The sequence below is a fragment of the Lepus europaeus genome, chromosome 6, assembly GCF_033115175.1.
Source record: "Lepus europaeus isolate LE1 chromosome 6, mLepTim1.pri, whole genome shotgun sequence".
Lineage (NCBI taxonomy): Eukaryota > Metazoa > Chordata > Mammalia > Lagomorpha > Leporidae > Lepus > Lepus europaeus.
Genome location: NC_084832.1, coordinates 64,410,235 through 64,554,413, shown reverse-complemented (window position 1 = coordinate 64,554,413; position 144,179 = coordinate 64,410,235). Strand labels below are relative to the sequence as shown.

At 43.4% G+C, this 144,179-nt stretch overlaps 1 pseudogene; it reads left to right on the top strand.

Moving 5' to 3' along the window:
• The first annotated feature begins 39,534 nt into the window (after positions 1-39,534).
• LOC133762101 (heterogeneous nuclear ribonucleoprotein A1-like) lies at positions 39,535-106,465 on the top strand (annotated as a pseudogene).
• The last annotated feature ends 37,714 nt before the right edge of the window (positions 106,466-144,179 follow it).

Here is a 144,179-nt window from a genome sequence, read left to right as displayed (position 1 = left end):
ATTAAGTTGTATAGTTAACTCTCATAACTCATTAAGGACAGAGGTCTTGCATGAGGAGTTAGTGTACAGTGACTCCTGTTAATTTAACAATTAACACTCCTATGTATGATGTCAGTGACCACCTGAGGCTCTTGACATGAGCTGCCTAGGCTACGGAAGCATTTTGAATCCATAAACTCTGTCAGTATTTAGACAAGGCCATAAGCAAAGTACAAGTTCTCTCCTCTAGTCAGAGAAAAGTACATCCTTCTTTGATGACCACTTCTTTACCCTGGGGTCTCACTCACAGAGATCCTTCATATAGGACATTTTTTTGCCACAGTGTCTTGGCATTCATTGCCTGAAATGCTCTTATGGGTTTTTCAGCCAGACCAGGATTAAGTGCTACTTAAAGCAATTGTTGTTCATTCAGTTGGCTGTGTGGACTGCTCACCATGTTGGAACATTCTTTCCTTTTTAATTCTATTATTATCACCAGACACTTGATCCTATTTATATGATCCCTTTAACACTTAATTCTATCTATATGTTCACTTTAACACTTAATATGATCACTTTAACACATAAGAAGGCATTTTTACCACCCTGCTCAATGGAATTTGGGGTCTCATGGCAAGTTTTTAAACTGTACCCTTGAAAGTAAGTCTGTAGGAATGTATGGAGAACTACACAGCTTTACAGTTACAAAGTTCCTCCTCCCTCTCTTACTCCCACTCTTATTTTTTAATGAGCTCCATCCTCAATTGATTTTATACACATATGGTTAATTCTATGTTAAGAGTTCAACAAATATTATAAAGAAAAAAAGAAAAAAAAACTATTCCTTGACAGTCAAGACAAGGGCTACTCAAGTCATCCCTTCTCGAAGTGTCAATTTTACTTCTACAGATTTCATTTTAGGTGCTCTATTAGTTCTCACAGATCACGGAGAATGTATGCTATTTGTCCCTTTGGGACTGGCTTATTTCACTAAGTATGATGTTTTCCAGAGTCATCCATTTTGTTGCAAATGACAGGATTTCATTTTTTCCCATTGTGTACTATTCCATAGTGCACATACTCCATAATTTCTTTATCTAGTCATCAGTTGATGTGCATTTAGGTTGATTCCATGTCTTAACTATTGTGAATTGAGCTGCAACAAACATGGGGGTGCAGATGACTCTTTTATTTACTGATTTCATTTCTGTTGGATAAATTCCCAGGAATGGAATGGCTGGGTCATATAGTAGGTCTATATTCAGATTTCTGAGGTTTCTCCATACTATCTACTATAGTGGCTTTACCAGTTTACATTCCCACCAACAGTGGATTAGTGTACCTTTTCCTCTACATCCTCACCAGCATTTGTTGTTTGTTGATTTCTATATGAAAGCCATTTTAACTGGGGTGAGGTGAAACTTCATTGTGGTTTTGATTTGCATTTCCCTGACAGCTAGTGATCCTGAGCATTTTTTCATGTGTCTATTGGCCATTTGGATTTCCTCTTTTAAAAAATGTCTTTGTTCTAGACCCTGTCTAGTGCACTTGAGCCTCATTCCTTTGTAATCATAACCTCTACTCTACCACCAATGGCTCTACTCCCAACCTGTGTGTACTGATGGTCCTCTTCCCCACTTAATGCTGTATAATTGTTCAGACCTGGTTAAGGCCACTCTTAGGATCATTGGTTACTATCCTCACCCTGTCTTTTATGACCTTGTCTAAATATGATCAGAGTCGGGGAACTTGGAAGGCTTCCATAGCCTTGGCAACTCATGACGACAGCCTAGGGTGGTTACTGGCGCCATAAACTAGAGTGTCAATTTGTTGGGTCAACAACAGGAGCCACTGTGCGCTTGCTCCTGATGTGGGATCTCTGTCCTTGATGTACTGTACATTTTGATTTAATGCTATAACTAGTACTCAAACAGTATGTTTCACTTTGTGTTTCTATGTGGGTGCAAACTGTTGAAGTATTTTATACTAAATTGATCTTCTGTATATAAATAGAATTGAAAATGAATCTTGATGTGAATGGAAGGGGAGAGGGAGCGGGAGAGGGGAGGGTTGCGGGTAGGAGGGAAGTTATGGGAAGGGGAAGCCATTGTAATCCATAAGCTGTATACTGGAAATTTATATTCATTAAATAAAAGTTAAAAAAAATGTCTTTTAAATTCCTTTGCCCATTTCTTAACTGGGTTGTTTGTTTTGTTGTTGTGGAGTTTCTTGATCTCTTTATATGTTCTGGTTATTAATCCTTTATCAGTTACATAGTTTGCAAATAATTTCTCCCATTCTGTTGGTTGCCTCTTCACTTTCCTGAGTGTTTCCTTTGAATTACAGAAGCTTCTCATTTGATGTAATCTCATTTGTCAATTTTGGCTTTGCCTGTGCCTCTGGGGTCTTTTACAAGAACTCTTTGCCTATGACAATGTCTTGCAGGGCTTCCTCAATGTTCTATAACAATTTGATGGTGTCAGGTCTTAGATGTAGAACTTTAATCCATGTTGAGTGGATTTTTGTGTAAGGTGTAAGGTAGGAGTCTTGCTTCATATTTCCAGTTTTCCCAGCACCATTTGTTGAAGAGACTGTCCTTGCTCCAGGGATTGGTTTTAGCTCCTTAGTCAAATATAAAATGGTTGTACTTAGATTGATTTCTGGCATTTCTATTCTGTTCCATTGGTCTATCCATCTGTTTCTGTATCAATACCAGGCTGTTTTGATTATAACTGCCCTGTAGTATGTCTTGAAATCTGGTATTGTATTGCTTCTGGCTTTGTTTTTGTTGTATAAGATTGCTTTAGCTATCTGAGGTCTCCTATGTTTCCATACGAATTTCAGCATTATTCTTTCTCTATCTGAGAAGAATGCCTCTGGTATTTTGATTGGTATCACTCTGAATCTGTAAATTGCTTTCGGTAGAATGGACATTTTGATGATATTGATTATTCCAATCCATGAACATGGAAGACTTTTCCAATTTTTTGTGTCTTCTTCTATTTCTTTTTTTAATGTTTTGTGATTCTCATCGTAGAAATCTTTGACATTCTTGGTTAAATTTATTCCAAATTATTTGATTTTTTGTGTAGCTATCGTGAATGGGATTGATCTTAGAAATTCATTCTCAGCCTTGGCATTGTCTTTGTGTACAAAGGCTATTTTGTGTGTGTGTGTATTGATTTTATATCCTGCTACTTTACTAAACTCTATGAGTTCCAATAGTCTCTTGGTGGAGTCTTTGGGATCCCCTATATAAAGAATCCTGTCATCTGCAAATAGGGATAGTTTGACTTCCTCCTTCCCAATTTGTATCCCTTTGATTTCTTCTTCTTGCCTAATGGCTCTGTCTCATGCCTTTTTGGTTATCAGTCCTCTACCTCCACCCTGACTCCTGGCACTATCTTTCTGTCACTGATTTGTCTTTTGCAGCATGTCATCCAAATCAAATGGTAGTGGTTTAAGTTTGAGTTTTTTTCACTTAGCATATTGCACTTGAGGGCATCCATGTTGTTCCTTTATTACTATTTTATTCTTTAAAAAAAACATTTATTTATTTGAGAAGTAAAGTTACAGACAGAGAGAGGGAGAGACAGAGAGAGAGGTCTTCCATCTGCTGGTTCACTCCCCCAGTGGCCACAATGGCTAGAGCTGGGCCAAATGTTAGTAAAATGGCACAGTCTTATCTATGGCGCGATCTACATCCTGACACCATCCTAGGCCTTAGCTCCTGCTGCCATTGCTGGAAGCCAGGTGGCCACATGGCCCAACCACTGGTGTCAGCCCCACCCCCATCCTAATCGGATTCACTACTCCTATCTCCCTACCCATCCCCTGGAAAAGAGATATTGGAACCCATTTCCTGGACACATGCTCTTTTTCTCTTTCTCCTTCTTTGTCCCTTCCCTCCAGTCTGTTGGGTTTTCTTTAACAAACTCTTTCCCTTACTCTGGTGTTTGGTGTGTTTTGTGGTGGCCTTACACTGATCTGAAGCCAGGAGCCAGGAGCTTCCAGGTCTCCCACATGGGAGCAGGGGCCTAAGCAGTTGGGCCACCTTCCACTACTTTCCTAGGCCATAAGTAGAGAGCTATATCAGAGGAGGAGCTGCTGGGACAAGAACTGGCACTGCAGGTGGAGGCTTAAACGACTATGCCACAGTGTGGGCCCCTAGTTCATTCTTTTTAACTGCTGCATCTTACTCCCCTGTTTCAACCTACCAGATTTGTTCATCCCTTACCAGGTGAGGGTTAATTGGATAGTTACTAGTTTTTGGAGATTATAAATAAAGCTGCTATAAACATTTACATGCAGCCTTTTCATTTTTCTTGGATTAATTCCAAAATGCTCAGTCATACAGTGACATTTAACTTTGTAAAAAGATGTCAAACTGTTTTCTAAAGTGACTACACCATTTGGCATTGCCACTTGCAATATATGAGGGTACTACAAAATATTCATGGACAATGGAATTAAAAGATAAGCTTATTTTGGTGCAAAAAAATGAAATCCATGTATATGAGAGGTCTTCAGAATTTTTGCAAAAATATGCACTATGAAAAAACTATGCATGGATTTAAAAGTTCATTTATTCTTCCATAGTAAGCTTATATTTTAATTACATTTTAACAAATTTTTGAAGTTTCTCCATATGAGAATTCTGATTGTTTCACATCCTTATCAGCTCTTAACCTCACCATTTAAAATTTTAGTTGCCAAAAAGATATACAAATACAACAGTATTTTCCTGTGTTTCCAATTTGCATTTCCCTAAAGCAAATGTTTTTATTTTATTTTTTAAAATTATTTATTTTATTTATTTGAGAGACAGAGAGATCTCCCATCCAGTGATTCATTCCCCAAATACCTGCAACAGCTGGGCCTCAGACAAGCCAAAGCCAAGAGCCACAAAATCCATGTAAGTCCCCCACATGAACATAAAGGACCCAACCACTTGAGACATCATTGTTACCTCCCAGAGTTTGCATTATTTGGGAAACCAGAATCGGGAATGGAGCCATGAATTGAATCTAACACCCCAATATAGAATCCAAAGTGTTGTGTTAACCAAACACCAAATGCCTGCTCCACTCATAATACTGAGTATCTTCTCATTTGTTCACTTGCCTTTCATATATCTTCTTTGGTCAAATGTCCAATTCTTTTGCCCATTTTTTTACTCAGATTTAATTTTATTTTTATTATTACTCTCAGAATTCTTTATATATTCTGGATACAAGTCTTTCAAAATATATGTGTTTTATAAATATTCTACCTCAGTTTATGGCTTATCTATTCATTTTTCTTAACAGTGACTTTTTTTTTTTTTTTTGACAGGCAGAGTGGACAGTGAGAGAGAGAGACAGAGAGAAAGGTCTTCCCTTTGCCGTTGGTTCACCCTCCAATGGCCGCCGCAGTAGGCGCGCTGCAGCCGGCACACCGCGCCAATCCGATGGCAGGAGCCAGGTGCTTATCCTGGTCTCCCAACAGTGACTTTTGAAAAGCAATATTTTTCATTTCGATGAAATCCTACTTATCTTTCTTTCATTATTCATATTTTTTGTGTCCTAGCTAAGAAAATACTTATCTATGGTTGCAAAAATTTTTTTTCCTGTATTTCCTCTAGGAATGTCTTATGGTTCGGTTTTACATGAAGACCTATGTTCCATTTTGAATTGATTGTGGATATGAGGTACAAATGGGTTGAGGGTCATGTTTTTGCATATGGATGTCTAACTTTCAGCTCCATTTGTTGTAAAACTATTCTCCATTGAATTTCTTGGGTTCCTTATTTGGAAATCAACTATCCGTATATTTGTGGATCTATTTTGGATTCAATTCCATGCCATTGATTAATGAATCTTCATTTTCACCAGTGTGCATGTTCTTAATGATTGTAGCTTTATAGTTGTCTTTGAATGAAATTTGTTTTTTCACATCTGCTTTCACTGCTTTGTTTCCTTTGCTTTCCACATAGATTTTAGAATCTGTTGATTTCTACAAAACAGCTTTTGTTGGGGTTCCATTGAATCTACAGCTCAAGTTGGGGGAGGATTGACATCCTAACAATGGTGAATCTTTTTGGAAATCTTTTGTCTTTTAATGATTTATTTATTTATTTGAGAGGCATGGTTACAGAGAGAGAGAGGGAGAGAGAGAGAGGTCTTCCATCCACTGGTTCACTCTCCAAATGGCCTCAACAGACAGAGCTGGGCTGATCTGAAACCAGGGGTCAGGAGCTTCCTCTGGGTCTCCCACGTGGGTGAAGGGGATCAAACACTTAGACCATCTTCCTCTACTTTTTCCAGTCCATCAGCAGAGAGCTGGATTGGAAGTGAAGCAGCCTGGGCTTGAATCTGTGCCCACATGGGATGCCAGCACCACAGGCAGCTTAACCTACTATGCCGCAGCACTGGCCCCTTTTCAACATCTTCTGATTCCAAATAATTTATTCTGCCTTGGATTATGAGACCAGCCACCTAGGTGATTGCTTTTGCTTAACAGCTTGTCCTTACATTTGAATCTTCCTTTTAAATACCCTTTTAGTAAACAGTTCATACCAACTTTAGCCCTACAGGGCATAGCATCATCTGCTGTAATGTATTCAAATTAGGGATCTCAGTTTTCACATTCCCTTTAACCCTGTCTTTGCGTTGTAACTTTGCAGTGCCCTCCTACTGTGGATAGGGTAATCTGTTTCACCACTTAAAACTTGGCTTAACCATGAAACTAGCTTTGTCCCAAGGACTTAAGCAGATGTAACACAGACTCCAAATGATCTTATACACCAGGGCTTCCTTTCTTGTGCCTTTGCCATTGCCTTAAGAATAAACCTCGTACTTCCCCAGTCAGCCAGTCAAGTGCAGCCTAGATCACCTGGCAGTCAGTTGATCCCCAGAAATGTAAACATGCACAGACAAGATCAGCAAAACCAATATACACTTGAAAAGCAAAAAGTACAAACACTCATTGTTATGTACCACTGAACGTTTGTGTTGCTTATGCAGCACCACTGTGGCTATAGATAACTTAGGTAATAACAGGCATTTTAAACTTGCCACAGACAGCATCGTGTCTCTTGATTTTTTTTTCATCAATACCAAGTATTAAAGAAATAAATTTACCCTAAGAGAAGATCTTCTAAGCCCTGATCACTATTTTCAACTCCTCGATTAAGGAAAACTGTAAAATTATGAAGGAATTCTCCACTCCACTTTATTTGTATTTTTAATCACAGCAGTATATTGCTCTGGTAAGTGGTTGAACATTCTAGCCATGTTATGGGAATGGGTCTACAGGAAAAGATCAAAAGAAAGATAAGCAACCAATGGTGACCAGCTGACTTTTTTTTATATGTGATAATGAAAATGTTATTATGTGGTAAAATGTCCTTATTCTTAGGAAATGCATGCTAAAGTACTTATGAGTGACACATCACAATATTGGCTATGTATCTCCACCTAGAGACAAAGAAAAAAAGAGAATGAAAATAATTAAGCAACTAAAAATAAGTTATATTTTAAAGCTGCAAGAAACCTTGCTGGTCTTCTAATCCAAATGACATACAGAAATAGCAAGTGTGTTAAAGGCTGAAGTGGACAAGATTGAACCCAGAGAGGGGAAACATAAACTTAACATGGCTAGTCAACTTATATTTTTCCAAATCTTGGGTTTCCTGAAGCAATAGAAATCTCTGCTACAAAATTTGTGAGGGAAATCCTGTCTCCAAGAGAAATAGGATGAGGTTTTGAAAACTCATATATATTAATTATTGTGTTAATAACATATCTACAACAAAAAAGTGGTATGTTTTTAAAGTAATTTTACATTTATCAAGTTCTTTGAGTCTCACAAGAATCCAACTAGAAAATGATCATGTAGTTTTATGACAAATGTTCCCTGTGATTTTTTACACAGATGTGTTTCTTCTATAAGTAATTCCCAGAGGACCAAAACCATGTCATTTGCTACACACACACACACACACACAAGGTCTTCATGAAAAATATGTACTATGAAAAAAACTATGCATGGATTTTTGAGATATTTTTGTACCAAAATAAGCTTACCTATTAAATTCTCTTTTCCATGAACTTTTTGAAGTACCCCGGTATATATATTATACATTCTAATAGAGTTTATTCCTTGATTCTCTGAAGTGCTTAGCACCCAATCTTGATTTCAGCCACTGCTCATTATTGCTAATTAGATTTAGCTGATAAAATAATGATGCAAAAAATATGGTCCCCACTCTAAGGAATTCACAGTCTCCTAGGAGATCACCATGTAAACAAGTAGAGTGGTGACTTAGGAAGGGCTGCAGGAGGAGGGGCAGGCAGTGTCCAGTCTCAGGTGAGGGACAGGGAGACCCCAGGGGCAGCAAACTGAAGGGGTGGTCTCTTCCCCAAAGCTGCCCAGCCTCTTAAAAAATGGCTGTTGTTCCAAGCCATGTGGCATCGGTAGGACAATGTCCTTTCCTCATTATCTCGTGGTGTCCCAGCAAGAAGATAATATATGATTGGCAATCAACAGATCCTGGTTCCCCTGGATTCTCTGATCAGCGCCCAAGGTCAGTTGTGCAGACAGGAAGGGTGCGCCAATATGTGTGTCTCTGAGTTGTAATGCATGTTTAGGAGTTCTGACAAGGACAGGAAGTTTCTAGAGCTACTAGAATAGGGGGAGGGTTTCCTCCCCCTCCACCCACCCGCAATAGTTGATACAAGGTGAAAACTTAGGATGAAACTGCTCAAACATCCTGCTGAGCATCTCCAACTTCCTAGCATGCTGAAGGAATTCAAAGGATCAGTGTGGGCATTCTAAACAGTCCAATGATGTTATCATTTCAAAGCAGAGTGCCCATTTTGAATATATTTATTATGAATTGTTTATAGACTATTTCCAGCAATTGTCCTACAGTGGGCTCTCAGCTCCTTAGCCTGTGTGTGTCGCAACACTCCAGTGTATCCCCACATTTATGTCTGGACAACTCTACATTTCAGCAAAATGACTGTTGCTGACCCAGGGCTGATCTCTTTGGTTCCTTGCCAGAATCACTATAAGCTCACCCAGACTGAAAGGGCCACTTGGCAGAATTTTGATGTTCAAGCTTTAGAAACAAAAACCATGATATATGGGGACAAGTATCATTTAATTGCAGGAATTCACACTGAGAATGAAAGCCAGAGCGATGGCTTGCAACTCACATTTGTTCAGATATTTTATAACTCCTCCAAACATGTCCCAGCTACAGACATTGATGTACAGTCTGCAGGACAAGAGAACAAGTGCAAAGACCCCATTCCAGGCATGTGTCCTCTGTTGGAATGGCACCCACCTCTTGCTTTGTCAGTGGCACAGAGGCTACATGCCTCCATCTCCCGGGCCCTTCCCCCAGCCTGCACACTGCAGGTGTCTCCCATCTAAGGAAGGCTTCAGTGAGGAATGGACTTGGGGAGTATTTGGGACAAAGCAAAATGTATTGAATATTTGCCTGTGCCATCTGGACCTGCAAAAATGCCACAGTAGGGTCTGTGACATTTCCTCTTGAACAGAGGCAAAATCTGGAGTCACTCTTTGGAGTATCATTTTGATGAATAGCAGACTCTTGTGGGGGAGTGAGTTTATTAGGGAAATAATTAAAAGTCATTTTGGAGACAAGGTTGGTGAAGAAGATAATAATATCACTGGCAGTGGGCAGAGTCTAATGAGATGTACAAAGATGGTGTGTGCGGTTATGAGAGAAAGAGAGGATGTGAAAACACAAGATGGAGAAGAGATAGCTCACTGTACACTCCAGTACTGCCTGTAAATTCAATGCTAAGAGAAAAAATGGCATCACTGGGATATACGGTCATTCTCAGGATCCAGGACCTCCCTTGGATACCAACGCCCACAGACACTCAAGTCCATTTTACAAAATGATGTAGTATTTGCACATATCTACTTTAAATCCTCTCTTAATTACACACAATACCTAATACAATGTAAATGCCACATAAATAGTTATCATACTATATTGTTTAGGGAATACTGACAAGAAAATACAGATGTTCCTGTTCAGGGCAGATGCAATTTTAACAACAAAACCAATTCCAGTGCATCGCTGGTGGAGTCTTCAGGCGTGGAGTCCATGGGTGCAGAAGGTGGGCTCTACCCTAATTCTCTAAAGAGACAATGTGAAGAGGACAGCTCAACTGAGATATGTATGTTCTGGGATGCTTGTTAAAAGAATGAAGCTTCATGTAGCTATTACAGATCTACATCTTGTGGGTATAAACAGACTGCCCACATGGGAACAAACAGGCTATTCATGCAGCTGGTTGTAGCAAGGGAGTCAGCCCCAGTCACGAGCATTTGGCCTCAGAGATATGTAGAGGAATGGGCAAACTCCATAGCACGAGAGAGACAGAGAGAGAGAGAGCGAGCGAGCGAGCGAGCAAGCAAGCTTCAGGGACTCCCCTGGAGACTGTTGATTTGGGAGGCAGTGAACTAGAAGAGGCACATCCTAATATGGTTTAGGGACCATATTTAACGTTCTCTCAGTGGTACTAAGGCAGAAGCAGAGAATTAGGAAAAAAATAGAGGTCCTGAGGGTCAGAGATAGTCACTGACCAGGTCCTGACTGCTCTGGGCCGGTGGCTGCAGAGGTGGCAGGTCAGAGCTCCGAGGGCAAACAGTGGCTAGCCATTGCCCATGTGCATATTCCTCTGGGCTGAGCAGGTCCCCCCAGGTTGATCCCGGATGCTGGGACTTAGATCTAGGCACTCTGATGTGGGATGCAGGTGCCCCAGGCAGCAAGTCTGCGGTCTTTATAAATTACCCAGTCTGGGGCATTCCGTTCTAGAGACAGAAAGCAAACTAAGACCATGGTTAGCCTTTGCTCCCCTGCTGGAAGGAATGGGTGTGGGTGCGGACGCACCTGAGGGCACAGCACACTCCAGGATGTTTTTCCTTCATTGCCTTCAGCTCAATGACCCCTGGTATTTCGGGGAGGCAGACACTGGTCTCCCACCGTCTTTCTTCTCTAACACCAGCAAACTCAGCCACATAAAGCATTTGTATCCTTCTTCAGATTAAGTTGCATGTAGATTTCCTAGCTGAAAGGCAACCAGCCAAAGCCGGGAGGAGGGGTCCCCAAGACCAGCCCCAGGAAGAAGGAATGTGGTTAGTGAGGCCCCTTCCCCCGGGGCCTGCAGCCCTCTCTGCACCGCACTCTGGGATGTTATATGGCTTTCCTGCGAAGCTTCATATTGGTTTTTAAAATGCTATCGCTTACAGGCAAGTCCCCGCCGCAGTCCAGGGCCCCACGACTCCCAAGACTTGTTGACATCTCATTCCCGATGAAAAACTCTCCACTGGGTTGGAGAGGTATTTATGCTTTTCCTTTTATAGGAAACAAGCAGAACACAGAGAAGTGGAAGAGAAAGACTGGGCTTGGAGGTTCCCCTCGCTGAGTCTAATCGTCAGAATTCCCAGGCCCTGGTGAGTCCATCACAGAGGCTGAATTCCCAGTTTCCTTTCTTTTTTTCTTTTTAAAATTTATTTGACAGACAGTGAGAGAGAGAGAGACAGAGAGAAAGGTCTTCCTTCCGTTGGTTCACCCCCCAGATGGCCACTTCAGCCAGCACTGTGTCATTCCGAAGCCAGGAGCCAGGTGCTTCCTCCTGGTCTTCCACGTGGGTGCAGGGGCCCAAGCAGTTGGGCCATCCTCCACTGCCCTCCTGGGCCACAGCAGAGAGCTGGCCTGGAAGAGGGGCAACCGGGAATAGAACCCGGCACCCATATGGGATGCCGGCACTGAAGTCGGAGGATTAACCAAGTGAGTCATGGCGCCGGCCCCCCTGGTTTCCTTTAGAGGAAGCTTATGATTGAATTCTGTCTTCTTCCCACTTGTGAGCATGTGCACACTCAGTTATTGTACAACTACCAGGCATCCCGACATGGTGCACACACACGGGAGGTTTGCAGATCGCCCCTGTCCTCAGCGGCTTCTGCAGAGCTCAGACTACTGATCCACTTTACGATGAAACTGACAAGTCGCGGTGGAGGCTGGAGGAGACCACTGATACTGGTTGCAGTTTTTTAAACAGAATCAAATTAACTAGGAGTGAAAGAAGTACAAGCAAAATGGGGCGGTGGGGAAAATCAAGCTCAGTCTAAAGTTGTTTTCCTTAGCTCATATAACTCACTTACCAGCTCCACTGCTAGGATTAAAGACTGCAGACCGCTACCCATACCAGGGGGAGCACACTCTGGGCCATACGTCATGTGGCACGAGCCTTGTCCCTAGGAACTGGAGGGACTATGCAGAGGCTGGAACCTTCTCCTTGTTACCTCTTGTCCCTTGAGGCTCCTGGCGCAGCGAGAGAAGGCAGCAGGAGAACTGTTTTACAAACACTTCCACCCATGTGACCAGCAAGCAATCTGTGGGATGACAGTGTAGCCTCGCTTTGCTAGCCACGTCCCCGTCTGCCTCTCGTCTACTAATGATCTCTGCTGGAATCAGTGGGTTCACTGCAGATTGTAAAACGGTGATTCTTTGATCCTATTATCCCTTCAACATTATTAGATGGAATTCTTCTGTGTAGAAGTACTCGCCTGTTGCTTTCTTGTTTTTTGTTTGTTTCTTTGTTTCACATTTATCTTTGATGTTATCCCATGTTCCTGTGGGACTAGCCTGTGGTTCAGGATGATTCTTGAGCACCTGCCGCAAGTCAGTCTAAGATACGGAAGTAAACTCCAGAACATGCTGCATGCTCACATCAGGGTCTCTTTCCCCATCTCTTCCTACTAGTTTTTAAAGCCAAAGGCTCAGGGCTGTGTGCTTATGTTTACTTAGTGTCTATTTGTGCCAGGCACTGTTGCAGGTACTTGGGATACAGCAGTGAACAGGGGAAAAAATGTCTATCCTCATAAGCTTTCATTCAGGAAGAGAAAGACAGATAACAAACAAAATAAAGGAAGGGAATCCAAAGGGTCTATAAAAAATTCATGGAAAATGGAGTTTAAAAATAAGGTTATTTTGGTACAAAAAATGTTTCATTATCTGTATTTTCCATGAACTTTTTGGAGAAAGATTTATTTATTTGAAAGGCAGAGTTGAGAGACAAAGAGAGAGAGAGAGAGAGAATCTTCCATCTACTGGTTCACTCCACAGATGGCCACAAAGGCCCAGGCTAGGTCAGGTTGGAGCCAGGAGCCAGGAGCTTCATCTGGTTCTCCAACGTGGGTTCAGGGGCCTAAGGACTTGAGCCATCTTCTGCTGCTTTCCCAGGCACATTAACAGGGAGCTGGATCAGAAGCAGAGCAGCCAGGACTCAACCTGGCACCCATATGGGATACCAGCACTGCAGGCGGCGGCTTTACCTGCTATGTCACAGCGCTGGTCCCTCCATGAACTTTTAAACAATCTCTTTTGTATGTTAAGTGGTGTTGAACACCAGGGAGAAAAAAAAAATAAACAAGGACAGAGGTTGGAGGGGGAGTCTGCAATTTGAAATAGAGTTGACAGGATCCCTGCAAAGGTGACATTTAAGTCAAGAACCTCAGAGTTAAGGATTCAAGCCATGCTGACATTGGGGGACCATGACCCCAGGCAGAGTGGGCAGTATGGGTCAAGGCCCGAGGCAGGCATGAGCCTGGCTTGTCTGAACAATAAGAAGGAAGCCAACGTGGGCAGGGGCGAGCTCAACAGTGGAGGGGGTCAGAGAGGAGGAGGAGGACGGACAGCAGACCCTGTGTGGTCTCCCCTGTGGGCCGCTGTCGGGATGTCAGTTCTCCTCAGGGTGATGCTGGCAGCCACTGGTGGGCTCCAAGTACAGGAGTGACGTTAGGTGACTCACATTTTAAGAGGGGCTCCTTAGCTGCCTGTGACCCCAAGTCTCAATGCGACGGCTGTTACTACTCCCTTTGACGCAAGGAGGAACCGGGACACAGGCAGAGGCCAGTAAGCAATGTGTTCCAGGTCACCGTCCATTAAGGAGCACAGCCATGACTCAACCCAGGCCGTTCAGTATCAGTCTATAAAAGAGGGACCGGCAGGCCTTGTTGTTAAAGATCGAAGTGGGGTCAGGGGTTATCTGTGTTGACAGAGGGCACGGCTCCCCAGTCCAGGGGCCTCTGAGGACACAGCCTCCATTCTCTCCTGTGTTTGGCAAGGAGCACGGAGATGCTTAGCACAGGGCAAAGCTACATGATCCATCTTGTCTTTTCTCATTGAGGCTTCTCATCTTTCCAAAAGACGACATTTCTAGAAATGCGAATGCCATAAACTGAAGGTCACAGAGCAGGGCTCTTAAAGAGACAGTTTCACGAGCTGTAAAAAGCAATCCTGGTTTGTCAAGTCAGCAGATCTCTCCCCTCCGCCCTTCGAACCGGCACGAATGCCTTTTTTGGAGAGAGCACGCTTTTGTTCTGCTTTTCAAAGCTGTTGTTGGGGGTCAGGGGGTAGGGTGGAGGGGGGAGAAAACTATTTCTCTCCCAGATGACCCCACCAGTCAGCCTTAACCACTTGGGGCCGCACAGAGAATTTACTCGCCAGTTACTTTTTTCTTTGGTGTCTCTGTTGGGGAGACAGGCTGCCGACCAAAGAATTACAATGTGGTTGGAAGGTGATAAATTCTATAGAATAACGCAAGGGAAGTTCAGTTTTTCTAGTAATCTAATTATTAGTAAAAATATATTTTTCTGATCTTTTCTGCATTGCAAGGTCTATTTGAGAAAAATCAGCTGGTGGCATAATTAATACAGAAGTATAGTCATATTTCCTTTTCAAAAAAGAATGGCGTACTATAAAGCAAGACCATGTGTTATCACTTGGGTGTAATGAGACAGCGTGGATCCTAGCTCCTTCCATTGCCAAAATCCCCCTTAGAAAAAGAACTATGGCCATGTGACCCAGACCAGTGTGGCCCGCTCTGCAGTCAGAGCCAAGATTCTCAGAAGCACTTTCACGCACACAAGGTCTCCCTGGAGACTCCTAAGAAGCTGGAGAAGCAGCTTTCATTGCCTCTCTAACAAGTAGGGAATGGGTTCAGAGAAGTCAGCCGTTCATAGGAGGAAGCGCAGCAAAGACAGGGTGAAGTTGGAATTCTAACCCAGGCCTCTGGTGTCTACCATTGAAGCATCCTGTGTCTTCCACCCTGTCGGCCTGGTGTGGCTACAGCTCTGATGGGACAGAGCAAACTCGCTTTGTCTCCCGTGGTCTTTCTCTGGGGTCTTCGGGGTGTTGAGGATGGCTGAGCAGCAGCTGGGCACTTGGTGAGCTGCCCAACTAGTTAACATGCCCGGAACAGTGTCCAGGGATAAACCCCACCCTGGGGAGACTGGTAGTGAATTAAAAGTCTCAGATGGACTTTATCTAAGGAATTTAGTAGGTCTCAGTCTTAATGACTGAGCCCATCATTCAGCTGTAAAGATTTCTACCGAGCTGGTTTTGTTTTTTTTCAGCAGATATTCAATCATTTTCATGAAGTATTCTATGTGAGTTAAAAAGCATTCAGAGGGCCGGTGCTGCGGCTCACTAGGCTGCGGTGCCAGCACCCCAGGTTTTAGTCCCGGTCGAGGCGCCGGATTCTGTCCTGGTTGCTCCTCTTCCAGTCCAGCTCTCCGCTGTGGCCTGGGAGGGCGGTGGAGGATGACACAAGTGCTTGGGCCCTGCACCCGCATGGGAGACCAGGAGGAAGCACCTGGCTCCTGGCTTTGGATTGGCGCAGCACGCTGGCCGTAGCGGCCACTTGGGGGGTGAACCAACGGTAAAAGGAAGACCTTTCTCTCTGTCTCTCTCTCTCGCTGTCTAACTCTGCCTGTCAAAAACAAAAACAAAAACAAACAAACAAACCAAAAAATGGTTTCCCTCTGCCTTCTGTATTCTAATCTTGGGAGTTCACAACACATTTAATCTTTTAAAAACTCTGGAATCCTGCAGAAATAAACAAACAAAATCTTATTTCTGTTTAGCATACAATTTCCTAGCTTTATTTGAGCACAGTCCTTTTGCCAGTATAATCTCTACTAACATCTCACATATTCTAGTTCATGCAACATGCTTTGGAAACTCCAGAAGATACTCTCACTAGCATAGAAACTCCTTGGGAAACTTTGTTTTGTTTATTGTTGAGTGCTAACCTTCTAAAACAGTGCCTGCCACATACAAGGTGGTCACGTGAAAAATCATTCGAATGACTATATGCATCCCTCTCCCTCATTTTAGCCCTGGCTTTCTAATGTTCTAAATGAAACCCTAACTGAAAGCATTCCATAATTAATCATTTGATGTCAACTGGGCAAAGACCAGAAAGGTGAGCACATTTCTGCCAAGGCCTTCAAATCAAATCACTAAATTTCTTTTTCTATATTGGTCACAATACTGAAGAGTTAAGGCCACAGTTCTTTAGCTGAAGACCAAACTCAAACACTAAACTGAGTATGTTTTGCTTGGTAAGTCTACCAGACACCCAAATTTTTGGAAGAAAAGCAAAAACATCGATCATTCTGATACCTTGAAAATACCTTTCTATTGAAAACAGCTGCTGGAATGGCAATTTTTCACACGTCTTCCAAATTTGGGGTGCAGGGAGGATTCCACTGTAGCAACTTTTCACGGAAAGGAAAATGGTTCTACATTTCCCCATCCTTGAGTGGGTATTGTGAGAATTTAGAATGTTTTCAAAGAAAACGGTACAGACTGCACAATACCCACATCTTGTCGATTTCACCTAATCATTGAGGAGTAGTTTTAAAAATGAGTAACATTTCAGAGCAAAACAAGGCTTGGAGATCACTCTGCACAGTCCCTTTATGTGGCAAATGAGCAAAGAGACTACAATTACCCGAGTGATGTTGGCACTGACTGAGCTGGAACTAAATGCCAGTCCTTTAAATTCTGTGATTTTTCTCCCCAACCACACTGCCTTTCTCACCACATGGATTTTCTGAGGGTGGCCATGCAGCCGTGGTCCCCAGGCATTGGAAAGTGCTGGGGATGAGAATCTCAAAAGTGAGAGGGCTTGAGATCATGTGGTCTGTCCTCCTACTGCTCAGGGAGAGAACACAGAGAGATCAAGTACAGACGGACGGGATAATTATTCAGCGCACTTGAGGTTCTTTACAGCGGTACTTTATAACTGAACTTTCTAGAGCAATGATGCAAATTTCTACTGCGGTGGCTATGAAGGACTTGAAATGTGGCTTACTTCACTGAAGAACTGAGTTTTCAATTTTAATTTAAGAAGTCACAGATGGCTACAGGCTACCATACTGGATAGCACAGCTGTGGAGAGCCAATATACTCCATTCACTAGGCTTATTGGAACATCCTCTGTTAGGATCAGTCTTCCCAAGTACCAAAATGGGTCACTTGTTATAGTACGATCATTGCATCATACTCATATATGTTTTTATAAATATCAGTTCAATATAAGAAAGTGAAGAGAGGAGCCAGTGCTATGGCACAGTACACTAAACCTCCGCCTGTGGCACTGGCATCCTATGGGCACCAGTTTGTGTCCCAGCAGCTCCTCTTCTCATCTAGCTCTCTGCTTATGGCCTGGGAAAGCAGTAGAGGATGGCCCAAGTGCTTGGGCCCCTGTACCCACATGGGAGACCTGGAAGAAGCTCCTAGCTTGGATTGGCCCAGCTCTAGCCATCATGGGTATTTGGGAAGTGAATCAGCAGATGGAAGACCTTTATCTCTGTCTCTCCCTCTCTCTGTCTATAACTGTGCCTCTCAAATAAATAAATAAAATCTTTAAAAAATAAAAAAGAAGAAAGTGAAGAGAGAAACAACTGCATTTACGATTATACAAGTGACATCAGCTCCAACACAGAGGTTAGGTTATTACATGTAACTATTTTTCTTCTAATGCATCTATGGTTTCTGCTTTTCTGGCCAGAAAGTAAAAACATCAGAATGAGCGTTAGCTACACAAGGGTATTTCAAAAAGTTCATGAGAAATGTGTATTATGAAAAACCTGTACTTGAGTTTAAAAATATTTTTGCACCAAAAGAAACCTGTGTTTTAATTTCATTTTCCAAAACCTTTTAAAGTACCGTTATGTAGGACTCTCCTGTGTCTTTTTTTAAATTTTTTAACTCCTCAGATGATCTATCAAATGAGTAATTTACTGATTACTTCCAAATTTAACCTTTAGACATTTGCAAAGATCAATCTCTTACACTTTTCCCCCGTAACTCCTTGAAGAGACATTCCCTAATCATATCATTAAGAAAACAGGTATGGTAGTTTTGCCTTCTTCAACCGTATAGTCTTCAGACACTAACTGAAACTTCTTCACTTACCCACCAGCGACTTGGGTCCTGTATCCAATTAGTTTCAGCAAATTATTAGAAAAAGAGGAGCATTGTTGAACCAAGAGCTGCATGCAATATTTAGATTTACAAGCTAATACAGCAGAAAGCCTTCCAAAGAAGCTCGAATGCTTCTGTCTAGAAGTCCGGCTCCTTCAAATGACACCATTGATTCCCAGCATCACACACTGTGCCGTGGAGAAGCCGTGCAGTGGACACTCAGAGAAGCCATTCAAAGAGAGTGCTCACTGCGGGGCCCTTACTGTGTTAGGGGCTCAAAGGCCACCTTTCTTGTCTCTTCACAGGCTGTAGCAGACAATTAGCCTTTCTCATCCTGGTGAAGTCGCCTGGAGGACTTATTTTTCAATGTCCCTCTTCCAAGACCAAACAAAACATTTTAACTAGATGAAATTTGCCTGTGTTTCCCCCCTTCTGTGGGTGGAAGAATTGCCTCTTCTTAAAATAGGAGGGTACTGCAAAAAGAAAGTCTGTGGAAAAATGAAATGAAAAGATACATTTTATTCTGGTGCAAAAAAAATTTTTGAAATCCATGCAGAGTTTTTCATAATAACCATTTTCCATCAGCTTTTTGAAGGCTCCTTGTATCTTTGGTGTCCTGCACAAGGTACAGAGGGCCCACCCACAGGAAGCTCTGCCATACCTGTAGCAGGAGAAAGTCAAGGTGCTTTGAAATTGGAATTCTGAAATCGGTCCTGTTATGTTGTTGTGTCTAAGATGATGTGCCTGAGAGTGGGGAAGGTAGAACGCTGAGAAGAGTGTGTGGTGAAAACTGTCTCAGTACCAAGGCCACTGACAGGATGAGGAGACAAGTGAGTATCATGGTCTCGTACACCATTGTTAGACATATAAGCATATTCTAACAATGCATCTAAAAGTCGAGACACCCTGATGCAACTCATTAATTCAAAGAAAATGGAAAAATCATACAGAAATTGCTGAAAAAGTCTTTGGCACATTATCAATATTTTTAGACAACAACCAAGATCCCTGATATTGAAGTAAATACTGATTTTGTGTGTGTTGGGGGGGAGGGTCATATTTTCAGTCAGTCGATGAATACGAATATCTGGAAACTGACATGTCAAATTGTCCAGTCCAAACCTCAAACCTCAAGGTATTCGAGGAGGGAGTATTGTTTTCCTCAATCAAGCGACAGAGAAGATATGTATGCATTTGAGTATTTTACTGACTTGTGAAAACAGATCATGCGTCGTAACAATCAGGCAGAAAATACTATCTCGGCTCAATGTAATGCCACATGGTGTATAACGACAGGCCGCTCCGAATGGTAATTACTTTTATAGAAATCCGATCCTTGCACATTTTGTTTTGTTGACAAATAGAGCAGGCAGCTGCCAGAGAAGTGTCGATGGAGCACTATTCTCAAAAGCACATGATTCAGTGTAGCCAAAAAAGAAGAAAAAACTTGATCTACGTGTATGTGTGTATCACGAAACACTTAATCAGAACGATATACAGATCTTTTCTTTTCCATAATCATGAGACCTGAGATTTTCTCGAGGGAAGTGTTCCAACATGAGAAAGAAAATACATAGTTCCAAAAGCCCATGTTTTCAATTTGCCGCCACATGGTTTAAATTATCTATGTATTTATTAAAGGCGCTAAATAGGCAGCTTAATTTAAGGAGAGGGGTCATTTGAGTTGAGAAAAATCATGTTTAATCCCTCAGCTCACTACAGGTTGATTGTGCTTCTTCAATGCACACAGCCTCAGCTAATGAACTTCCCCACGATAAGAAGGTCCCCTGTCTGCTTCTAAATTTGTCTGCGGCCAATAACAATGGAAACTTGTTAAGCTTCTGGCTCCAGGCCTCACAGCTCTGGGCATCTTCCAGAATTAGGGATTTGTCAGTTACTTTCTCTTTATGTTGCCAAAGTGCTTGCCTCCAATTTGGGGGTCACCCTCTCTGCTCCTGGCATACTGTGTGTTTTATGGTACTAGAAACCAAACAGGCGGAGTAGCAGAGCATCTTTTTCTTGCATGCTAAGTCTAACTTGGGTTTTCCTCTGGAGGAGGAGAATGAGAAAGTAGGTGGGGTACGGAGGAAAGAAGATTGGCCACCTGCTGATAACCACTGGAGGAGGTTGACAGGTACACAGGGGTTTGTTAGATGATCCCGTTTAGTTTTGTGTACATACTTGACGTTCTCCATTACAAATTTACAATGGAAAACTTCAGGGGAGAGCTAAGTGCCTGAGAAAGACAAGATTCCTGCCAGCCCTCTCTGGGCTACCAACAAATCTTAGGGAAACAGGGTGGGAGTTTAATCCTTCTGAACCACGGCTTCCACGTCTTCAGCATGTGTGGAGCCGTACTTTACAAGGACTCCCGGCTTTGCCCTGTGTCTCGTATCGCACTCCAGTGTTTTACATTATGTGGTTCTCTGGTCCATCAGAAGTTGCTGAGTTGGCCCCGTGGACTGCGTATCTCTTCTCCAGCTTCTGAGAGCACTGTCAGGGTGTCGTCAGTCTCCCTCCTTGGTCTCTGCCTTGCTCAGGGCCTCAGGAGTCCAATTTTCACTGCGTTGAAATACTGTGTCATTTCTCCACAACCCCCAAGCACAGCACCAACAGGCTCTCTGTCTGGCTCTGGTTAGAGATGTACACATGCATGTCTTCAGTTTCCACCCATGTTTATTTTCAGCTGAGCTCGTAGGGTCAGACAATGGCAGGAAGCATTTCTCCTGGAGACCTCACAGTGGCCTTCCTTCCTCCTGGGCCTGCTGCTGCGACTTGAGTTTCTTGCTCCCCACTCTGTGCTAAACATGGTCCCTTGAAGAACCTCCCAAGGCTCCGGCGCCCGTCTTCTCCCTGCCCAGCATGGGCTTTTTGCTCATTAGATTGTAGATCCCATTCTTAAGCAAGATGGACGGCAGGGAGACCTGGGTGACTGCTCCAAGGCACAGACTTCTTGGCCTCCTGTGTCTAATACAGAGGTGTGAGGTGCTCTGCCATCCTTAGGTCTTAGACAGTAGATACTAGCCCTCGTTTCAAATAGTATATATTGTGGGCTTCACGTGTTAGCATCAAAGCTCCTGGGAAGCCTTTCTGGGTGCCCATGAGACATGTTCCTCCCTGGACTATGCCATGCAGAGGTTTTTGAGGAAGAGGGAAGAGAGGTGTGTTATGAGAGTAAATTGTTGTTAGGGTCCAAGAGATGGAAATGGCAGAACAGTCATGACAAGGGATGTGATGTAGCATCTCTTCTCTTTCTGCACCAGAATCTCTGGTTACTGGTGATGTGGCACTTCACCCCTTTCTTGAGGGAAGGAAGAAGTCAAACACAAAAGGGACTGAACCAGGAGTAGAGTAATGAGACCTGGGTTTTTTACTGAGACCTGCCACCAAACAGCCACTAGACAATGGGGTGTTGCCTACGCTTTTATTTGTCCATATATTCAGAGCCAGGTACCTGCTATGATCCAAGCATGGTACTAGGCACTGCAGGTGCAACACAGATAAGAAATGCATGCTATCTTGAAGAAGCCTATGGGGGAAACAGACTCATCAATAAAGATCTAAGCCACCAACAACTGTAGGATCTGGCGTATGGGGTATTAGGGTGGAGGGCTCAGGGGTCCTCCAGGAGGAAGGAGTCTGTTTTCTATGCTTTATGGAGTGGGGAACACCAGCCAGGGTACATGACCCCAGCCTTCCTTAGTTACCAGAACAAAGACAGACTGGAGTTATCTAGAAAATTATTCTTCCTTGAGAATTTCAAGTAGCTCTAACGATGGCACAGAAGCGCGGGCTCTCTGCCCACGGTCCTGTGAAGACTGTGTGGCTAGGACAAGGTTGTGTGGACTAGGACAAGAATGTGTGGCTAGAACTGCTTCAGTGTTCCTTCCATCGGGCACTCGCTCGCAGTGCTAAGTCATCTTACAAAGCCAATTAATTCCAATATGTCTATTTATTCCATCCAAAACAGGGCTTGAAAAACCCCCGGTTGTTCTCATTTTTGAGTGAAGAGAAAGAACTGTTCTGCAAACTCTCCATTTTCCTCGCAGCACATGATGAGCCCCGGAGCCCCGTGCAGACGTCCCTGATGGTAAAAACAAAACAGAACGTACTGCTCATTCCAAGAAACTTGCAGTCAACCCTAGCCCAGAAGCAAAATCCCATGCAGAGAATACAATCCCTTGTCCCTCACAAATCTGAAAGGAAAAGAGATTTGTGAGTAGAGCTTTCAGCTGTGCGAATAGACCATTGTTCATTAAGCCTCTTGTTGTAAATTCCAGTTTAAAACTTGGGGTTTTTCCCACTGAAACCCTGAATTTTTTGCTTTTGTACCTATCAATAGCAAAAAAGAAAGGAGAGCTCCAAGAACAGAAAGGAGATATACAGAGAGCAACAAGGGGAGGGAGAGGAGAAATGTACTGTGGAGTTGAAAGGGACCTGCAGCTAATGACGTCTGCACTTAGCCAGCTCCAGCTTGGCCACACCCTATAAAAATGCCACATTTAAGAGTTTAATGAACCTTGATTCCTTGTCAGATTAGCAAACTTCTCACTATCTGACTGTAAAGTTTCTCACACTTACTTCTTAAAGGCTCAGAGTCGAGCAAGACAGGCAGCACAGAAAAAAAGAGCAATTATACCGTGTCTCAATCACTCGCTCCTGGATGTCAAGGCTCAGCTGGAAGCTGAGGCAAATTGCTAACCGTGCCCCCATTTCTTTTCCCGATTTTCACTAAGCCGACGACTGTCCTATCCTCTCTTGCTACTACATGAAAACAGCAACTAGGCTCCAATAAACCGGAGGCCATCTGAAATGGCATGCGCCACTTTTGATCTTGCCCTTAAAACAATTGGGTGTATACTCCCCCAGTCACCTCTCCCTTCTCAGTGTCTGTAAAACAATAAAAACAGGAGGCGGCACGTTAGACCCAGAAAGGGAAGCTCTGAATTGAGAATGTCAGTGCTTCTGTCCCCATCAGACAGAAACCATTCACATGTTGGGGACAAAGTGGGAGAGAAGTAAGTTTCCATCTGATCTAAGCCACTGTAAGGGGTATCTTGGTTACAGTAGCTTTCCTCTACTTGAACTAATTCTCCTAAGGCTTGGGGTCTGAGTTTGGCCTAAGGACCCATTCTCACTTTCCCAGTGGTGCTGGCTCGGGCTGTCTTTGTCACTGAGAGAGTGGGAAAGCAGAACTGAGCCAACTGTCAAAGAAGTCACCACATGAAGCATTCTCTTCTAGATGGACGTCCTAAGGCAATGCTGAAATCAGAAAAAAATCAACAAGATATCCTTTATGAGAATAAAAATTGAATTTGATAAATCTGAACAATAATAAAGGATGATTAAAATATGGGTTATCAGGGCCAGTGTCGTGGCACAGCGGGTTAAGCCACAGCCTGCAATACTGGCATCCCATATGAGCACTAATTGGGGTGAGTCCTGGCCACTCCACTTCTGGTCCAGCTCTTCACTAATATGCCTGGGAAAGCAATGAACAATGGCTCATATACTTTTGTCCCTGAACTCATGTGGGAGACCCAGATGGAGTTCCAGGCTCCTGGTGTCAGCCTGGCCCAGCCCTGGCCACATTGCGGCCATTTGGGGAGTAAACCAGCAGATGGAATCTCTCTCTCTCTCTCTCTCTCTGTGTTGCTCTGCCTTTCGAATAAATAAATCTTTTTTAGAAAATGAAAATAAAATATGGGTTACCTACCTACATTTATCTTTTCCAGAAAGACTGTAAAGTGTGGCCACTGTGGGGGGGAGGGCGGTCATGTTTCTGTAGAATGTGTACACATGCACACACACAGTGCTCTACTGGCTGGGTTTAGTTTGTAGTCAGATGATTCCTTGATCTAAAAGTGTCACGGCCTTGGCTGTTTTGATCCCAGCAAGGCACTATGATCTAATGACTCATATCTGAAACCACAGTTTTCTTTAAACTAACTGTAAATGTCAGTAGGATGGTACCCAAATAAGGAAACTTTCCAGAGCTATCATATTAACACTAATAAAAAGGAGAATCGTAATTCCTATAGTTAATTTTCCCCATTAAGTCTAGTAGACTGCAAATTTTTGATTCCCTATTTTATCAGTATTTTAAAAATATCTTTAGTTCCAGACCTTAATCACATTTAGAATAATGTACCTAGCTGTCTCCCTACTTATCACACTAATATTTTCCCTACTTTTAAAAAAAATTTTTATTTAGTTATTTGAAAGGCAGAGGTACAGGGAGGCAGAGAGAGAGAGAGAGAGAGAGAGAGAGCGCGCGCAAGCCGTGCTGATCCAAAGCCAGGAGCCAGGATCTTCTTCCAGGTCTCCCACGTGGGTGCAGGGGCCCAAGGACTTGGGCCATCTTCTACTGCTTTCCCAGGCCATAGCAGAGAGCTGGATCAGAAGTGGAGCAGCTGGGACTCAAACCAGAGTCCATATGGGATGCTGGCGCTGCAGGCAGTGGCTTTACCCATTATGCCATAGCACCAGCATACCCCACTTTTTATTTTGAAAAATTTCAAGTCTACCAAGGAAATGGATAAATAACATAATGCCTACTCTTCAACTAGATTTATCAATTGCTAAAATTATTGCAAAGTTGTTTTATTTCATTCTCTCCTCTCTCTCTTTGTTGAAATGTTTGAAAGTAATTTTCAGGCATCATTTTTAATGAAACAGAAAGTTATCACAATGTATCATTAATTGAGAAAAGTGGTTACATATGAAAATGCTAACTATGATAACTTCTGGATGGTAAGATTGTATGATTCCCTCCCTTTCCAAATTTCTTAGAAAAAAAAACTTGAATGCTGTGTGAATCACTGAATCAATAATTCTATTTAGAAATTTGATTAAAATTTATTGCTGCTATATATGTTGTGATTATTTCTATTTTGTGAATTTCAATAGTACCAAGTGTACTGCTGGAAGTACAATGGATATTCAGTTAAATCATAAAGATGAAAGTATTTTTATACTGTACCAGATGTGCCAGTCTCTTGTATCCAACTTAATAGATATTCCTACTATCTTCCAAACATGACTTAACAGGCCCTTTGGAGGGTATGATTTATGGTGGCACCTCTGGATATGACTTCCTCACCTTCTCTCACCATCTCTACTTAGTTTTGTTTAAAATAAGTATCCTCTGCAGGAGGGAAACTGATTGATTTTGCTTGAGAGGCAGTCATATGCCATAAGTTTTTGCCACAGTTATGGAAAAGTTTTTTTGTACAAAAATTTGACAGCTTTTTTTTTTTTTTTTTGGAGGGGTGGTGTACAGAGAGCTTTTGAATAAAGTATTTCCTCAATACCAACTACCTAGAATTGCCATTTCAAATATTCAGTGGTCTCAAATTCATTCCAGGCCCGCTAAAGCTGTGTGTGTGTGTGTGTGTGTGAGAGAGAGAGAGAGAGAGAGTAGGGAGATAATATTTAGTCTTAGTAAGCTCCTCATGATGTTGATGTCTACATAAATTTGAGAACTGCTAGCCTACATCCATACTTCCATTCCAAATATAAGGGAAAAGAGGCCTCTGCAGAATCCACATTGATCTTCGCAATTCAAGACTAATATTAGAACATATTCAATAAAGGCTTTTGATGGAACGAATGCCAATTCAATTAGACTTCTCAGAAGTCTAATGTTGACCTTACAGGACTACAAAAGTATTGCTCAAGTCACCTTAACTCTAAGTCAGTGGTTTTCACCTTCAGTATGCCCAATAATCAGCTAGAGTTTTTTTTAATTAATTAATTTTTTTAAGCACATAATTCCAGACCCAACTCCAGAGGGCCTCATTAGATAAGTGTAGAGTGGGACCAGCAGTCTTCATTTTGATGAGCATTCTGGGCCATTCTGCAGGAACATCCTTTCAGAAACGTTGCATCCAAATCATAGGTACAAGATACTGTGGCAATTTTAGTTTCAAAGGAGCTCTGCTATAACCCAAATGGATCATTGGAAATAACAGTTGTGGCCATGTTCCTAATTAAAATTTTGTCAACAATTTTACCATAGTGATGTGCCTGGTACGTGGCCCCACTGCGGTTATGAGTCTGACTTTAAAGGTTTCCATAGAGTTGATGTCTTCATCATTTACCATTTAGCCCTGTCACTGGGGCAATCTTCAAGTCAGGCGCCATTAAAAGAAAACATAAGTCAAATTAAATATTTCTAGCCAGAATATTTCAGTGGAAAGAAATAATTACAAAATAATTTTAAGGTATATATGTATTCTCATCCTTATCCCTAAAGTAGAATGGAGATGGGAAACATTGAGGCAATGTGGTATGAGATTATTCTGGCCCAAACATGATTAATTCCAGGTAAACACTCAAAACAGTAAGGCAACAGGAACAAAAGGAAAAGAGCAAGTATAAAACAATAGGAGTTGCCATCACAAGTTTACTTTTGCTCCTCTGCTTTGAACATTTCTATGAACTTATCAGGCAGAATCATGGATGGTCCTTCCTGTTTCTTGCTGTCTACTTGTTGAGGTGGATTCATTCTGAGAGGAGGAGCGTGGTGGGGCAAGAGGCACGGAGTCACCACACAGACCCCTGGAATCGGGCGAAAGGGGGCCAGAGGCAAGCAGCCCACAGACTCATTTATTTCAGTTGGTACAGAGGCTTAAGTAGCCAAAGCAGCCAATCTGGTCAAGGGGCGGTTTATGCCCTAACCAATCACAGCCTATTGCCAGGTAGTATCCGAAGCCATCCAATCATAGCCTGTTGCCAGGCAGACTCCAATTGCCATGTGGTTTCCAAAGCCATCCAATCACAGCCTGTTGCCAGGCAGGCTCCGTTGCCAGGTGAGTTTCAAAGCCATTCCTGAGTAACTGATGCTCGCTTGCCAGCGGCCATCTTGGCATGGCCTTCTCATTCCACCACATTTCCCCCCTTTCGTTTATGTTCGAGCAACGGGAGGCATGATTCTTGGCCATACCATTGTTAACCCCATTTCCATGTGGTCTCCGTACGCTGCTGTGCCTGTCTTAGGTTGTCCCCAGGGGATCTTACCCATCGTTAACAAGCGCTCAAAACAGGAGACCACAGGAGTGCTTGCTCAGATGGGGGTGGGAATGAGGAACAATGGTAATCAGGAATAGCATGATTGCACACAGGCCATTTGAGTGGCTGACCAGAGCTAGTGGGGTATAAAGCAGTAACGGATGTGGCTCTGGGCAGTTCCTCAGGGTAGGATGATAGGGCAGGTGCGTCTGCTAACAAGGCAGACTCTCAGTTTTGTTCAGCGGGTTCTGGTTGGCTGTCAGTTGCAGGCTTGATGTTTCTGGCTGGTACCCAAATGGGCTGCCCCGCATTCTCTGGAAAGACACAAGCATATCCTCGGCCCTTGGTTAGCAGAAGCCTTTCTACGGGCGTTGGAATCCAGGGCCTGAATTCTGCGTCCGCTCAGACATTAACAGCAAACAAGTGGGTGGGATGGGGTCTAGCGGCTGCCCTGAGAGCCTGGGGTGCCTGAAGACTGCCACAAATGTGGAGATCCTCACTGGGTGCGGATGGGATGACCTCGCATGGGTTATCGCCTCGAGGTCGTCTAAGTTCATCCCGCGGATATTTGGGGGGTGGCTGACTAGGCATTGCTGCCTTGTCTGCTGTCCTGTCATTTTCACTGTCAGAGCTCTCTCTCCCTCAGTCATCAACTGTTGCCTGTGAGGCAGTGGCCTGGAGTGACAGGTTCTTATCACTCACAGATTCATTACGTTTGGTAATCTGGGTGGGCTTCTGAGAGGGGGGCATCTTTCCCATGTTTGAGTGTTTAAGAACAGCACGCCACACCAACTCTAGCCAAAGGAAAGAGATCCACAGCACTGCTGCCATAACAAAACCAATTCCTAGCACCTCAGCGGCTGTTGGCATTCTGCAGGGGGTTCGCTACGTTAGACGAACAGACAGTGGTGTATCAGATCCTAAGTATGTCCTGTGCTTAGTGGGGGACTTCCTTGATCCGTTAGGTCAAGGCCGTGTGCCCACACGGTGTCTCTGGAGCGTGACCTCAATAGAGTGAAGGAAGATGACTTGGTTCCGAATTCTGGGATGATCAGTCCCTTATGTGAATTCGCCTGGTGAACCGAAAGTAAAAGGAGGAGCCAAGAAGCGGCGTTAGGCTTCTGGGTGGTGTGTGCCTAACCTGGGGTCACTTTGACCGAGAATAAGGACAAGGAAAGGGGTGTAGGAGGGGGTTCTGTGCTCACCCTCACAGAACTGAACAGCACACAACAAAACACCGAGGGGCCTACTTTCTGAAATCAAGGGGGGACCTCGCCGAGTCCGCTACGCTGTCTCTCTCTCAGTCACACTGGTGCACCAGATATTGAGGTTGATTTGTTCTGAGAGGAGGAGCATGGTGGGGGCAAGAGGTGCGGAGTCACCACACAGACCCCAGGAGTTGGGTGAAAGCAGGCCAGAGGTGAGCAGCCCACAGACTCGTTTATTTCAGTTGGTACAGAGGCTTAAATAGCCAAGGCAGCCAATCCGGTCAAGGGGCGGTTTATGCCCTAACCAATCACAGCCTGTTGCCAGGCAGTATCCAAAGCCATCCAATCACAGCCTGTTGCCAGGCAGGCTCCATTGCCAGGTGGGTTTCAAAGCCATTCCTGAGTAACACACTGGCTTGCCAGGGGCCATCTCAGCATGGCCTTCTCATTCCACCACATCTACTGGCATGAAAGACAGTACTATAGGAAAAGCAGCCACCGAATCTGATTTCAGGTCTCCTCTGGCATGGCATCACAGACCGCCCATGGAGGGGCTGGTGGTGTCAGCACTCCACACACAACCTCCCCTCCTGTCCCCAAGCGCCACTCACAAGGATGATCCTGTAGGGGTGAGCACAAGCTTGGCATCCTCTGTCAGGACTCAGCGCCCCCAGGGCAGCACAGCCTGGGGCCGCCCAGGCCAAGCACCCAAACACCAACACTGAGGGCCTCACATTTGCCTTAAGGTCCCCTTGAAAGTGTTAGGGAACTTCTCGACCCAGATCAAAGCAGTGGTGTTTCTAGGAGAGCTTCACAGTGTCCAGTTTTTGCTCAATCTCCCATTGTATCTGAATACACTGACAACTCTTGCCTCAAAGCTGAGGTGACGTCATGGAAAAAAATATTCTGCAACCAAAATTGCTGAGATTGATGCTGTGTTTTGTAGTCCAGAAGGAGACGGCTACAGTCTCTTCACTGTCTCCTTTGTGTGGTAGCCCGCCCGCCTCCCGTCCCCCATCCCCACCCCACCACCTCCCCCACCCACCCAGCCCTGGGCCTGCTTGGCACCCCGTGGTAGGCAGCCTAAGGGGATGAGACTCTGTCACTTCCTCTAATTTTAGCTCCTAACAGTAAGTCCATCCTCCCCAGACACCACAAACCAAAGGAATGGAAAGGGAGCAGATGACAGATAAGGAAAATATGCGACCGGCTCAGGTTCTGGAGCCAGACAGTCCTGGATTCCAGTGCCAACAGGTCACTCCCCACTACGTGAGCTAGAGCAGCTGAGCCTCAGTTTCCCCATCAACTTTGAGACTGGAATGAGACAATGCACCCAAGCCACGTCGCAAGGTTCTAGCAAGTTCTCAACACTAACCTAGTGACGCTAATGGTGATCATCACAGGGCTCTTAGTGATGATGGAGGCTGATTTTTTTTTTTCTATCACATAGTCTCTAGGGATTTCCATAAAGAAAAGAATACAAATGGACCTCAACCCAACACTTGGTAAGCAGGATTCTGGATATTTATACAGACCTACCCAATGCACAGAACAAAGCTCTGGTCTGTTTGTAGCACCTTCTCTTCTAGACTCGCCTGTCTCAGTGAGGCATCTCTGAAGGACAAACTGTCATTTGCTGTCTAACGCTGTCTACACTGACTACGTGGCCACCCTTCAGACGGGACAAAGACTGGCCAACAATCCCGTATTCTCCCGCAGGCCAACAATCCTATATTCTCCCGCTGGGCCCCCCACGTTTCAGCTGCCCCCTGGCCCAGCGAGGAGTCACCAATGACATCAGCCAGATGGCTGCCACTGCTCACAAGCCCCAGGCTGCTGAAGTTTAAAGGGTCCTCACTTTCTCTTCCTTGGCTGCAAATGGAAAATGTGGAGTCCATGGGGGAGGGAGAGCGTGGGAGGAGGACGCCCCGGAGAAAGGGAATCGGCAGAGCGTGGAGGCCGCGGTGCCAGCTATTCATGCTTCTGCGAATCGCCACGCACAGTGTGGCCATTGTTCGCCATCGCACAGAAACTGTCCTGCCCTGCCCTCAGTCGTATGAGCGGCCCAGCCATTTTTCCACATTAATCATTCGAGCTGACGTGAGTAAATAATACCACATGTGGTCATGATGACAGTTGTCTCCATAATGTATTCGTCTCAAGGTACTCGTGGCTTCGCTTGGAAAGAAGCCTAAGTGAGTGACGTTTGGAAACATCTGCACAGTCAGGATAGCTGCCTATCTTTCCGGGGAAAAGGCGCAGGGAGAGGCTGCGGACAGCCCAGAGTGCTGAGTGGCTCTCTCAACACAATGAGGCCTTGTGACGGTGACGAGACCCGGGAAAAAACTCGGTAACAGGCAGCGTCCCCGCCACTGCCCAGCTCACAGGCACGCGCATGGCTCCACTTCCAACCCTGCCCTCCCTTGCCTTTTTGGGTGAAACTCCAGCAAAATCTTTGTGAAACTGGACACGATTCTTTGGACAAGCGAATCCCGCCTCCCCTGCACCTTTCTCCCCCTCCTCTCCTCCCGCCCCACCCCCTTCCATCCTTCCCCAAATATTGAACACATGGTTTGTGCTCAGTGTTGTGCTAGGTGCCTGGCCAGCTTTCCTTTAAAGAATGACCAAGCACTGGCCCTGGAGGAGTGCCAGGATGGCAGGGGCCAGCCTGGAGGAAGGAGGCCATACCCCCCCCCCACACACACACACAGTGACCCCACAGTGAATGGTGGACATCAGGTCGGAATCCCAGGTGGACGCTGCCTGGGGCGGGGCGGGGTAATAGTACCTGTTGAAATGAGTTGTCTACAAGCTGCGCAAATAAAAGTCCAAGGCGCCCTGCCTAGCCGATCCATGGGGGTTGGGTGGAAGCAAAGCTGAGGATGGTGTTTCCAAACTGGAGTCTCAGAATCACCTTGGAGCATTTCTGTGACGCTGCCCCAGATCCGCTGCCCTGGCTCTCTCATCCCAGACCCTGAAGCTCTGATTTATAAGGGCCAGGGAGGGAGCCTGCCGAGAAACGGGCCCGCGAGGAACCACCCTGGCTTTGCCCAGACCCGCAGCTAATCTGCCAGAGCTGACCGAGAGAGGAGTGAGCGGGAGCCCAGCCAAGTCCCCCAGTCACCGCCACTGAGGAGAACACCTTTGGTGACACTGACACGCCAGCGAGAATTGTCAGCGCGGCAAGGCAAGGGCGTAGCTTTAGGGCTCGGAGCTGGAAGCAGCGGGCTCGCCTTGGCCTCCACACTGAGATGTCCACAGAACAGGCCTGCTGCAAGTCATTCAGGCTCTGTTTGCATACCCTGGGAGCCGGCAAGCTCACTACCTGCCAAGCCCGTGTCATTGTCTTACCATCCTTGCTGAGGAAAAGCAAAGAGAAAGGAAAGGCTTACTTCTTAACTCCTCCCTCCTCTCCGCTGAGACTTGGGAGGACACCCCGAATCTTCTCTCCCAAGTCAAACGCCGGGGTCCTGCCGCCAACCGTTCTCTGACAGGTTTGACATCTTTCTAGCAGTGAGAGCTCTTTTAACTCATGGCCGCTCTTGCTCCCTGCCGCCAAACCAGCACACACTCACAGGGCTTTTCCTGACTTGTGCTGACACAGACCAGAGAGGTCTGCAGGGCAGCCCTGGGGTGGGGGTGGGTGGGGCTCTCAGGAGGCAGAGAAATCGGGGTCCCCCCCTCAGTACTTTGGGAAGGAAGGAAGTTGAAGGTCTCCAGGCTTCCTGTCAGTGTAGTGTGGCAGACGCACAACTTCTTTCACGGGGAAGGGCTGGCGGCCTTTCTTACTGGGGTGCTCCAAGATCGGACCTCATTGCTCGGTCCTGGATGCTGGCCACTCAGGAAAGAAAAGGAAACTGAGCACAGGAGTCTAGACAGCTTCCCACCCTCAGCTCTGCGGTGAGCCTCAGCACTAGAGCCTTGGCTGCGATGGTCTTTATCTGCACACGGCCGGCCAGCAATGCTATCTGCACACGACCCACCAGCGATGCTCTCTGTCTGCACACGGAACCCCAGTGATGCTCTCTGTCTGCACACGACCCACCAGCCATGCTCTCTGTCTGCACACGGCCCCCCAGTGATGCACTCTATCTGCGCTCTGCCCTTTCCCTGGTACCTTTGAGGCTTGCAAGCAGCTTTAGGACAAGGCTTTGCTTCTGAGCCAGGGACAAGATGGTGACTGGCACTGAAGTGTGGCGGAACAGTGATCCTGTGCTCCACGGCCCGTGTTCCTGACACTGGTGTATCCAGAACAGGAGCAGGACACACACCCCTCCTGCCTCTCCTTCCCTCCCCCCACTCTCCTGCCCAGCACAGGGTTGGGTGTAGTTGAAGGTCAGGAGCCAGGGCAGCTGGTGCGGCCAAGGACAGCATCAGCATCTGTTTTCTGTGTAGAGAGGCACAGGGAACAGTGCAGAGCCAGTGACCCATTGGATGGTTACAGATGCCACCTTGCTGCTCTACACAAAAAATATCTGCCCCAAGTTTAGGACAGAAAGGTCCCTGCTCAGAGAGCTGGGTTCCAGAACCTGGGGGGACTTTAAAAAATACTCCTGGCAGGGGACAAAGGCAGTGGGCTAGCTTCGGAGTCTCTGTGAGGCCCAAGTGTCCTGGTGGGGGGGTGGTGTAGAAGTTGCCAAATCTCTAATCGCTTCTCGGCCTTTTGGCTAAGGTCAAGTGTAGAAGTTGCCAGATCTCCCAGGTGAGTCTTCGCTGCTGAGAGCCACCGGCTTGGATGGTCCAGTGAACCACGTCTGAACTCAGGAGTCTCATGTATGTCAAGGAACGCAATCAAAGCATGACCGGCACCACAGCTAGACAATCTCACAGGGAGGCCTCCGTAACACCTGGAAGCAAGGTCATGAGGGCCACAGGGACTGTCCCCCTGGAGCACGTGCAAGCTTTCTTCCCGTTTCCATCATTCTCTCAGGGCAGCACCACCCCGAGCTGGGAGCCCCAGTGTCTCAAGTGTCCAGTGCCATAGCTCCTCCCCCAGAGCACGTCGGAGGCATCTCCTCCAGCCACAGTTTCACCCACGATTTCTTTCTCTTTTTCAACAAGATATTTATTTATTGAAAGGCAGAATTATGGAGAGATAGAGAGAGAGAGAGAGGAGACAGAGAAAGAGATCTCCCATCTGCTGTATCACTCTCCAGATGGTAGCAACTGCTGGAACTGGTCCAGGCTGAAGCCAGGAGCCAGGAGCTCCACCTGGCTTTCCCAGCTGGGTGGCAGGGGCCCAAGCACTTGGGCCATCTGCTGCTGCTTTCCCAGGCACATTAGCAGGGAGCTGGATTGGAAGTGGAAGAGCCAGGACTCATGGGATGGCAGTGTCTCAGGCAGTGTCTTCACTACTGCTGCACCCAGTGGTCCCTGATCCAGGGTTTCTCTCTTGCTCTTCCCCTAGCCTTGAGGTCCTGTAAGCCTAAGCGGAGAGGCATGAGCTGATGCTGAAAGGTGACTGAGGCCCGTACTCCGTGGCAGCAGCTGTGAGCTGCCTGCCCTGCACACATTCCCTTTTCTTCCTCGTCAACAAAAAACCTGAGTTGTTTGGTGTTGCAGTTAGCGTTGGCCATGTAACACAAAAGTTCTGGGTAATGATATACAAGGTGAAGGCTTCTGGGAAAGTTTTTGCTTTCCTCTGATTTGGAAAAATCGTGTGCTGTCTGGTGCAACAGCTATGTTGTAATTATGAAAGAAAATGCTTGCAGGTGAAGACCTATGAGTTAAGGATGCTGGAAAGGGAAAAACAGGGAGAAGCCGGGTCCCTGAGGGCACTGCCTGGGAGCCCTCCCTGTACTGGTTTCGTGGAGTTTTTTTTAGGGGGGGGGGATAAGGGAGACACCTCACTTATTCATTCAAAACTATTCTGTTGAGCATTTGCTTTGTGCTAGGCGCTGCTCTAGACAAAATTTCAGCTGACCTCCCCTCACAGAGTTTAGGTTCTAGTAAGGAAAGAAAACAAGTGTGTAATGTATTTGAAAATCATCAAGTTACTGGCAAATCTGGGGGTGGGTGGGGAGGTCCCCGTTCTAGACAGGCTGGTCAATAAAGGCTTCATCAAGACAGTGACATTTGTATACAGACCAAAAAGCGCTAGGGGGTCAGCCTTGCAGGTGTCTGGGGGAAGAACATTCCAGAAACAAGAACAGCAAGCGCAAAGTCCTTTTTTTTTTTTTTTTTTTTTTTTTGACAGGCAGAGTTAGACAGTGAGAGAGAGAGAGAAAAAGAAAGGTCCTCCTTCCGTTGGTTCACCCCCCAAATGGCCGCTACAGCTAGAACATTGTGCCGATCGGAAGCCAGCAGCCAGGTGCCTCCTACTGGTCTCCCATGCGGGTGCAGGGCCCAAGCACTTGGGCTATCCTCCACCGCCTTCCTGGGCCATAGCAGAGAGCTGGACTGGAAGAGGAGCAGCCAGGACTAGAACCCAGCACCCCGACCGGGACTAGAACCCGGAGTGCCAACGCCGCAGGCAGAGGATTAGCCTAATGAGCCGCCGTGCGCAAAGTCCTTGACACAAGAAAGCACCTGTGTGTGTTGGAAGCAGAGAAGAGGCCGGGAAGGAATAAAGAAAAGAGCAGGGGATGAGCAGAGAGAAATTAAGGGGTCACGGTGTGCCGGGGCTTGGGCTGCGGCTCCTGCAGCCTTTGACCAGAGAAGGGCCAGGCGGGCTCAGGCCCGCGGGGATGGCTGTGGCTGCCACGCAGAAGGAAACTGAGGGTGAGCAGTGGCGGGGTGACAGCGGGTCCGGGAGCGTGGCCTGTGTGGTGGAAACCGGCAGTCTCAGCACCCGGAGACATGACACCCGGGGATTTGCTGACGGAGCCAATGTGGGGGTGATTGAGGAAGTGCCGAGGGGTCCAGACGCTTTAACGCGAGCCAGTGTGAGAGCAGGTTGCCATTTTCTCGGTCCCAGGGGGCTGCGAGAGGCAGGCGTGTGGCGCGCAGCCGGGCGGACTCCAGCACAGCCACAGCGAGGCCTTGGCACACAGAGATACCCGGGGGATGCGCCTCCGCCGTCCTGGGGCAGCCGGGCCGCCTCTCTGCCTCTCTCCCCGGGAACGCTCTTCTTCCACGTTCCTGTCCCCAGTGCTGGTCCCTGACGCTGGGCTCCTGGGAGTGCTCAACTCGAGATGCTGCCTGTTCTTTATGTTCTACTTCATACGGCCAGGAAAGGGGCCAAATGAGCATTTCAGCAGTGTTTTCAATTAAAAGAGTGAAAAAGCTTCTGTTTGTTCAAGATTTCACAACGAGGTCAGGTTTCATAAAATTTAACGAATCAGTGCAAGGACTCCCTGGTGTTTGGCGGGAGGCAGCCCCAAGCTGAGCCCCGTGGTGACTCTGCCCCTGGGTCCTGCCCTAGGGTTTGTACCAGGCACGTGTGCTCTCCCCAATGGTTAGTTGATTCTCAGCTAAATCCCACAGGTTCCCTCCATTGATCCATGAGGAAGAAGCTGAGACTGGAAATATTCAGGCTGCTCAGAGACGGGCATCCGGTTAGATATCAACCGAGGCAGATTTTTATTCTGGCATTCTGACTCCAGATGGATTTCTCCTTCTCTATCCCATCCTGCTTAAATGCTGTCTTCATCCTCACGTGACCCGACCTAGGTTGGCTTTGTGAAACAGCAATAAGACATTTAGGAAGGGGTGTGTGTGTGTGTGTGTATGAGGGGTATCTTTGCTTATGTCACATGTACTCCAAGGCCTCAGTTTCCCTGTGATGCTGGCCAGTAACTGTGATTACTACTTCTTCTTCTCCCCCCCCTTTTTTTTTGACAGGCAGAGTTAGACAGTGAGAGAAAGAGAGAGACAGAGAGAAAGGTCTTCCTTCCGTTGGTTCACCCCCCAGATGGCCGCTGCGGCCGGCGCACCGTGCCGATTGGAAGCCAGAAGCCAGGTGCTTCCTCCTGGTCTCCCATGTGGGTACAGGGCCCAAGCACTTGGGCCATCCTCCACTGCCTTCCTGGGCCACAGCAGAGAGCTGGCCTGGAAGAGGAGCAACCGGGACAGAATCTGGCGCCCCAACCAGGACCAGAACCCGGGGTGCCGGCACCACAGGTGGAGGATTAACCAAGTGAGCTGCAGCACCAGCCATCTTCTCCTTCTTTTTTAAAGATTTATTTATTTATTTATTTATTTGGAAGTCAGAGAGAGAGGTCTTCAGCCACTGGTCATTCTCCAAGTGGCTGCAACAGCCAGGGCTGAGCCAGGTCAAAGTCAGGAGCCAGGAGCTTCAGCTGGGTCTCCCACTTGGGCAGGGGCCCGAGTCCTTGGGCCATCTTCCATTGCTTTTCCCAGGCCATTAGCAGGGAGCTAGATAGGAAGTAGAACAGCCGGGACTTGAACTGGTGCTCACATGGGATGCCAGCATCTCAGGCCTTATCCACTAAGCCACAACGTGGGCCCCAACTGTGACTTCTTGTTTCAAAGGGTGATGGATTGATTAGTTTGAATAAGGGATAGATATAAAACGTGACCTGAATGATCTCTTCAAACTCATGGTGAAGCATCCCGGCTGACAGCTCTCCTCTCCTGAGTCTTACCTTTCCATTTGTCTGGAGCAAAGCAAACCCTGCCCCTTCTCTGTCTTCTTTCTCCTTCTCTCCTTGTGGCCTCCTTACAGCAGTGGGATGTGGCAGGAATTAATTCCAGGTCGTGTTTACAGGGCTTTAGCTTGCCTTGTCCATTTTGGCCCTAGCTCAAAACACCTCCTTAGTGAGTCTTTCATCTCTTTCCACAACCCCCTTATGAAAAATGGGAGGCAGAAAGAGAACAATAGAGCTGGCAAAAATATGACAAGGAAAGGGAAAAAGACCCTTGCTTTTGTCCCCACCAGATCCTGTAAGATCAGCTCTCATCCAGAATGGCCGGTTCACCCTTCTCCATCATTCCCAGGGATCAGAAGCCCTACCTTTTGGTCCAGCCCCACATGTGGCCTCAGGAAGAGTTCTGCCCTCTGGGAGCTTGTAAACCCATGGGTGTGTGACTGTCATTAAGAAGACAACTGTGCCCAGGCCCTGCTGGGCACTTTTTGCAAAAGGGAGTTTTACTCAAAATGTGCTATGAATGTTTCAAAAACAATGAGCATTAGAAATAACAAAAGGCAGATGTTGGCTTGTTTTGTGAGAAATGGAATTAGAAAATGAGATGCTCATGGACCCTGCAAATGTAATTTGAGACATAAATACTCAGTGTTGGCTTCCAGCCCTCCGAGTGCCCAAGACACTCCCTGGAATTGGGTTAGGAGCCAGGCAATGCAAAGTATTACACCATTCACTCCATTGCTGGGCACTGCAGGAGCGAATTAATATTTCTCCAAATTCACTCCAGAATAGTCGCGACTACGTGAATCCCAGGCAACAGGAATGGTCTTGAAGATGGTGTCAGTACGATCATGGTTTTACATGCCGTCTTATGTAGGGAAGTTTCCAGGTGTCATCTTTACCCTCTCCAACATTCTCCCTCTGGGCAGGACAATGTAGTGGCACATGCACTTGCCTTGGGCTCAGAAGACTCGGGTTGGAGACCTTGCCTGCTCCTCCCTTACCAGCTGCTGTCTCGGGTCCATCGTGGGAAACCTTTTGGGGCCTCCTCTGTCTTTATTTGTAAAGTGACAGAACTGGGGATGATCACCAAAAAATTCATGTCCAACAACTCCATGGCTCTCACTCCTTCCCTGGCCACTGTGTCTGCTTTTATGTCGCTTTCTAAGATTTCCTGTCTTCTCTATGAGAAAGATAGACAAAATAAAATGGACATAAATCCTTCTGTCTGTCCGGTTGTGACCTGTCTCGCACCAAGCTCTTGGGTTTTTCAGGACATTTTTACTAAGAACAGCTAGAAAACCCCCTGCAGGGTGCCATCTTTTCTGTTCAGTGGGATAATTTAAACATATATTTTATTGAACTCGCAGCTTGTACATTATAGACACATATAGTATAACCAGGATTATAGTTGGAAAATTACATGAATTGGTACCCAGTTTATATTTCTCACAATTTTCTGGGATTTGGAGACAATCTCAGCAAAGGAACATCACAATTTCCTTCAGTATTTTGGGATCTGCTGTGTCATAGATTTCTGCTAGCAAGTGACATTTCCAGACCCTGACTGTACCATCCTAGGAAAGGGCCTGGCTCCCCCATGAAAATTGAGAGCAAACTACAGCTGGCAAGGACACAGGGGTAAGGTGTCCTTCATCCTAGCCCCAGGGGAACATGGGAAAATTCCCGAGACAAGCCATGTTATTCACTTGCTCAAGAACTTCCCCTCTGCCATTCCCTCCATATGGTTTCTTTTCTTCTGGATGCTGCTTTTACTGCACAAGACTGCCTTTGTTGAGAGGCAGTCACAGGTGTGCTGTGAGCAGGAATGGGAGAAAACGTGCAGGGCAGGGTGTGAATTTTGTGTGTGCAGGTGTCTGTGTAGTCCCAGGCAGGAAGGCCCAGTGTGCGCCCTGAATTCCCCAAGAGAATATATTCACATCACATGGAAGAGCCCTTGGCTGGAAATCTACACACCATCTGTGAACATATCCTTTCCACAGAGACACAATTAAACCACCTTGGAGTCCCAAGATAAACAAAGCAAGTGCATTTCAGCAAAGACGTTCCAAGGATATAGGAGATCCACTTAGCAGTGCCTTGTTTTGCTCTCCTCCCGAAATAGTCTTAGACCAACTGTGAGCTCCAGGCAGGCCTGAGTGGATTAGAAATTCTGCTCAGTTTTCCCAAGAGCAGAGACACTGATTAACTGTCCCTAAGTCCCAATTTTCCTTACCCATCAACGGTGGCTAACAAGGTCTGACTCACAGTGTCATGGGGAGACTTCATTTACAGAGCGGCTTTGCTCAGTGCCTGGTGCGCAAGAGCCACTCTGTCAATGTTAGTTCCTTTCCCATAAGTGCAATTCGCTGACCAGATTAAACATGGAAGGAAAAATTCTTTCCATATGTTCAGGTAAATAATTGACAAGGTTCAAATTGCCTTCTAATTTGCCAACAGAGGTTTCGACCTCTTGTCCTTTGGCATGGTGCGGTTACTTGAGACCCTGCAGCTGCACGTGTTGGCTTTGACTTTGCCTGCTCTGCAGAACCCTGTGTGTTGGTTTGAAGACACAGAGGCTCTCTTCCTGCACTGCTTTCGGCAGGCCCTGACCTCCAAGCTCTTTGTGTGGGAATGCACTGGAGCTTGGTCCGGTCTCCCAAGTCTGTCTGGACTGACTCCCATTGTGCCTAGTGGCGCATGGGTTGGATTGCTGCCCAGGATAATGCTCCGTGGCAGTGAGACCACACACAACAGAGGCATCTTTGGGGGAAACGCAAAGCCAAGACCCTTTATTTCATCAGCCCCGTGGAGCCATCAGCTCAACTACACTCTGGTGGCAAAGGGAGCCTTGCTCTGCTTCCAAAGGGACCTCACAGCATTGTGGAAAGAGAATGGGCTTACAAATGTGAGGAAAGTTCAACTCCCACAATTGTCACTGTGACGTAGGGAAAGACGTGACCAATTCCTCAGTCTCTGTTTCCATTTTGCTAGATGGCAATGCCCCAAATGTAGAATCTCTGTGAGAATTCATTAGGAAATCACACCGTGCCTGGCACGGAGTAAATCATCAGTAAATATCAGTGCCCTTCTGTGTGTATGATGATCAGCCCAGGGCCACACTTGCACAAGGTCATGTGCTGACTCCCCAACTGTAATGACGACAGCAGGAACAGACACTGAGGCAGAAGTGAACATTCTCTCCACTCCGGGAGATAGTAATCAACAACCGGCATTTCCTTATTTAAAAAGTAGACCAGCACCCTCCAAGGGCTTTTTAGATATACCTTTATGGTCTGTCTTGGTGGGTACACTGGTTTGACTTGCTTGGCATAATCTATCCTCTTTCCGGTATACTTTCCAGTAATTCAGAGTTTGTCAGGCTGGATACCACATTCCCTAGGCCCCTAAGGTTGTTAGCATCTTATGTGTGATGTAGATTGCAGTGATGAGAGGCACTACCTGCAATTTAGATTTGGAATGAAGTTCCATGATATTTTAGGTTGGGTTCCCTGGAAACAGATTCTGAGGCAACAATTTGCATGCAGGAGCTTTATCAGGGACCGCTTTGGGGAACAACACACAGAAAGAAATAAGGAAGCCTTATTGCACAGGGGAGAAGTTGATTTTTAATGTAGTTGCAAGAGAAACCTCAACCAATCCCCACAGAGTGCTCTCAAGCTGGGAAGACCATTCAGAGTTGTCCCCAGCAGAGCCAACTGGGACCAATACAGCACACCCTACATCCATGAGTCATTGAATGTGAGCTGTTCCCAGGGACAGGACTGACTTTGGGCAAGGCAGCTCTTCTCAGTCAAGGGTAATTTTCATATATGGACACAGCCTGCAGCCGTAAAGGTCCTGGAAGCTGGAAGAATATGTGCCAGGTCCTGATGGGTTAGTGTCAATGGCCTACCATAGGCCTCCAAAGCCCACTCCAAAGTACCCATTCACTTGCTTATGCTATGGCTAACCCATCTGCAAAGATCTCCTTGATTCTGGCTGATCTTCTTTCCTGGGAGATTTTACCAAGGAGAAGTTAATCCAGTGGACTTCAGCCCCAGTGATACAGGCTCTACCTAACACTCACAGTCTCCCCTCTGCACTGCCCATACCAGATTCCCTCCACTCTTAGCTATATAACCTTTGCTTCTCTGGGTGGCTCATCTCTGGGGTAACAAACCTTCATCTCCTAAGGGCTCAGTCCTTAGTCAGCAGGCTCTTTTTAGGCTATGACTACTGTACTTGTCCTTTACTGTCCAAATTTCACAGGGCCATAATTAAAGATGCCAACCCTAGTGCTCAACAGTCTGCCAGAATGGTAGTTTGTTACATCTTTTGTGTGACAGATCTCTACCTCATCCGGATGGTGAAGGCTGATTATCCCTACCTGCAAGGTAACTTTTTTCCTTAAAAGCAGTCTTTTGGCATGATGAACCACTGAGACTAACATTGCAGAGATACGAAGCACAAATTCCCCCAGGTCAGACACTGGGAATGACGGTAAGGTAGGCTACTCCTATTTCTACCCTTTAGTTCCTAAGCATATACATTCTATCTTTGGGGTCCCAGCACCCTATAATGTCGGTTGCTTTCCAGTGTATTGTGTCTTAGAACACCGTGTTCTATCTGGTAATAAAGCTGTGTGCACTGGGAAAGAGACATCAGTGCAAGAATGGGAGGTAACATGGAGTGGGGTCATCTCACAATTGCTTGCTACTGGATCACCCAACTATATGACTTGGTGGGTTTGACAGACAGGGAGCTCTGCTCAGATGATCACTTGATCCATATGGCCAGAGCCCAGTAGTATTGTTAAAAAAAGATTTACTTATTTGAAAAGGAAACCATCAGAGAAAGAAGGACAGAGGGAGGGTCGGAGGGAGGGAGGAAGAGAGAGAGAGAGAGAGAGAGAGAGAGAGAGAGAGAGAGATATTGATTCCATTCATGGGTTCACTCCCCAGATGACCACGATAGTCAGGGCTGAGAAAGATGAAGCCAGGAGCCAGGAACTCCATCTGGTCTCACATATAGGTGGTAGGGGCACTAGTATCTGGGTCATCTGCTGCTGCCTTCTCAGCTGCATGGACAGGAAGCTGGATCAGAAAAACTGCAGCTGGGACTTGAAAACTGGCACTTGAACATGGGAGGCCAGATAGCAAGCAGTGGCTTAACCCCTGTGCCACAATGAAGCACACACAGATACATTGCATCTGCTTGTTTCAGATGAAAAGGCAGTAATTTTAAAGCCCATGCTAACACTTATAACAGTGTTTTCCAAACTTATTGGAGGATGTTTGAAAAGTCACTGGAGGTTCTTGTTAGAGCTCTAAATGTCAATGTCCACTGGATCAGAATTAGGTCTGGGAAGCTGTGTATTTAACAAGTACCCAAGGTGAGTCTTAGCAGAAAAGTTAGGAAACCATGCGCATTACTATAGCCCTCTCCCTGGTCAGTGTTATTACATAGACAAGGGACCTTCCAGTGTTGTTACCACACCAGTGGCATGAGTGAATCCCTTGCATGGGTAAACCAATTGGATGTGTAGAAAATAGTCATTAAACAGACCTCAGTAGTCAAACTCACCAAGGCACTGGATGTGGCATGGGCTTTTTATCAAGAGGAAGAAAGCAACACTAGGTGAACAGACTAAATGCCAGTGTGCTATATTATGATCCCTTTCAGGCCACTGAATGAATAATAGAGAGAGCAGTGCTAAGTCATTATTTTTTCCTTTAGTCCAGGATTCTTAGAAATCTCTCTGGCTTTTTTCCCAAAGGCGAAATTAATCTGTGGAACATGCATTAATGCTGAGCTGTTTCCTTTGTCGCAAAGGCAGAGAGAGAAGTATAGCTTGACAGTAATGAATGACTATATTACACAATTACTTAAATATGAGTCCTCAGCAAAAATGAAATGACTCGAGGCTTTTCAACAAACACCAGCTTTAAGCTCAGTAAATAATGGCTTGTGTCAAATTTGTTTATTAGCATGGGTAATTTGTTCTTAACTAGACATATTTTACACTTGAAGTAATGTTTTACTAGAACTACATAAAACAATTGTGCAATTGATAATAAATATGTCACTACTGGTAAGTAATTAATTCATACGAAGCTAATTAAAACCATACTACCACTGCATAGAGTATAGAAAAAGAATGTGTAAATAAATGAAGTCGATATAATCAAATAACAGATGGTGTGAAAAAGGCAACAATAAGAGAATTAAAGACATGGACAAAGTTGTGTGGGTGACCATATTTATCAAGTACCTATAACACACTTGAAATTGTACCTAAAAAGTTGCTCAGAACTTTTTAGGGAGTTACTGAATTTAGTTATTATAGATGAGGAAAGTGAGTATATTAGTCAGCTTTTTGTTGCCTTAAGATACCCAAGGGGCTGGTGTTGTGGCAGGACGGGTAAAGCAGCTGTCTGAGATGCTGGCAACCCATATGGATGTGGGTATGTGTCCCAGCTGCTCCACTACCCATTCAGCCCCCTGCTCATGGCCTAGGAAAAACAGAAGAAGTTGGCCCAAGTGTTTGGGACCCTGTCACCCATATGAGAGACCTGGAAGAAGCTCATGGCTTTGGCCTGGCCCAATCTAGCCATGGCCATTGTAGTGAACCAGCAGATAGAAGAGAGAATTCTCTCTCTCTCTCTCTCTCTCTCTCTCTCTCTCTCTCTCTATCAAATAAATGAATAAATGTCTTTTAAAAAAAGATACCTGAGAGGAGCTGCTTAGAAAGGAAGGAAGTTAATTTTGGCCTACAGTTTTGAGATTCACAATTCAACACTGGGTAGCACCAGTCTGAATAGGAGCATGGATGGCAGAACATGTGCATAAGGAGGCTCACATGGCAAGCCAGGGGCAGCGAGTAGCGAGGCCCAATTCAGCTTTGATAGCCAACCCTCTCATGAGAACTACCTTGCAAGGGCAAGTCCTCAATGACCTAAAGACCTCCCAGTGGACCCAAGAGACTCCATAATTAGATCAAATCCATACCCCTAATCCATTAGTCACTAGCATTAATCCATTATGCATTAACATGATACTTTGGGGGCCAAGCTCCCAACAGTAAGTCTTTGGAAGCCACCCAAACTATTATCTAAATCATAACAGTGGGGATTCACAAGGTTAAGCAGCTTGTACTGTGACATACTAGTAATTAATGATGGGATGAGACTGAGGTCTGAACTGAGGCATAGACGACTCCAGAGTCGTGCTTATTTACCAGACTTCAGCATAGTTACACAAGCATGACTTTTTGGTCAAATATATCTTAGTTTCTGTCCTGCATTAGGCACCCATCAGCTACATGATGTTCTTGGTGAAAACATTTAGTATCTCTCAGCCTTGAAATTATTACCTTCCACTACATAGAAGTCTTGTGCGGATCAAATGTGAACAATACATGGTAAGTGCCTAGCATAACATTTGGCACACATTAAGTGCTAAGTAAGCTAATAGAGCATCGCCAGAAAAGCTGGCACAGAGGAAATAATAAATCAGCAGACTAAGACTTGAGCCTCATTTTCATTTATAGTAAGACAACGTTTTTCTCTGTGCGAATTCCAATCGATATGTACTGAATTTAGGCAAAAATCTGGCTCCATGTGAGAGTACTTATATGGAGTTAAAAGATAATGTGCATTTTCCATAAACTTTTTGGAGACTGCTTATACAGATTACAGATTTCTGGGACAGTCTTACTGTCGTGAAACTTCGTTATTTTTGAAAAATAAGTTTCATTTAATTCAATTCAATACCATTATTTAGGCACTAGTGTTAATTCCTTACATCAAACAGCTTATAGCTTTAATGACTGGGTATAGGATGGTAGCAGGAGACCAGAAGAGGAAAACATGAGAATCATTTGGAAGGAAAATAAATCATTCTCAGACGGAAGTAAATCCCAGAGGAATTTGCCTTGCTTATAAAGTAGCAAACAAATCCTGGCAAGCTAGGAATCCTGTCTCACACACTAATGCAAAAGAGACTAACAATTCTGTGTAGTAATTGAGACTACAACAACAAAATACAAAGTGGGAGTAAGAGTGGACCAGGCAGAAAAATATGGTAGAAGCAAAGAGTTGGGGACAAGAGAGCCCTGTGGACTGGCACATCAGAAATAGGGAATAATTGCATAGGACTGGAAGGTTCCCTTGGGGGAAGTAGATGGAAAAAGGGTCATAACACATTGGGCTACCTAAGATTGAAAGAGTCAAGTTCTGAAGGGGACTTCCATGTACTTTATGCTGTATGTCCATGTTTGCTACTTCACCTGCATATTGAAATTACCTGGAAGTTTTTAAGGGATATTGATGGAGTGCTGTGCTCCAAAACAACTATGTAGACTGTTGGGGCCCACCTGCATATTTAGAAAATGGAAAACTTGTCACAAGATATTTTAAAAAATATCTATTTGAAAAGACTGGATAAAGAAATTATGGGATATGTACTCTAAGGAATACTACACAGCAGCAAAAAAAAAAAAATGAAATCTGGTCATTTGCAACAGAATGGAGGAATCCGGAAAACATCACACTGAGTGAAATAAGCCAGTCCCAAATGGACAAATATCATATGTTCTCCCTGATCGGTGACAACTAACTGAGCACATAAAAGGAAACCCGTAGAAGTGAAATTGACACTATGAGAAGCAATGACTTGATCAGCCCTTGTCTTGTCGCAGAACAGATTATTATTGAATTCTTTTTACTATTTTCTCTTTCTACTTAATACCATTGGTTGAACTCTTTACTTGACACAGAATTATTCTTAGGTATTTAAATCCAATTGAAAATTGATCCCTGTAAAAAATAAGAGTGGGAATAAGAAAGGGAGGAGATGTACAGTTCGGCACACATTCCCACGGACTTATACCTAAGGGTAAAGCTAAAAACTTGCCATGGGACTCCAAATACCATTAAGTTGGCAGCTACTATTACCATCTTACTAGTTAAAGTGATCATTTTAAGTGCATAACTGATCATAAAGATAGGAATAAGTATCAAAGGAATCACATAAAGAAGACCAAATGTCTGCTAATAACAATAGATAGAATTAAAAAGGAGAGAATGAGCCAACATGGGAAGTAGGCCACACAGCAGACTCATAGAATGACAAACACCCTAAATAGAATTCTGGCCTCGGAATCAGCTCTGAAGGTATTCGGATCTGGCTAAAAAGCCAGAGCATTTCAGGCATGGAAATCCAAGACACTGTGGCAAAGAATGGCCTACATGAAAGATCTCTATGAGTGAGATCCTAGTGGAAAGAAGGGACCATCAAAGAAGGAGGTACCTTTCTCTGAAGGGAGGAGAGAACTTCCACTTTGATTATGGCCCTGTCTAAATAATGTTGTAGTTTGTGGACTCAAAAGGCTTCCATAGCCTTGGCAGCTCATGACAAGAGTCTTGGGTGATTACTGACATCATAAATAAGACTGTCAATTGTTAAATTAACAACAGGAGTCACTGTGCACTAGCTTCACATGTAGGACCTCTGTCCTTAATGTGTTGTACTATGAGAATTAACGGTAAAACTTGTCTTCAAATGGTACTTTATACTTTATGTGTCTGTTTGGGTGCAAACTGTTGAAATTTTTACTTAGTATAGAGTTGATCTTCTGTATATAAAGATAATTAAAAATGAATCTTAATGAAGAATGTGATGGGAGAGGGAGTGAGATAGTGGGTATGGGGGAAAGAGCTGTACCTATGAAATTTATATTTATTAAATAAAAGTTTTCTAAAAAAATTTGTTTGAAGGTATTTGTGAGCTACTAAGGATGTGAGAATTTAGAGGCCCAATACTGACAAGAGGCAGAAAGCCAAGAGTAATGAAATGACTGTTGAGGAAAATTTTAATTTATTTTATTTATTGGAAAAGCAGAACCTAGAGAGAGGGCAGGGGGAAAGACAGAGACATAAAGTTCCCATCCACTGATTCATTCCCCAAAGGCTCCCAATGGCCGGGACTACACTGAGCTGAGGCCAAGCGTCAGGAACTCAATTCAGGGCTCCCACACGGGTGGCAAGGACCCAATTGCTTAAGCCATCACCACTGCTTCCCAGGGTCTGCATTAGAAAAGAGATGGCATCAGGAACTAGAACTGGATATTGAGCCCAGGCACTTGGGTATGGAATGCAAGAATCTTAACTGATGTCTTAAGTTCCAGGCTAAACATCTGGGAAAACATTTTCACTCAAGAGGATTGACTGTCAATTTCAAAATTAGTGACTGAGAGGTGGAAAGTAGGATAAATTTCAATACTTTCAAAGAACTGGGGATAAGGAGGTGGTGAAAACTGGAGTTCAAAGACTACCAAGAGTAACCCCTGCACTTCATTTACAAACCCAAGATTTACAACCAGGAGTAAGGATGGCCTGGAAATAAACTAGATCTCCTAAAAACTAAATCCCAGATTTGAACATCACACTCCCCTATCAAATTAAGGTGATCTTATTCCAGTCTAACTGCCATCCACAAGCACAGGTAAATTGTCTCTGGTAAAAGATACCATCATAGCATCAGACAGAGGTTTCAAATTTTCCCTATGATATTCCGCACACAATCTCCAGCATTCAATCAAAACTAAGAACACACACACACACACACACTACAAATCTTACAAATCTTGGTTGGAAACCAGAAGAAAATCAGACAGCATATACAGACCTATAGCAATACGAGGGAACCGCTCACAAGAACATGGATGAATCACCATACTTTATGTTGAGAAAGAGGCTAGGCATAAACGGTTACATTTTGTATGATTTCATTTATTTAGAAAAAGATAATACTGAGAAGCAGAAAACAGATCAGCCACTGATAAGGGATGGAGGTGGGAGTAGGGGGTCATAAAAGGACAGGAACAATGGTATACTGATCAATGGTTAAAAAGTTCTACAAATATTCATTAAATAAAAGTTTAATAAAAAAAACAAAAACAAAAAAAAATTCTACAAATAAAACTTCTCTGATGTGTATTATTACCAGTCATGCTAGTGTAAATATTCCCATCATGGCATTCCCATCACGATGACAACAAACATGGTGGAACTGAAAAAAGATGCCCAACAGTACATCATTATATAGCATTTCCACCATACAGACATAATATATAAATATCCCCATGAACATAGACAATAATAAAGTATGAAATAATTAGTAAGTAATGAGTTTATATACTCATACTGGTCAGTTTCCATTTCTGTAACAAAATACCTGAGGCAGGCTATTTGATATCAAAAGAGGCTTATTTTGGCCCACAGTTCTGGAGGTTCACATTTCAGGACTGGGTAGGCCCCATTGCTTTGGCTTCTGGTGTTGGTCTTGCTGGCAGAGCACCAAGATGGAGCAGGTCATCACTTGGCAAGAGATAAGGAGCAAGCCTGTCTGTCTGCAGCTCTATTGTCTCTCTGTCTCCCCTTATAAAGTCGCTGAGTTGCAGTGGGGGCTCTTCCCTAATGATCTAACCTAATCTCAGTCCCTTCCCAAAGTCCCCACCTCTAAACCCCATAACTGGATTAATTGGATTAAGTGTCCACCCTCCTAGTATCATTACAAACTTTAAACTTCTGCACAAATTTGGGAACCCATGTCACATTCAACTCTAGAAGTGAGATTACTCCTGTCTTTAATACAAATTGACTTGTAAGTTTACATAATTTAATTTTAAATAATAGCTGTTATAACAATAGGCCTGGAAAATTCCTGAAAGTTTAACAATTGACTCTCAAAAGGCAATACATTCGGCACTAGACACGAGGGAAGTTTTCAGGTGGTGAAAGTGTTCCATATCTTGATGTGGTGGTGTTAAATAACCAAATACACTTGTCAAAAACTATGGATCCATACACTGGAAAGGCTGAATTTATTGTATGTAAATTATAACTCAAAAAATCCTGACCACAAAATATGCATACATCATTTGATTCACCAATATTAATTCTAGACATCCACTCTCACTTATATTCAAACATCTCTGCCATTGACTCTAATAATAAGACAGAAAATAGCCTGAAATCCACAAATAGGAAAATGTACCAACTGTTGTATATTTGTACAATAGAATATTAGCAACTAGAAGAGGTGAATTACGAAACAGTGGTTGCTCCTGAAAGATGAGCAGGCAATAAAGATGAAGAGATTTACTTTTCACACACACTCTGCTGTACATTTTGACATTTTGCATGCACATATATTACTTATTCCTAAGGTAAAGAAACCACAAGTCGATTTTAATTAAAACGAAGTAAAAGCATTTTCGAAGGAGCAAAGTTTCCTGAGATAATGTATGGCCAACACACTTGCATTAACATTTTTTTAACAAATTTTTTTTAAAATTTTTTAATTAATTTATTTTTTTGACAGGCAGAGTGGACAGTGAGAGAGAGAGACAGAGAGAAAGGTCTTCCTTTGCCGTTGGTTCACCCCCCCAATGGCCGCCACAGCCGGCGCGCTGTGGCCTGCGCACCGCACTGATCCGAAGGCAGGAGCCAGGTGCTTCTCCTGGTCTCCCATGCGGGTGCAGGGTCCAAGGACCTGGGCCATCCTCCACTGCACTCCCGGGCCATAGCAGAGAGCTGGCCTGGAAGAGGAGCAACTCAACTGGGACAGAATCCGGCGCCCCGACCAGGACTAGAACCCGGTGTGCCGGCACTGCTAGGCGGAGGATTAGCCTGTTGAGCCGCCGCACCAGCCTTGCATTAACATTTAAACGGCTTCAGTACTCTGTCCTGTGCTGCTCACCACTCAGTGGACGAAGGAAATGAGGCCCAGAGACTGCAAAGCCCTCCCAAGGGCTCACTGCCAGGAAGTGTCACTCCGGGCTTAGGGCATCCTAGGCAGACCTCTGGCAACTGACTGGGGGAAGGTGAACTCCCACATCCCCACGAGGGGACTTCTAGAAAAGAAGGACCAATACTCAAGCATGCAACCTGGAGGCTTAGGGCAGGAGGTGGAAGAGGTGATTGAAAAGGAACAGTCACAGAGAAAGTGGGTACCCTGATGTAATTTGTTGCTTAACATATTGGGGGACAACATATTTGTGGGGGAAAAAAACCACTTTCTTCTGTGTTGTTTGAACTACTCCAAGACTTCACACTGAGCCTTTAAGAAAGCACTTTGTCATCAGGTGTGTGGGCCCAATGCCCTGCCTTAGGCACCTGGCTTTTCTGGATTCTCATACTGCCATCGGGAAGCTGGTGTTCTCCACCAGCACATCACAAGCATGGTGTGAAAACTTCATGTCCTGGAACAATTTGGGATGAAGCTGGAATGAGCTTAACCTGCTACGTCTTTTAATGTTTGCTTCTATGTGCAGTTGCGGACAGAAAGAGGACTATAATGAGTACCTCCCTGTACCTGAAATCCAATGAATTCGGTGATAACTCGCTGTGCGGAAGTGAGCTGCAGCCAGGAGCCCAGGAGCAGCCTGGCCTGACACAGTGTGGTCATACGTGTCAAATCGAACGACTCAGGAGGAAATCAGCAGTGGCACACAAACTTCTACAACCCCGAACTCACCAGCTGCAGACAAGGGTTGCGCTGGGAGAACTTAAGAGTCACTGGAGGGTATTTAGTTGTCCGGGTGAGCAGCAAAACTGTGCTAATGAGGTCTTTAACGCCTGCGCTACAACCAGCAGCTGAGGCTAAGCAGAAGCAGGTGGGTGTGCCAGCAGCTCAGCCGTGGCAGGGGGAGCTCAGAAGCAGAGAAATCACTCTTCCCGGTGGCAGGGAGGCAGGGGACACTTGGTTTTTTATGCTATTCTCTGTTTTCCCCACATTTCCTGCGTATTTACTCCTCAAATTAAAAAAAATATACTAATTCCGAAAAACAACAGGTTGTGCTATGCTCTGGCTTGAATATGATTCGTCCCTTTCAGAACTCACGTGGAAATTTGATTGCTATTGTGGTGGTGAAGGGGGTGGACTTTTAAGAGGGGATTGGGTTGTTAAGAGGGATTAACACCTTTCCCGCAGGACTGGATTAGTTACTGCAAGAGTGGTCGTGTAAAAGGAGGCTGCTGCTCGCCTTCTGTCCCCCCCACATTCGTGCTCTCGCTCTACTGCTTCTCCACTGGGTTATGCTGCTGCCACATGAGGTCCTCACCAGCGGCCGAGCCAGGGCTGCTGCTGGGGACTGCCAGCCTGCAGAGCCGTGAACCAAATAAACCCGGTTTCTGCATAAGTCATCCTGTCTCAGGTTCTCATATTAGGATCGAAGACTGTAGCATTCAATGTACTTTTCCCAAGTGTTCCTTTCTTGGTCATTTGGGGTTTTTTACAGCTGTGATTCTGTCAATTGTCATCGTCAGAGTTTTCCCACAGCTAGCAGCCAGTGGCTCGAGCAGGAGAGGTAGGAGGAGGAAAGAAGACACCCTTCCCCTTAAAACAAAAAGGACACCCTTCCCCAGCCTGCCTCCTTGGCCCCCAGCCTGCCTCCTCGGCGTGCTTCGGCCTTGTTCTCCGTGCGTTTTCTTTACTCGAGAATTGAAGACTTGTTTTAAGTATTTCTACTTCCTTTTCACTCCCAAATTCTCCCTGGCTATCACATGCCCTCTTCCTCGCTCCGGTTCTGATAAAGCAAATAGAACAAACAAATGAAAAGTGAAATATGAACTTATCAACCTAAGCAAGTAGTCGAAAACTAGAAAAGTCAAGATTTCAGGTAAACAGGGTAGGAAGAGGGTATCTTAGAAAGAGTGTAAATGTCAACCTTCCTACCTCAAATCTAAATATTGAATTCTGTGTGAGGAGGTGCCCTACAGAGCAAGACAGAGAGGAAACATGTGCACCTGCCGGCCAGAGTTGGGGGCTAAGGACCCACCTGAGCACAGGTAGAATAGCAGCTGGGGGGGGGGGGGGCGCTATTTGAAGACACGTTGCCCCAGATCTGATAAATTTCAAACTTTTTTCAATCAGATGAGTGACTCTGTCTATCTTGGAGAGGATTAAGGGAGCCCCACCTGGGGAGAGAGGCCCTTTATGGGCTGGGACAAGTTGGTGGGGCATGGATGACAGAGGAAAGTAATTTTCTCCCTCATCTCTTCTTTTCAACAAGGACTCAGACCATTGTAGAGTCCTCTGTAACTGACTAGATCATTCCACTCAATGATTAAAATTTTTCTCTGGACCAAACTTCTTTTTTTTTAATTTTTTATTTATTTGAAAGTCAGAGTTACACAGAGAGAGAAGGAGAAGCAGAGAGAGAGAGAGAGAGAGGTCTTCCATCCGCTGGTTCACTCCCCAGATGGCTGCAACAGCTGGAGCTGTGCCAATCCGAAGCCAGGAGCCAGGAGCTTCCTCCAGGTCTCCCATGTGGGTGCAGGGGCCCAAGGACTTGGGCCATCTTCTATTGCTTTCCCAGGCCATAGCAGAGAGCTGGATCAGAAGTGGGGCAACAGGGTCTTGAACCGGCGCCCATATGGGATGCTGACGCCTCAGGCCAGGGCATTAGCCCGCTGTGCCACAGCACTGGCACCAAGGACCAAACTCTTATTTCAGCAAAAATATAAATGACACAAGTTCATCTTTATAACAATAAAACTGGAATTTACCAAGGTGACTTCAGTTCCCAATCTGGTTTCTGGAGACACCTGCATAAACTGTATTTGATCTACTGTTTTTTGAAAATAGGAAAGGTATCTCATGCTATGATCACATTTGGTAAGAGCTGTGTATTATGAGCATGACAAAAAATTAAAATTAAAATGATCAAATTGAGGGTAACAGGTTATGATTCTTTGGAGTATTTAATTTTAATTAGGACTTCCAGATGGTAACTTAATAACTCATGTTTAAATTGCTTTTGGCAATTAATGCCAGCTTTTAAATCAGTGTTACATACATTGCCTATTAGATTTACATTAAGTAATCAAACATTTATGCTTATTACAAAATGCTGTTATGATGTTCACAAGCATTCTACTTAATTATAAATCATGCTATGGCAAATATTTCTTGTGAGAATATTTTGATACATGTTTCCATAGTGTAATCTTGCAATGTCTGCCCTGTCTATTGCTTGTATACTGTGTTTGCCAGAAAAGCAGGTACAAATAGAAGCATGTCCTACGTTCTCTCATTGAACAGAGCCAGTTTTCACCTTAAACTGAGTCAGATTGAAGAACTCACTCAGAACACGAATTTCTTGGAACTGGGGGAATTATTTTGTTATTACTCTTGGGACTTGATCCATGAAATTTTTTTTTTTTATTTTGAGATTGGCAAGAAAACACATTTATAAACAAATAGATATCCTTTCTTTAATGGAAAGAACCAGGGAAGTTCTAAATGCTTACTATTACAAATACATGCAAACAAAAAGATCTTCTTTCTTCCATTCTGAACCAATTAACTTCAGCCATGTTCTGAGAGGAACCGTCAAGGCTTTTGTGATATTGAAATAACCTGAATAACAACTACAGCAACAACAAAAAACCCTTGATGATCTCTATGAAATAAATATTGTTTTAGGCCTTGAAAAATTCCCTCACATGTGCTCAGAATTATTATTTTCTCCCTCTTCTAAAGATCCTGAGGAAACACACAAGGCAACAGAGAGTCCCAGAGCAAATGCATGGCAGAAACTAACTAGACCGGCACAAAGCAGCTCTCTTGCACCAAGCCAGCAGTTCACCCCAGGGTGCTGCACAAAAAGTTCATGAATAAATGGCATTAAAAGGTTATTTTGGGCTGGCACCACGGCTCAATAGACTAATCCTCCGCTTTCGGTGCCGGCACACCGGGTTCTAGTCCCGGTTGGGGCGCCGGATTCTGTCCCGGTTGCCCCTCTTCCAGTCCAGCTCTCTGCTGTGGCCCAGGAAGGCAGTGGAGGATGGCCCAGGTCCTTGGGCCCTGCACCCGCATGGGAGACCAGAAGGAAGCACCTGGCTCCTGGCTTCGGATCAGCGTGGTGCGCCAGCCACAGCGCGCCAGCCACAGCGCGCCAGCCGCGGCAGCCATTGGGGGGTGAACCAACGGTAAAGGAAGACTTTTCTCTCTGTCTCTCTCTCTCACTGTCAAAAAAAAAGGGGGGGGGGGTATTTTCGTGTAGACTTTGAAATCCATGCATAGTTTTTTTAATAATTTGTATTTTTCTTGAGCTTTTTGAAGACCCTTCCTATGCATAATTTCATGAACTTTTTGCACTAAAACAAGTAAGTTCTAATTCTATTTTCCTTGAACTTTTTGAAATACCCTTGTAAATTCTTTGGGGCTACAGAAAATTGTTTTCAATGAAATCTCAAGAAGTCCAATATACTTTTAATTAATTATTTGAGAGACAGACCATCAGACAGAGCTGCCATCTACTGGCTTACTCCCCAAATGCCCACAGCAGCTGAGGGCAGGTTTGGGACCAGAGCCAAGAACACAATCCAGGTCTCCCATTTGGATGGCAGGAAACCAATTACTTGGATCATCATCACTGCTTACCAGGGTATGATAAGCAAGAAGCTAGAATTGAGGGTGGAGTCAGATTATCAAAGCCAGTACTTTGATGTAGGGAACAGGTACCTTAAGTGGCTTCTTAACCGTCAGGCTAAATGATCATTCCAGGAAATCTAATATTCAAAACAGAGTGAAACCACTTGATCATTCCAAGTCAATTTCATGGCTTCTATCAATTTTCAAAATATTCGCCAAGTGGCGAGAGTTACCAAGAAAACTGATTTTTCCTTATCTCAGCTCCAAAAACAGTGGAAATCAAGAGCCTTCTAAAACTTCTTTTTCAATGTTCTCTCTCTCTTTTTTAAAGATTTATTTTATTTATTTGAAAGACAGTTACAGAGAGAGGCAGAGACAGAGAGACAGAGGTCTTCCATCCGATGGTTCACTCCCCAGATGGTCGCAACGGCCGGAGCTGCGCCAATTCAAAGCCAGGAGCCAGGAGCTTCTTCCGGGTCTCCCACATGGGTGCAGGGGCCCAAGGACTTGGACCATCTTCTGCTTTTCCAGGCCATAGCAGAGAGCTGGATTGGAAGTGGAGCAGCTGGGACTAAGACTGGCAACCATTTGGGATGCTGGCGCTTCAGGCCAGGGCTTTAACCTGCTGCGTCACAGCGCTGGCCCCAAAGCTTCTTTTTCTAAAAGCTTCTTCGCTACTGATGGGCAGTGCCATCAACCAGGCAGGTTAACACCCAGGCACCTCCCACACTTCAGCAGAACCAGAAGATGGAAGGCTGCGTTGTTGTTAGTGGATAGGAGACACTTGCAGCAACTGTCACGCAGCCCTCGTTGGCAGTCTTCTACCTGGACATGCCCATCATTCTACAGATTCTGGCCTTGCATTCTGGACCAAGCAGAAAGGTATCAAAAGGGAGACCCAGCTGACTTCCTCAAGATTTCCTTTCCTCATCCTCTGACAAGTTTATCTACCCTTTCTTGAACTTCCTGTAAGGGACACAGAGAAGAAATCTAACATATTTGAGTATCTGCTGTGGGTAAGGAATTTTTAATATTTATTTCATTTCATTGTATTTCATTATATTTGAAAGGCAAGGAGAGAGAGAGAGAATCTTCCATTGCCAATTCACTCCCCAAATGCCTGCAAAAGCCAGGCCTGAGCCAGGTTTTGAAACGAGGAGCCCAGAACTCATTCCAGGTCTCACACGTGGGTGGAAGAGACCCAAGTACTTGAGCCATCACTTGCTACCTCCCAATGTGTGCATTAAAAGGAAACTAGAATGTAGGGTGGATCCTGCTAGCATCCCAAGCAGCAGCTTAACCAGTGGTCCACAACACCTGTCCCAAGGTATGTTCATACAAGATGATTTTCCTACAAAATTATTCCCTACTTCATTTGGCCTTATGGTAGATTTGCTCTCATGTTACAAATGAGGAAAACAAGGGCTCAGGATGTCTTCATAACTCATCCAGATGATGCTGCTAAGAGATGGAATTTAGGTTCGGCAAATTCTGAAGCCCAGGTTCCTCCTGTGCTCCAACTCTTACTGCTGGTTTCTCTCAGGCACAAACACTACCTTATTAATGGGCACAGGTATTGTATTACAGGGTGCATTTTTTAAATTGCAAAGCCAGATATCCTCATTTAGTAGACTATATGCACTTTGAGGGGGCCTAGACCATAATACTTTGCTTTGAACAGCATCTAGCAAAAAGAAGTGTATTCCTCTGTTCAATTCCCTCTTTTGTAAAGGACAATATTGCACTCATGGGATCTTAATTTACAATTATATGCTATATGAAGGTACTTCAAGATATTTGTGCAAAAATGCAATTAATAGAAGTGTATTTTGGTGCACAAGAATTTTGAAATTATGTCTTTTTTCAGAAATATGAATTTTTCATGAACTTTTTGAAAGTATGGATTTCAGATTTTTTAAAATTTTATTTATTTGGAAGGCAGAGAGAGAGCTACAGAGAGAGGAAGAAATTTAGAGATTTTTCCATCTACTAGTTCACTCCCTAAATGCCACAATGGCTGGGGCTGGGCCAGGCTGAAGCCAGGAGCCAGGAACTTCTTCCAGGTCTCCCCTGTGGGTACAGGGGCACAAGGACTTAGGCCACCTTCTGCTGCTTTCCCAGGCCATTAGTAGGGAGCTGGATCAGAAGTGGAGCAGCTGGGAGTCAAACCTGAACCAATATAGGATGCTGGCATTGCAGGTAGCAGCTTAATCCATTGCACCACAATGCTGGCCCTGCATTTCAAAATTTTTGTGCACCAAAATACACTTATCTTTCAATTCCATTTTCTCTGACCTTTTGAAGTATCTTCATACTGTTTATCTACCTGAAAGACATTAAGAATCAAGCTTTCAAAAACACCTCTGTCCGTTCCATTACAAGATAGTTGGTGCTGATAAGACATGTGTGTCTGTCAGCTTCCCTTCTGTTCAATCAGAAGAAAGCGTTACTTAATCTAGGACATAGCTGCCATTCACACACAGGGGGATTCTTTGGCAGGATGGGAATGCACATTCTAAATACACTCATTGACTCCTCTGTTCTTGAATTGCCATGCGTATGGGTGATCCTTTGCATCTGGCCATGCAAATAAACTTTCCAGAACTGTGATTTGTAAATGTACTAATGAGGACTTTCCCCTCACTGAGGAGCTCTTGATGGAAGAATTATTGGATGTGCATATCATTTTATCTCACTACAGCAAGTGCAGTTGCCTATACTAAATAAAAATGAACAATTATTTTTTTCATTACTTGTCGTTTTGTTTTAACCCAGCCTTTGTTCCTTTCTCCACAGGCACAGTAATATTAGGAGACAGGAGAATGATCGTTTTGCCAATTTCTTAGAAATGCAATCAGATTTCTTGAAAATGTTAAATTGCATTTGGCATTAAATCATGACACCTAGAGCCCTGATATCAAATAATAAGCCTGGAGAATGTCTACATCTAGACCCAGATTTACGTAAAGGAAAGGAGAGAATCCCTCTGATTGGAGGAGGGTCCCTGAAGTTGCCCCAGTCTACTTTTCCTCTGCCCCCTCTCCTACTTTCCCACCTCCTCCCTCCTTCCCCTAAGGGGTCCCTGCAAAGCCCTGGACTTCGCCTTGACTCTTCTCTCTTGAGGATTCTTCTGAGATATGGGATCATTCTCCCCCTTTGTTCAGACACACAACCTTGCTGGTCCAAAGCAGCCTCCGACCCACATTCCAGATCAGCCTCCACCCAAGGAAAGTTTACAAAGGGCCTCTGGGTTTACAGAGTGCAGAAGAGCTGGAAAATCATCAGACTGTTCATTTTCTTAAGATTTCTTTTTGTTGCTGTATTTTCTTTTTCCCTTCAGGAAGTTCAATGAGTGCTTCTGGTAAATTCAAAAATAATTTTTAAGACATATTTATTTATTTGAAAGTCAGAGCTAAGGGGCCAGGGGAGATATCTTCCATCCACTGGTTCACTCCCCAGATGGCCACAACAGCAGGGGCTAGATCAGGCTGAGGTCAGGAGCCAGGAGCTTCTTCCAAGTCTCCCACGTGGGTGACGGGGCCCAAATACTTCGACCATCCTCCGCTGCTTTCCCAAGCCATTAACACCTGGAACGGAAGTGGAGAAGCTGGGACTGGAACTGGCACCCCTATGGGATGCCGGTACCACAGGCAGCAGCTTCACCCACTACCGTACAACTCCGGCCCCTAAAAATAATTTTCAATATTGCAGAAGAATTTGTGTCATTTTATCTTGCTGTAAATACATTTGGCTAGGTCTGCAAATGAAACTTTGGGTTTTCAACCCTTAACAACAATCTAGCTATCTTGGGCAACACAGGAAAGGCCGCAGCTCCTCATGGACAAAGATGACTAATTAGGATGTTTTATGATGTTTCAGAAATATGAAAAGCCCTGTGCTTTGAAAACCACCAGAAAGGGAATAAGTTAAAAACAGGCAAAGAAACAAAACCAGAACGAGGCAGGATCGAAGTGATGGATAACCACCTGCCTGGGGGCAGCCTAAGGCCAGCAGATCCAGCTCAGACTCCTCTCGAGAGGAGTTTCAAGACCCTGCAAAGGGGCTGATTGTTTTGCAGTAGTGGGCAAGCCTGCAGCCTGGGACACCAGCATCCCCTGTGGACACTGGTTCGAGTCTTGGCTGCTCCACTTCTGATCCAGCTCCCTGCACCTGGAAAGGCAGAGGAAGATTGTGTAAGAACTGGGGCCCCTGCCATCCATGGGTGGAGTTCCAGGCTTCTCATTTCAGCCTGACCCAGTCCTGGCCTTTGTGGCTCTTTCTATCTGTGCAACTCTGCCTTTAAAAGAAATAAATGCATCTTAAAACAAAACAAAGAAAAAAACACCGCACAGGTTTCCCTTCGTGCTGCCTCCTGTGGCTCAGTCCCCATGGGAAGCCTGCTGGGACCTGCTGGGACCAGGAAGTGTCCTGAGCCGAGGCTGCCCTGGCTGGTTGGGCTCTGGGTGCTAAGAGGCAGCGAGCAATGTCCCATTATACCAGTAGCTATCTCGGGGAGGAAGGTTTGTAAAAACCGAGTCACTAGGAGTCAAAGTGAGCAGATAGTAACATAGGCAACACTGCTAAGCAAGAAACTTACAAACCAAATGCACAGAGCTCAGTCCGAATACCCCCCCATCCTAACACCTTTTTTGTCCTCTTGCATTTTGATACACTGCTCTGAGCAGGGCAGAAACTGGTGAGGTTTCAGCTGCACTCAGCAGAGCGGCACCTCGCTCACGGTCTGTTTCCCCAAAGCAGCAGCCTCCAGCCTATGTCACCCACCACTCATCCACCACCTAAAGCTGAGAGTTGCGAGGCAATGAGACCCCGGGTGGATGCCCTCCCTCCACCCATGGGGCTTGCAGTCTCTCCTTCCAGATGCCACAAACACATGTGTGGTAAGATCAGCTAAAACCTAAGGAAACTCTATCCCATGGTCCCATCGCTGAATTCCCTTGGAGACTTTTAGTGGAAATTTTGTAAGATTAAGCTGAGGTTCCAAAGAACATCATAGGTGGCTACATTCCCAAATGAAAATTTATACACCTGTTTGGGGCAGCTTTTTGGCTCTGTTTCTGACCTATTTTTTTGCTAACTGCTTCTGCTATAGGAATAGCTCACCTTGTTTGAATAAAGACATTGTAGTACATTATTATTCCACTAGAGTACAGCTATTGAAAGGTTCTTCTGGCCACTCTTTTTGTCAACCAAGCAATTTAACCGATTTGTTTATAAATTTGGAACCTCTTGTGTTTCTTTAACTTCTAGGAGGGTGTCTCTACATTGTAAACCAGACCGTGGAATCTATGATATATTTGAACATTTCAGAAGCAATGAAAATGTTTTGTGTCCTTTATTCATGAGATGAGTGTGTCAGTGTCTGCAACACAGACTGTGAGGCAAGCATGAGGCTGAACAATGGGGTCCTGGTCTCCTGCCCGGGCCTTTGTTTGCAGGCATAGGAGTAGCAGGGAGGGGAGTGCTCACTGGCATAGGTTTGGACTCAGAAGCAAAGGGATTTCAGAAGGGGGTGCTGCTCTTGCTCCACAAAGACGACTCTCTCTGGGCCAGAGCAGCTGTCTCTCTGTGGTGGTCGGGGAGCTGCCAGAACCTGCGTGGAAGTCTCCGGGCAGAGCTTTGTCCTGCAGGGTGCAGCTCTGCCCTCTCACCGCGGCTGAGCCCCAGGATGCACGCCTCAGGCAGGAAGACGGCTCGCGAGTAGTCAGAGGATCGGCGGGTAGGTCTGGAGACCGGGAAACGTAGAAACTGAAGTCAGAAGTGATCGTGCATGGAAGAGAAAGCCAGCTGCACCTGGCCTCCCGCTACCAAGTCAGGACGGGCCGTAATGGAAAACGGATGCGTTGATAGAAAATCCACCTCCCGGTCCCCTGGCCAGAGCGGCTGCCCTCATCCCACGGAGGCGACGTATTAAGTTTGGCAGCTCTTGTAGCGCTCGCCATGCCAGGGAGGTTATTAAAACTGAACTGAAATGGTTTCATAACTCAAACTGGAAACAAGAGTGAGGAAAATGCTAACACCGAAGTGACAGACCAGAACGAAATGGAGCTAGATCTGTGAGGCTCTCTGGCTCACGTTTCAGGAGGTTCCACGTGTTAAAACAGGCTGAGAGCTTAGCTAAATACAACAAAGGGCCAAGCCAGACATTCAACACCCTGGAAAGCGGGCTGGCCACGGAGAGCGCTCCAGGATTCTCGAAGTTTACTGAGCTTCACTTTCCGGAGCCCCGAGACTGGCTGCCCTGGAACCACATCCCCTAAAACGTGGTCACATGTGGGACGGCCTCTCCACCTCCCCCGTGCTTTTCATTGATTCGGAGGACTTCAAGGCTATTTCCTGGATCTCAAGCATAACCCCTCAGTAAGGAGCTGGGAGAAAGAACCAGAGATGGGAAAAGCAGATGAGTGATGACTTTTACTGTCACAGTGTTGAAGGGTAGAGGCCAAAACCTTTTTGGAAAGACACACTCATTTCAGAATAATACAGTTGAAAACACTTGCTAACATTGTCAAGGGTCTGATGCTAGCAGAGTTGTTCAGGAGAGTTTCTGATAGACTGTGCTTACTCTTCTAAGTCTTTGTATATGTGTCCAAATAAAGCCATTACTGCAAAAAGCCAGCCAACTTCTCAGGGAAGCAGTAAATGGCTTTTCTCTTTGGAGCCAACATGCAAATTTTGAAGCTCACTGAAAGGGTAGTCTCAAGCTTCACACAAGAGAAAATACAGGAAGACCGAGTCATGCCAATGTAATTACCAGAGAGAAAGAGCTGACATGCCAATACTAACAGCCATGGCCAAGGACACTGCTAAGAATTGCCATCCTGGGGCCGGCGTTGTGGCATAGCGGGTTAAGGCACCACGTGCAATGCCGGCATCCCATTATGGCACTGTTTGGAGTCCTGGCTGCTCCACCTCTGACCCAGATCTCTGCTAGTGTGCCTGGGAAAGCAGTGGAGAATGGCCCAAGCGCTTGAGCCCCTGCACTCATGAGGGAGACCCAGATGGAGTTCCTGGCTCTTGACTTCAGCCTGGCCCAGCCCCAGCCTTGTGCCCATTTGGGGAGTGAACCAGTGGATGGAAGATCTCTTTCTCTCCCCATCTCTCCTTCTCTCTCTTTCTGCAACTCTACCTTTCAAAGAAATAAAATAAACTGCTTCATAAAGACAGAGAACATCAGAACTAATGGTCAAAGGCTAGTGTTCTTTATGATTTCTTTGGATATTTCAGACATTTTGGAGCAAGAGAGAGAGGGAAAGGGAGGGAGGGAGGAAGGCAATATCACTATGTTCATAGAATTGTATCGACACATTACATTGACTGCTTACAACTAATTGAAAATCAAAATTAAAAAATAAAATTTTTTAAAAACACATTTACTGTGCTCACTTTTATATATACAAATACATATATATATATATATATATATATATATATAATTTTCATTTGTTTCTCACTTGGCAACCATTCCTCCTGGTGGCTCTACCTTAGCAAACATATCCAGGTTCTTTTATGTCTTCCTCTCTCCCTCCCTTCCTCCATCCCTCCTTCACTTCCTTCCTGTGCATATCCAGATTCTAATGCATATGACTACAACATTCCTGCGGCAGCCAAGCACCATCATATCTCCTACCAGGTTGCTATGTACCCATGTGTTCCTCCCTGGGGTCAGTTCTCAACATAAGTCCAGAGGGATGCATGGTCACAGGAGTGCTCTGTTCAAAAACTCACAGAAGAATAGAAACTTTCTTAAAAGGCAGGGTGGAGGGGGCAAGGGTTTGGTGCTGCAGTTAAGTCGCCATTTGGGATGCCAGCATCCAGTATTGGCGTGCTTGCTTCGAATCCTAATTACTCTGCTTCTGATTGGCTTCCTGCTAATCTGCACCATGGGAACCAGCAGGTAATGGCTCAGATACTTGGGTCCCCCTGACAAGGAAGATCTGGATGGAGTTCTCTCTCTCTCTCTCTCTCTCTCTCTGTGTGTGTATGTGTGTGTGTGTCTGTCTCTCTCTCTCTTTCTCTTTCCCTGTTTGTGTGTGTGTATGTGTGTGTCTTTCACATGAACAGTGGTTTTTTTCTACTTTCTACTTGTTGAATTCTTTACTTAGTGGAGAGTTAAGCTTGTGATTATAAAATAAACTGAAAGTATGTCATTGTGAAAATTAAAAGAAAAACTAAGAAAGGAAGGAGGAGGGAGTCTGGGATTGTGGGTGGGAGGGCGTCTAGGAAGGAAGTATCACTATGCTCCTAAATCTGTATATATGAAACACATGAAATTTGTTCACCTTATAGAAATAAAAAATAGTTTTAAAAAAACTCACCAATGCCTTTCCATCTTACTCAGAGTGAAAGCCAATGAAACCCCCACAACTCATACTGGTGGTCAAAGTCATCTAGGAAGCCTTAAGTGATCCATGCAACTGGATCGGTTTAGATGGGTCTGGGCCAGGGCCCACACAGGGTCTGGGTCCTATCCAACATCATCTCTCCTGCCCTCCCCTCCTCACTGCACAGGCACTGGCCTTCTCTTGTCCTCCGCATGCTGAACACACTTCCACATCAGGCCTCACTCTTGGCTCTCACATGATTTGTCTCTTGCTTCTCTCCTTGAGCTGACATTCAAGAAACGCCTGTTACATGAATGAGGTATTCCAAGTAACATAACATGGGAAGGGAAAAGTGCACAACTGAGCTTTAGGGTAATGCCCATTAAAACATACTCATTGACTTGAAATTTCTCAACTTTAGCTTCAAAACCTCTTTCAGAAACTTAACTATGGCCTCACTGAGAAGCAGGTGCACTTGGAATGAATACTGCCCTGGTCTGTTCGTTAGAGTTGCTGGGGAATGGCCAAATTCTTCTTTTTCATGCTTTGTTTTCAAGAAATTATAAGAAGAAACGGTAAGAACCACAACAAACAACTATGACTGGGAACTTCCTTTGGGTTCCGGTGTCACACAGTTTTATCCATATAGATTTTAAATTGTATGCCATACTATGCCTAAGAAAGTTTGAATTTAAAACAGCTTAGTATCACATATCATAGAAACATGCTTTTTTGTTTCTCTCTTGGCCTGGAGAACCCTTGTCTGCTCCGTGAGTGAGAGGCTCGGCTTCCCTAGACTGAGAAGCTTCCCCTTACCCCACCACCTAATTGAATCTGAAGAACTTAAACCCTAAAAGGGCAAATGACTTAAGCTAGACCACACTGTTAAGTAGAAACAGAAGTGGAATTCCATCCTGAGCACTGGCACAGGGCTTTTTCTGTGTGCCTTCACACTGCTTTCAAGCACATGGGAAGTCTTCAACTATTAAACCACTGCACATCACCTTCCACTCTCTAACCATGTTAGTTGATGAGATCGATGGCAAGGGCACGAGGGAGACTCAGGGCATTGGGGAAAACGCACATAAAGACTTTTCCAGCAAACCCATTTCCCCATGATGAGTCAGAATTTTTGCAGAAACATTCAGCAGAAAATCAAGTTATCAAAAATACTGAGTAGGACCCTGGTTACAGAATCAGGCTTGTCAGGGAACAACAAACAGAGAGTGATTTCTACCTTCAGTGGGAGAATGTGCTAATAAACTGTGGCAACGCTCGCATCGTGGAATCTCTCAGTACTTTTAAAACAGATAAGGGAACTGTTTTCATCAGAAGGCTGTCCACAAAGCAAGTGAGGAAAGACAGCTGATGATAGCAATTGGTGTAACAATTCACCAAGCAGGATCCCTATCTTGAAGTGTGCTTGTATGAGCATGGAGAAGGTGAAAAGGGGATGCACTCCTCCTAGGGACACTCCAGGGACACTGGCTTTCTTAGGAGAGTAGAATTGGAAGGAATGCCAAGGGAGGCTCTTCACTTTATCCTAAGGCAACAACTGGGCCACCTCAAGCAAGCTTTCTGTTTTAAGTCCCAGCAAATTGGATGAAAATCAAGTCTTGGTGAAAGAAACAGAAGCATTTTCACTGTCTCTTCAGCATATAATCATCTGATTTGGTGGATCTGGACCCACATGAAAAGTCACTTAAAAAAGTGTTCATTGTCACAGGTGTATAACTCTAAATCCCCACCTGATGTGGGGAGGGTAAACAGTCCTCTGTTGACAGAAACCAGGGGGGAAAGAAAGAAATCATACAATGGAGACGCTGCGGGCCTTACTAAAATTCTATCAGAAAGAAGGTGAAGTCAGGCAGAATTAAATGAGAAGCCAGATTGTGAGTCAGCTATGGTAGCTTGGTAGTGCATCTAATCTTCAGTCAAGCAGTAGAAGGGATGCTCTTGGTGGGATGCTCCAGGCTCCCCATAATTGCAGATGATAGTGACTTGGAAGAACCTCAGAGAACAAAGTTTGACAATCAGGACAAATATGCAACTGCAGAGACCACTAATTTTTCCCTTAAGGGATGCATCACCTTCAGGTTTCCTGAGAAGCAAAAGGTATAAAAATTATAACCTAGGGTCAAAGTTAATTTATTTTTCACAGATACTATTAATCACCCAAAATCACTCAGGCAGTGTTCTACATGCAGATATATGGCAGTGAACAAGGCGAAGTTCTTGCCTTCAAGGTGTTGCCAGTAGACTGTGTAATGCTGCTGATGAGCAAGTAAACAAATAACGTAATGGCAGGTGGAAACAGATGTTATGGAGGCATAGCAACAGGCTAAAGGAATAATGGTGGACTGGTATTATTTTTAAAGAAGTGGCCGGATGGATGCTCTAAAGAGCTGACCTAAAATGGAATCATGAATGAATTGAGAAAACAAGTCAGGTGAAGATTTAGGGGGAGTATTGAAGGCAGAGGGAACAGTAAGCACGAAGGCCTGTGTGGAATCAAATTGGGTGTAGGAAGAACATCAAGAAGTCTGGTGTAAGTCTGGTGCGGCAAAAGTAGATGAGTAAAGGATAGCTACAGGAAATTATGAGGGCTTGTAGGCCAGATTTTATTCTGGACAGCTTTTGTAGAACAGTGACTTGATGTGACTTACATTTTTAAAAGATCATTCTTGTTGCAGTGTGAAGGGTGAATTGTAGAGGAATAAATATGAAAGCAGGCAGATTGGGGGGGGGGAGTTTCCTGCCTCCTTCAAATCAAGAGATGACAGTGGCTTAGCTTAGATTGCAGCTGATGAGGGTGGTAAGGAATTATCAGATTCAGCATGCCTGCTTCCCCTCGCCTACTGTCTCATACTCTCATCCATTACCTTCATTCCTCTTGTCCTTCTACATCATCACTCTCTGACATTTATTTACTTATTTACTGAGTTCACAATCAGGTACTCTCCACTGGAATATATTTTCCATACAAACAGTAGTCTTTGGTTCTTGTACTTATTTACTACAATGCCCAGACTAGTATCTGATATACAGTAAGTGTTCAGTAAAAACTTGCAGAGTAAATTAATTGTTAAGCTGTAGACTACCAGGACATACTTTGACAGTAGAACCAACACAACCTGCTAGTATATTACATTTGGGATGGGAGAAAAAAGGAGCAGAGATGAATTCTAGGTTTTTAGCCAGAGCAATTGGCTGTAATGTACTAAGAGAGAAAGAAGCAAGTTTGAGGGGCAGGAATCAAGAGCTTGAGTTTGGAAAGATTAGGTTTGCATGTGGCTCTCAGAGATTCAAGAACAGAGACTGAGTCAACGGGAATACACCAGCGTGGAGCTTAATAGGGAGACCTTGACTAGAGACATAAACTTGTAGAGTTTTTAGCCTTACAGTGTTTATGAAGAGATGAAACTGGAAGGTGGATTGCAAGAAGGGAAGAGAATTTTTGAGGAACTCAGATTTTAGAGACAGAGAAATGGAGAAAGAGCTGGTAATACAGACCAAGAAGGATGGGAAAGTGAACTAGGAGGGACAACGGGCCAACGTAAAATTCCAGGAGACAAGAGGAGTGCCAAGGAGGCAATGTGACCAGTGGTTGCTTACAGGTCTCCTAAGACCAACAAGGAGAGACAATTATTTGATGTGAATACATGAAGATTCTTGGTAACCTGGATATGCACAGTGATTAGTGTCCTGGGTCTATCAGAACTAAGTAGCACCAACTGGAATGACTTAAAACAGCAGAAACTCCTTCTTTCACAGCATTGGACAAAGTCCCAAATCAAGATAGAGCAGGCCCATGCTCTCTGTGAAGGATCTAGGGAAGAGTCTCTGTCTTCTCTTCTTATAAGGACACCTGTCATATGGTGTTGAAGGCCCACCCTGATTCAGCATGGCCTCATCCTAACCATTTATATCTGCAACAACCCCATCCTCAAAAAAGGTCTAACACATATTTTCAGGAATATAGTTCAACCCATACAGCACAGTTTCAGGGGACTAGTGGGTGAAGGCAGAAGGCGAGATGAAGACAGACAAGATGTCTCTTGATAATTTGGCTACCAAGGCCATAGAGATTGTGTTATTATTAGTAGGGAGATATACAATGTCTGAGAGTTTTTATTTTCTGTTTATAAGATATAAGATATTTTACCAGGATTGGATACTGGTGGGAAGTTGGCATAATGGGAGAAATTGCAATGCAAAGAAAAATGGGGTGAAATGTAATCTAGGGCACACGTGGAATTGTTGAGATATAGGAGCAGGTGCAGTTCATCCATTGGTATCAGGAAAGGAGGCAGGGAACTGACACAGGGGAGTTGGTAGATGTCTTCAAAGGAGATAAGATAATTTTCTTTTGCTTGTTCTGTTTTGTTCTATTTTCAGAATGCAAGGGATGTCAGAGATTTGAATAGACAGAAGAAGGATGATGGCGTCATCCAGAGAGTAGGAGGGAGAGTGACCAGGAATTGACAAGTGAGGTTATTTTTTGAGTGTTCTTCGAGAAGGAAAAAGAGGTCCAAGAATGAAAAGAGACTGAGGATGGAAATACTGCAGAGGCTAAAAACCAAAGAGATATCTATTGTCGTGAAGATGGGGAAGTGGGGAGCAGAGGAAAAGGAAGTACATGAGGCACATGGGTGGGAGGCACGTAGGAGAGGACACAGCTCCTCTATCCTGCCCTTCTTTCCATTCCCTCCATTGTAGTTGGATACATCAAAGTCCTAGTCATCACTCAAGGTCAGGATTGCAAGAAACAAATGAAGACTGAAGACACAAGTGTCTTCAGTCTCAAATAAACAAAGGGGCTTTGCTCCAATGAGTCAAATGATTGAGTCACAAGATTGACCCAGTTCTCATAAGATGGTTCCCTGCAACCTTCTTCCTTAAGATCCTTGAAGGGATGTCCAAAGCAGTTCAAGTTTCCAGTAAGGTACATATTATTTGATATGTGTGGGGTTTTTAAAACACTTCTCTCTTAATAAATATATATTGAGCATTAAGGATACAATAGGGATTGAAACAGAAGTGGTCTTTCTGCCTTCATGGAAGATAAGTCACTAGGGTGGGAGGCAGATCATTGAATAACTAAATACATTAAACATGGTAAAAACCACGATGAGAAAATGAAGACAGTTGCTCGCAGGATTATAGGTACAAGGTACTCATCTCCACTGAGTTCTCTACAACAAACTGGAAACTGCATGGAGACTCGAACTACCAGCACTGCCAGCCAGTGCTGACCTCCTCCCCCTCAGCTAGGCTTCCATTGTAGGGTCAGCTGCCCAGAACCGCCTTTCCCAGGATCTATGCTTCTATACTTATGCCAGCTTTGATGTCTGGAACTTTCTACACAGAAGTGGGAAGTTGTTACTTTTCAGGATGGAATGCAAGTATGGGGCTGACTTCCTCTGCAATTCAGCTGCTCTAGCCTCCTCCTTCCTACCTGATGCAGTTCAGCCTATCAAGGAAGCTGAGCTCCTTGGAGAAAGCAAAGTCTTCAATCCCAAGTGGTTATTTTATAGAATGCAAGATAATGCGACTACTCCTCATGTCACACAAGGTTCCTCCTACATATACTAATACTTACCCATACCAACCCCTTCCTCCATACATGCACACACATACACTGCACACACACACACGACCCTTGGACTTTGAAAAAATGTGTTTCTAGTTGTTTTAAAGGATTCTTAATAATTTTTTAAATTTCCATTTCCATTTTTATTTCTGTTATCTTGTAAAAATCCTAGAAGGCATAATAAGTGGCAAAATCAAGAGATTTTAAGTCAGGATTCTACAATTAACTGATGTTATGATCTTGGACAAGTTAATCAACTACTTTGAGCTGTATGTTTCTCAGCTTAAAATTAGGAAATTGGTCTAGAATCAATGATCCCCAAACTGTTTTCATAGTGAAACTCTGTTTTTTTTTTTTTTTTAAAGAAAAGATTAGAGGATGGGATCTCCAACTTAGAGCAGAGTGGCCCTTAGGAAACAGAGGCAAGGGCAGCTTGACTTCTTTCTCCTTTCTGTGTCAGCTCTCAGGCGATCTGTACTTGGAAATGCACCTGGAAGACCATTGGCCTGGAAGATATTCCCATTCCTCTCAGCTTCATAAGCTGTGAATCATTCAAAGACCTGGAACTGAAACGGTGGATTTATATTTACTTATTAAATGGAATCTGACCTCAAAAGGCTCTTCCATCTCACTGACAGGTGATTTGGAAAGGAAAGAGACTACCCTGGGTCAAAAAGGAAGGTATTCAGGGCTGCTGCTGTGGCACAGCAGGTTAAAGCCCTGGCCTGCAGCACTGGCATTTCATATGGGCACTGTACCAAGTCCTGGCTGCTCCACTTCCAATCCAGCTTCCAGATCTCTGCACCTGGGAAAGCAGTGGAGGATGGCCCAGTTCCTTGGGCCCCTGCACCCATGTGGGAGAACCGGAGGAAGCTCTTGACTCCTGGCTTCAGTTAGTCTCAGCTCCGACCATTGTGGCCATTTGGGGAGTGAACCAGTGGATAGGAAGACCTCTCTGTCTCTACTTCTCTTTGTAATTCTTTCAAATAAATAAAATAAATATTTTAAAATAAAAAATAAATAAAAAGGAAAGTATTCAAGAAAATGAGTTCTAAATTATTTGGAGGTGGGGGGAGAGGGAAATCAAGAATCAGAAAAGTGTGATTTGGGGGAATAAGGGGAAGAAACACATTTCGAAAGCAAACACAAAGCTAGTAGCCATTACTAATAAATAATAGAGCCAAGTCATGACATGTTTCTTCTGCCAAAAATGACATCACTGATGAGCAAAGCTGCAGGTCTTTACTGTGTGTGTGAGCACAAGGCCACACCAAGCTCCAGGGCAGCAGCACACAGACCACGAACATGCAGGAAGGCTGAGGGGGGAAGAACTTATTCTTTCTTCTGTCTGCTCTTCTCCTACCCGGTCCGCTCTGAAAATACAACATGAGACTGCGAATTCAAGTTATTCTTAAATAACAGGGAAAATAGGCCGCTGCCTTCTAACCGACTTGAAAACAAGATAACTTATTCAGAAATATTTTAGGCGGAAGCGGAGCCGAGTGCGGCGGGGGCCAGCCGTGTGCGGCGGAAGCGGAGCCGAGTGCGGCGGGGGCCAGCCGTGTGCGGCGGAAGCGGAGCCGAGTGCGGCGGGGGCCAGCCGTGTGCGGCGGAAGCGGAGCCGAGTGCGGCGGGGGCCAGCCGTGTGCGGCGGAAGCGGAGCCGAGTGCGGCGGGGGCCAGCCGTGTGCGGCGGAAGCGGAGCCGAGTGCGGCGGGGGCCAGCCGAGTGCGGCGGGGGCCAGCCGAGTGCGGCGGAAGCGGAGCCGAGTGCGGCGGGGGCCAGCCGAGTGCGGCGGAAGCGGAGCCGAGTGCGGCGGGAGCCGAGTGCGGCGGGAGCCGTGTGACAGAATCTCACCAGCGCGGGAACCAACGGAGGAGGGTAAGACCTCAGAAACCCAAGACATTGAGGGGGGAGGGAAACAGAGGCCTCACCCTTCACTCAACAAGCAAAACAAAGAGCACTGCGATCTTACATATCTAAAGTGCAGCCAAACTCAATAACTTTAGCAAAACTGGAGAACACATTGAGGGCTGAATAAACTCTTGGTGTGGTCCCAGAGGTAGATCAAACGAATACTCACAGAGGCCAGATTTCAACTACCCTCAACTCCACTCCCAACTGAGTCAAAAAAAAAAAAAAAAAAAAAAAAACCATAAATTATCTCCAACATGCCAAACAATAAACATAGAAGCCGAGGTAACAAAAGCAAGGAAGACACTATGACGCCCCCAAAGGAGAAAGACACGCCAAAGCAAGATTATGAAGATGAAGAGATAGAGGAAATGCAAGAAGCAGATCTCAAAAAAGTGATAGGAACATTAAGAAATTCTCAAAAACAAATTCTTGAACTACAGAAATCCTTAATGGACAAGATAGAAAATCTCTCCCGTGAAAATGAAATATTAAGGAGAAATCAAAATGAAATGAAAAAACTAGTAGAACATAAAATTGAGATACTGACAAAAAACCTCAATGAAATGAAGAACTCAATGGATCAAATGGCAAACACACTAGAGAGCCTTAAAAACAGAATGGGTGAAGCAGAAGAGAGAATATCGGAATTAGAAGACAGAGAACAGGAAAGGAAACAGGAAAATCAAAGAAAAGAAGAAGAAATCAGAAATCTAAAAAACACTGTCAGGAATCTACAGGATACTATTAAAAAACCCAACATTCGGGTTCTAGGAGTTCCTGAAGGCATGGAAAGGGAGAAAGGATTAGAAGGCCTTTTTAGTGAGATACTAGCAGAAAATTTCCCAGGTTTGGAGAAAGACAGAGGCATCCTAGTACAGGAAGCTCATAGAACCCCTAATAAACATGACCAAAAGAGAACCTCACCACGTCACGTCATAATCAAATTCACCACAGTGAAACACAAAGAAAAGATCCTAAAATGTGCAAGAGAGAAACGCCAGATTACTCTCAGAGGATCTCCAATTAGACTTACAGCTGACTTCTCATCAGAAACCCTACAAGCCAGGAGAGAATGGCAAGATATAGCCCAGGTACTAAGAGAGAAAAACTGCCAGCCCAGAATATTATATCCTGCAAAGCTCTCATTTGTGAATGAAGGTGAAATAAAGACCTTTCACAGCAAACAGAAACTGAAAGAATTTGTCGCCACTCGTCCAGCCCTGCAAAAGATGCTTAAAGATGTATTACATACAGAAACACAGAAACACAGTAGCCAATATGAAGGAAGGTAAAGGAAGGAAACCTCACAACAAAAGAACACAGGAATCTCAAACCAGATATCAGAAAATATCTTTGGTAAATGGCAGGGCAAAGTTACTCCTTCTCAATAGTAACATTGAATGTTAATGGCTTGAACTGTCCAGTTAAAAGACACCGATTGGCGGATTGGGTTAAGGAACAAAACCCATCTTTTTGCTGCTTACAAGAAACTCATCTTTCCAACAATGATCCATACAGACTGAAAGTGAAAGGCTGGAAAAAGATATACCATGCCAACAGAAATGAAAAAAGAGCAGGTGTAGCCATCTTAATATCGGACAACATAAACTTTACCATAAAAACTGTCAGGAGAGACAAAGAGGGACACTATTTAATGATTAAGGGATCCATTCAACAGGAAGATATAACAATTATCAATGTATATGCACCGAATCACAGGGCACCAGCTTATTTAAAAGACTTGTTAAGGGACTTAAAGGGAGACTTAGACCCCAATACAATAGTACTGGGGGACTTCAATACTCCACTCTCAGAGATAGACAGATCATCAGGACAGAAGATCAACAAGGAGACAGCAGATTTAAATGACACTATAGCTCAAATGGATCTAACAGATATCTACAGAACATTTCATCCTACATCTAAGGACTTTACATTCTTCTCAGCAGTATATGGAACCTTCTCTAGGATTGACCACATACTAGGCCATAAAGCAAGTCTCAGCAAATTCAAAAGAATTAGAATCATACCATGCAGCTTCTCAGACCACAAAGGAATGAAATTGGAAATTAGCAACTCGGGAATCCCCAGAGCACGTGCAAACACATGGAGATTGAACAACATGCTCCTGAATGAACAATGGGTCATAGAAGAAATTAAAAGAGAAATCAAAAATTTTCTGGAAGTAAATGAGGATAACAACACAACATACCAAAACCTATGGGATACAACAAAAGCAGTGTTAAGAGGGAAGTTTATATCAATAGGTGCCTACATCAAGAAATTGGAGAGGCACCAAATAGAAGAGCTTTCAAGTCATCTCAAGGATCTAGAAAATCTGCAGCAAACCAAACCCAAACCCAGTAGAAGAAGGGAAATAATTAAAATCAAAGAAGAAATCAACAAGATTGAATCCAAAAAAACATTACAAAAAATCAGCCAAACGAGGAGCTGGTTTTTTGAAAAAATAAACAAAATTGACACCCCATTGACCCAACTCACTAAAAAAAGAAGAGAAAAGACCCAAATCAATAGGATCAGAGATGAAAAAGGAAACATAACAACAGACACAACAGAAATAAAAAGAATCATCAGAAATTACTACAAGGACTTGTATGCCAGCAAACAGGGAAATCTATCAGAAATGGACAGATTCTTGGACACATACAACCTACCTAAATTGAGCCAGGAAGACATAGGAAACCTAAACAGACCCATAACTGACACAGAAATAGAAACAGTAATAAAGGCCCTCCCAACAAAGAAAAGCCCAGGACCAGATGGATTCACCGCTGAGTTCTACCAGACATTTAGAGAAGAACTAACTCCAATGCTTCTCAAACTATTCAGAGCAATCGAAAAAGAAGGAATTCTCCCAAATTCTTTCTATGAAGCCAGCATCACCTTAATTCCTAAGCCGGAAAAAGATGCAGCATTGAAAGAGAATTACAGACCAATATCCCTGATGAACATAGATGCAAAAATCCTCAATAAAATTCTGGCCAATAGAATGCAACAACACATCAGAAAGATCATCCACCCAGACCAAGTGGGATTTATCCCTGGTATGCAAGGATGGTTCAACGTCCGCAAAACAATCAACGTAATACACCACATTAACAGACTGCAGAAGAAAAACCATATGATTCTCTCAATAGACGCAGAGAAAGCATTTGATAAAATACAACACCCTTTCATGATGAAAACTCTAAGCAAACTGGGTATGGAAGGAACATTCCTCAATACAATCAAAGCAATATATGAAAAACCCACGGCCAACATCCTATTGAATGGGGAAAAGTTGGAAGCATTTCCGCTGAGATCTGGTACCAGACAGGGATGCCCACTCTCACCACTGCTATTCAATATAGTTCTGGAAGTTTTAGCCAGAGCTATTAGGCAAGAAAAAGAAATTAAAGGAATACAAATCGGGAAGGAAGAAGTCAAACTATCCCTCTTTGCAGATGATATGATTCTTTATTTAGGGGACCCAAAGAACTCTACTAAGAGACTATTGGAACTCATCGAAGAGTTTGGCAAAGTAGCAGGATATAAAATCAATCCACAAAAATCAACAGCCTTTGTATACACAGGCAATGCCAAGGCTGAGGAAGAACTTCTAAAATCAATCCCATTCACAATAGCCACAAAAACAATCAAATACCTTGGAATAAACTTAACCAAGGACGTTAAAGAACTCTATGATGAAAACTACAAAACCTTAAAGAAAGAAATAGAAGAGGATACCAAAAAATGGAGAAATCTTCCATGCTCATGGATTGGAAGAATCAATATCATCAAAATGTCTATTCTCCCAAAAGCAATTTATACATTCAATGCAATACCAATCAAGATACCGAAGACATTCTTCCCAGATCTGGAAAAAATGATACTGAAATTCATATGGAGACACAGAAGACCTCGAATAGCCAAAGCAATCTTGTACAACAAAAACAAAGCCGGAGGCATCACAATACCTGATTTTAGGACATACTACAGGGCAGTTGTTATCAAAACAGCATGGTACTGGTACAGAAACAGATGGATAGACCAATGGAACAGAATAGAAACACCAGAAATCAATCCAAACATCTACAGCCAACTTATATTTGATCAAAAATCCAAAACTAATCCCTGGAATAAGGACAGTCTATTCAATAAATGGTGCTGGGAAAACTGGATTTCCATATGCAGAAGCTTAAAGCAAGACCCATACCTTTCACCTTACACAAAAATTCACTCAACGTGGATTAAAGACTTAAATCTACGGCCCGAAACCATCAAATTATTAGAGAGCATTGGAGAAACCCTGCAAGATATAGGTACAGGCAAAGACTTTTTGGAAAAGACCCCAGGAGCACAGGCAGTCAAAACCAAAATTAACATTTGGGATTGCATCAAATTGAGAAGTTTCTGTACTTCGAAAGAAATAATCAGGAAAGTGAAGAGGCAACCGACAGAATGGGAGAAAATATTTGCAAACTATACTACAGATAAAGGGTTGATAACCAGAATCTACAAAGAAATCAAGAAATTCCACAACAACAGAACAAACAACCCACTGAAGAGATGGGCCAAGGACCTCAATAGACACTTTTCAAAAGAAGAAATCCAAATGGCCAACAGACACATGAAAAAATGTTCAAGATCACTAGCAATCAGAGAAATGCAAATCAAAACCACAATGAGGTTTCACCTCACCCCGGTGAGAATGGCTCACATCCAGAAATCTACCAACAATAGATGCTGGAGAGGATGTGGGGAAAAAGGGACACTAACCCACTGTTGGTGGGAATGCAAACTGGTTAAGCCATTATGGAAGTCAGTCTGGAGATTCCTCAGAAACCTGAACATAACCCTACCATACAACCCAGCCATCCCACTCCTTGGAATTTACCCAAAGGAAATTAATTTGGCTAATAAAAAAGCCATCTGCACATTAATGTTTATTGCAGCTCAATTCACAATAGCTAAGACCTGGAACCAACCCAAATGCCCATCAACAGTAGACTGGATAAAGAAATTATGGGACATGTACTCCATAGAATACTATACAGCAGTAAGGAACAATGAAACCCAGTCATTTGAAACAAGATGGAGGGATCTGGAAAACATCATGCTGAGTGAATTAAGCCAGTCCCAAAGAGACAAATATCATTTCTTTTCCCTGATCGGCGACAACTAACTGAGCACCAAAGGGGAAACCTACGGAAATGAAATGGACACTATAAGAAACAATGACCTGATCAGCTTAGGTCCTGACTCTAGATATAGAATGTAATACTTTATCCTTATACTTTGCGTTTCTGTGTGGGCACAAACTGATGAGCTCTTTACTAATGATATACTGAAGTGATCCTCTGTATATAAAGAGAATTGGAAATGAAAAAAAAAAATAACAACCTGGTATTGAAGGGGAAATGGCATAGAAAGTTAATTAATTTGAAAAAAAAAATCATGTGGGTTCTCTGTCTTTAATGTGCTGTACATTGCTATTTGATGCTATAATTAGTAATCCAATGGTAGTTTTTTTCACTTTGTAGTGCTATATGGGCAAAATGTTGAAAACTTTACCTAATATATACTAAGCTGATCTTCTGTATACAAAGAGAATTGAAAATGAATCCTTACATGAATGGAAGGGGAGAGGGAGCGGGAGAGGGGAGGGTTGCGGGCGGGAGGGAATTTACGGGAGGGGGGAAGCCATTGTAACCCATAAGCTGTACTTTGGAAATTTATATTCATTAAATAAAAGTTAAAAAAAAAAAAAAAAAAAAAAAAGAAATATTTTAGGTCCCTGTGTGATGGAATAGCCCTGATAGCTCACTACATTTATCTCCTAATTGAGACAGATCAAATAATATGTCATAAGGAACTAAAAACCACAGAAAATCATGATGTAACTTCTAGAAGTGCCAATTTTAGTGATAGTAAGTTATTTAAAAAGTAATTTAAAAATGTTTATTGATTTATTTATTTGAAAGGCAAAGAGAGAGAGAGGGAGTAGGAGAGAGAGAATCATCCATCTGCTGGTTCACTCCCCAAAAGGCTGCACCAGCTGGGGCTGGGCCAGGACAAGGCCCAGAGCCAGAAACCCCATCCGCACCCCACCATGAATAGTCTGGATTCAAGTACCTGGGCTTGGTACTTGTTTTCCCAAGTACATTATCGGGGATCAGGAACAGAGGCAAAGCAGCCAGGACTCAAACTAGCGCACTGATACAAGATGCTGGCATTGCAAACAGCGGCTCCTCCCACTGAGCCACAGCACTGGCCCCTAAAAGCCATTTTCACCTGTATTACATATATAATATTATACATATTATGGGGCAGAATACAATACTTTTTTTTAGATTCTAGCTTGATACCTTCGTGGCATCTAACACACAGATCAGGCACTCACTTCCACTCTTTCCCATTAGGGATATGTCTAGTGACCACACAAATCAAGAGTAATTCACATGTGAGGATTCTGGCATCTGATGACAGAAAACAAACCTCGATCATAGCATAAGACAATCTGAGACCAGTCAGGGCACTGTGTCCACAAAGAGAAATGATCAGGTGGGTCTTTGTGTCCCTCAGGTATTTAACATTTGTTCTTAGAATGGCAAGAACTTGCCAGCATGTAATCCTCCTTTGGGGTATTCTCAGAGTTTCAGATATCCCAGGGGTAACATAGTATTTTTAGTTCACCCTTTAATTTGTGATAATTCTATAAAAACAAATATATTTTATAAAAACAAACCCTAAGCATAAACAAGGAGCTGATAAAGATTTGTTCCAAATGACTTTAAAATTTAGTCAAAACAACTGTCAAAAATGATAATGAATTCATAAACTATTCAGCAATTGCAATGTTGGTAGCAATTTCAATATTGTTATTCTGAAGCTGGTATGGGCTTATGGGAAGATAGAGCAAATGAATAATTACACTATATTCTACCAATCTCATGGAATTTTCCTAGACTATAATATCACCAAAAGATCATAGTTTTCTGTTCATGTCTCTCTTTTTTCTCTAATTCCTTGCAAATGATGCAAAGCAATATATGGATTCTTCATTTTTTTCTTATCTCTGTATTATTTTGCATACAGAAATCTCTGATGTGGCAATCTGCCCTACTTGAACAGGTTTCTAAACCTCAGTCTCAGAGAAAGACTCAGATTATGGAATATTTTGCCTTTTAAGACATTTAAAGTCTTGCTGAAAGCTACCCCACTCTTTCCCAGAGCTTTTATATTAATGGAGCCTAAGACAGGTGAAGGGCAAGGGTAAGGTGTGATTTGTTCACCCTGTTGTGGCTTAGCTAGAAGGCCTGGCTCAGAGATTCCACGAACAAAAGACTCCTAACTCGAAGTGACTTTTTGACTTTTCTTAAACTGAGAAGCAGCTGGAAGCCTCACTAACTAAACAGAAATTTATTTTATTTTATTTTATTTTAGACAGATAGAGTTAGACAGTGAGAGAGACAGACAGAGAGAAAGGTCTTCCTTCCGTTGGTTCACCCCCCAAATGGCCACTACAGCTGGAGCTATGCCGATCCGAAGCCAGGAGCCAGAAGCCAGGAGCCAGGAGCCAAGCTCTTGGGCCATCCTTCACTACCCTTCCGGGCCACAGCAGAGAGCTGGACTAGAAGAGGAGCAACCGGGACTAGAACCAGGTCCCATATGGGATGCTAGCGCTGCAGGCAGAGGATTAACCAAGTGAGCCATGGCGCCGGCCCCATTAAACACGAATTTAAGCATAGATGCTCCCAGACCCCCATCACCCACTGGGCTGGACAAGCGCGCTGAAGGAGATGACATGCAAATGGCCTGGGAATGAAGGGAAAAAACAAAGCGGGAGGCAGAAGGTGCTCAGTTGGCCCTCTTCCAAGCCCTCGGAACTTTAAGACTTCCTTGCAGTCCTACGTCTTAGAGAATCAGTTTCCCTTACAGCCCACATGTCTTCTTCAGAGACGGGAGAGGAACACTCATTTGTTCTAGCCTCTGCTGGTCACCTCTAAGTATGCCTTTGTAATCAGCAAACTGCTAAGTAATCAATCAGATGGACACAACAAGTAGTTGAAGATATACTTGCCTCCTTTAAAAATTACACATGATCTTTGACTTACAGTAGATTTAAAGATCTTTCAATATTTTATTGAAAATATCTTACGTCAAAAGGCATCTAACACACCTAATGTGCTGAACATCAGAACTTAGCTTCACCTACGTTAAGCACGCTCAGAACATTGACATTAGCCCAAAGATGGGAAAAATCATTCAGCACAAAGCTTATTTTATAACATAGGGGTGAGTATCTCATGTAATTTATTGAATATTGTAGCAAAGGTACACACCAGAATGGTTGTATGGGTATACTTTATCACCATCATAAAGTCAAAAAATCAAAGGTCAAACCACTGTGAATCGGGGACCATTAGTGATTATTTTTGCAACATGAGTAATTTTCTCTGAATTCTTTTAAGTCCCTATTTCCCAACATATCTATCTTTGGGTTTTTAAATAGGCAATGGGGACCCATTGTAGGTATTTGACCTAGGAAGTTCATTGGAAATCTGTCTTCATTTAAGTGGCACATTTACTATGTCACACCTTCAAGGTCAAAGGCTCAGAAGTGTAATCTGAGAGTAGAGAGATCTCTGAGCTGGGAATTTGAGCCTTCACACCAAACTAGTAACCCTGAGAGATGTATTCTAAACTCTTCTTCCACTTGCCCATCTGTAAATTGGGAAGGTACTAAGTGTCCTATTGCCTACTCAGAAATGTATGTACTCTTCCAGCCATTGGTCAAGATGAGCACTCCCATGTGAGGGAGGGCAGAGAAGGCATAGGGGGAACTTCTGGAACTTCTGAAGAGGAGTGAGAGTAAGTGTGTCAAGGGATGAAAGGAAGTGGTGCAGACACTAGGTTTGGCAATGGTAGAAAAGCAAGACCAGTGACGTGCAGGGCAACAAGAGATTTATTAAAATGACTGAATCTGCCTTAGCTCTTGCAGTCCTAGTTGGCTGGTGGGGTGAATGCAACCTTATAGAGTCCCTAAAACAAAAAGTCTCCCTTCATAAGCTTTGTCTCATGTGGGCCCATCCCTCCCAGAGGTAACTTAACTGCTGTTTATTTGAGGCTATCTTTCTTGAACATTCTCTTCTAATTACAAAGACACTTATGTGTATATAAATACCTTAATTAAAAATATAAAACTGCAAGGCAGGAGGTTAGACTTTACAAATAATTACTTTAATAACCTGGAACTGCACTAAACTTTCAGGATACCTTGTATCTCTTTATATCATTTTAACTCTGAATTTTTACTAACTCTTTAATTCTAAGAATTCTTAAGTTCATGCTGATGACTACCAACATTTTAATTAGAATTTTACTCAGATTTTTAAATTTTCCAAAGTGAACTCGATTACTTATATTTAATTACATGATCCATATTCTATAGAATGTGCTTATATTTTTCTATTTTGCATCTGTGCTAGATATGGGATGTTGGCACTGCAAGTAACAGCTTAACCTGCTGCACCACAATGCAGTTTCCTAAAAGATAATTTTTAGTTCTTTAAGAAGAAGTCTACAAAGATGAATGGAAGAAAGTCTATTATATTCAACATGCAGGATTCTTGGCATGAGAGCATCCAACTGGTACAGCAACACACGCCACATACTAAAATGAATACTTGTGCACAAGTACTTCATGACATGATAAAAATAAAGCTTACTTTTTTTTTTTTTTTTTTGGACAGGCAGAGTTACACAGTGAGAGAGAGAGAAAGAGAGAGAGAGAGAGAGAGGTCTTCCTTTTCCATTGGTTCACCCCCCAAATGGCCACCATGGCTGGTGTGCTGCGGCTGGCGCGCTGCACCCATCCAAAGCCAGGAGCCAGGTGCTTCTCCTGGTCTCCCATGCGGTGCAGGGCCCAAGCACCTGGGCCATCCTCCACTGCACTCCCGGGCCACAGCAGAGAGCTGGACTGGCAGAGGAGCAAAAGGGACAGAATGAGGTGCCCCGACCGGGACTAGAACCCGGCGTGCCGGTGCCACAGGTGGAGGATTAGCCAAGTGAGCTGAACACTCAACAATAATATGACTAGATTTTCTCCGTTTTCTTCCAGGGGAAAAAAGAGTTCAAATACCAGACTATCTGGTTCAAGGCCAAACCCCTAACTACTCCGGAACTTGGTTGGTCCCAGTCCATCTAGTCACTATATCCCTGGTGGCTGCCCCAGCCTTGAACAGATGAGGCCCTGGAAGACTGGTCTGTGGCCAGCTCAGGTGTGCTCAAGGAAACTACTTTATGGGAGACTCTTTGTGAAGTCCTCTTTGCACCTCATCCCTACACACAGGGATGTGCAGCGAACATTGGCAGGTGTACCTTCACCACTCCGACAAAAGTGGAAGCTGATGTGGAATTATAAGTTATTAAAAGTTGGTTATATAGTCTCAGGAAAAGAAAAAGAATTTTTTTTTTCTGTGATAAAATTTCTGTGAGAACTAGGGCCTGTGCGGTGGCGCACTAGGTTAATCCTCCGCCTGCGGTACTGGCATCCTATATGGGCGCTGGGTTCTGTCCTGGTTGCTCCTCTTCCAGTCCAGCTCTCTGCTGTGGCCCAGGAGTGCAGTGGAGGATGGCCCAAGTGCTTATAAATAAATAAAAAATCTTTTTTAAAAAATTTCTGAGAGAACCGAAATAACTTGTTTTGTTCCGAGGGAATATAAAGAACTTTCCACCCACAGCTGTCTGCTGCCATTCCCTACCTTCTCCCCGCTCCTCCTCTCCCCTTCCATGAAGTCAGGCTCCTAGAAAGCACTTCCAGGGCCATCAGAGCCAGTGGAAATATGCTCTTCCTCAACTCTTATAATTTTCCTCTTAAAACAACAAATCAGAATTCGTCTATTTCCACTCATGACTCCTAAGAACACCAGATCCATTTTTCTACTTCCTCCTCTTTTTTTTTTCTTTTGTAAAGGGCATAAGAACAGAGTTCCCACCAATATCAGGCCTACTTGGACCCTCTGAGGTGATGGCCAGAAGCAATCCCTATACAGTGCACTTTGCCAATATGTTCACATTCTTTCCATTTCAGTGTCATTAAAAGCATTCAAACTGCTTAACACTCCTCTGTTCTTTCAAATAGTTCTATACTACAGACATGACCTCACAGCTATTTACCATTAGCCCTTTGATTACATCATGCCTTGGCAATTTGACCTTCTCTCCCACAAGTTGGAAGCAGAAGCCTTGTTTTGTTCAGTAAATAAATATGTAGCTTCCCCTACAGTCAGGCAGTGGGGAGACAGGGTGAGAGGGGGTTGTGCTGTGATTAATGAGCTGTTTGCTTTTGAGTCAAGATAAACTGGCCAGTTTGGATGTACTGTAGATCTACAACCTGACGCAGAACAACCCACAGAAGCCCTTTGGAGTTGTGACACCCTACTTCTCACTAGACAGTGCTGCTGATATTCCTGGGAGCCCAAGAATGCTTCAAAAACAAGACAAGTTCTATTAAGTGTACAGTCTTTCTCCCAAACTTCTTTATTATATTAGAAAAGGAAAATAAGTCCAAGTGGCAAATTATACAAATACTTACTCACAATTTGAGAAGGTAGGCACACTAGTTTTCAAAGTTCTCTTTCCACAGACTGAACTCACAGGAAAGACTTTGCTTTTGTTACTTAACAATCTGTCTTGGAGAAGTTCCATAATACTACATAAAGAATTTCCTTATTTTTTTAAAATAGACTTTATTTTTTACAGTGGTTTTAGGTCCAAGTTGAGTGGAATGTTCAGGGTTCTCCCATCTACTTCCTCCCCATATACCTGCATAGACTCCCCTATGTATTTGTTGGAATCAATGAATTTACGTTGACATATCATTATCACCCAAAGTCCATACTCTTGGTATAATGACCTGTGCCCACCATTCCAGTATCATACAGAGTAGTTTCACTGACCTAAAATCTGTTGTGCCTCTACTCATCTCTTCCTCCCTTTTAAACCTTAGAAACCACTGATATTCCCATGGTCTCCTTAGTTTTGCTTTTTCCAAAATATCATCTTCTCATACTCATACAGTATTTTTTTTTTTAGACAGGCAGAGTGGACAGTGAGAGAGAGAGAGACAGAGAGAAAGGTCTTCCTTTGCCATTGGTTCACCCTCCAATGGCCGCCGCGGCTAGCGCGCTGTGGCCAGCGCACCGCGCTGATCCGATGGCAGGAGCCAGGTGCTTCTCCTGGTCTCCCATAGGGTGCAGGGCCCAAGTACTTGGGCCATCCTCCTCTGCACTCCCTGGCCCCAGCAGAGAGCTGGCCTGGAAGAGGGGCAACCGGGACAGAATCCGGAGCCCCAACAGGGACTAGAACCCGGGGTGCTGGTGCCACAGGCAGAGGATTAGCCAAGTGAGCCGTAGCACCGGCCAACAGTACATTTATTTCTTTAGCACTGAGTAATATTCCATTATCTGGATATACTGCAGTTTATCCATTTACCCACTGAAGGACATCTTGGCTCTTCTAAGTTTGGGCAATTATGAATAAAATTGCTATAAACATCTGTGTACAGGTTTTGGTACAGAGAGTTTTTCATTATGAGGATATATTAATTTTTTGCACCACTCCTCCACTGATGTATGTTTAGATTATTCCTAGGATTTTGCCACTGCAAATAGTGTTGCAACAAATAACCTTATAAATACAGAATTCCATATGTGTGCAAATTCATTTTCATGATAAATTCCTACAAGAGGAATTTCTGGGTCAAAGGGTAGAAGCATGTTGTAAGTTTGATGTATATTGCCAAGTAGACTTCCACAGGAGTTGTAAAATTTACATGTTTCCCTATGACTTTTGTTATGCTTTTGCAACGGAAATGCTTCTTCATCCATCTCTTCTTGTAGCCCTTGCAGAAAGTGTAGACTTGCTGCCTACTGAGCTTACACTGTATAATCCATTTGTATTTCTATTTTGTGCTTTGTTAGAATGATCATGAATTCAAACATCTTGGAAGCAGATGTGTTCTTTCCAAAGTATCTTTTATTAATGATTTTATGATAATTATAGGTACTATTCATTATAGGTACTATTTATTTTCAAAAAAACCCCATAAAGTTTAAAAGATAAAATCAGTATCACATGTTCACTATGAACTTCCCTGTGAATGTAGAGGCAGCTGACCACAGCATAATGAAGATCCTTTCAATATTTTCTGTGATATCTGCCTCTCTGAGAGAAAGCCATAACACATGGAAACATGAACAGTCTCTAAGGCCATCTCTTGTGTTTTGGGGTAGAGCTGTTTTCTAAACAAAAATCTCAAAAATATATTTTTAGGGCCAGCACCGTGGCTCAATAGGCTAATCCTCCACCTGCAGCGCTGCCATCCCGGGTTCTAGTCTCAGTCGGGGCGCCGCATTCTGTCTCGGTTGCTCCTCTTCCAGGCCAGCTCTCTGCTATGGCCCGGGAGGGCAGTGGAGGATGGCCCAAGTGCTTGGGCCCTGTACCCACATGGGAGACCAGGAGAAGCACCTGGCTCCTGGCTTCGGATCAGCACGGTGCGCCGGCTGCAGCGTGCCGGCCGCAGCGGCCATTGCAGGATGAACCAACGGCAAAGGAAGACCTTTCTCTCTGTCTCTCTCTCTCACTGTCCACTCTGCCTGTCTATATATATATATATATATATTTTTTTTTAATTTAGCACTGTTTGCTTAATGGGCAGTGATTTCATGCAAGCCAGAGCCTCTCTGAACATGGACATGAGTAGAACCCTCTTTCCAACCTTCTACATTCATTATTTGGGCTCAACTGACTCTAGCAATGTGGTGTTGGATCTATGTTTTTCATTGTAAGCTCTCTCTGAAATCTACTGTTCTCACATTGGAACTCTCCATGTAGCCAGAAAATTCCCTAAGCAACTAAGAGCTTTTTCAGGCCCAACCATCTCTTTGTGCAGTGTTGAGAATATCCACGTGGGATAAGCGGTCTCCAACAATGACCCTCCCCTACTATACACACTCCTTGGGTAGGACTGGATGTCATGACTCTTTTTTTTTTTTTTTTTTGACAGGCAGAGTGGACACTGAGAGAGAGACAGAGAGAAAGGTCTTCCTTTTGCTGTTGGTTCACCCTCCAATGGCCGCTGCGGCCGGCGCATCGCGCTGATCCTGGTCTCCCATGCAGGTGCAGGGCCCAAGCACTTGGGCCATCCTCCACTGCACTCCTGGGCCATAGCAGAGAGCTGGCCTGGAAGAGGGACAACCGGGACAGAAGGAGGCACCCCGACCAGGACTAGAACCCGGGGTGCCGGCACTGCAGGCGGAGGATTAGCCTATTGAGCCACGGAGCCGGCCATGACTCTTGTAATGAAGAGAATGTGGTGGAAGTGATGGACGCTTTAGATTAGGTTATGAATGACTGTGCTTCTGTCTTGGGTCTCTCTGTCTCTTTCTCCCTTTCGATCCCTCAGTCTTGGGGAAAGCCTGCTTCCGTGTCTGAAGGCCTGACCAACACCTTTACTGAAGCCTTCCAGAGACCCCGAGTCAGAGCCACCCAGGCAAACTGTTCCCAGATGCCTGACCCTCAGGAACACAGTTAATGTGGGTTTGTGGCTTAAACTACAAAGTTTTAGTGTGATCATTATACAGCAATAGATTACTAAGCGGCCTTGTCACCAGAAACCATATAGAGAGTGTTATAGACCCAGCCAGAAGATTCAGATCGCCACCATCTCTGATCATTTTAAACAAATCATATAACTCCTTTTATCAATCTAAGAAGCAACAAAAATACCTTTGTTCAGGAGATTAGGAAATTTTGAACGGAAGCAATGAGGCTCATTTTTATCTTCTCTACCCAAAAAGACTATAAGCTTAGGAAAGAAGAAATACAAAATCTTTTTTGACACTGAGACACTGGTACTGTAGCAAGTAAACAATAAATTTATGTTTAATGACAACAACTAATTAATTATTCTTAACCTTTTGAAGAGTCTTGAATGTAACAAAAATATTTTATTGTCACAGTTTCAACAGAAAATTCATAGTATTAATAGATTAATGAGTTAATCAGTCAATCAGTGAGAAATTTTGAATGTTACTAGACTGCTATTTACTTCCTCAGGCACTGTGATAGAAGTTCACATACAGGCCAGCGCCATGGCTCACTTGGCTAATCCTCTGCCTGCAGCACCAGCACCCCAGGTTCTAGTCCTGGTTGGGGCGCTAGGTACTAGTCCCAGTTGCTCCTCTTCCAGGCCAGCTCTCTGCTGTGGCCCAGGAGTGCAGTGGAGGATGGCCCAAGTGCTTGGGCCCTGCACCCCATGGGAGACCAGGAGAGACACCTGGCTCCTGGCTTCGGATCAGCGCAGTGCCAGCTGTAGTGGGTGAACCAACGGAAAAGGAAGACCTTCCTCTCTGTCTCTCTCTCACTGTCTATAACCCTCTCTCTGTCTCTCTCTCTCTCACTGTCTAACTCTGCCTGGCAAAAAAAAAAAAAAAAGTTCACATACATAATTCATTCATTAAGTCCCCCAAATCCTACAAGGTTGGTATCCTATCAGTACCTTGTAGAAGATGCTTCAGTAGGTTACCTAAGTAATGGAAATTCATGCAAAAATTTGTGAGAACATGAGGTAATATGGGAGCCACATGATCCTCTCTAAGTGCCCGAACCCCCCATGCTGCTGCACATAGCAGCTCGCTAGTCTTTGGGATAGTTACCTGAGTTCAAAGGAACTGCCTTCCCTTTGTCTTCTAACACATCATAAAAAGGAGGACTTGGTTGGCTCAGCCTTGTTTCCATCCATCAAAGGTGCACTCTTATAGGACACATATTTGCCCAGACATCTCAGAGGCAGTCAGCTCCCCTGTGTTCAATTCATAAGTGTAAGAAATTGCTCCTTGGTCAAATCAGCCAGGAGGCTTAGCTTCACTTAAAAAGAAAATGTCTATAAAAAGGGAATGCATTGCTCAGGGTTCCAGTCCTGACTGCTCCTCTTCGGATCCAGCTCTCTGCTATGGCCTGGGAAAACAGTAAGAAGATGGCCCAAGTGCTTGGGCCCCTGCACCCATGTGGGAGACCAAGAGGAAGCACCTGGCTCTTGGCTTCGGATCAGTGCAGTGCCGGCCATAGTGGGCATTTGTGGGGTGAACCAACGGAAGGAAGACCTTTCTCTCTGTCTCTCTCTCTCTCTGTCTAATTCTGTCAAAAAAATAAAAATAACAAAAATAAAAAGGGAATGCATTAATCATAGCAGTTGATGCTGGAAAGAACCAATGAAATGTTTTCCCCCCAATAGTAGCTATGTAAAAGAAAACAATCCAGGTTTCATAGACTTCTGCAGCTGCTCATCCAGTACAATTACTATCCTCATGTGGACTGACAGTTTTACATATAGACAGCTACAGTATTTTTCATGTATCCACTGTTAACCCATGACCCTCCCTTATTTAACTAGCTCGATAAGAAGAATCTGTTGCCTGCAGGGAAGTTGCAGGTGACTATGGAGAACAAAAGTTAAGGGTTTTTAGCTTGTGAGCTACAAAATCTGAAATCTAGATGTGAAACAAAAGATTTGAAAGATTATATAATCACAGTGAGTGTTCTACACTGGGCACTAGATAAAAAATTCTTTGGACTTGGGGAGAAAGAATAAAAGGAAAGCAATATTACAGGAGTGTTAGAAGGGGTATTTCATTCTTTCTTCTCCCAGGGCCAAAATCCACAAGGGGACGATCAAGTTTTGTGAGAATGGATTAGACCTGTGTCTTGCTTCCTTGGTGGCTGCTGGAAAGTAGTGAAGGGACAGATATCTTCCCTCCCAGGGTGGAGGAACAGCACTCGATGAGACCTAGTAGCCCAGCAGGTGTGGGCAACAGCTTGAGACAACTTTTGTGATGAAGAAGAACACTGAAGAGAGCTGTGCTCTCTCAGAAGTCAACGGACGTGAAAGGTCCTCACCATGGGGCCAAAAGGGACACAGGGTGGTTCCATTGGACTTTTGATTGGAAACCACATGGGGAAACAGAGTTCTTATGTGAGTGTGTCTGCCTATGTCTGGGCCCTGATAAGGTCAAGGATCCATGAGTACAAGCTCTATGGACAGATGGCAAAAAGAAGACCAGACACCCTTCCTGACATTTCCCCATTCACTTATGGCTTCCAGAACCTAGAATTCTGATAGTCCCACTGAGAAACTGGAAATAAATCAACAAGTCAATTTTGAGTTAATTTAGAAAATCCTTAAATGACTGAAATGAAATGCCTGAGATTAAGCTTTATCTTTTACACAAAATACAAATTTGGGGCAGATTGTTTTTGGAGACATTTAAGTGTTAACTCTTGTGAAAGACTGTTTGCCAATGATGTATGCAACCTGTGGGGAAATAAGATATCTTCCATTGTAGAGAGAGATGGTAGTAAAGTAAATAAAGAAGCATATTATACCCAGAGAAAGTTGGGCTTTCCAAAATTCAGTGCACAGGGTCCATGTGCCAACTTGGGCTCTGCAATGATTAGTACTGGGAAGCTGAGAAGTACTACGTTGCATTTTTTCATCATCTTTCAATATCCACATTTCAAGATTTTTTGGAGGTGATACAGCACTGAATAAAAGCAGCTCTAGACTACAACAGTCTTAATTGTGTTTGTTTAAATCATGATTCATCCACACTCTAGCTATGAGGCATTAAAAACTTGGTATTCTCTCTCTCTGAAGAATTTTAAAAAATTTGACTAGATGAAATAATATAGGATCCTCACATATTTGTCCTCATGTATCCCATGCACCCACCCTCAACAATTATTAACTCAATCTTCATTTATATTGTAATCTACTCCCCAGCCTCACTCTATATTATCCTGAAGCACATCTCAGATAATGTTTCATATCACTTTATTCATAGCAATATTCATAGTATGTTTATAGTATATATCTTTAAAACCTAAGGATTCTTTTAAAACAACATATTACACTTAAAACTTAGGAATGACTCTTTATTATCAAATATGCAATCAATATTTAAATTTATAATTGTCACAAACATGCCAATTTTTAAGAGCTTGAATCAGCTTCCATATAATATTCACATATTGCAATTGGTTGATAATTCTTAAGTATCTTTTAATCTTTAGACTCTGCCATCATTTGTATGTGTGTATGTGCTCTGGGATTAAAGGAATTGACATTTTAAAAACATTTTATTACTATAAAGAGAACATATTTCATGTATTTTATAGATATAATCCTAAGAAGAGAACTGATTTTTTTTTAATTTGTTGAGGCTTGTTTTGTGGCCTAGCATATGGTCTATGCTACAGAATTTTCCATGCATTAATGAAAAGAATGTGTATTCTTCAGCTTGGAGAAGAAATGCTACATAGATACCAGTTAGATCCATTTGGTCAATAGTGTAGATTGGCTATGTTATTTTTTTGTGAATTTTTTGCCTAGTTAATTTGCCCACTGATGAAAGTGGGGTGTTGAAGTCTCTCATTATTATTGTATTGGAGCATGTGTCTTCCTTAAGATCTATTAACATTTGTTTTAAATAGCTGGGTGTGGGGTTGGTGCTGTGGCATAGCTGGTAAAGCTGCTGCCTGCAGTACTGGCATCCCATATGGATGCCAGTTTGCCAGTTTGAGTCCCAGCTGCTCCACTTCTGATCCAGCTCTCTGCTATGGCCTTGAAAAGCAATAGAAGATGGCCCAAGTACTTGGGCCCTGCACCCAAGTGGGAGACCTGGAGGAGGCTTCTGGCTCCTGGCTTCAGATTGGCACAGCTCCAGCCATTGCAGCCAATTGGGGAGTGAACCAGTGGATGGAAGACCTCTCTCTCTCTCTCTCTCTCTCTCTCTGCCTCTCCTTCTCTCTCTGTGTAACTCTGACTTTCAAATAAATAAATAAATAAATAAATCTTTTAAAAAATAAATAGCTGGATGCTCTAGCATTGGGTGCATACACATTTACTATAGTCTCATCTTCCTGTTGGGCTGATCCTTTAATCATTACATAATGACCTTATTTGTCTCTCTTCATAGTCTTTGATTTGAAGTCTATTTTGTCTGATAGCTATTTCCACTTGATTTTATTTCCATTTATATGGATTATCTTTTTCCATCCTTTCAGTTTCATAGTTTCCATACTTTCAGTTTGTGTGTATTTTGTTGGTAATATGTGTTTCTTGTGGCAGCATAGAAATGGGTCTGTTTTTAATCTATTGAGCCAGTCAGTATCCTTTTTTAAATTAATATTTTTTTAAAGATTTTATTTATTCATTTGAGAGGTAGAGTTACAGAAAGAGAGAAGGGGAGACAGAGAGAATCTGCCAGAGCTGGGCAGATTCAAAGCCAGGATCTAGAAGCTTCTTCAGGGATGCAGGGGCCCAAGGACTTGGGCCATCATTCACTGCTTTCCCAGGCACATTAGGAGAAAACTGGATCAGAAGAGAAGCAGCTGGGACACAAATTGGCACACATATGGAATGCCAATGCCAGAGGTGGAAGCTTACCCTTACTATACCACAGCGCCAGTACTGCAGTCTGTGTCTTTTAATTGGAGAGTTTAGTCCATTTATATTCAAGGTTATTACTGATAAGTAATGATTTGGTCTTGCCATTTTCCATAAATATTCCTATTTTTGTTTTGGATCTCTTTTGTACTACTATTAGGAGTAGTACAAATGCCTTCACATTCTTTCATGATGCTGATTATCTTTCTCTGTTTCTGTGTGTAGTACATTCCTTAAGTATCATTCATAAGGCTGCCCATGTGGTGACAATTTTTTTCAACTTTTGTTTGTCTTGAAAGATCTTTATTTCACCTTCATTTATAAACAAGAGCTTTGTTAGGTACAATATTTTGGGCTGACTTTTTTTTTCTTTAAGGATTTGTTCTGTATCTTTCCATACTCTGTTAACCTGCAGGATTTCTGATGTGAAATCCCCTGTCAGTATAATTGAGGAACCATTAAAGGTAATATTGCATTTCTCTCTTGCACATTTTAGGATTTTTTCCTTTGTGTTTTAGTTTTGAAACTTTCAGTATAATCTGTCATGGTGAAGATCTTCTCTGATCATGTCTATTTGGGATACTATGTGCTTCTTTGGCTGGCACCACAGCTCACTAGGCTAATCCTCTGCCTGCGGTGCCGGCACCCCAGGTTCTAGTCCAGGTCGGGGCACCAGATTTTCTCCTGGTTGCTCCTCTTCCAGTCCAGCTCTCTGCTGTGGTCCGGGAAGGCAGTGGAGGATAGCCCAAGTGCTTGGGCCCTGTACCCGCATGGGAGACCAGGAGGAAGCACCTGGCTCCTGGCTTCGGATCGGCACAGTGCACCTGCCATAGCGGCCGTTTGGGGGGTGAACCAATGGAATAGGAAGACCTTGCTCTCTCTCTCTTGCTCATTGTCTAACTTTGCCTGTGCAAAGAAGAAGAAGAAGAAGAAGAAGAAGAAGAAGAAGAAGAAGAAGAAGAAGAAAAGAAAAAGCCAGAAGGCTTTTTTTTTTTTTAAAGAATCAATTATGTGCTTCTTAGACTTGGATGTCCATATCTTTGTCCAAATCAGGGAAATTTTCTGCTATTATTTCACTAAATAAGTTTTCTAAGTCATTCTGCTTTTCCACTCCTTCAGGAATGCCTGTGATATGTATATTTGGTCATTTGATGATATCCCATAGATCCTGAACTCTGTTTTCAGTTTTTCTAATTTCTTCTTTTTTTCTGAGATATTTCAAAAGCTTTGTCTTCCAGCTTGTATATTCTTTCTTCTGTTTCACTGAGTCTGTTGTTTAGGTTTTCCACTGTATGCTTTATTCAACACATGGATTCTTCATTTCTAGCAGTTCTTTCTTATCCACATCATTCACAGATTTCTTTAACTCATGTAATTTCTTCTCTGTGTTTTGAGTAATCTTACAACCATTCTTTTGAATTCCTTTTCAGTCATTTCATCAATCTCCTTATGGTCACAGTCTAATATTAAAGTATTATTGTTTATTGTTTATTGTTATTCTTTTTGAGAAGATATTTTGTCTTCCTTGTTCATGTTTCTTGTATTTCTACATTTATTTTTATGAATCTGGAGAAATACTTGTTGGTATCTCCTTTGGTCTTTGTTCTTGGGAATGTACCTCTAAGTGTAGTGGAATGCCTGCAGCTTTAGGGCGTATTCAGAGATGTGTGCTGGATGGAGCCAGCAAGCTATGGTCCATTTGTAGGTGGGGCAATGGTAGCTATGGTCAGTTTGTAGGTGTCCTCTGTAGTCAGTAGTGGAGAGGGGATGATTGCCCTGTCTGTCATGATCACTGCTTCTGCCTTTCTCTGTGCCTGCAACCTCCCTCCACCACCCCACTCCCTTACACAGAAGTCACTCAGCACATGAACTAAACAAATGATCTATGTGCTGCACAGTGTGAGCCTGGAGCCCTCTGCTATGTCTGTTCCCAGCACTCAGGGAATTCTGAGCTTCTGGAGTCAGGCTCAGTAAATCCTCAATGATTCAGCCATTCACCATGCCCTTATTGGTTTACCATGCAAGAATTGCTGGAAGTAAACTGGTTGTTTGTCCTGTAAATTTCCCACAAACAGCATTTTCCGGATTGCATCCTGGGTGTTTAATGTCCTTCTCTGTCCTCTGGGTTTCCTGTGTTTGGATCTACAGACTTGATTAGATGCAGATTCAGATTTAGAGGCAATTTTTTGGCATAAGAATTCATCATAAATTAAATGGTGTTAGTTTTTCTAGCAACAATTTATACTCAATGCCTAGTTAGAGTTTTGGAGGTTGCAAAATGTTGATATTCTATTTTTATTTTCCCTCTTTGTGCATTAGATAGAATACTTCCATAAAAAAGAAATTTCCCATCATTTACAGTCTGGATACCATATTTGCTCAAGAAAGGCTAGATAAATTGCTGATTCTCAAAATAATAAATCAGTTCTATCTGATGGTGACCAATTAGTTGTGTTCTTGTTCTGTTTTGTTTTTTAGTGTCATTAATTCATGGATTCACATGTGTTAGGTATATGTTAATTCATTCTAATTCTTTATGCTCAAAATTTCTTATCTTTGTCCCATGGGAGCCTATTTTGTCCCTCTGATGTGACCTTATTATTATTTGACATGGCCACTGTCCCAGTTTTGCTGGGAATGAGGGCTTTCCTGTGCTGTAAGACTGTCAGTTTGAAAACAGGGAGACTTCTGAGCAAACTCAGATGAGTTGGTCACCCTAACCTTACCAGTCTTCACTAGTTCCATTGCCATCTGATAAGACAAGGTTTTTTAGACTCATGTGTACATTTTCTGCTCCAGACTTGGAATTATCCATTTCTCTAGCAATACTGGGTCCTTTTTGAGGGAAACTGGGTTTGAAAAACCAATATTCTAAACCCTCTTTTTTTATTTTTGACAGGCAGAGTGGACAATGAGAGAGAGAGAGACAGAGAGAAAGGTCTTCCTTTGCTGTTGGTTCACCCTCCAGTGGCCGGCGCACCACGCTCATCTGAAGGCAGGAACCAGGTGCTTCTCCTGGTCTCCCATGCGGTGCAGGGCCCAAGCACTTGGGCCATCCTCCACTGCACTCCCTGGCCACAGCAGAGAGCTGGCCTGGAAGAGGGGCAACCGGGACAGAATCCAGTGCCCTGACCGGGACTAGAACCTGGTGTGCCGGCGCCGCAAGGCGGAGGATTAGCCTATTGAGCCACGGCACCGGCCCTAAACCCTCTTAAGCATCATTTTTGCCTCTCTAAAATGATGGTTAACAATAATCCTTACCCACATTGTGTTGTTGTGAAAGATATCCAGTAATACTTATAAAGCACTTAGCCCTGGGCTTAGAATGTAGAAACTGTTTATTATGGATTAATGGCTATCAAAGTTCTCACACAGGTAATACAGGCAGTGCAAGGGCTTATTCACTCAGTAAAACTTCATGTCATTTCTCTGGGAAAACACAAATGGGAGCAGGGCTATATTTTTGAGAGGTTTGCTGTGCAATGTCTATAGACAGCAATGCATCTTTTGCAATTCATTATTTTTAAACTACATGTTCAAAACAACACAGCTGTCCAACATTTCATCGAAATAAGTCTCTGCAGTTGGAAATAAAATTGTTTCTATAAGGGCCAGTGCTGTGGTGTAGTAGGTTAATCCCTGACCTGTGGTGCCGGCATCCCATATGGATGTTGGTTCTAGTCCTGGCTGCTCCACTTTCGATCCAGCTCTCTGCTATAGTCTGGGAAAGCAGTAGAAGATAGCCCAGGTACTTGGGCCCTTGCACCTGCATGGGAGACCTGGAGGAAGTACCTGGCTCCTGGCTTTGGATTGGCTCAGTTCTGGCCATTGCAGCCAATTGGGGAATGAACCAGGGGATGGAAGACCCTTCTCTCTGTCTCTCCCTCTCACTGTCTATAACTCTACCTGGTAGATAAATAAATAAAATCTTTTTTAATAAAAAGAAATTATTTCTAGAAATGTCTTGAAATGTTTGAGTTTGGCACCCAAGAAGTCCATGTTTATGGTACGTTTCTTGTCCTACTGCATATTTGTAAGGAAAAGGAAAGAAATTTCTACAATACTCAGAAAATTCTGAAAACTCCTATTGCTATAAGTTCTGAAAAAGAAAGTATTAGAAGCAGATGTAGAAAAGAACAATTTGTCCCCAAGAAAATGAGGCAATCTGTTCTAGAATTCATTAAGGAGCAAGTTATAGGAGATATTTACATTAGCCCTCTTGATGTGGGTGCTCACTTAGATCATTTGAGGATGATAGCTGTAGTGAGCTCCCTGTGTCTGTGATATACATAAAGGAGAAACAGATCAAAGAATGCTTGTTCTGCAAACCATTGCAAACAACTACAAAGCAGTGGATGCGTTAAGCCCTGTCACACATGCTTTTGGAAAGCATAAGTTAATGCTTGACATATGTGAATCAGTTTGCATTGGTTCTGCCCCTGATACTCTAAGAAAAATGCAAGATCCATCACCTTCATAAGAAAGTAGCCCCTCTTTTTACCCCATGTAACACAGCGCCAGGATGCTTTTGCTGCAAAGAACTTTACTATAACATTGAAGAATGGATTGAAGAGTGTGATGAATGCAGGAAATTTTATCACAGGAAATTCTTCAAAATCCTCCCCCACTCTAGTTTTTAACGAAAGTATTGAAATGGGCTGTCTCTTGAGAGAGAGAGAATGAGAGAGAGAGAGAGAGAGAGAGAGAGAGAGAGAGAGAGAGAGTTACCACCTTCTGATTTACTTACCAAATGTCCACAACGGCCAGGGCTGGGCTGGGACAAGAGCCAGAAGACAAACTCAATTTAGGTTTCCCACGTGGGTGACAGAATTCTAATTATTTGAGTCATAATTGCTACCTCCAGGGTCTTCATTGGAAGGAAGTTAGAGTTATAAATCAAATATGGGAATAGAATCGGTATACCCCAATATAGGATGCAGAGTCAACCATTAAGCTAAATGCCTGATCTAAGGTAGGGTTTCAAGACGTGCTGACATCATTTTTTTCTCAATCAAAGGCTATTTTCTGAACAACTATCTACATGTAAGTGAAAGATAATTAATATAAAAACAGAGCAACATATGCAGAAACCAGGCATCATCAGAAAATAATTACTCAATACTATAAGATGTCCCTGGAGAAGATAACCTGAACAATGTCTCTGGGACACAGTAATACATTAGTTCTCTCAACCATTTACAAAACGCCTTCTAGGAAAATGAGTGGTCAAGGCCTTGAGTGAGTCGGGAGAGAACAATCTCAATACATCTGGGCTATGTGGGAAGCTGTGGTTTGGCCCAGGGAACAAATAGACTCAATGGGAGCAGGCTATTCTACACAGTAGTCCCCACTTAACCATGGGGTGAGGTGTGTATTCCAAGATCACCAATGGAAACCTGAAACTAGAGAGTATCTATATACTGTATATTTTCCTACACATCACATGCCTATGATAAAGTTTAATTTATAACTGAGGCCAGTAAAATACTAACAGCAATGAACGATAATAATGATAATAAAACTATGACAGTATGCTATAATAAAATTGCCAGGATCCTACTTTTTGCTTTGGGGCCATTATTAAGCAAAATAAAGATTATCTGAACACAAGTACTGTGATGCCATAACAAGTCAGTCTAAGAGGTCTACCAAGTGACAAGTGGGCAAGTAGCACGTATAGCACGGATACACTGGAAAAATCAATGATGGACATCTTGGGAGGGATGGAGCAGTATAGAGTGAGATTTCACTGTGCACTCAGAATGACAAGCAATTTCAGATGTATGAGTTGCTTATCTCTGGGATTTTCCATTCAGTATTTTCCAACCGCAATTGACAATATAACTGAAATTGAAGAAAGTGAAATCAAGGTTTTCTAAGATACTAAAACCTCCAGAATGAACTTTAGAGGTGAAAAGAATGTCCTTGTATCTGCAAGGTATGAAGTACAGAGGAATTTCAGCAGCACACAACTAAATCAGACCCAGCACAGACAAGACGGTAGGCAGGATTGTCCAGGAGCACTATCCTCAGGTCCCAAAGATAATACAACAGTAGTGCCATCTTTGTGATGACAGCCTCACTTTATCCATACTTCTACTTAACGGTTTATTTATAAGTGCAATGTTGAAGAAATAAATTTTATTCTTCCCTCTTTTGGGGAGGAGGCAAGAAATCTTAGAAAATTAAGCAATGAGGGATTAGCATTGTGGCATAGCAGGTTAAGCTGCCACCTGAGATGCTGGTATCCCACATGGGTGCCAGTTCAAGTCCCAGCTGTTCCACTTTCAATCCAGCTCCCTGCTAATGGGCTGGGAAAAGCAATGGAAGAAGGCCCAAGTGCTTGGTCCCTGCACCAGTGTGGGAGACCTGGAAGAAGCCCCTGGTTTCTGACTTTGTCCTCACCCAGCCCTAGCCTTTGCAGCCATTTGGGGAGTAGCCAGTAGGTGAAAGATCTCTCTCTCTCTCTCTCTCTCTCTCTCTCTCTGTCTCTTCTCCTCTCCCCCCACACCCTAACTCTGCCTTTCAAATAAATCTTTTTTTTTTTTTTAATGAAGCAATGAGCCCATCAAGTGGTGTGGCAATTCTCTGCCATGAAATAAAAAAATGTTCTTTTCTGTACTTTTGCCATAGGACATTCTGATCTTTGTATGTGGCTTTTAAATATCTGGATAGTGGAGTTTTGCGTGTCTACTTTTGTAATGTATTTACGGACTTTTTTTTTTTTTTCATTAAAGTCCAGCTTTAAAATCTATTGAGAATTCCTTTGTTGCAGTTTTAAAAAATTAACTAATTTATTTGAAAGAGTTACAGAGGGGGAAAAAGAACACACACACACACAGAGGAAAAGAGAGAGAGAAAAATCTTCCATCTGCTAGCTCACTCCCTAGATGGCCACAATGACCAGTGCTGGGCCAGGCTGTTAGCAGGGAGCCGGATTGGATGGAGCAGCCAGGACTTGAACAAATGTCTTTATAGGATGCCTGTATCATGGCTAGCAGCTTTATCCACTATGCCAGCCCCTGTTGCAGCTTTTTAAAATGTTGCACGGTTTGAAAAGAAGACATATTCCTCATCTTGGGCAATGCATATATAACTAGAAAAACACGTATGTGTATATGTGACTATTGGGTAGAGAGATCTAGCTTAAAAATTATGCTATTTAGGACCAATTTACTCTTAAAGGATTTTTCCTTACATATGAATTAAAGTCTCTTGTACCAGTAAGTTTCTCTTTAGTTTGTTCTTTTTATATCCCTAGTAGTTTCTGATTTATGAGTTTTGATGCCTTGATAGTGTATATATAAAGATTCAGGGGCTAGAGTTGTGGCTCAGTGGAGTAAGCCACCACCTGTGATGCCAGCATCCCATAAGAGCACCGGTTCAAGTCCAGGCTGCTCCATTTCTGGTCCAGTGTCCTGATAATGAGCTTGGAAAGGCTGCAGAAGATGGCCCAAGTGCTTGGGCCTCTGTCATTTGGGAGACCTCAATGGAGTTCCAGACCCTTGGATTTGGTCTGGCCCAGTCTTGGCCTCTTGTAAGCCATTTTTGGGAGTGAATTAGTGGATAGAAAATCAACCCTCCTCCCCCACCTCTCTTCCTCTCTTGAACTTGGCCTTTCAAATAAACAAAATGAAATAAAATTTTAAAAATTCACGAAAATTAGACCTTCAGTATGGATTGTATCTTTTTTCATTACAAAATGCTCTGTCTCTAGTATCTTTGTCTTTAACTCACCCTGAGCTAACTTCTTAGCATGTTCCGGCCTCCATAGCAAAATGCCTTGGAATGGTGACTTATCATCAACAGAAACTTATATTGCTCACAGGCCTGGAGCCTGGAAAGTCAACATCAAGGCACCATTTGATTTGGTTTATTATGAGGGCTCATTCCTCACGGATGCAACCTTCTTTGTGTCCTCACATAGTGGAAGGACAAAAAGGCTGCCTCAAGACATTTTTTTTTTCATTTGAAAGAGAGAGGCAGACAGAAACAGCTGACAGAGACAGAGATCTCCCACCTGCTAGTTGACTCCCCAAATGCCCACAACAGCTGGGCTGAGGCCAGGAGCGCAGGACTCCGAGTGTCCCCCATGGGTGGTAGGACCCAACTACTTGAGCCATCTGCTGCCCCCAAGGCTGAGTCACTTTGATAAGTGCATTAATCTCATTAAAAGTGGAACTCATGCTTCTTTTTTTAAAAAAACAGATTTATTTATGAGGCTGGCACTGTGGCATAGTGGGTGAGGCTGCTGCCTGCAATGCTGGCATCCATATCCCATATGGGCACCTGTTTGAGTCTCTGCTGCTCCACTTCCAATCCAGCTCTCTACTATTGCCTGGGAAAGCAGTGGAGGGTGGCCCGAGTCCTTGGACCTCTGCACCGGTATGGGAGACATGGAGGAGGCTCCTGGCTCTTGGCTTCAGATTAGCACAGCTCCGGCTGTTTCAGCCAATTGGGGAGTGAACCGGAGGATGGCAGACCTCTCTCTCTCTCTCTCTCTCTCTCTGCCTCTCCTTCTCTCTCTGTGTTACTCTGTGTTACTCCAAGTTCTACCCACCCCCCCACCCCCCCACCCCCCGCCAAGCTCTCACCACTATCTTGGCAGCTCATCCTTATCCCAAGTATTCCTGAAGGAGAAGAAAAGGAAAAAGGCATTGAAAAGCTGATAGATGAAATAACAGTTGAAAATTTCCCAGGTCTTGAAAGAGACATGGACATGCAGATACGAGAAGCTCAAAGAACCCCAAGCAGACTCAACCAAGAAAGGTCTTCTCCAAGGCATATCATCACAAAACTGTCAAAGTTAAAGACAAGGAGAGAATTCTAAAGACCATAAGAGAAACATGTCATTAAATATAAAGAAAAATGAATTAGATTAACATCAGACTTCTTGAAACCCTTCATGCCAGAAGAAAGTGGGATGATATATTCAAAATCTTAAAGGAAAAAAAAAAAACTTCCACTGTTCACAATAGCCAAAACTTGGAATCAATCAAGGTGTCCGTCATCAGATGAATGAATAAAGAAACTGTGGTGTATATACACAGTGGAATATTATTCACTTATAAAAAAGAACAAATTCTACCATTTGCAGCAAAATGGATGCAACTGGAGGACATCATGTTGAGTGAAATAAGCTAGATTCAAAAAGACAAGTATTGCATGTTCTCCCTTATATGTGGGAGCTAAAATTAAAAAAACAAAAAATAGAGAAAAGAAATAAATGTTTGTGTGTATCAGTATTGCTGCAAATATGGTTTTGTAAAACTTTGTTTTATAACTTTGTGAAACCAATGGTTAAGAATGTTATACTAACATACTACTACAGTTTTAATAATCTGTTAATATTTTAAAATTTATTGTATATGGGTAAAGTTGTCATTCTTCCACTCAATTATTGTTTATGGCCATTGTCTATATTCCCAATAAACTAGGGTCTTTTTGGTTTATACTTGTTAAACTACTTATTTAGTGAAGTATTAAGCCTTTTTACTGTAATGGAATTTTAAAACATGTTACCTCAAAAACTAAAAAAAAAAAAAAGGAGAAGGAAAGATGATGGAAAATGGAGGGAAGAAGGGGATAGCATTATATATCAAGGAGAGAACTGTATCCTCAAATTGCATTGAATCTGTTAAAAACTAATTAAAAATTTAAAAATTATAAAAAAGTAATTCATACTTTTGGCTTATTTATGCATGTGATGCTGTCTGTAATATTACTAATAACAAAATTGTATGTTTCTAGCCCAAACATGATTTATCACACTTTTAAAAATTGTAATATAGTGTCTTATGACAATAGAAGATTAGAAAATTACTACACTTAGTTCTTTCAGCTTGTCTATCCTACACTGCCAATTTTGGCTTCTTATAATCATCATGAATGCTTCTAGTTGTTATCTTTATACTTTTAAGTAATACATTAGCACTTCTAATACTTGGTTTATCATTTAAACAGCAGGTTTGGAAATCATGCTACAAATGATTAAGAATTCATACACATACTGTCTTTTCTCCTTTGCTCTATCTTGCATTTTTACTTGCTTTGTTATTATTATTTCTATGTTAAATTCTGTTCTATGAACACAGTTCCTCCAGTTGCCTATCCCTATTCCTTTATTTGACAAATTCAATGCCTAGCCTCATCACCACCCTTAGCCCCTCTTCAGCTCTCTTGATGGGCATCTTCAAATATTTTCTTGTTATTTGAAGAAAGGACACACTAATTCTTTATTTTCTGTAGCTCTTACATGCTTAGGAATATCAAACAACTAGACTATGCAGAAAATTCTTGGGCTAGACATTTTCTGAGGACTTGACAACACTTTTTGCCATTTTCTAATAGTTACTATTAGAAATATTAATATTGCTTAATTAGTTATTAATATTAGTTAATATTGCGATCAAAAAGTTTGAGACTGAACTTAAATTTTTTCCTGTTATTACTGCTTAATTTTTTGAAACTCATATTCTTATTCTGTCTTTGCAGGTTAGTGATTTTTACTCAACCATATCACACAGTTGACTTTGCTGACTTTATTTCTTTCCAGAAAAAACTGGGCCCACCTCAAAACTGGGATTTAGATATTTTTACTTGAGAAAAAATTTATTCTATTCTATCTGAATATTTTCTCTGTTTCCTCTAGTAGGGACATCATTCATGTGAAAGCTGAAATTCCTTTTCCTATTTTCCATATCCACCCATCTCTCACTTATCATTGTAAACATTTGGTTCTTTTCTATTTATGTTCCTTTATGTTTTTTCCAAGTCTATATTCTTTATCCTTGCTTGTTTCAGTGTCTCTGTTTCTACTTCTTCTAATGTTAATTTTCACTCCTGCAATTACCTCATTTGTTCCCATGGTCAGGCTAGACAATTTCTTTTTTCATTTAAAAAAAAAAAAAACACTCAGCTGTTTAGTTATCTGTTACTTGAGTCAGCATAGTTCTTCTTTCAATTATTGCTTCAGAAAAGCCATTTTTATACTCACTTATGTGAAAAGGGATTTCTCTACAATTTTTATCTATAGTAGGGATAATCTCATGGAGTATTAATCTGCTTTTTATTTCCCTCTCAGTTATTTTTCTTGTGATATATTTGCCTTATGTTCCATGCAAATCCCTTTTGCTTGATTAGTCATCTGTTAGGAGATTACTCATAGTTTTATGTGGACTGTTATTTATAGGGATGTTCTTAAAGGATGATATGGTAAAGAGGCCGGGGAATGAGCTGGGTCAGCCATCAGCTTGGATTTCTCTCTGTCCAGCGGTTGTGTCTCCATCCTTAGCAGGGGGTAGGTTTTGCCAGCCATGCTGACCAACAAGGAGGGATTCAGCATTCATTTCCCTTCAGCTCCAAGGCCAATGGCCCGCACTTCCATGCAGCTGCCTTTTAGCAAAAATGATATGGCTCTCTGTCCATTCAGCTATGCCCTCTCAGAAGGGTCAGGGATGCCCAAAGCTTGCCTCCTTCCGACTCAGACCTCACAGCTCTACAAGCCCAGTGGTTCTGCTCATTAGAATAAGCAACCCGCTCAGTCCCTGCAGCACCTGAGCTTTGCAGTCACCCCTCTGCTTCCAGCCTCCTCCCTCAACTGAGCTCAGCCTGACTGCACCTGTCAGAAGTTGGATTGTCTTAAGTCTTATGTGTATTTTCTTTCCTAATTTTCAAAACCCGTTTTAGTTGTTTTCAGTGGTTTCAGAAAGAAGAGTGAGGCCAGGTGCTTTGACTGTGAGGACTTTGATGCAGGCAAGGCATGACTCTGGATCCACTGCTTCTAAAATTGAATTTCATAAATATTTGATTTGATGAAAAATGAGCTCATGGAAACATGGGCCATGGCTGAATGCAGGTGGAGTTTCAGACGATAAATTTTGAGAATCTTTGGTGTTATTTTCATAGCTGATGACAGTACAAGAGGGCCCTGAAGCAAAAGCAAAGCATCTGACCTTTTTACTGCACCTCAAAACAAGCAGGAGACTCCTTTGGAAAGAGGTACTGACTGCTGAATATCACTGGACAAACGGCACCTTAGCAGAGTCCACGTGCTCCTGTGTCTTTGAGAGTTTACTATTGGGCAACTGTTGATGTATCTTCTAGAATTTCTAGTCCATTACATTTTAAGTCTCTCAACCTATATTTCCTATGGTTTTTAATCTGACAAAACTAAGCAATTGCTTTTCTAGCTTTATGTTTTAAATGTTCTAATGTTCTTTTCAGAGTTTTGTTGTTTTTTTTGTTTTGTTTTGTTTTGTTTTAGTAAGTGATGGGAGAGAATATGTAGCAAGTAAAAGAAATGCAGGTTCTTTTGAGAAAAGAAGTGTTGTACTCCACACAAAGAGGACCTGCCTCACCCCAGGCAGCTAGCCCTTACAGAGTGCTAAAAATAAGAAAACTCAGGTAGAACAAGCTTAGGTACCTTGTTCAAAGCAGTAAGTGGTGTAACCACAACAGGAATCCAAAAAAGGATGACAAACCTAAAGCCCATATTAAACAAGAAAAGAACATCTATGCACCAAACTATATGACCCTAAATTTAAGCCTAGCTCTCCCCTAGCCACTTTACACAGACTACTCTCTTGAAGATGACTCCATGGTCTCCTAATCACTAATTCCATGGCCCCTCCTAGAATTTCACTTCTTCTCCCTCTCCAAAATTTTTGCAACTCTTAAGTAAACTTTCCTTCTTCAGCATAACACTGGAAGGATGCACTAAGAGGTATCATTACCATAGAGAAACTCAAATTTGAATTTTCAGCGGCCAATAAGGAGCTACTGAAGATCCTTGAGAAAAGCAGCAATAGGCCGGCGCCGCGGCTCACTAGGCTAATCCTCCGCCTTGCGGTGCCGGCACACCAGGTTCTAGTCCCGGTCGGGGCACCGATCCTGTCCCGGTTGCCCCTCTTCCAGGCCAGCTCTCTGCTGTGGCCAGGGAGTGCAGTGGAGGATGGCCCAAGTGCTTGGGCCCTGCACCCCATGGGAGACCAGGAGAAGCACCTGGCTCCTGCCATCGGATCAGTGCGGTGCGCCGGTCGCAGCGCGCTACCGCGGCGGCCATTGGAGGGTGAACCAATGGCAAAAGGAAGACCTTTCTCTCTGTCTCTCTCTCACTGTCCACTCTGCCTGTCAAAAATTTAAAAAAATAAATAAATAAATAAATAAATAAATAAATAAATAAAATAAAAAAATTAAAAAAATTAAAAAACGCAATAGACTGAAAATAATTCCTTAAGAAAATCAGCATGACAAGGCTATTCAATATAGTCCTTCTGGATTGGGGAAGGTAGGGAATTGCTCTAGATAAGACCAGCCAGCACCTGCTATAGAAACCTGGGCATGGAGTTGTGACTGAACTCCGAGAAATATTCATACTATAAGGGACTTGATTAACATAAGTAACATTAGAATACTCAAATGCAATTTTTAAAAATCTTCAATAAACTCTTTGCCCTTGGGCTTCAAGTCTACAGTTGAGAACATGGTTTTTCAAATTACTCAATGTTTCCTTGAGAAAATTTCTCTTGGGTTGTTCTACTTCTAAGCAGTTGTATTGTATATTATGAACTCTGAGTCTCTCAAGTGCACACATGCCCTCTTTGCAGTGTCTGCCAGGAAGCTCATAAAGACACATCATAATTGGAATTTTTTACCCTCATCACAATCTCTGTTGCATCTTTCTTTTCTTCTTGTATTCACTCTTTGAAATAATTTGGAATTAATTTGTTTCCTTAGAATTAATTTGTTTCACTATCCCATGTGTATATTTGCAAGATCACTTACATATTTCCTAGAATAGGGGAGGAAGGGAGAGAGGGAGCAAGAGAGGGGAAGGGGGGAGAGAAAGAGAGAACAAGAAAAATGGAATTCAAAAGCAAGAAACAGAGCATTGTGGTGTAGCAGGTTAAGTCTCTGCCTACAATGCTGGCATCCCTTCAAGCCCCAGTTTGAGTCCTGGCTGCCCTGCTACTGATCCAGCTCCCTGACAACACACGTGGGACAGCAGGGCAAGATATTTCAAGTATTTGAGTTCCTGACACACTATGGAAGACTCAGATGGAGTTTCAGGGTCCTGGCTTCACCCTGACCCAGTCCCAGCTGTTGCAGCCATTTAAGGAGTGAACCAGCAGATAGATCTCTTTCCCTGTCTTGCCCTTTCTATCACTCTGTCTTTTAAATAAATAAATAAATCTTTCTAAAAAATGCAAGAAACGTAACATCAAGAAAAGCAACTCTAAGAAGACACTTCCAAGACAATTAAGGGAAATGGCTATTATAAAGATATTTTAATTTTCTAGTTATTTTTAAAGTTCTTATCTGTTCCCAATGGACCACAAGCGGCAAGTGAAATTTATGCATGTCTCAGATTTGTTTAAAAAAAAAAACAGTTAATGGGAATTGGGAGGGAAAAACAAAAGTGTTCTTTAATGTGGGGAACTATAAAGATGATGGCACTTCTCATAGCAATAATATGTTTGAGGAAAGGCATGGAAAATCTTAGCAAGTCAGAGAGTGTGACTCCTTAACTGATTCTGTGGGCATTTGGCTAAACTCTTAATTTGTTTCTCAATGATCTGTTTGCAATTGGAAATGGGTGCATTTGAGTTGTGCCATAGTTAGTAAAGTTAGTAGTGGATCCTAAACTTTAGATTTTATTTATGAACGACTTAATTTATCCCAGGTGCTGTGCTCAGGGCCTTCACACACATTATTTAAGTTTTTCCAACAACCCAGTTGGAGTAGTCCTTCCCTCCTCTCCGCTTTCTCTGCTCTTTCTTACATAATGGGTGGTGACTGTGGGGTTCACAGAACTGAGAGGTTTATAATCCTCTCTTTCTGAGATATGCGCTCCCCTCCAAGCCATGTGAGGAGATGCCTGGCTCCTGCACGGACCTTTTGGACACCATTGCTGTCAGCCCTGGCTTCGATGCTATATTAATAGTGGACGTTGATTTTTTTTCCATCTATGAGCCAGAATGACTGCTTGGGCAGCCAGAATGATGTCACACAAGGCAAATGCTTCTCTGAAGTAAGAATCTCAGTCACTGGCCATGTTTTCAGAGCCATGTGAAGCACTTGATTCTGCAGGGTGTGGCCCTATGAGAGCAGAACCAGAGGCGTTAAGGACGCGGGCACTGAAGCCAAGAGGCAGGGACTTGAACCGCAGCTCTGCCACACCATAAAAGTAGTAATATCATTTGGACCTGTAGCTCAGTTTCTTTGTATACTTAGGACAACTACAGGACTCACACCCCAGGGTAAATTTTAAACATGACAATGTACACGGTGTTTGGTACAGGTGGCTCAGCAAACATTGGCTTACTGTTGTTATTCATCATTGAAATAGCCAGTAAGATTTTTTTTTTCAAACATAGCCTTTGTTTTTCTGTAATGTAGATAAGATCACATTTTGGAGAATGCTTTAATTGCTTCTATATGAAGAATAAATCTGGGGACGTGTTCACTGGTTCACCGCTTTCTGCCCATGGACACCACTAAGGAAGCATTGAATTCTCTCTTCTCACTACTGCCTCGCCTAAGTCAGAGCCCCCTAAAGAGCCTGAACAGCTGCAGAAGCTCTTTGAGCTTGGAAACAGTCGCTGAGAGTCTGAGGAGCCGTTCTGAGCAGTGGGGAACGCTCACGGACTGTGTGGCCATGAGAGACCCGAACAACAAGTGCTCCAGGGGCTTTGAGTTTGTCACCCACGCCCCCATGGAGGAGGTGGATGCGGCCATGAAAGCAGGGCCACACAAAGTGGACGGGTGAGTTGTGGGACCAAAGAGGGCTGTCCCTAGGGAAGATTCTCAGGGCCCATCCAGCTGTGAAAAACACCTTTGTTGGTGGTGTTAAAGAAGACACTGAAGAACACTCTTGGAGATGAATTTGAACAGGATGGGAAAACTGCAGTGAATAAGATAATGACTGACCAAGGCAGTGGCAAGAAGAGGGGCTTTTCCCCTGTGACCTTTGATGACCACGTCTCTGGATGAGACTGTCATTCAGAAATACCAACTGTGAGATAAGGAAGGCTCTGTGGAAGCAGGAGATGCCTAGTGCTTTGGATGAACCACAAGAGATTGAAGAGGTCCTGGAAATCTTGGTGGTGGTCATGGAGGTGGTTTTGGTGGCAATGACAACTTTGGTCACAGAAGAAATTTCAATAGGCATGGTGGCTTTGGTGTCAGCAGGGGTGGTGATGGCGATGGTGCCACTGGAGATGGTTACAATGGATTTGGTAATGATGGTGGTTATGGAGGAGGCAACCCTGGTTACTCTGGAGGAAGCAGAGGCTATGGAAGTGGGAGATAGACTTAGAAACCAGGGTAGTGGCTATGGAGGGAGTGCCAGTTATGACAGCTGTAACAACAGTGGAGGAGGCTTAGGCAGTGGTAGAGGAAGAAATTTTGGAGGCGGTGGAAGCTGCAATGATGTTGGCAGTTACAACAATCAGTCTGCAAATTCTGGACCCACTTAGGGAAGAAACTTTGGAGGCAGAAGCTCTGGCCCCTATGGCGGTGGCAGCCAACATCTTGCCAAACCACGAAATCAAGATGGCTATGGTGGGTCTAGCAGCAGCAGTAGCTATGGCACGGGCAGAAGGTTTTAATAGCTGCCAGGAAACAAAGCTTAGCAGGAGAGGAGAGCCAGGAGAGTGGCATGGAAGCTACGGATAACAACAGATTTGTGAGTGGTGGCAAGCATAGTGGTGGCAGGGCCTAGCTGCAACGGAGAACACATGCGTTAGACAATGCTCGTGTGCATGGGCAAAAAAACTAGAGGACTGCACTTGTGACTAGTTGTATGACAGGTTATTTTAGTTTCTATTCTGTGGGAAGTGTAAAGCATGCCAACAAAGGATTTAATGTCATTTTTTTTCTCTCTTTTTTTTTTTTGCATCCGTGTTGGTAATTGATAAATGTTATAGGCTGATCATGATGCTGAATGTCTTTTTTAAAAAAAGAGCAAATTTGATGTTAAATAATATAAAGCAGCATTATTTCAATAAAATATAGTGCAGCAATACACAATATTAAATCTAGTATGCACATAAAAAGTAAAAAGAATAGATGATAATTTTAATGATGTATTTTATTTAATACAATATGGAATATTAATGACCTATATGGCACTCATTTTATATACTAAATCTTCAGAACCTGCTGTGTATTTTACACTTGTATCTCATCTTGGACTGTACACATTACAAATTCTTAATAGCCACACCCAAATAGTGGCTACCGTATTAGATAGTGCAGATGGAAAGGTACATGTTACAGCAGAGTACAGCAAGCGTTAAGAAAGAGAAACACAGAGGAAGGCACAGACGGAGTGGGGGCACATCTGGCCAGTTGGGAGACTCAAGTTTTTTGTTTTTTTTTTTTTGTTTGTTTGTTTGTTTTTTGACAGGCAGAGTGGATAGTGAGAGAGAGAGAGACAGAGAGAAAGGTATTCCTTTTTGCTGTTGGTTCACCCTCCAATGGCTGCTGCGGCCGGCACATTGTGCTGATCCGAAGCCAGGAGCCAGGTGCTTCTCCTGGTCTCCCATGCGGGTGCAGGGCCCAAGGACTTGGGCCATCCTCTACTGCCTTCCCGGGCCATAGCAGAGAGCTGGCCTGGAAGAAGGGCAACCGGGATAGAATCCGGCGCCCCGACCGGGACTAGAACCTGGGGTGCTGGCGCCGCAAGGCGGAGGATTAGCCTGTTAAGCCACAGCGCCGGCCGAGACTCAAGCTTTAGTGGCAGCTCTGCTATAACCCCTAAAAGTTAGTTTAGGCCTGACCCTTCTCCTTTCCTTCAAGGTCAAGTTCACGGGTCAGTTCCCTGAAGCCCTCAGGCAGCTTTCATCACTCCCTCTTTGATAATAGTAGCTTAGCCTTGATCACCCTGTGTGCAGCTCTGTGGGACATGGAGCTTCTTGAAGGTGCTTGGCCCCAAGCACTGGGCATGACTTGCGCAAAGGAATGCCCAATAAGTGCCCTTGAACTGACTTCAGGAAGTCAAAAACATTTACTGAATACTGGGTTCACAGAAATAGCTAATGTGTACTCTTGATAAACTCGTGACTGAACTCAGATCATCCATGTACACAAAGGGAAGGTCTGGTGGCTTATCTGCTGAGCTCAGCATCTTGTTCCAATTCATCTAGCTTCTAACTCAAGTATCTTAATATTGCTTGTGCTGGTTTCCAGCATGCTGGATGACTTAGCAGAATTTATCAAAGAAAGTGGCATTTGAAGATTTTACTCCACTTATTTTTATTCTCGTGTGTTGTCTTAGAATCGTTGATCTACTGTCACCTGTCTGACCAACTTCATTGTTTTGACAATGAAGTGAGACACATTGTTTGAAAGTGCTTTGCAAAACAGAATGTGTTCTATGAAGACAAGAGGCTGTCTTTGCTGGTAGCCCAGGATCCAGGGCTGCCACAGAACATATGAGGACTTTGGGGCTTCCATGTGGAGGAGTCTCACTGGAAATTCACTTTTGGAGGTTGTCTCAGAGCTACCTCCTCTTCCTCTGGCAACTCTCCCACATAGTCACATGCCTAAGAACTGCGTAATGTTTACTGAGTTAGAATAGGAAGTTAGAGACCCTGCTTTTCCTCCAACTAAGAGGAAGATAACATCGAACATTCTGACACATTGAATAGGTCACTGTGGGGATTAGCATGGTGGTACAGTGGGTCAAGCCTTCACCTGCGATGCTGGCATCCCATATGAGCACTGGTTCAAGTTCCAGGTGCTCGGCTTCAGTTCCAGCCCCCTGCTAGTCACCTGGGAAGGCAGTTGAGGATGGCCTCAGTGCCTGTCTCCCTGCCGTTATATGGAGTTCCCAGCTCCTGGCTTCAGCCTGACCCAGATCTGGCCATGGTAGCCATGTGGGAAGTGAATTATCAGATGAAAGATTCTCTCTCTCTCTCTCTTTCTCTGTCTTTGTGTGTGTATGTGTATGTGTGTGTGTGTCTCTCTCTCTTTCTGTAAGTCTACTTTTAAAATAAATAATTTTTAAAAAAGAATCAGCTGCTGTGCTCTTGATACTGGGACTGGTACTTCATGATCATCCTCTCTAATGATCATAGGTGTCAATATCCCCTCTTCATGCTCCAGAGAGACTTGCAAAGCACCGTAGTCTGGAAATGGTAGAGCCAGTATATGAATAAAGGTCTGAATTACTCCAAAGCTCCTTTTCTTTAATGATATAACAGCCTTTGGAATGTTTACTTTCATCACTGGTAAAATGGTTTGAATAAAAACTAATAGGAATGCAATGAATATCAAGAGAATGAAAGTAGCTTTGTTAACAATAAAATGACACGCGTAGTGGTCACAGTATTAACAGCAAGCAGAGTTACCTAATGCTTCACCCCTCACAGCATGCCTGCAGATATCTTCCATAAGACGAGGTGGTGCTTTGCAGTCTACAAAAATATCCTAATAGGTATAAGCCATCGGAATCCTTCCATGCATTTATGTGTGAGAAAGAAAATCCTGCCCTGGACCTTTATGTGATGCCCTATAATGTGAAGGCCAAGGATACAAGCTCTGGAGGCAAACTCTGCCCTTGGGGAGCCAGTGACCTTAGGCAAGTTAACTAACCCCTCTAGGCCTTGATGATAGATAACTACAGAGCTTCCCTCCTGGGCTGATCTGAGGTTAACTGAGATAACGCACATGGAGTACACAGCAAGTGCTCAGTGCACATTAGCAATAATCACCAGGACACCAAACAACACTGCAGGACTATTCTCAGGATAAGACGTTTCCCATCATTTCTTTATCCTCCTCTTCCTTACCTTTCCTCCCAACACCAGCCCTAATTTACAGAGCCCGTCTTCATTCTTTTTCATTTTGGTGGTAATAATAGGCCAATAGATCATTTTCAAAAGCAATAACTTCATGATTACATGAAATAGCTTGCTGCTCTCATATGTTAACCATATTGAATTGTTCACCTCCCCTACGTCCATTAAAAAGTGATGTATTTTTACATATTATTTTGCTGGACAGCTGAAATGCACGTTTTTCATCTTACTCCATCAATCACTTCATTGCTGAACTGATGAGATCCCCGACTGAGGGCTGAGCGGTGATTTACTCTGCACCAGTATATCCAGAAAGGTCCCCTGTGCATCTACTGAAGCTACTCAAGTCTACTAACCTGGAAAGGGATCTTGGCTCCATTTTTAAGGAATTATTATCAAGGAGGAATTGAACCAATGGCAGAACCATTTGGAAGTGTGGAGTGGGCAGAGACAAAAAAAGAGAGAGAATACCCAACAGGTCTTCAGTGTTGACGCTCCTGAAATGGACCTCTTGGTCATATGAGATTATCCTTGTAACCAACACTCACCCTTTTCTCTGGAGAGATCATGGGGATACAAGGAAGCACATTATCTAGAAATTGTTCTACTAGAAATCTCAAATCCTTAAATGGGCAGAAAAATCTACCTGGCCTAAGGTTGGGGAAGAATCAGAGGGAAGTCACTGCTCTGCATAAGAAAATGGGAGAAGTTGGTGGGTGGTCCGGGGAGGGTTACTGAGAGAGCCAAGAGACCAAGGAACCAGCTCACTTTAACACTAGCAATGCAAAATAAACTCCCTACATTGCCCCAAACCTTCCATAAAATCTGAGATAAATAAGCTGTCAGGTGGGTTTTGCTGTTTCAGCGGAAATTATAGGAAAGAGCTAAATTCTATGATGGAGCCAATGGCAGAGGCAGAGATCAGATAAGAATCTTGAGGTAGAACAGAGAACAAGAGGCAACAGAAGCTCAAAGCTGGAGTCAAATATGACCATGAGGATATAGGGACTACAGACATTTGCAGAAGTCACGATGAATGTGTCAAACGTCATGAGGTTTCCGGTGAGGATTATCCTAAAGGACTGCATGTCACTTGCAAACATCTAATTGAACACCTTAGGTGGAAACAACGTGCCACTGAAAATCTCACTAAAGCTTGAACGTTAATGCCATTTCTTGTGTGACAACTTCTAGACAATGTTCATACTTCTCCTCCTGCCCTAGTTGTCACCTAAGTCAGTTTGTGCTTTTCCAAACAGGAAAGAAAACCTAAGGAGAATGTCAATCCAGTAGTAGGAAGGCTGATGATAAGCAGAGAGAATTTAAATAGATTATCAAATGATCCCAGCACTATTGATTTTCCATAAGTCTTCTTAATCATAAATAAGAAGAAAATTAAAAGTGCTGTCAAATGTACTCTGAAGAAAAGCAAAGGCACTTAAATAACAGAGAACAATAGAGTTTTTAAAGTGACCTCAGAAACTCGCAGAGCTGCATCAAAGTCCTTGATGAGTTATCCAAGTTGGATGTGAGTTCTGTGTGGGGAAAGGTCAAAGGGATCATTTTGGTTAAAGCCTGTCCCAGACTGACTTTGACAGCTGCTGGCAAAGCTCTGCTGTCAACTGCACCTGCTGCTGTGGCCCATTTAGCAATAGGGCACAAGGCAGGCTGGATGGGGCCTGAAACATCAAAAATGTGAAAAGACCCAGGGCCGCTACCTGGACACTCCGGGCCAGTAGAGTAGATGTAGAGATAACAGATGCTCTAACTTTGCGTTCTCATAAGCAACAGGGCACTCAAGCCCTGTAAAATGGAAAAGTCTATATTTAATTTCTATGTATTCTCTTAATTAGATTATTACAACTAGTTAAAGTTATTTTCCATATGGTAATCTTACTAATAAAAAAAATCTGGAAAAGTTGTCTTGGGTTTCCTTACATGTTACACGGCTTATATTTTATGGCCATGAGGTCATAGCTGTGAAATATCCCTCTTTGACAACTTGACTGTGATGTATGCTGTTATATTTCAGTAGTTCAGGGTGATTTTTCAGCTGGATGTAAAGTTCATTCCATTTCATCACTACTGATACCATCTGCATTTCCATTTCAGCCATGGAGCATAAAAGGCCACAGAGTCGAAGATACCATTTGGGACCAGTTAAAAAATGGTAGAGAGTGACACAAAGGTAGGAAGAATAAAGAACATAGGCATTTTAGTATACCAAATAGCTAATCATTGAATGCTTTGCAGTTCGTCGGCAGCTGTGTTTTTCTAAGTACGTTCTCATCTACGGGTAGTTCAACTCTTTCTTAGGGTAAGCTTAGAGTCTCGGGTTTAAAGAAAAGTTGAAAGTAACTGATGCTACCATTTTCAAAAATAAATGATGTTTCAACATCCCTCCTTCTTCACCCTCCACCAGCACCACCAGGCTGGCCTCCAGTCTTATTTAACCAAGATGTCCTGAAAGAATAATGATGGAGCGTCCTGGTGGTACTAAACATCTTAGAAACATAAAAGACAAAGTTTTCAGAGAAGATGTCTGGTGAACACCACTGGGGATTCCATTCACGTTTATATGCCTAGAGAGATCTATGATTTAAGGTAACCTCAAGTGATTCTTTTGAGCCACAAAGAAATACACACAGAGATAGTCATTGTGGATTTATTTATAATAGTGAAAAAACTGGAGCAATCCGATGGAGGTCAGATTAAATAAAGAACTAAATACATTATGTTGTAGTCTACAATAAAAGGTTACATTGCTGTCAAATGTAGGCCTCAGAAAAATATTTATTGAAAGAGAGAAATGTTCTCTATATAGTATTTAATAAACAAAGCTTTAATGCAAAACCTCATATAATCACAACCTAATTTTGATATATACTTTTTAACACTGGTTTCCTAAAAAATCAACATTTCTACAATGAAAACTGTTGAAAAACTAAAATGTTAAACACATAATTTGACCACACTGCTTGATGCATTTTAAAATGTATAACATATCTGACCTTTCAAGTTTTAGAAAAGCTATAACAGATGGAGGGAGGGAGAGAATATCATTATATTCTTAGAATTGTATCTATGAACAATATTGAATCTGTTAAAAATTAATTAATTTTAAAAATAATACTTTGAATGAAAGAAAACAGACAACAAAAACTCCTTTTCCTTTAGTCAAGATGGTCAGAGGATCACCATTAGGGGAGAAATACTACACACCGCCAAAATGCCTGCCCCACAATAACAAGTGGAAGCCCTCAGAATCAGCCTCGTGTCTAGAAACATCCAGCAATAGATGCTTGGGCCTCCTGGTTTAAGTTGCAGATGTTTTCATTTGATTGGTAGTTTGTTTATTATTTTCTCCCTTTTAAGGACACAGGGAGTTGAACTATTCAAAGAAAGTACAAATTTTAGGATACACTCATTATAAACACAAAAATCTAGTTCCAACAGGAAGGAAACAGAAAATCCATCCAGTTAAAATCCTTTAACCCACACCACTAATTGTCTCTTGGGAGTTTCTGATTTCTTTGGATGAAACCTTTCTTAACTCCACAACATGAGAGTCAGGCTAAGACTAGCACTTAGCGCTAAGGGCCTATGTAAGCCAGAGTTAGTCTTTATGTAATTGTGAAGGTAGATTCTCCTATGGCATAGATTGGAATGGGACAAGGTGAGAAAGTCTTACACTAAAGAGCAAAGGATTCTTCAAAAAAAGTGGGATCAGGGTGTCCTCAGAGAGAGGAGATGCATCACATCCATGTCCTGTCCTCTTAACTTCAGGAGTGTGTGCAGCAAATATCTGATCCATGCTCTCCTCTACGCATCCCTGCCTCAGTCTCTCTTCGGCTCCTATAATAGGAAGACAAGAAGTTTTCTTAGCTCACAGTTCTGAAGGCTGGCAAGTTCAAGATGAGGTGTGTGTATCTGGTGGGAGCCTTGTGCTATGTCAACTCATGGTGGAAAGCAGAAGGGCAAGCAGTGTGTGAAGACACCAAAGCTTGAGGGGCAGTCTCACTTTGTAACAGCTCACTCTTGCAATAACCCACTCCTGTGCAACAGGTGTCTATCTTAATGACCAAATGACTTCTTAAAAGCCCACCTCCCAGCACCACCAAATTAGTTCCACATGAGAAGCACTCTATGGAATCCCATCATCTCACCAGGAGGCCTCACGGAGAAGCACCTATGATGCTTGGAACAGGCAATAACTAAGCACCTGGGAGCAGATGAGGGTCAAGGGGAAGAGAGAGAAGAGGAAAGAGTCGGAGTACAGGACTCAGCCTCAGAACAACAGGTCTGGACACCCCAGGGGCACGCGTGGCCCAGGGCGGGAAAGGAGCCCTGAGCCCTGAGGGTGGCACCAGCAGGGCATGGGTGTTCCTAGGAAGGAGAGGAGGGACATCTTCAGAAAGACAGCCTCCCTCACGATTCTGCTGGACAGATCCTGTTCTTCAAATGACCTCTCCTCTTGAGAAATACTTGCTCTGTTTATCAAAAGATGAGAAACACTGAGCTTGTTCAAGAAAAATGACTACATTCATGTTTTCTGGGGAAAATGTGTTTAGATTCTTTACTTTCCAAGCCAGACTATTGTTTAAATGACCGGGTGGTATACTTTCACCCCTTTCCTTATTCTATCCATTTCTGTCTCTTGGGAGCCAGAGGCTAGGTTGTTTGCAGCCAGTTAACAATGGTTGAGGTAGTGAAACTCTCCGGAGACCCAGAGAAGGACACTTGCCTGCACGGCCAAGCATGTGCCAGCAGCTGAGTGGGTTTGGGTTAGTCTAATACAGGGAGGAAACAAGATGTAGAAGTAAATTAGGCAGCCATGCAGCCTGACGGGGCAAACCCAGGAGACTACGTACAGCCTGCACCAGCATGCTGGGTGCTCCCACCAGCATTTCTGCACATGCCTGGCACGTGGTCACATTTGTTGAGATGTGAAGCTCAGGCTGAGTCCAATCATAGGATGATTGTCTCAAGAGAGCATTCCACTATTTTTTTTCAGATTATTTTTTCATGTATTGAGTCATTGATGACATCAACAATCACTCTATGAGTACCTACTTGGCAGGAGGCAACCTCCAGGTGCACCACTGGATAAAAGCATGAGTACTGTAAGAGCTCAACCTGGAATCCTCCCCCGATGCAAGGTTTAAAATAAGGGATGTCATGAATAAATACAATGATCTCCAATATCTAATTTTAGGTTAGTTGATATGTAGCATTAACAACCCTCATTTATTGGTCCTTCCCCTCGTGCCTTGCAGTTGGACTTTAGTACCAATCACTATAGCCACCTTGCCAAGCATACCACACTCATTTCATTGACAGGGAAACTCAAGTTCAGAAAGCTCATGCTTCAGGCTCAAGGTCACAGAGCCAGGCTTTGAGCTCTAAAGCATGTGCTCTTGGCACACCCACGCAGTAACTCTGATGCATTTGTCCCCCAGGAAATGGTCAGCTAATGTGCAAGTGTCGTGGGAACTCAGAGCGTGCAGGGAGACGGCCTTACACTGGAGGAACTGAAGGCTGTGCTCTTGAACTGGGTCTCGAGAAGTGAATGAGTTTTAAACCCGAGGAGATGAGAGAGGAAGGAGTGGGATGGGGCACTTCTGCTAGGAGAGGGACAAGTGGGGAAAACACACCCCGGGGGGAAAGCCTCTGGGGCCTGGGGAAGTCATTCAGGGCACAGGAGGTGAATGCTGGGGAAGCCGGAAAGGTAGGAGCGGGCGAGTGACGGGCATCTCAAACAGCGGACCAGGATTTGAAAATATGTAAAAAAAAATGCAATGAGAAGTCAATGAAGATTTTTGAGTGGGAGAGTGACCCAGTGAAGGGCCAGATTCAGAATGCTAGGGGCGGACGAGGAGAGCAGGGAGGAAGCCGCTGCTTTTCCTTGGGTAAAGTGGGCTGGGGCAGTGGGACTTGAGAGAAGGAGACAGCTGCAAAGGTATTGAAGATCATAGAATCTGGAGCAGGTGTTATGGCTCGGCAGGTTAAGCCACCACGTGGGATGCCTGCATCCCATGTTGCAGTGCCCTTGGGGAGACCTGGATGGAGTTCTGGCTCCTGGCTTCAGCCTGGCAGGGCATCTGTTGTGGGCATCTAGGAAGAGAATCAGCAAACGGAAGCTTGCTTTCTTTCTCTCTTTCTTTCACCTTCCCTCTCCCTCTGTATCCATCACTCTGCCCTTCAAGTGGATGAAAATAAATGAATACATAAATTTAAAAATGTAAAATCCACTGGACAAAATGCCGACCATGACGGGCAAAGTGAAGGGACAGAAATCTGATCATCCTTTTGTGCCTGTGTTGCTGGGACTAAATTAGCTTCTAAACTGATCACTGGCACCTTCTAAAGTGTTGCTGCTCAGCCTGTTTTTATCTATGGGCAACTTCAATGGGCCCAAAGAGCCTATTTAATTTCCATACTCTTTCTTATACCAAAAAAGATAAAGCTTTTTTATGAGTTTTAATGAAAAGGTATAAAATTCTAAAAAGTTAACTATGCCAAAAGCATAAGACTAGACACTGTGAAACCATTAAAAAAACATACAGTGTATCAGCTTGGGGCCCCCTGGAGAGCCCTGGGCTCCCTAGTGAGCCTACATCTCTGTTGGAGAGGCCTACAGCTCATCCGCGGGGGAAGGAGAAATTGTGCACAGTTAACACACATTCATTCAGTGATTCTGACTGGACACCACCATGTTCTGTGCTACATGCAAAAGGCAGCCATTCCTGAGAAACTTCCTCTTCACTTACCTCAGCTCCCTGCCCTCCTCTTTGAAGCCTCCATACCCTACCCCATCCCAAAGTATCTTTCACATAGAGCAAAGTGTTGTTCCTCAGGCTAGTTTGGGTGTGCCCCAAAGGCCCACTTGTTAAAGGCTGGGTCTCCAAGGCCTTATGCTCGTGGTACTAATAGGGTAGGAACTTAATCCAGCTATGGTGTTAGAGGTGAGATCTTGGGGAGGTGGTTAGATTGAGTCCGATTGTCGGGGAGGAGACTCATGGTGGCTTTGTAAGGAGAGACATGACAGATACACACATTCTCCATGGTGCCTCAGGATCCTGCCAGTAAGAACACCTTCTGTAGATGCCTTACTCCTGGGGCCACCTGATCTTGCACTGGGATCCTCCAAAGCTGTAGCGAAAATAAACTTCCTTCTTCCATCAGTTATCTTTCTCAGGTATATCATTACAATGATGACATGATAATATACCCCGCTAAATACAAGCCAAGAGAAATATAATCTCCATCATACCCAGGCCTGCATCAACCAATGGCCTCACTGGTGTTGTCACTTCTCTGTGCTGTCCCTGATTTCTGTCTTAGGATAGCCCAGTTTGTCCACTTGCCTGCCACAGTTCAAGGTGGAGCAGGCAGGGCTGTAAGTCCAGCAGGGCAGACCCCTCCTGGATTCAGTTTTGCAGCCTTGCCATGATTTAATCTGCAATCCAATTTGCTACTTGGTCTCGCCAAGCCCTTATCAAGGTTTTACATTTCAATGTGCCTTTTCTCAGCTGAATATCTGTGTTTTCAATTATGTCAGCCCAGGTGAATTGCCCTCCCATTGTTCAAGGTCAAGCCTCCAGTTGTTATTTCCTGCCCATGCAGCTAGTCCTTTTCCCCTCCATCCCTCTGGGGGCAGTTTCTCAATTGTCACTGGTGTTCCCAGATCCTCTGGCCATCAGATTTCATCTGCAAATTTAATTATGAAGCTATGCCCAATTTGGCTCATTTCATTCTACAGTATAGATGTTTATCAGACATCCATTCTCCACCAGACACACTGAACTCCAAAGACCAACTAGACATGTTCTTCTGCAGCTTTATGAAAATAAAAAGCCAGAGCTCCCTTCCTACAAGTTAGGGACTAAACGGGCCTCATTTCATACACAATGTTGAGTCCCCTCACCTGACCAACAGACCCTCTGATCCTGTCCTTAGGTGTTTCTACAGCCACAGAGAACTGTGCTAGAAGGGTTAGCGTAGAAACAGCTCTTACATCAAGAAGAAGACGACAGAAGCAGAAGAAGCCTAAGTCAAAGCCGCCCTGGATAGCAGTCACTAACTCAAGTCTTCCTGAGCGGCCCTGACCTGCCTTCCTCCCCAGGCTCAGCCAGGGTCCAAAGGCATTTCAGATCTGCAGGTGCAGGCCCTAAGCCAGGCGCTGCAGAGGGCATAACTGTTGTCCCCTGATCACACTTGGGGTCCCGTGCCTGACGTCAGCCTCTCCCTTCCCCCTGCACACCACCTGCTCCATCCTTTCCACACAGGGGTGCTTCCCCAAGAGCATGTTTGGCAGGAGTAAGACATTCCTTGCTATCCCAAAGCACAAAGAGGCAGCAAACCTCACCCAGGCACATTGCTCCCAGGCCACCACTTCTCCTGTTTATGAAGCCTTCCCACCACATTCCTCAGCCTAGACCTTTCCATTGTACACCTGCCAAATGTGGTAGCCCTCATAGCTCTTTGCTTGTGTTATGCTCACTTACGTGGCTGACTGGTTGGTGGGGATAAACTGGGAGCAGGAATCACAAGCAATGCCAGTGATCTTTCCCAAAACAGGTGCTCAGAAAGTTTATCAAATGACTTTCTGCACAAGTTGATATTAGGGAACAGAAGTCACCTTTTCAGATACTATTCTTGTCTCTCCAACCAATTACCTGTAATGAGGTCATGGCTTTTCAACTTGTTTTTAATTAATAGAATGCCTCTGAGGGAGCCTGGGATTAGAGGCAGGCCAGACTGGCTCAGTCCTGCAGCTCCTTCTCAGCATGTACACACTAAACAAATCAGGATGGAAGCCCCTTAGAATAAATACTTGTCAATGGTGACAAGATCTGATGCGACAAGTTCAATACAAACAAGGTCTTTCTTTCTACCAGCCCCTCCAATCCTACTGTTTGGAGCTTCTCTTCTTACTTAAATAAAACTTCACTTCTACTCTCACTGTCTTGTCCAGTCTTATGAATTGTCATTGACACAGGACATGAACTTGGAATCATCCCACTAGTTTTCTTGCAACACTTCCTTGGAGAGAGTCTGGCCCCTCAATGTATAAAACAACAACAGTTGGATTATTATCCTGATCATGCAAAATGGGGCGTCCCAGTACCACCCACCAGTCCCTTCTCCCAAAGCTAACCTCATCCACATATACAAGTTCCTTCACTTCTTCCAAGGCCTGCATCAAATCTCTCTCCCCCATAGGGTCTTTGATCTGATCATTCCAGCTGTGGGAGCCTTGCCCCTTCCTGAGCTCCTGGAAGTCCTGTTGTCAACTCTTGGCAAACACTGAGCCTGTGGCTACAGTCACATTCACCAAGGCTTACTGTAGCCAAGCCCAGTGTGCCGTCCTTTACGGACATCAACACATTTGCCCCTCAGCACACTCCTGCGAGGTAGACCTTGTTGCTTGCCTCACTTCACTGGTGAGGAAGTGGAAGCTCAGAGATTAAACGATTTTCCAAGTTCACAGAGCCTTTCACTGGCAGTGCTATGATTTAAAATGAAGCTAACTGATTCACTGATTCCTGTTTTACTGTGCAATTCTTTTATATTTTCAACTAGACAGTGTCTTCCATTCATTGCCCCATTCTTTTATTTTTCTTAATATTTATGTATTTTTATTTGAAAGTCAGAGTTAGCAGGAGAGGCAGAGAGTGAGTCTTCCATCTGCTGGCTCACTGTCCAAATGGCCCCAATAGTTGGAGCTGGGCCAATCCGAAGCCAGGAGCCAGGAGCTTCTTCTGGGTCTCCCACATGGGTGCAAGGGCCTGAGGACTTGGGCCATCTTCTACTGCTTTCTCAGGCCATAGCTTAGAGCTGGATCGGAAGTGGAGCAGTTGGGACTAGAACTGGCGCCCATGTGGGATGCCGGCACTGCAGGCAGCGGCTTTACCTGCTACACCACAGCACCAGCCCCAATTGCCCCATTCTTAATACAGTGTTCTGCCTTGAGGAAAAGTACCCATATTCAGTAATTTTTCAGAGATTAACTAGGTCCCTCAAGGATATTACAGGCACCTACCTCTTGCTTCTCTACTGTTTATCTGGCTAGAGGCTGCAGGCTTCTGCCTCGCTCTTCTTCCCAGAGAAAGGTCCGTTTCTGAAGCAAGCAAAGAAAGGCTTCGCTGCGGAAAATACTAAGCTCTTCCTTCAAAGGCTGGGAGTTATGCAGGAGTTTCACAGGAGGGAAAAAACAACAGTGGCCTCCTCAAATAGAGAAGGGAGGCTCAAGGCAGGAAATGGAAGGAATGGTCAGAACAGCTCTAGGGAGAGGGGAGGGGGTGGAAGCAGAGACTATGTAGATTCAGACCACTTGGGACCCTATCCCTAATTTAACTTCTGGACTAAATTTTAAAAACAGCCAAGTAGTAAAAATCCTGCTCTCCATGAACTCTGGCCTCTCTGCTTGTTTGGATGTCACAGAGAAAGGCTGCACTTTGTGTGAGGCAGCCCCAAGGGGACACCCCGGGGCCAAGGTCTGGTGATTGATTGGGAGAAGCCCCAGGGGCGCCCCCTGCCCGCACTGCAGTGCACCTGCACTGCGGTCTGCAGGGGCCCCTGCCTGACCTCCCCGCAGCCTTCTCTGGCCTCACCTCTTACTTGAAAATTAACCACAGGCTTAAAGTGGGAGAGAAGAGGACGCCATTGGCCGAGAGCGTAGGCAAACCGATTCACAGGATGAGTCAACAGCACACAGCCCTAACTTAGTAACTGAAGTAGGTGCCCCCAGCCTTGCAATCCAATCCCTCTCATAAAATTCTTGATTTCAGTTTTAGGTCCCTACTGCAGTACATGCAGTGACACTGGGAAAATGTCAGGTGGTTAACAGCATTTTCATTTTATGTTCTGATTTGAATAATTTAAAGTTAGTTCAGGGATTTCAAAAGAATCTGTACTTATTTCAAATATCCATCTTTGCTTCAGAAAAATCATAGTATTCAATGCCTAATATAGTAGCATTCATAGGTGATCAAATCAACTTTTCTCTTTAATTACTTTCACAGAATAAACATGAGAAACATTTTTTAAAAAAGAAACACAGGAAAACACAGCAAAATGTGCTTTAAGAAAGCAAAGCAAGTCAGATAACAGACCTGGTCAGGTGGATCTTAGCCCAGTTCTGCTTTTCCAATTGAGATAAAAATTTAAAAAGACAAAAATAAAAAGTAAAAAAGTATGTGTGTATATATATGTATATTTACACACATACACATATAAAATATTCTATTGTATTATGATCAGAGGAGAGTTGCTATTATTACGCATAGGTACAAAAATTTTAAAACAAAACTCTTAGGCTAACAACTAAATTAAAAAACTCACTGTTTCTTATTGATTTCCTGATTCTCCTAAGATCTGAGCCTATGGAAAGCTTCTTATCCAATTTCCTTTTCTCCTTTCCTTTCAATAATCAGAATACATCATGCATAATATAGAATAAAAATCCGTAGTCTGAAGGAAAGTTGTTTGTGAAGGATTAATGAATATACAAATGAGCAAAGCCAACAGCAAAGCCACTACAAGAAAAGTGAAAATATTTTTTAAACTTAGAAAATAGCAAGTCAGATCACAAAATGTATGTTTATAAAGATCTCTGGAAAATACATACGAAAAGTCCAATGTAAAAATTGTGCAAGTAGGTGAAAAGTTCACAGAAAAGAAACTAAAAAAATAAATACAGTCCCTTGAAGTAAGGAAAGATGCTTCCGTTGGCTCAAATAGGAAAGATGAAAAAACGTAACATTAGAGGAAGATGGGCTGATAGGGGTGAAAAGAGATACAACTACTATGGAGGATAATTTAGCCAAAAACATCAAAATTTCAAGGACATTTACTCTTTGACCCAGAAATTCTAATTCTAGTTATTTGCACTATGCATATTATTCACATGTGTGAAATGACATAGGTGCAAAATTATTTCATATAACTCTATAATGGTAAAAAGTATTTTAAAAATCCAAATAGCAGAGGCAGGCATTGTAACAGAGTGTTTAAGCTGCCGCATGGGACATCCACCCCACACCGGAGTGCCTGGGATCAAGTTCCACCTCCACCTCCAACCCAGCCTCTTGCTAATGCACACCCAGGGAGATGCAGCGATGGCTCAAGTACCTGGGTCCCTGCCACCCATGCAGGAGAGCAGACGGAGTTTCTGGCTCCTAGTGTTGGCTGGCCCAGCCCCAGCTGTTGTGAGTATTTGGGGAATAAAACAGCAGATGGAAGATCTCTCTCTCTGTCTCTCTCTCTCTCTCTCTCTCTCCCTTTCCCTTTCAAATAAACAAGAATAAATAATTTTTTATTTTTTTTTACTTTTATTTAGTAAATATAAATTTCCAAAGTACAGTTTATGGATTACAATGGCTTTCCCCCCCATAACTTCCCTCCCACTCGCACCCCTCCCATCTCCTGCTCCCTCTCCCATTGCATTCACATCAAGATTCATTTTCAATTATCTTTATATATAGAAGATCGATTCAGTATATATTAAGTAAATATTTCATGAGTTTGCACCCACACAGAAACACAAAGTGTAAAAATACTATTTCGGTACTAGTTATAGCATTACATCACATTGGACAACACATTAAGGACAGATCCCACATGAGGAGTAAGTACACAGTGACTCTTGTTGTTGACTTAACAATTTGACACTCTTATTTATGGCATCAGTAAACTCCCTAGGCTCTAGTCATGAGTTATCAAGGCTATGGAAGCCTCTTGAGTTTGCTGACTTCGATCTTATTCAGACAGGGTCATAGTCAAAGTGGAAGTTCTCTCTTCCCTTCAGAGAAAGGTACCTCCTTCTTTGATGGCCCCATTCTTTCCACTGGGATCTCACTCACAGAGATCTTTCATTTAGGGTTTTGTTTTGTTTTTTTGGTTTTTTGCCAGATTGTCTTGGCTTCCCATGCCTATAGTACTCTCATGGGCTCTTCAGCCAGATCTGAATGCCTTAAGGGCTGATTCTGAGGCCAGAGTGCTATTTAGGACATCTGCCATTCTATGAGTCTGCTGTGTTTCCTGCTTCCCATGATGGATCATTCTCTCCCTTTTTGATTCTATTAGTTAGTATTAGCAGACACTAGTCTGGTTTGTGTGATCCCTTTGACTCTTAGACCAATCAGTGTGATCAATTGTGAACTGAAATTGATCACTTGGACTAGTGAGATGGCATTGGTACATGCCACCTTGATGGGATTGTGTTGGAATTCCCTGGCACATTTCTAACTCCACCATTTGGGGCAAGTCCGATTGAGCATGTCCCAAATTGTACATCTCCTCCCTCTCTTTTTCTCATTCTTATATTTAACAGGGATCAGTTTTCAGGTAAATTTAAACACCTAAGAATAATTGTGTGTTAATTACAGAGTTCAACCAATAGTACTAGAACAACAAATACTAAAAAGGATAAAGTATTAAATTGTACATCAACAGTCAGGACAAGGGCTGATAAAGTCACTGTTTCTCATAGTGTCCATTTCACTTCAACAGGTTTCCCCTTTGGTGCTCAGTTAGTTGTTGCCGACCAGGGAGAACACATGATATTTGTTACTTTTGGGACTGGCTTAATTCACTCAGCATAATGTTTTCCAGATTCCTCCATTTTGTTGCAAATGACTAGATTTCATTGTTTTTGACTGCTGTATAATATTCTATAGAGTACATGTCCCAAAATTTCTTTATCCAGTCTACTGTTGATGGGCATTTGGGTTGGTTCCAGGTCTTAGCTATTGTGAATTGAGCTGCAATAAACATTAATGTGCAGACGGCTTTTTTGTTTGCTAATTTAATTTCCTTTGGGTAAATTCCAAGGAGTGGGATGGCTGGGTTGTATGGTAGGGTTATGTTCAGGTTTCTGAGGAATCTCCAGACTGACTTCCACAGTGGCTTAACCAGTTTGCATTCCCACCAACAGTGGGTTAGTGTCCCTTTTTCCCCACATCCTCTCCAGCATCTGTTGTTGGTAGATTTCTGAATGTGAGCCATTCTCACCGGGGTGAGGTGAAACCTCCTTGTGGTTTTGATTTGCATTTCCCTGATTGCTAGTGATCTTTAACATTTTTTCATGTGTCTGTTGGCCATTTGGATTTCCTCTTTGGAAAAATAACTATTGAGGTCCTTGGCCCACCTCTTAAGTGGGTTGTTTGTTTTGATGTTGTGGAGATTCTTGATTTCTTTGTAGATTCTGGTTATCAACCCTTTATCTGTTGCATAGTTTTCGATATATTTTTTCCCATTCTGTTGGTTGCCTCTTCACATTCCTGACTCATTTGCAATACAGAAACTTCTCAATTTGATGCAATCCCAAATGTTAATTTTGGTTTTGACTGCCTGTGCTTCTGGGGTCTTTTCCAAGAAGTCTTTGCCAGTACCTATATCTTGCAGGGTTTCTCCAATGCTGTCTAATAATTTGATGGTATCGGGTCATAGATTGAAGTATTTAGTCCATGGTAAAGTGAGTGGATTTTTGTGTAAGGTGAAAGGTAGGGGTCTTGCTTCATGATTCTGCACATGGAAATCCAGTTTTCTCAGTACCATTTATTGAATAGACTGTCCTTACTCCAGGGATAGGTTTTGGATCCTTGATCAAATATAAGTTGGCTGTAGATGTTTGGATTGATTTCTGGTGTTTCTGTTCTGTTCCATTGGTCTATCCATCTGTTTCTGTACCAATACCATGCTGTTTTGATATCAACTGCCCTGTAGTATGTCCTGAAATCTGGTATTGTGATGCCTCTGGCTTTGTTTTTGTTGTACAAGATTGCTTTAGCTATTCGAGGTCTCCTGTGTCTCCATATGAATTTCAGCAGCATTTTTTCCAGATCTGAGAAAAATGTCTTTGGTATTTTGATTGGTATTGCATTGAATCTATAAATTGCTTTTGGGAGAATGGACATTTTGATGATATTGATTCTTCCAATCCATGAGCATGGAAGATTTCTCCATTTTTTGGTATCCTCTTCTATTTCTTTCTTTAAAGTTTTGTAATTTTCATCATAGATATCTTTAACATCCTTGGTTAAGTTTATTCCAAAGTATTTGATTGTTTTTGTAGCTATTGTGAATGGGATTGATCTTAGCAGTTCTTTCTCAGCCGTGGCATTGCCTGTGTATACAAAGGCTGTTGATTTTTGTGCATTGATTTTATATCCTGCTACTTTGTCAAACTCTTCTATGAGTTACAATAGTCTCTTAGTAGATTTCTTTGGGTCCCCTAAATAAAGAATCATATCATCTGCAAAGAGGGATAGTTTGAGTTCTTCCTTCCCAATTTGTATCCCTTTAATTTCTTTTTCTTGCCTAATGCTCTGGCTAAAACTTCCAGAAATACATATTGAAGAGCAGTGGTGAGAGTGGGCACCCCTGTCTGGTACCAGATCTCAGTGGAAACGCTTCCAACTTTTCCCCATTCAATAGGATGTTGGCCATGGGTTTTTTATAAATTGCTTTGATTGTATTGAGGAATGTTCCTTCCATACCCAGCTTGCTTAGAGTTTTCATCATGAAAGGGTGTTGTATTTTATCAAATGCTTTCTCTGTGTCTATTGAGAGAATCATGGTTTTTCTTCTGCAGTCTGTTAATGTGGTGTATCACATTGATTGTTTTGCGAACATTGAACCATCCCTGCATACAGGGTTAAATCCCACTTGGTCTGGGTGGATGATCTTTCTGATGTGTTGTTGCATTCTATTGGCCAGAATTTTATTGAGGATTTTTGCATCTATGTTCATCAGGAATATTGGTCTGTAATTCTCTTTCAATGCTGCATCTTTTTCTGGCTTAGGAATTAAGGTGATGCTGGCTTCATAGAAAGAATTTGGGAGGATTCCCTCTTTTTCAATTGTTCTGAATAGTTTGAGAGGAATTGGAGTTAGTTCTTCTTTAAATGTCTGGTAGAATTCAGCATTGAATCCATCTGGTGCTGGGCTTTTCTGTTGGGAGGGCCTTTATTACTGTTTCAATTTCTGACTAAGTTATTGGCCTGTTTAGGTTTTCTATGTCTTCCTGGTTCGATTTAGGTAGGTTGCATGTGTCCAGGAATCTATCCATTTCTGATAGATTTCCCTGTTTGCTGGCATACAACTCTTTGTAGTAATTTCTGATGATTCTTTTTATTTCTGTGGTGTCTGTTGTTACATTTCCTTTTTCATCTCTGATTTTATTGATCTGGGTCTTTTCATTCTTTTTTTAGTTAGTTGGGCCAATGGGGTGTCAATTTTGGTTATTTTTTTCAAAAAACCAGCTCCTCGTTTGGCTGATTTTTTGTAATGTTTTTTTTGGATTCAATCCTGTTGATTTCTTCTCTGATTTTAATTATTTCTCTTCTCCTACTAGCTTTGGGTCTGGTTTGCTGCTGATTTTATAGATCCTTGAGATGAACTGAAAGCTCATCTATTTGGTGCCTTTCCAATTTCTTGATATAGGCACCTATTGTTATAAACTTTCCTCTTAACACTGCTTTTGCTGTATCCCATAAGTTTTGGTATGTTGTGCTGTTATCCTCATTTACTTCCAGAAAGTTTTTGATTTCTCTTTTGATTTCTTCTATGACCCATTGTTCATTCAGGAGCATGTTGTTCAATCTCCATGTATTTGCATATGCTCTAGGGATTCCTGAGTTGCTAATTCCCAACTTAATTCCTCTATGGTCTGAGAAGCTGCATGGTATGATTCTAATTCTTTTGAATTTGCTGAGACTTGCTTTATGGCCTAGTATGTGGTCAGTCCTAGGGTAGGTTCCATGTACTGCTGAGAAGAATGTAAATTCTTTATGTGTAGGATGAAAAGTTCTGTAGATATCTGTTAGATCCATTTGGGCTATAGTGTCATTTAAATCTACTGTATCCTTGTTGATCTTCTGTCCTGTTGATCTTTCTATTTCTGAGAGTGGAGTATTGAAGTCCTCCAGTACTATTGTATTGGAGTCTAAGTCTCCCTTTAAGTTCCTTAACAAATCTTTTAAATAAACCAGTGCCCTGTAATTAGGTGCATACACATTGATAATCATTATATCTTCCTGTTCAATGGATCCCTTAATCATTAAATAGTGCCCCTCTTTGTCTCTCTTAACAGTTTTTGTGTTAAAGTTTGTCTGATATTAAGATGGCTACACCCGCTCTTTTTTCATTTCTGTTGGCATGGTATATCTTTTTCCAGCCTTTCACTTTCAGTCTGCATGCATCTTTGTTGGAAAGATGTGTTTCTTGTAAGCAGCAAATAGATGGGTTTTGTTCCTTAACCCATTCAGCCAATCTGTGTCTTTTAACTGGACAGTTCAGGCCATTAACGTTCAACGTGACTATTGATAAGTAGTAACTTTGCCCTGCCATTTTCCCAAAGATATCTTCTAATATAGGCTTTGAACTTCCTGTGATCTTTTGCTGTGAGGTTTCCTTCCTTTACATTCTTTCATATTGATGACCCTGTTTCTGTGTTTCTGTATGTAACACATCTTAAACATCTTTTGCAGGGCTGGACGAGTGGCGACAAATTCTTTCAATTTCTGTTTTCCGTGAAAGGTCTTTATTTCACCTTAATCCACAAATGAGAGCTTTGCAGCATATAATATTCTGGGTTGGCAGTTTTTCTCTCTTAGTACCTGGGCTATGTCTCGCCATTCCCTGCTAGCTTGCAGGGTTTCTTATGAGAAGTCAGCTGTGAGTCTAATTGGAGATCCTCTGAGAGTAATCTACGTTGCTCTCTTGCACATTTTAGAATCTTTTCTTTCTGTTTCACTGTGGTGAGTTTAATTACAACGTGTCGTGGTGAGGATCTCTTTTGGTCATGTTTATTAGGGGTTCTATGAGCTTCCTGTACTAGGATGTCTCTGTCCTTCTCCAGACCCGGGAAGTTCTCTGCAAGTATCTCACTAAAAAGGCCTTCTAATCCTTTCTCCCTCTCCATGCCTTCAGGAACTCCTAGAACCCGAATGTTGGCTTTTTAATAGTATCCTGTAGATTCTTAAACATAATTTTTAGATTTCTGATTTCCTCTTCTTTCCTTTGGTTTGACTGTATTCTTTCCTGTGCTCTGTCTTCTAAGTCCAATATTCTCTCTTCTGTTTCACTGACTCTGTTTTTAAGGCTCTCTCATGTGTTTGTCATTTTATCTATTGAGTTCTTCATTTCATTTTGATTTCTCTTCACTATCACACTTTCCTGTTCTACTAGTTTCTGCGTTTCATTTTCATGAATGAGATTTTCTATCCTGTCCAGTACGGATTTCTGTAGCTCAAGCATTTGTTTTTGAAAACTTCTAAATGTTCTTATCATAAATTTTTTGAAATCTGTATCTTGCATTTCTTCCATCTCATCATCTTCATAATCTTGGCTTAGGGTGTCTTGTTCATTTGCGGGTGTCATAATGTCTTCCTTGTTCTTGTTTCCTCGGTTTCTGTGTTTGTTGCTTGGCATTGTGGAGATATTCTTTGGATTCTTCTTTCCTCACTGTGGTGTTTTTTTCTTGTTATACTATGACTGTATTAAGTGGACTGTCTGCTTTTGATGGAGCCTTAGAGGCTTGAGATGGGTGTGGCCTGAGAGCTGTTTGGTTCCTTAGGTTTAAGGGTATGCCAAAGGTGACACTCCCAGTTTAGGTGTGGTAAATCTCTCTCTCTTTCTTTTTCTGTTTCTTTTTCTTTCTTTCTTTTTTTTTTTTTTTTGATTCAGAAGGGAAGTAATTCCGCACAGCAGAGCAGAATTGAAGGTAGTTAGCAGGCGAATGATATACCCAGAGATCAGAAGCTATTTCCCAAGGACCACACAGGGAATCTTTGCTGCCCTCAGTGTGGGCTCAAATTCTCCTGCAGTCTTCCACTGGGTTGCCAAGGTTACCAAATTGTAGCGTCTTTGGAGAGTACTCACATGAATTCCGTGAGTTCTCTCCCCCACCGTCTCTTTTTTCACAGTCTCAGTTCATTAGCACCACACATTCACTGGGTCCTAATCTCCTGTTATTTCACCCCCCCAGAGTCAGGTTTTTCTGCTTGGCTGAGTGCGGGTGCAGACCTGAGGTTGCCCTGCTTATGACGTATGTCCAAAATGGCGCCTGCTCTTTGTCTTGCTCACCTTTGAGAGGTGAGCGGAGAGAGAGAAACAAATGTCCGTATCGGTCACTTTTTTTTTTCCTCTCTCTTCTAGTTAGCCTGGTGTACTTTTCCCCATGGGGTTTCAAGCCTCATTCCCTCTAGTCTCCTCTTTCTGCTTTCTTGCTGGTGTCTCAGGCTATTGAGGTTCGGCTCACCCTGCATTCCAGTGCTGGTGCGTTGATTCTGCCGCTGGTGTCCCGAACTGTGGGCTCTCACGCCCTTCACGCAGGTCCACCATGAATCACTAGTTCTGGAAGAGTTTCCTCTGCTGTTTCTTCACCTACTCTTCCTTGAACCTGCAGTATCTTCACTTTTATTAAACTGTCTCTTCCCGGACTATCAGTGTGCTCCCTTCCTATTCCGCCATCTTGCTGCTCTCCCCCAAGAATAAATAAATTTTTAAAACATTCCAAATAGCAGTCAATAGGTGTCTAGTTAAATGAGTTATGGTAAAGCCCCACAATTCTTTACCTGAAATCCTGAAGTTCAACATATTTTCATGTCAGAAATTTTTGAAATTTAGAAAGCTAAAGCACTATATGTGTCACATATTAGGTAACACCCCAGAGGGTTCTGGAATAGCACTCAGTAATCAAATCCATTAATATTTCTGCAGAAAAATCTATGAATATTCATCCTAAGTGGGAGAAATATAGATGATAAATTGACTCATACCAATCCAAGTAATGTTTCACCACTAAGAGCCTTTGCTGCAAACACTGGGAAACTTCCACAGAATCTTTAATTTAGAGATGGCAGAAAGGAGAGGTTGGCCTGTACATCCATACCACAGAATACCATATAGCTATAAAAAATTAAGACACTGTCTACTCCAAACACTCTCCAAGTATAATCCTAAGCCAAATTTCAAAAAGACATGGCCATTTGTGTACAAAAGGAAAGGAAAAGGAGAAAAGAATAAATGTATGAGGGATTGGCAAAAGTTGCAAAATGAACTTACAATGAAAAAAATTATGCATGGATTTCAAACTTGTTTTGCCCAAAAATAAACATATCTTCATTCCATTTATCATGAACTCTTGGAAGTTCACTTGTATTTGCTATGTAGGCAGAAAACGGCTCTGAAAAGACTGCATGTATTACTTCTAGAGAGAGAAACTTTGAGGAGTCTATAAATTCAAGGTATACCTCTCACTGTATATGCTTGCATATCAGTCCTACACAAATATTACCTCTGCAGAGTAAATAAATCACATTTATATTTTCAGTTGTGAAATCAAGCAGGTGCAACGGGTGATCAGGCTTCATCCTCAGACGGATGCTCTGAGAGCCCTCATAGCCTCATGTATTAAGGTCAGCTAGGGGTCAGGCATAGGGTGGGTCAGGGTGCATGGCTCAGGAAGGCACGAATATGCACATTTCAGAGATCAGAACACCAAGGTTCCAATAGAACCACACAGTGGTACACGGAAGAGCTGGGTTGATACCCAACTATGCCTGCACCTGAGTTCGATGGCACAAAAGAACATTTAAATAAGATGATCTGTGGAGAAGATGTGCACAAGTTATGAGCAGACGATGAGCAGTTTCTTGAACACGATTGTTGGGACACCTGACCTTCTGCACTGCTCTGACTCCTCTGGGCGTGGCTCCTGCTAAGGCATCAGGGAAGCATGCAGAGGCAGGGGTCTGTGGCTGGGTGATGGCAGAGGAGGCGACCTTCACAACAAAGAGCTGAGGCCCCATGGAGCCCTGGAAGAGCCTATCTCCCCAGCACGGAGGGGCATCCTGGTTGAGGAAGGTACTGCCCTCTTTTGCTGACTGTTCATGAGCATTGGTTGGGGAGGAAGAGAGAAGGGGAAAAATAGATTGTCCTCTTGCGGGAACTCTAGCTCTCATAAGACTCCCCTTCCAGTCTCAAGTACTGTAGACTTGAAGATAACAATTTGAAACTCATCAAAACTGACAAACACCGATTCAGTTTGTCTCTTCAGTCTCTATTTCCCTTGTTCCATGATGGAGAAGCAAAGGAGGATGGCAGACACTGCGTAGGGTCAAGTGCACATGGAGTCTAGACCCATCCATGTGGGGAAGACTGGTGGAGTCAGTGTCTGCTCCAAAACATGTGAGGCCCCTCCTGTCCCAGAGCCCCAAGAGGCAACACATCTCCCAGGCATTCTCTGTCCCTGTCCTCTGAGAGCAGGTACCAAATAGAGGGCGTATTTTGTTTTGTTTTTAATTAAGCTGCCCTTTAGCCAATGAGTCCAGAACAATTAAGGAAGTGGTGTGTTCTCACAGGAGACATAAACTTTGATCCTGGACTTCTAGGATGATCGGTTGTCTCCACTTGTCCTGGGACTGTCTCAATTTCACCACTGAAAGTCCCATAACACAGAAAACCCATCAGTCCTGGACAAATCAGGACAGTTGATCGCCATAAGTTCCAATCCCAGCTCTGCCACCTATTAGCTATGTAAAGTTGAACAAATTATTTAACTATGTGTCTTAGTTTCTTGATGTGTAAGATGGGAAGAAAAATGGTACCTGTCTCATAGGGTTGCTATGAAGATGTACTGAATATTTATGATGTGCTTAAAACAGTGCTTGGTAGAAGCTCTATGTGTGTTTGTTTAAATAAATTATGTTGAACTTTGTGGAGCTTATTGTCATTATTTACAACGAGGCTGTACAGCGAGGCATTGAGTACTCTCAAACTGCACGACTGTGTTGGTTGAGACACAAGACAGTTATTAGGTAACTCAATATGCCACAAACCAGGGCTAGCGGCTGGCATTGCTTTACCCCAGCTCAGCTCACCTTGCCCTTTGGAGCTCAGCCAAGCCTTCTGATCTTTGCTGGTTCACACCTCTTGCCCCAACTGATGGGCATAGCATAGGCTCATGTAAATATTTATTAAATGAATGTATAACTTTTTCTCATGCAGCCCCATCCAGGGTTGCGGGAAGGAGTTTGTACTTTTGCCTTCTCCTTTAGTTGTAAAGGAGTATAGCAAATGCTCAGGTTTTGAGGCATGGGCTTATCTCTGATGAGATTTCCTGACACATAAGATGAAGTCATAGCAGAGGAGAAGGGAGGCTCCTCTTCGTTGGCAGTTGTCGATGGCCCTGATTCTACGGGCAGCCTGAACACGGAAACGCACGCAGCAGTCATAAACGGATGAGCGGGCTGGCACCTGAAGCCTTGAGAGTCTGCAGACCAGCCTCCCAGCTGCCTCTTAAGAGGTCTGCCCCAAAAGCCACATGGCACACACTGCCACTTCCCTGCCTGCCTGTGCAATCTTGCCTGCAGGTGGGGCACCCACCAGGACCCAGGGGCCTGTCTGCTGGGTTCCACTCCAGCTGAGTCCCCAGTGGATGGTGGGGCTGAACCACAGACGTCCAGATGTGCAGGCAAACCCTGCAAAAGCCTCCACTCCTGCACTGTATAACAAGCAGCATATGTTTTTTTGGCTAAAAGGTGTTTAAATGAAATCATTTTTTCCATATTACTTTGAAAAGTTTATTTCATCAAGCATGAAAATGTTTAATAATATTATTTGGAGAGGGTTTTTTTTTTTTCTAAAAAAAGAAATAATCATATTGAAGATGTTTCGCTTTTCCTCACTTGGGGAAAAGAACACAATGATATTTAACCCTTGCCTCAAGGGACGCAAGCGACCCAGATGCAGATAAGCGGTGCTTTGGGAATTGTGGGCACAAATGACTGAGCCAAAACAGAGAGAGGGAAGTTTCTCTGGACAGAGCCAGTGTAAGGTGACACCCTGGGTTCAGTTTGAGTCATGGCTGTAATAAAATAGAGGAGGCCCTGCTGCCCAGCCAGCTTTGCAAAGCCATTGATGCCCCACTGGTAGCACACACGCCAGTGCTGGCTCCCCACAGGCGACAGCTTCTAGAACTACCACAACTCCTTCTCCAGAGAGCCACATTGCCCTGGGCAAGCACTTAGATGGCAAAGCTCTTGAGAGCCGTGGGAAGCCGGGCTGGGGGACTCAGCTGCAATGTAGTCCAGCCTCCCCTTCCACTTAGCAGAGTGCCTACCTCTTTGAGAGTTTTCACTCCAAGCAACAAAACCAGGCCACACAAAGCTGCCGTCACAGCAGACCCAGGACCAAAGGTACCAAGAGTACATGCAGACGGAGGCCCATCTCCTTTTGGGCTAGATCTTTGAAAGTTAGATAGCAAGCTAGCAAATTGTTAAATGGGTTTCCTCTTCTATTTTGATAAATATGAGAAAGCCAGATACCGCACGAGAATTCAGTGACCACTCAGAGTTCGACAGCAGAGCTGGGAGATTTAGGGAAAGCTGGGCCCTGTCACTTTGTTCCTAGCCAGCAGCCTGATCTCTCACCCTTTCCTCCCCTGGTCCTATGCCATATTAGCCCTCACTTCCAAACTCTGTGCTCACTACCCACATGGCCCCTCCTTGGCCACTCCTCTGTGCCATACACAGACTGCACACAGACTTCAGAAGAGGCTTGGCCCACATGGGCAGCCATCTAGGGCCCCTGGCACAGTCTGGGAGTATGAGGGTGAGCTTGTATTGTGCCCATGTGCTCTGAGGGCACAGCTGCAGGCAGAAGGGAGCCAAAGTGAATCCCGCTAATTAGCAGGCCCAGGTTGGACTGCATACCCAGGTCAACAGCACTCAAAAGTAGGTAAGGGGCCAAACACTGAGGCAGTGCTGGCCAGGACCTCTGAGCCCTTGATGAAGGGGCAGCTTGGGGGGGAGGTGGGGACAGCATGGGAAGGGGACATGAAGCATTGCCGTGATGCCCGGCACAATGGGCGAGAGTGAAAGATGGGGAAGACTTAACTTCAACAAGATGAATCGGGGTGAACTATTTGGGACTTGGCATGGGCTGAGAATGGTGGCTCACATTTTTATCTCTGGAGATATCCCCTGCCTTTCTCGAATGCAATGTCAAAGAAAGGTCAGACATTAAAGAAACCACAAGGAACCTAAAAATATGTTCTTCATAGCTGTGGGACTTTGAAGAGCTTTTCTTTTTCAACAAAAGGGGAGGGGCTGTGGCATCTTAATCAAGCAGTCTCTCTTGGTCCTAATGGTTTTCAGGTTTTCTAGGGACCTTTCTGTAAGACCAAGATGCAGATTCATTTTTTTAAAAAAAAATTTAAGCACATATGGGAGAGCAAGAGCACAAAAAGCTTGAGATTCAGTGAAACAAAGAAATCAAGAACAGAATGATTTGGTGTGGTGTGTTTGTGGGAACAACTGAGAAATTTGCTATATGTGATGTAAAGAAGTAGTCTCACGAGCAGCCTCCGTAGGCTCCACGTTATGCTGTAAAAGCTATTTATTTAACACCTTTCTTCCCAGAAGTTCCAAATCTCACTCTACCTATACTGAACGCTGCCCATTTTCTACGGCAACTTGTACACTTTCATATCCCATGTTAGTCACTCTCCTGCCAGTATACCAAAATACCTGAGGCTGATTAAAGTATGAAAAGAACAGGCCTATTTAGTTCACAGTTTGAGAGGCTACAAGTCCAAGATTCGATGGCTCCATCAGTTCAGCCTCTGGTGAGGGCCCCCTAGCTACATCACCTCATGGCAGATGGCACATAGTGGGAGTGCATGGGGACAGCAGAGGTACCAAGGTGAGGCAGGAAGCCAGAAGGAGGGGGGAGGTCACTCTGGCTCTTTTATAACAACTCAATCAAATCTAATCACTTCCCAAAGGCCACACTGAGAAGGGCTATCATTGGATTAAGTTTCCATCCTCTTAAAACCATTAACCTAAGACTCTGGGGAATAAACTGCAGGTGTTCAGGGGTCAAATATTATCCAAATAATGGCATTTTACATGAAGAACCTCCCCCCTCCAGTAAGGATTCTGCCCCTGCCCCTCTCACACCAGCATCTTGAGACCCCAGCTCCCAACCCATAAACCCCCAGGGGCCACACTGAAGCTATATTCAAACCATAGCTCACTCCTTCCCCTGCTGGGAGAATCACAAAAGAGCTGTCCTCCCTCCTCTCTCTAGGTCCTGGATCTTGTCCCCACATCCAGCAGGGTTGTAAGACATGACAGGGACAGAGTACTACAAGAATGAGATACATAAAACAGCCAGACTTGGGTGTAGAGGTTAACAGAGTATGAAGGAACTGAGAGAAGACACAAAAATTATTCTTGTCTCCAGGGAGAAATATTAGACTCCAAGAAGTTTAATAACTTGTCACAGAGCAAGAGTGAAAGCCAGAAAGAGACTGCAGACCACCAAGTACCAAACTCTGTTCCACGCGTCAGGGTCCAGGCACAGCCCCACTGCCCTCGTTCCTGCACAAGGGGAGTGCTCCAAGGCTCAAAAGACAACGATACACAGAGGAAATCTGAAGATCAGCATGAAAATAATTATGTATTGGAAGGAAACTTACAGCTAAAGCTCAAATCTGTATAACCTGGGCAAGCGATCACATTGCTAAAAGGAAACCCGATAGTGGTGGATATGAAACAAGCATTCAAAGGACATAAACAAAGGCTTAGACTTCTCCAAGGGAAACATAAATTCAGTGATGTGATGGAAAATATAGGCTCAATTTGAGGAGAATTACTATATTGGGAAGATCTATTAATCTGTTGACAGTCTCTCAAAGAAAGTGATGGCAGCCTGCTAGCTCGCCTCATTTAAAACCGGTCTGTTTGAGGAGCTGGAAAATACATCTTGGGGAGCAGGACTGAGCAGCAGGCGAGGGATGGGTTTACCTTCATAAATCTTGTTCAGTTTTCATCTTGATGATTTTTCTCTCCTGTTTCCTCCCATTCTCTTTTCCATTCTCATGCCAAAACCCCCTCACATCCACAAAATCTTCTTCCACAGAAACTCTTCCTAGGCTAAGGGAAGAGAAGAGCTAGGTTCAGCATGGGGCTGGCCTTGGGCCTCACCGGCTGACACAAAGGGCTTTCATCCTGGGTTCATCTTCCCCTGCATAGCTGGCTTCCCCAGGCTGCAGTGCGGCCTGCCTCTCCAGTCACGCTTCCCCGGGGACCAAACTTTTATGATACCGATTCTTAAAAATTGGGAGATCCTCACTCCAAGGGCTGAGATGACTTGAGTGAGCTAAGAGATGTTTTCAGCTCCTATTAAGAGACAGGGACCATCTGTGATAGCCTGTAAGGAGTGTAACAGCTTCCCAAGTCCTCTGTCAAGGGCTTGCGCTGCCAAGTTGGATGGCTTCTTGCATTGCCAAGCGAAAAGAAGAGGTTCTGCTATCGTCCAAACTATAAGCGAACACTACAGTCTTATGTGAATCCAATCGAATGAGAATTTTGCTGGAAGCTCCAAAGAGCAAAACTGCTTTTTCCAGATGTCAGTAAACCTGAGGTCTGTGAGAAGGAAAATACAACATTCTGGACTTTTCATCTGGGGTGTGCGTGCAAGAACACGGCTGAAAGCCCTTGCGAAGAGACTGCTTGCTTCACACTCTTGCCCACCCCATGAGCTGAGGCTGCCCCAGCAGCCCCTTCATTTAGTACTGTGGAAACACACTGTGGTAGGAGAGGTGAAATCGTCCTGGAACTCAGCCCCTGGAACTTATTTGCTGAAATAAAGATTGCAGCAGTAGATAGGGACCGGGAAAATGGTTTTGAAATATGTTCCTTGTTATAACCCTGTTGCCAGCACTTAAATAAAAGCGGAGTTTAAAGAAGCAAATCCCTGCTCAGCGTCCCCGGGGGAGCATTTTGTCTCGGGAATCTCTGCTGACACAGCGGATGCGGACATCTGCAGGACCCAGTGCTCTGTGGCAGAGAGGAGAAGCGACTCCCGCACTCAGAAGGAGCCACTCTGTGGGGGTGCAGAAGCACATCAGGCTCGGCTGCTGTGCCCTCCTGGAGAACCTAGCTCCCTTCCCTAGATGAAGGAGGCACCTAGGACAAATCATAAAACCCAAAGAGTGAATTCAGTTTTTCAGCGTCAAATATCAGCATGAAAAAGCCACCACCACCGGCGGACACCCATTTTGCTCCCCAACTGTGCCTCATCTGCATGTCCCTGTCCCACTTCTTTCGGTCTTTTCTCTGTCTCCCCAGCACTGTTAGACCAGACTAGATGTGCAGCCTCTGTCTGGAAAATGGGCTTCATTCTGTTCTTCCCAAGTAGGTTCACGCACTGAGTTTCTAAGTTTTCCAGTAGGTTAGGGGCATTTTGTTCATCAACGAGTAAATTGGTGGCTGGGAGAGCCAGCACCCCATGCAATATCTCTGGAGTTCCAGCAAGGGAGCTTGGGCTGTTAGTGCCACTCCTGGCTCTGATTTCTGCTCCTGAATCCCCTTCCTCATGTCATTTCTAACCTCTGGGGTGAGCCACTCCTTTTCTGTCCTACATGACCTTGTAATGTGCACCTTCTCCTTTCCTTCTAACCCCAAAGCAGCAAACTGTAGTGAAGGTTGGGATTTGCTATGGTTTGCATGTATAAGGGTAATTCAAAAAGCTAAATTCATTTTACTGCAAAATAATTTTGAAACCCATGCAAAGGGGCTTCACGAACTTCACAGAAAGTGTATCTTATGCAAAAACTATCCATGTATTTCAAATTTATTTGAACCAAAATAAACATATTTTTAAAATTTTTTTTTGACAGGTAGAGTTAGTGAGAGAGAGAGAGACAGAGAGAAAGGTCTTCCTTTTCCGTTGGTTCACCCCCCAAGTGGCCGCTGCGCTGATCCAAAGCCAGGAGCCAGGTGCTTCCTCCTGGTCTCCCATGCGGGTGCAGTACCAAGCACTTGGGCCATCCTCCACTGCCCTCCCCGGGCCACAGCAGAGAGCTGGACTGGAAGAGGAGCAACCAGGACAGAATCCAGCTCCCTGACCGGGACTAGAACCCGGTGTGCCGGCGCCACAGGTGGAGGATTAGCCTAGTGAGCAGCGGCACCGGCCCCAAAATAAACACCTTTTAATTCCATTTTTTTCATGAAACCTTTGAAGTACCCCTCAACCTTTGTGTTACAAGCATTATGATCAGAGTTTCTATCTGCATGAATGTCTGAGGTTCTATGAGATGTGAGTCCACTCCTCACTGAGTAGGACTGACCTGGGAAAAGCAGGTCATCTAACATCCTTGGCATCTATTCTGAGCCTGTAGTTCACTCAAATCACTGCAACAAACAAACTCACCCCAAAATATCCAAAACCCCCCACCGAAGTTACTGTCTCCAGTGAAAACCAGTGAGTTAGGCCGAAGCACTTCTTATTTTTTCTGCATAAAAATTCCCTATTTATTTTCATTTCTTTTAAAGGCTAAAGGGATTGAGAGACAAGTGAGAGAGATAGCCCATCTGCTGCTTTATTCCACAAATGTCTACTACACCTGGGTTGGGCCAGGCCAAAGCCAGGAGACCAGAATTCAATCTGGGTCTCTCACATGAGAGATAGGGGACCCAAGTATTTGCGTCAACATCTGTTGTTTTCCAGAGTGTGCATTAGCTAAAGGCTGGAATCAGAAGAGGAACTGAGACTCAAACCAGGCACTCCTATATGGGATGCAGGTGCCCCAAATGATGCCTTAACAGCGGTGTCAAGCACCTGTCCCATTCTGCTTTTTGAATCTCCGTGGTAGTATCCTGCCATGGTTTGGCTAGGATTCAAGTATGTCCTCCAAGGTTTATGTGTTGGAAACTTGGTCCACAGTGAGGTGGTGATAGGAAATGGTGAGAGATCTAAGAGGTAGGTCTGAGTGGAAGGTAGTTAGGTCATTGCGGGCACTGCCCTCAGAAGGAATTCATGCTGGTCTTACAAAGTGAGGGAGTTTTGTAATGGGGAGTGGTTATCAAAGGGCAAGACCAGCTCCTCCTTGATCTCTGCTTCTTGTCTTACCCTGTGTCCTCTCCCTCTTGCAATCACCCCTGTCACAATGCTGCCTGCCAGGAGGCCCTCACCAGAACCCAAGGGCCTACCTTCTCTTGGACTTTCAATCTCCAACACTGTAAGCTAAATAAACCTCTTTTCTTTATAAGTACTTAGTTTCAGGTATTTGGTTGTAGCAATGGAAAAGAGACCAACAGATATCCTGAGCACAATATTGATAGCTATTTGTGGAAGGAAGAAAAGTGCAGAACAGCAAAGACTCGGGCTCAGAGGGGTAACTAACTATCCATTACCAGCAGCTCCGCTAGGTATGGAAAGCTGCCCGAGGCAAGCACACACTCACAATTGCTTGAAAAGACCTCTCCTGAATTAACAAAAGCTTTAAGATAGGTAGAGAACTAAAGAGTTATAACTGCAAAGCTAGACCTCAAGGGCACCTTCTTTATACTTGTCTTTTGCCTCTCTGTTCCTAATGGCAAAGTTCTAGATCACACCCTGTATTGTAACAGCTTCCCTGTGGTCAGCATTCTCTCCTAACAGCACTGAAAATACTCTTTCCCCTTTCCAATGATTCTGCAGCTGCTCCCCTTCTGCACAGTACCAACACTCTAGCTAGAGCCTTTGACCTCTCTACCAGGAACTCTTCTCACAACCTCCAGGACCACTCTCTGCTGTCCTCTAGCAATGCTGGCCACTCTTCTGCTTTTCTCTGTCCCTGTCTTCAGGGCAGAATCTTGTTCCTTCCCATTTTCCAATTGCTGCTTTAAGAATCATGCATGAATTCTTTGTGGATTAGCTCAGCTAATGCTATTCACACCCTTCTGAAACTTTACTGTTCATTAGAATCACCTGGGGCTGAGGGGGTTGTTTAAAAGTCCTGAGACTTGAGCTTTACCCAGGACCAATTAAAGCAGAACCTCTAGGGGATAGAACCCAGGCATTCGAATATTTTAAACACCAAGACTCCCAATGTCGGCCATGTTTGAGACCCACTGTGCTAGCGCTCCACACAGCACCTGGGTCTTATTAAGCTTGAACTCTATGTGTTGCACCTGTAACTGGTTTTCTGGCATGAATTTTCTCATTTCACAGTAAGACAGGAAACTCTCGATATTTCTCAACCCTAAATGTGATTAGGAATCACCTGGGGATCTTGTTTAAATGCAAATTCTCATTCTGGAGGTCTGACATGGAAACCCAAGATTCTGTATTTTTAATAAGCTCCCACTGTCCCAAAACATGCTTTCCAAATATGACCATTTATGTCTAATAGTCTTATCTATATTAATTTACATATGAATTCTTCTCCAGCTAAGAATTTCAAGGTAACGTAGAAGGGGATGCCTACCTTCTAAGTGGTTTTCAGAGGTGCTGTTTGAAACTGTTCCTAGGGTTTATGGGACCTTGGGCAAATATTTTTTACTGGGCCACATCTAAATAAATGATTAATACATTTAGAGTAAATCCAAAACTACAATGAGAGACCACTTCACACCCACTAGAATGGCTGTAATAAAATATAATGGGAAATAACAAGTGCTGGTGAGGGTGTAAAGACATTGAATCCTTTAAAACCTGCTGGCAGGAATGTACAAGGTACAGCTGAAGACAGTCTGACTGCTCCTTAAATGATTCAAAGTAGAGTTACCATGTGACTCATAACTCCACTCCTAGGTATAGCCCCCACAGGAATTGAAAACAATATTCAAATACAAACTTGTACAGGAAAGTTCAAAGCAGCAGTGCTCATTCACACACACACACACACATACACACACAAAGATGGAAACAACCCAAATGTCTATCAAGGGATAAATGCACAAATAAAATGCAATATATACATAAGATGAAATATTATTTAGCTATAAGAAGAAATGGACTATAGATGCTACATGAATGAACCTCAGAAATATACCAGATGAAGGAAGCAGGGAGAAGACTACACATCACATGATTCAATTGGTATGAAATATCCAGAACAGGTAAATCCACAGAAGCAGAAAGCAAAGTAGTTTTTGGCAGGAACAGGGAGGAGGAGTAAATGGAGGGTGACTACGTAATGGGTACTGTGTTACTTTCTGGGATGAGAAAAATATTTTAGAACTAGATAGAGATGACAATTGCACAGCATTGTAAATGCACTATATGTCACTGAATTGTACAGTTTAAAACCATTAATTATATATTATATAAAGTTAACTTTAATTTTTTTTATTTGACAGGTAAAGTTATAGACAGTGAGAGAGAGAGAGACAGAGAGAAAGGTCTTCCTTCCATTGGTTCACTCCCCAAGTGGCCGCTACGGCCGGCGCTGCGCTGATCCGAAGCCAGGAGCCAGGTGCCACTTCCTGGTGTCCCATGCAGGTGCAGGGCCCAAGCACTTGGGCCATCCTCCACTTCCTTCCCTGGCCACAGCAGAGAGCTGGACTGGAAGAGGAACAACTGGGACTAGAACCAGCGCCCATATGGGATGCCAGCACCGAAGGCGGAGATTAACCAAGTGAGCCACGGCACCGGCCCCTGAAGTTAACTTTAATATTAAAAATTATTACAAAATTATGGGTCCACATGAGATATAATAATTTCTCCATAAATGTTAAGAGCAATGAGCACAAAAGGATTATTTATGTGTTTGTTTATTGTCCAGTCAGTGTATGGTACCCTTGCACCACCTCTTCCTATTCAAGTCTAAGAAATACTTCTTTAGGTTCTTTATTGTCAATTATGCCCTTGCTGCCTAATTTCATGTCTTCTACCATGAGAACAAAAGGTAAAAGGTAGCCACGTGTTTTTTACTTACAAGGCCATGGCTCTTTGGAGCCCATTTGTATTGAAACATTATAGATCCTGCCCTTGGGTTTATTTGATGTCGATCACATCAAAAACATGGTGCCACCCCATCCACGTGAACACTGGCTTCCAATGACTCTTTCCAAGGTCATTGGTGTGCTTGGCTCATGGATGATGAACCCAGTTTATAGGAAAATGCAGATGATAATTTGTTGTCTAGTCATGTTAAATTCACTGTTCAGAACTTTACAGCATAAATGTAGAACAACATGTCTTCTTTTTAAAAAAAGATTTATTTATTTATTTGAAAGTTAGAGTTACACAGAGAGAGGAGGAAAGGCAGAGAGAGACAGAGAGAAAGGTCTTCCTTCCATTGGTTCACTCCCCAATCTGCTGCAACGGCCGGAGCTATGCTGATCAGAAGCCAGGAGCCAGGAGCTTCCTCCGGGTCTCTCACGTGGGTGCAGGGGCCCAAGGACTTGGGCTATCTTCTACTGCTTTCCCAGGCCATAGCAGAGAACGGGATGGGAAGCGGAGCAGCTGGGTGTCTAACCAGCGCCCTTATGGGATGCTGGCATTGCAGGCGGCGGTTTTACCTGCTACACCACAGCGCCAGCCCTGAACAACAAGTCTTCTACACTCCTCAGGCTGTCATCTCTGACGTCCCACATTGTGATTTTTCTCATTGGTGGCTGCACCACTGCCTTCCACACACCAGCATCGACAAGAAGACTAAGAGGAATCTATGGACAGCATGGAAAGGGTAGGTGACCTCATTAATACAAAGAATGTCCTTCCCTCACCCAGGGCAGCTTAAAGCTAACCTGAGAGATCACAATGAAAGGATATTGAGTGGAATACAAGAGAGACCACTGATTATAGCACTGCTTGTCTTTGAAGAATGGTAGTTTCGAAAGCCCTTGGAGGAGACAGGCACAAGCCCTTGCTCAGGCCTAAGGGAGGTTCTGGTTTTAGTGTAAGGATAGCCTTCCCTGCTTTGTTATACAGCAACGTTGTGTGCTTGCTGTATGGAAGCAGGGATTGGCACACACTTCCACCTGTGTAGACTTAGCAGTTCTCTTTCTCTCTTGAAACTGTAAATCTGCCAAGCAAATATACTAAATTCTGAGTTTTTGGGAACACAATCTTAGAGCTCATTCAAATTTGAGTTTTGGTTTTCAAATGAATGTAAATTGTTGCAAACAACAATGTGGATATTCACAAAGTGAGAGACACTGAGGACTAAAGATTGGTTCTGTGGAGTCTCCAGTGCTTTGGAAGAAAATATCCATTTAGGCAAGAAAGGGAAGGTCAAAGTATGCACCCTCATCTGATTTTAACAATCTGCATTCAAAACCCTGTTTTCAGGATCCTGGGAGAGAAACCATGTGTTCTTCAGTTTGTCAACTTTATGACTTTCTTCTTTGTTGACTTACAGTTCTTTGACATTTATTCTGGAAATTTCCCCCTTAAATTAATACGAAAAAAGTTTCCAATAAATCATTTCACCATATAGATCTGGTAACCACATTAAGAACCAACATCTTTGCCTGTAGGAAGGCAGGACCTGAAAATGGCCTAAACCTCCAACAACAAGCACTCTTCCATTATGGCTCCTAAGGCACATTCAGTGACCATTCTGTGGTTTGCATGACTCTGATAATCCTCCCCCGTGGTGTTTCCATAAATCTTCCTTATGAGGAAATACAGAGGCTTGCAGACAGGTGAGAGAAGAGAAATTAATGTTGATATGGTAATTCCCTCCCTAAATATGAGTCCAAAAGGATTGCGTTGTTCCATGCTGCAAAACAGCTGTAAATAGGCAGATCATCTGAAAATCCAGAATTCTTTTCAGAAGAAAGAAAAATGTGCTCTTAGTTTCAGCAATTCACCTAGAGAAATTTCTAGCCTTTCAAAGATAGTAAATTGATCAGAGCCATGTATCTTTCTGAATTCCTCAAACATTCCCAATCTGTAAACAACGGGTTTTCCCAACAAAATTTAATGCTAACTACATGCCAATCACAGTTTGAGGGGCTGTCATAGAGGCTAGGACAACAGACATAGTCTCTGTTTTCACGGGACAGAGATTCTAAAGAAACACTTGCACAAGTAAATATAGAATTATAAGTGTGGTTAATATTGCGAAGAAAAGTTCCAGGGGCTACACACTTAGAAGAGAAACTAACATTTTGGAGGGGGTCACGAAAGGCTTCCTGGCAGGGGGAGTGGTAATTTATAGTTATTTAAGCTGAATTCCTGAAGGATGGAAAAGAGGTAGCTACAGCCCCCTGAAATATCTGATGGTTAATCTCTCAGCTGTTTTCAGCATTTATTTTAAAGCTGCTTTCCTTATCTCCACCAAGTATTCGATCAATAAAACCCCCTAAGTTGGCACATAGCTGAAGAAGGGAGCACAACTCTTAGGCAGGGCTACTTGATTGTGATTAAATATTATCCAGACCTCATTTTACTTCCTACATAGAAGTAGACCTCATTCCATGCTCACCAGCATTAAAGAAAAGAAATCGAACTCGGAGCTTCCGCTGCACTGTTGACTCCCACATTGCTCATTAATCACACTACGTCGCTGCTGCACTGTTTAGACACCTTTCCAGGCTACTTAGAGCAACACGTCCCTTATGTCTGTCAGTAATTTTTCAGCTCCACAGTAATCACTGTGTTCTCCATGACACACAGGGTGAGAAACAGTTTACTCAAGTGTGATTATTTTATTTGGGTAGAGCTCAACAGGGAATAGAAAAAGAGACTATTTTTAAAATCACTGATGCAGGTCCCAAGCTCCAGA